The 125,246-nt window shown below is 46.5% G+C and overlaps 18 protein-coding genes across 23 annotated transcripts; 7 read left to right on the top strand and 11 right to left on the bottom strand.

Moving 5' to 3' along the window:
- Positions 1 to 16,616: 16,616 nt before the first annotated feature.
- On the bottom strand, positions 16,617 to 43,151 carry LOC6600083 (midnolin homolog). The gene is made up of 4 exons (XM_026989300.1): positions 41,923 to 43,151; positions 29,066 to 29,153; positions 17,927 to 20,188; positions 16,617 to 17,854 (listed from the first exon to the last, which is right to left on the bottom strand). The coding sequence occupies exons 1-4, from the start codon at positions 42,390 to 42,392 to the stop codon at positions 17,123 to 17,125; spliced, it is 3,552 nt and encodes a 1,183-aa protein (XP_026845101.1). The 5' UTR covers positions 42,393 to 43,151; the 3' UTR covers positions 16,617 to 17,122.
- A 1,638-nt stretch (positions 43,152 to 44,789) lies between these two features.
- LOC6600082 (inosine-5'-monophosphate dehydrogenase) lies at positions 44,790 to 48,104 on the top strand. The gene is made up of 6 exons (XM_026989314.1): positions 44,790 to 44,852; positions 44,981 to 45,439; positions 45,560 to 45,710; positions 45,933 to 46,584; positions 46,700 to 47,240; positions 47,297 to 48,104. Exons 2-6 carry the CDS (start codon positions 45,309 to 45,311, stop codon positions 47,400 to 47,402), a joined length of 1,581 nt encoding a protein of 526 aa, XP_026845115.1. The 5' UTR covers positions 44,790 to 44,852; positions 44,981 to 45,308; the 3' UTR covers positions 47,403 to 48,104.
- A 413-nt stretch (positions 48,105 to 48,517) lies between these two features.
- Positions 48,518 to 55,073, bottom strand: LOC6600081 (rabphilin-3A). Its single transcript, XM_026989313.1, has 5 exons — positions 54,696 to 55,073; positions 51,373 to 51,845; positions 50,013 to 50,878; positions 49,401 to 49,615; positions 48,518 to 49,339 (listed from the first exon to the last, which is right to left on the bottom strand). The coding sequence occupies exons 1-5, from the start codon at positions 54,770 to 54,772 to the stop codon at positions 49,036 to 49,038; spliced, it is 1,935 nt and encodes a 644-aa protein (XP_026845114.1). The 5' UTR covers positions 54,773 to 55,073; the 3' UTR covers positions 48,518 to 49,035.
- A 2,230-nt stretch (positions 55,074 to 57,303) lies between these two features.
- On the bottom strand, positions 57,304 to 59,988 carry LOC6600080 (vacuole membrane protein 1). Its single transcript, XM_026989323.1, has 5 exons — positions 59,833 to 59,988; positions 59,249 to 59,746; positions 58,896 to 59,177; positions 58,519 to 58,825; positions 57,304 to 58,458 (listed from the first exon to the last, which is right to left on the bottom strand). Exons 2-5 carry the CDS (start codon positions 59,725 to 59,727, stop codon positions 57,901 to 57,903), a joined length of 1,626 nt encoding a protein of 541 aa, XP_026845124.1. The 5' UTR covers positions 59,728 to 59,746; positions 59,833 to 59,988; the 3' UTR covers positions 57,304 to 57,900.
- Positions 59,989 to 62,537: 2,549 nt separating this feature from the next.
- On the bottom strand, positions 62,538 to 65,168 carry LOC6600079 (gamma-aminobutyric acid receptor-associated protein). Its single transcript, XM_002025135.2, has 3 exons — positions 64,922 to 65,168; positions 62,994 to 63,191; positions 62,538 to 62,920 (listed from the first exon to the last, which is right to left on the bottom strand). The coding sequence occupies exons 1-3, from the start codon at positions 65,009 to 65,011 to the stop codon at positions 62,846 to 62,848; spliced, it is 363 nt and encodes a 120-aa protein (XP_002025171.1). The 5' UTR covers positions 65,012 to 65,168; the 3' UTR covers positions 62,538 to 62,845.
- Positions 65,169 to 66,821: 1,653 nt separating this feature from the next.
- On the top strand, positions 66,822 to 74,669 carry LOC6599981 (integrin beta-PS). Of its 4 annotated transcripts, none has more exons than XM_026989329.1 (7): positions 66,822 to 66,848; positions 69,083 to 69,739; positions 69,807 to 70,035; positions 70,644 to 70,728; positions 72,403 to 72,837; positions 72,900 to 74,123; positions 74,205 to 74,669. In XM_026989329.1, exons 2-7 carry the CDS (start codon positions 69,226 to 69,228, stop codon positions 74,268 to 74,270), a joined length of 2,553 nt encoding a protein of 850 aa, XP_026845130.1. In that variant the 5' UTR covers positions 66,822 to 66,848; positions 69,083 to 69,225; the 3' UTR covers positions 74,271 to 74,669. The 4 variants fall into 4 exon arrangements, with proteins under 4 accessions (XP_026845130.1, XP_026845129.1, XP_026845131.1 ...); XM_026989328.1 differs by lacking the exon at positions 66,822 to 66,848 and adding an exon at positions 66,865 to 66,912; XM_026989330.1 differs by lacking the exons at positions 66,822 to 66,848; positions 70,644 to 70,728 and adding exons at positions 66,989 to 67,182; positions 71,313 to 71,397.
- Positions 74,670 to 75,559: 890 nt separating this feature from the next.
- On the bottom strand, positions 75,560 to 80,532 carry LOC6599980 (regulator of nonsense transcripts 2). The gene is made up of 3 exons (XM_026989326.1): positions 77,822 to 80,532; positions 77,456 to 77,744; positions 75,560 to 77,393 (listed from the first exon to the last, which is right to left on the bottom strand). Exons 1-3 carry the CDS (start codon positions 80,461 to 80,463, stop codon positions 76,641 to 76,643), a joined length of 3,684 nt encoding a protein of 1,227 aa, XP_026845127.1. The 5' UTR covers positions 80,464 to 80,532; the 3' UTR covers positions 75,560 to 76,640.
- A 1,409-nt stretch (positions 80,533 to 81,941) lies between these two features.
- Positions 81,942 to 84,320, top strand: LOC6599979 (dynein intermediate chain 3, ciliary). The gene is made up of 2 exons (XM_002025132.2): positions 81,942 to 83,565; positions 83,640 to 84,320. Exons 1-2 carry the CDS (start codon positions 82,033 to 82,035, stop codon positions 84,039 to 84,041), a joined length of 1,935 nt encoding a protein of 644 aa, XP_002025168.1. The 5' UTR covers positions 81,942 to 82,032; the 3' UTR covers positions 84,042 to 84,320.
- Positions 84,127 to 87,626, bottom strand: LOC6599978 (epidermal retinol dehydrogenase 2). The gene is made up of 4 exons (XM_002025131.2): positions 87,486 to 87,626; positions 84,966 to 85,470; positions 84,724 to 84,906; positions 84,127 to 84,653 (listed from the first exon to the last, which is right to left on the bottom strand). Exons 1-4 carry the CDS (start codon positions 87,503 to 87,505, stop codon positions 84,390 to 84,392), a joined length of 972 nt encoding a protein of 323 aa, XP_002025167.1. The 5' UTR covers positions 87,506 to 87,626; the 3' UTR covers positions 84,127 to 84,389.
- A 3,089-nt stretch (positions 87,627 to 90,715) lies between these two features.
- LOC6599977 (EF-hand calcium-binding domain-containing protein 1) lies at positions 90,716 to 94,574 on the bottom strand. Its single transcript, XM_026989295.1, has 5 exons — positions 94,524 to 94,574; positions 91,614 to 92,071; positions 91,431 to 91,554; positions 91,004 to 91,363; positions 90,716 to 90,940 (listed from the first exon to the last, which is right to left on the bottom strand). The coding sequence occupies exons 1-5, from the start codon at positions 94,572 to 94,574 to the stop codon at positions 90,821 to 90,823; spliced, it is 1,113 nt and encodes a 370-aa protein (XP_026845096.1). The 3' UTR covers positions 90,716 to 90,820.
- A 2,648-nt stretch (positions 94,575 to 97,222) lies between these two features.
- LOC6599976 (ubiquitin-conjugating enzyme E2 H) lies at positions 97,223 to 103,061 on the bottom strand. Of its 2 annotated transcripts, none has more exons than XM_002025129.2 (2): positions 102,829 to 103,061; positions 97,223 to 98,374 (listed from the first exon to the last, which is right to left on the bottom strand). In XM_002025129.2, exon 2 carries the CDS (start codon positions 98,029 to 98,031, stop codon positions 97,480 to 97,482), a length of 552 nt encoding a protein of 183 aa, XP_002025165.1. In that variant the 5' UTR covers positions 98,032 to 98,374; positions 102,829 to 103,061; the 3' UTR covers positions 97,223 to 97,479. The 2 variants fall into 2 exon arrangements, with proteins under 2 accessions (XP_002025165.1, XP_026845138.1); XM_026989337.1 differs by lacking the exon at positions 102,829 to 103,061 and adding an exon at positions 100,328 to 100,376.
- A 554-nt stretch (positions 103,062 to 103,615) lies between these two features.
- LOC6599974 (protein rhomboid) lies at positions 103,616 to 109,321 on the top strand. 2 transcript variants are annotated; one of them, XM_026989341.1, is made up of 5 exons: positions 103,616 to 104,173; positions 107,090 to 107,451; positions 107,532 to 107,874; positions 107,941 to 108,096; positions 109,293 to 109,321. In XM_026989341.1, the coding sequence occupies exons 1-5, from the start codon at positions 103,934 to 103,936 to the stop codon at positions 109,296 to 109,298; spliced, it is 1,107 nt and encodes a 368-aa protein (XP_026845142.1). In that variant the 5' UTR covers positions 103,616 to 103,933; the 3' UTR covers positions 109,299 to 109,321. The 2 variants fall into 2 exon arrangements, with proteins under 2 accessions (XP_026845142.1, XP_002025163.1); XM_002025127.2 differs by lacking the exon at positions 109,293 to 109,321 and having other exon boundaries at positions 103,618 to 104,173; positions 107,941 to 108,824.
- LOC6599975 lies at positions 105,753 to 106,988 on the bottom strand. Its single transcript, XM_002025128.2, has one exon. It carries the CDS (start codon positions 106,906 to 106,908, stop codon positions 106,450 to 106,452), a length of 459 nt encoding a protein of 152 aa, XP_002025164.1. The 5' UTR covers positions 106,909 to 106,988; the 3' UTR covers positions 105,753 to 106,449.
- A 1-nt stretch (position 109,322) lies between the features above and the next one.
- On the top strand, positions 109,323 to 112,538 carry LOC113565943. Its single transcript, XM_026989338.1, has 3 exons — positions 109,323 to 109,622; positions 109,687 to 110,430; positions 110,495 to 112,538. The coding sequence occupies exons 1-3, from the start codon at positions 109,364 to 109,366 to the stop codon at positions 112,393 to 112,395; spliced, it is 2,904 nt and encodes a 967-aa protein (XP_026845139.1). The 5' UTR covers positions 109,323 to 109,363; the 3' UTR covers positions 112,396 to 112,538.
- Positions 112,539 to 114,367: 1,829 nt separating this feature from the next.
- LOC113565936 lies at positions 114,368 to 116,485 on the bottom strand. The gene is made up of 5 exons (XM_026989296.1): positions 115,576 to 116,485; positions 115,436 to 115,511; positions 115,069 to 115,370; positions 114,751 to 114,916; positions 114,368 to 114,676 (listed from the first exon to the last, which is right to left on the bottom strand). The coding sequence occupies exons 1-5, from the start codon at positions 116,328 to 116,330 to the stop codon at positions 114,368 to 114,370; spliced, it is 1,608 nt and encodes a 535-aa protein (XP_026845097.1). The 5' UTR covers positions 116,331 to 116,485.
- Positions 116,486 to 117,012: 527 nt separating this feature from the next.
- On the top strand, positions 117,013 to 119,416 carry LOC113565944 (folylpolyglutamate synthase, mitochondrial-like). Its single transcript, XM_026989340.1, has 2 exons — positions 117,013 to 117,308; positions 117,373 to 119,416. Exons 1-2 carry the CDS (start codon positions 117,044 to 117,046, stop codon positions 119,271 to 119,273), a joined length of 2,166 nt encoding a protein of 721 aa, XP_026845141.1. The 5' UTR covers positions 117,013 to 117,043; the 3' UTR covers positions 119,274 to 119,416.
- A 945-nt stretch (positions 119,417 to 120,361) lies between these two features.
- Positions 120,362 to 123,349, bottom strand: LOC113565937. The gene is made up of 5 exons (XM_026989297.1): positions 122,440 to 123,349; positions 122,300 to 122,375; positions 121,933 to 122,234; positions 121,615 to 121,780; positions 120,362 to 121,540 (listed from the first exon to the last, which is right to left on the bottom strand). Exons 1-5 carry the CDS (start codon positions 123,192 to 123,194, stop codon positions 120,362 to 120,364), a joined length of 2,478 nt encoding a protein of 825 aa, XP_026845098.1. The 5' UTR covers positions 123,195 to 123,349.
- A 530-nt stretch (positions 123,350 to 123,879) lies between these two features.
- LOC113565938 lies at positions 123,880 to 125,234 on the top strand. The gene is made up of 3 exons (XM_026989299.1): positions 123,880 to 124,184; positions 124,249 to 124,909; positions 125,063 to 125,234. Exons 1-3 carry the CDS (start codon positions 123,908 to 123,910, stop codon positions 125,232 to 125,234), a joined length of 1,110 nt encoding a protein of 369 aa, XP_026845100.1. The 5' UTR covers positions 123,880 to 123,907.
- Positions 125,235 to 125,246: the final 12 nt, after the last annotated feature.

Consider the following 125,246-nt stretch of genomic DNA (forward strand, 5'->3'; position numbering starts at 1 on the left):
CTTTCCCTCATTTCTCTGATATCTTTATTTGCGATCTTCCCCGGAGATGGAAACGGAGATGGAGAAATATTGCCGAAAGATTGCTCCTGGCGAGGATCGTATATTTCGCACGTTTCATTCGCCTCTTTTTTTGCGGTGAAAGTTGTTTGCTTTTCTTATCCTTTGCTCTCATTGTTTGCTCTGCTCCGACTATCTTTCGATCGTCTTTGTGCCTGCAACACAACGGCACAACGGCTGTGAGGGTTAGTTAATTGATTGCCCCGTTCCATCCGTTCCGTACCTACATACATATATCCCCGAGCAGAAACCGCTGCAAATTTCTCAATTTCTCAACTTTTCAACTCTTTTCTTCGCTCCCCTGCGAAATCCCATTTTGGTTTACTTTCTGCCTCTTTTTTCCGTTCTCGTCTCGGTGCCGCCGGTAATGAATATCCTGTCTGTCCCCTTTGGCGCGGGTTTTTTTGTGCCGTTGAGTTATCGCTGTTTACATAGCCGCACAAAAGGATTAAATGCGTTTTTGAGAGAGTTTTCGACCAAAAGAGATCGAAGCCGATCGATTCTGGGGATCCCCCTCTCCACCGTCTCAGCCACAGGGCCTAACGTGTTGATTAATTTGATTTAACGAGCATCCTTTCCCAAAGAGGCGTGGCCGAACGCGGTCCCGAGCTGTCTTCGTTTTCTCCGATTCGATCCGATCCGATCCGTTTCCCTGGCAAAATTACCATAATCCTCGCATTTTCTGCGGCTTTCGAGCACATACATATGTACATCTATAAAGAAATGCACAAAAACCACTCAAATTTAATTTGAATTTTCGTCGGCTTTTTGTTGTCGCTTTTTAGTGTACGACGATTTTACGCTTAATTAACGGGGACAAGAAAACGAGTGCCTGTTGAGGGCCAGCCGAGGCCCCGACCCGGCCCGGCCGATCGCTATGCAAATTGCCCGCAGGAGAGCAGAGAGCAGAGAGCAGAGAGCAGTGCGCATGCATTTTGATACCCTTGCAAAGGGTGCTATGGACTTGCAATGCCGAGCAGGAAGTATCCTCGTCTTTTCATCCGACTCATCCGACATCACCCACCATGACCTGTTATCGATCTGTTAGGGTATCAAGAGCTTCGGCCCCGAAGCTAGTCTTTCTCTGGTGTTTACTCGCCCTCTTCTCTGAGCGCGTCCACGAAGTGCCACTTGACTTTCACTCTTTGCCTTTCATGAGCGATTCGCATTTGCATTCGCATTTGCAATGGCAATGCTCAATGCTCAATGCTCAATGGGGCATAAACCTGGCGATTCTCGCACTCTGGTTCGCTGCCTGGCTCGCTCTCTCAAATCCACACACTCTCCTCTCGCTCACTCGCTCACTCGCTCGCTCACCTTTGCATATTTATTCGCTTGCTATTGCGATTGCGATTGCAATTGCGCTTGCGCAGGCAGCCCTTTACCTCTCCTCTGATCCTGCGGCAGTGTGTTGTTGCAGGAGATTAATGCGTTTCTGCTTTGCATTGTGTGCGAAATTTATTGACATTTGATTTGCTGCGCCGCCGCCGCCAACAAAACAAAAAAACTGATTCAAAAAGGCCCAAAGTGTATCAAATGTGTGTCGCGCGGCTTTGTTTGCGTTTTGCATAAGGAATGGAGGAATTGAGGAATGGCTGGAGGGGCGAGAGCGATGGAAAAGGCAAAAAAGGGGAAATGGAAAATGCAAAATGGTAAAGTGAAATGTTTAGGACTTCATTAACCGATTTGTGAAGATTATGGGGGAAATGGTACTCGTATTATCATAAGCAACGGAACCACACAAAAAAGAATGATTTATTGATTGCAGAACTTTTTTTTGCACTATTATAGGCCAGAAATGATCTAGTCCTATGGTATCCCAAGGGATACACTCTAGCGCCTGCGGCAGATTGGAAATGGAAGAATGAAATGTCAGGACTTCATTAACGGATTTGTGGGGACTATAGAGAAATATAAAAGTTGTATTATCATACCGAACGGAACGGAACCCACGAAAAATGATTAATTGATTTCATAAGTTTTTTGTGATCTATTTTTTCGCCAGAAATGATCTCATCCGAGCGTATCCCTTAACACCGTAACGCCTACGGCAGCCCTTCCCAGGGGGACGAGAGGCTGGTTGCCCTGCCAGCTCTGCCATGAGTTGGCAGAACCATGTAGCATAGGTACATAAAGGATAATGGCAATAACGGACCCAAAGCGGCCCGGCCCGGCCACTGCCGTGTATGTTTACGCTCATAACTTTCCAACTCAAAAGTCGACCAACTGTCAACTGTCAAATACGAGACAATTTTCAAACGAACGCAATTCTGTGCTGAAATTGCCCATTGTAGCCCACAGGAGCAGCCGACGGAGCTGGAGGAGGAGGGGTCGGGTCGGGCCCGAGTGGAAGTGGAAGTGGAAGTGCGAGCGCGCTCAGACTTGATGTGACCCTGAAAAAAGAAAGAGCGCAGAAGGAGAGCAAGCCAAGAGATGAGCGAGCAAGACAACAGGCAAGGAGGAGAAGACATGCAGCAGGAGAAGAGAGCGAGCGTGAGCGTGAGCGAGAGCGAGCGCGCAAGACAAGACAATGCATGCCATAATGAAGAGCACACACACAACGGGAGATGTCTGCTGCTAGAGCGACGTCAGCGGCAGAGGCAGCGGCAGCAGCAGCAGCAGCAGCATCCAACAAGCAGAAGTAAATTACGACAATGCGAGCAGCGGAGAAAAGGAAAGGAGAGGAAAGGATGCGGCCTGAGTGACGTGCCGCATGCCTTTCCAGGGGGATCGGGAGCGGGAGCGGGAGCGGGAGGGGGAAGTGGGCAAAATGAGAAGAACAAAAATTAAAGAAATTGCACGGCCGTAGGGGATGGGGAAGGGGAAGGGGAAGGGGCGCAGGGAACGGGCTGAAATTATGGCAAATAATTTAGAGCAAAAATTGAGAGTCCCACAGGGACAGGCAGGAAAAAGGGATCCTCGGGCCCGATCCCTGCATCGCGGTCCTAGTCGAGTGTGTACCGCTGCCCTACCCTACCCAAGATGATTGCATTTCTGGGTTTGTTCGTTTGTCATTTGCCTCGCTGCCCACAAAAGACACGGCGCGCCGGAAGAAGCAGCAAGCAGAAGCAGTGGAAGCAGTAGAAGATTTCCTTGCCCCTGCCCCTGGCCTCCCCTCCCCTCATAAATTTGCAACAATTAAAAATAAAGTTAATTAAAATTTATGTGCGACAGTTTTGCACACTTAAAAAAAGATCGCAACAGATCGTAGCGGCTCGAGGACCGACTAGGCTGGGCCCCTTCTAATTGCTGGGTGTGGCCAAGGTCCTGAATGGCCTCAACGACCCACTTAAAAAAGTGCCGAGCATTACTATATATGGGGCGGATAGCGGATAGCTGAGGGACAACGAACCAAAGTCGAGTCCGAAAATGGCAGAGCTACTATGAGACATCTTCATCCACACCTCAGGGAATGGGAAGTCCTTGACCACTTGAAGTGGAATCAAGTCCACAGAGCTCGGTAATGGATTAAAAGTATTCATGAATATTCAACAATTTAGTGGTTTGAACTTCATCAAAACGAAGGAGCATTCGACTAGATACTAAGTACTCAGGCACTCAGTCAGAATAGATATACGAGTATGTCATAAGCTCGATTTATGTAACTTATAACTTTTATAACTTTTAAAAGTTTTATAATCGTAAAGAAGTATAACGTTCTCGAACGTTATCTAGAGATTTTGAGAGACGCTTTGATCATCGAGATCAGTCCATTAACCTTGGCTTGAAATCAATTTCCATATAATTAATTAATAATACGATACAAGATATATTAATAATACTTTAAAGTAAAGAGTTGCGTACAGTTCTGTGCGAAAGGTAACCGCTGTGATCGGTTCCTTTGGTCGGGTGGCGATACAAGATATATTAATAATACTTTAAAGTAAAGAGTTGCGTACAGTTCTGTGCGAAAGGTAACCGCTGTGATCGGTTCCTTTGGTCGGGTGGCGCCTCCTTTGCATACCACAATTGGCGCCTCTGGTTTTATGGCCCGATTCGGCAAATCGAGATGAGCTCTCGAGGTGATCTGCATTCGTCTAGAGCTCCGCTTGGTCCAGCTTTTGTTCGGCTCACGAGCTCTTGAAGGGGAACAATAGGGTCCTGTCAGAGCTGATGCGCTGCCGATGCGTAGCCGATCGTTGAGCAGATTTATTGGCCTCGAAGTCTTTGTCTCAGTCTCAGTCGCAGGCTCTAGAATGGCCGCACGTTCCACACGCTGTGAGGATGCCAGTCTAAGAAGCGTGAAAGTGCCGAGCCGAGCCGAACTGAGCCGAACGGAACCTTCCAGCAGCCGGACTGCAACAAAGGATCTGTCCACTCACCGGTCACAAGATGAGCCAATTTCATTTCCTTTCCGCAAAAATTGCCCAAAACGTATTCCCCTGTCCGGCTCACTAAATTAGAGCAAATCCCAAGGTCTTTGGCGGTGCAATGTGCTTCGGCCTGTGTTCGGTTCAGTGCGGTGGTTGTAGGCAGCTGGCCGTCGCGGCTACTGAGATTAAGGACGATCGGACGTTTCGCCTATTATCCTTTTGCGCATAGAGAGGACACTATAGACTCCGAAGTGCGGCTGCGGCTGCTGGAGGAGCCCGATTCTGGCTTTCTTCTGGTGCTCAGCGGAGAAAAATCCCCTATATGGAAAACCAATTAGGGGACGACGACATCGCGGATGTCCAGCCAGCTATGACCCTGAGAAAGCAGTCGAGGAGCAGAACTTAACCGCAATCATTACCGCATTCCCTTGCACACTCCCCCACAGAAATACAGAAAGACAGAAAGAACTTGGCCCTAGCTCTTCTGCTCGTCCTGTCCCGTCCTGTAATTGTCGGAAGTGCAACTACTTACGATTAGAGGCTGACTTGGACTATCCGCTTGGCTGACTCCCTCGCTCAGCGTCTCTCGCCGAGACTCTCCGATGGAGAGGATGTCTTGAGGTAGTCTTTAAGTTAATTGCTGCATTTAGTGAGGACACCCGATGTGGGACAGCGATAAGGAACTCAGTTACTGAGTAACTGGGGTACCATCGCAGCTGTTCCAAGGGAAGACGGACCCTTGCAAGGAAAGAGTGTGAATGTGCGCTGATCTTGCCACAGTTGTCTGGGCCTAAACCGACTTAGTTCAGATTTGTATTGTATTCGGTCTGTGTACATATGTATGTCCTGACGGCTGGTCAACTGCCTATCCCTATCCCTAACCCGATCCCGATCCCAAACTCTCAACCCCTTAACCCTTTCTTTACTGATCTGCTTCGTGTGCTTATAATTGAACTGTCTTTGTCCGGGACTGGGTGTCAAAATATTTGCCGGCCCTCTGTCTCCTTCCCCCCGTCTCCTGCCCGCCCTGCCCGATCGGACCTATGCTAATTCCAGGATGTGCAACATGGATTTCCATGTCCGTAAAATATGATTGCTTTTAATCCTTTTGTCAAGGCGATGACAAATAAATATTTCCACGATGTCATGTCAAAATACCAGCCCGAAAAAGGATTCGCTCTGTCTCTTTGGCCACGGTCACGGATTTTCATTTTTCATTTCCATATTTCCATTTTTTTCGGGTTCTGTATTTTCTGAATTTTTTATGCAAATTTCACTGTCAGGGGGGGGTAACGTCACTCCGTCACTCAGTCGGACCCAGGACCCGGGACCCAGGACACTGAGACAGAGACGGAGACGGAGACAGGGCCCTGAGCCCGAGGGCCCCGACGTTAAGTCCATTAAGGTGTTACATGGCAACAATCTTTGTCGAGTAATTACAGGCTTGTTAGCTATGGTTGCAACAACATTGCTTTCTCCTTTCTCCGATCTCTGAGGGTGCGGAGTTTTTTCCTCCGCGCTCCTCGGCTACGTGGGAAATGTTTCCTTTTTTTATGCAGTCGGTTTTTTCCTGGCCTGTCTGTCCCAGCGCATGAACATCACTTATGAGTGTTTGGGCGAAAACAAAGGGATCAGATGGATCGGGAGGATCAGCGCGAGCAAGAAACGAAGATCAGTTGTCAATCAAGGTGGCCGGAAATTTCCATATCGATGAGGGAACCGGGCACAACCCAAACATATTGCATGGCTAATTAGCTTACAAGGACACTCCCTGCGTAGTCCTCTCTCTCTCTCTCCCCTGAGGCGGTTCGTGCCGCTGTCTCCCACTTTTATTATTGTATAATTTGTATTTAATATACTTTTAAAGGGTCAGCGCTGGTTGGAACATTTGGAGAACGGAAGCGGACTTCCACTGAATGCTCTGCGGGGTTTTCGGAGAAAGTGAGCTGATAGGCAAAACTATCGCTAAACTATTAATTGATTGTCCGTCTAAGAGAGAAGCTGAAGCTCTTGGGAATAAATTTAGTCGTCCTGCATCACCGATGGGGGCTGTACGCCTCATGCCATCAGAGTATTCATCCAGACTACACCGCGACCCAAATGGACTAAAAAACATCAGTGCAGTGTAGTTTTTTATCTGCACCTGGTTGAAAGTGCCATGATAGCCATGAAACATCTCGGACAGGACTCAATCCACCCCCCCCTGATGATAGCGCCGGCCAACCAACGAGCCCGAGCCCGAGCCCGAGCTCGAAATTAAGAAATTATAGAGTGCTCGGGCTCGGACAAAACGCTGCATGACCAATTAAATGTAAACCGATCAAAATAGTTCAAACAACTTGCATACGGGCTGGAGCTGGAGGGAGGGGAGGCAGGGACAGCCAGTACGTGCGTATCAATAAAAACAAAAAAAAAGAAGGACATCGGGATCGGATCGGATGAGATGATACGGTGAGGAGCCGGACAGCGTCATCTGGCCAGCGATCGTTGTCGTGTTGGACAATTTAATGCAATTAGTGCGATATGCGATGGTCAGTGTCTATCGGTATCGGTATTCCATATCGGTAATTACATAATTACAGACACAGACACAGCGCGTGTCGATTGGAAAGGGAATGGGTATGGGTATGGGTATGGGGGTTGTGCTGCCCCTTATATCCATATCCATTGTTTTCCTCCCTCTCTCTCGCGGCATTTGTGTGTGGGTTGAGTTGAGTGGAAGGTGGAAGGTGGAAGGTGGCACATGTCATATGCTTCGGCTTTCCAGTACCGATTCCGATTTCAGTCGGCTGATTAATGATATTACATAATCCCATTAGGCCTATCGCTACCTCGGGCATTTCCATGCCAATGTGTGTGTGTGCATCTGCAAGGGTTTTTCAATTCATGCAAAAAAAATACACTCTAAGGATGGGCCAACTTCGATGGGTCGAAGCTTCAGATACCCTGACGGATCCATTGAAAACTTCGACTGCGTTCTATGGATCCTTACATTCAACAGATCCCTAACCCGGATCTATGGCAAATCTCAACTTGAACACAAAGTACATATCTGCTATTAGAATACTATCGAATCTATCATGGAGACTGCTCACAAGCACTGCACTCTCGAGGCGCGAAAATGCATTATACCCTATGCGAAGGGTATTAAAATCGGAGCTCTGTTAAATGCAATCAACCGCAATAATCGCGAAAGCAAAAATCGCAAAAATCGAAAAAATCGAAAAGAAAAACATTAGCGCCTAATGCGACTTAACCACCACCGCCTGAGCCGTGGAACCATGGAACCAGGGATCGGGGGTCTGGGCCGGCCCCCGCCCCAGGCGGGCTTGCTCTATTCCCAGCCCAAAAAATAAGAAGAATACTCGTACCTTTTTCCAATGATGATGTGTTAATTTCATTTGATTGACATCTGTCCGGGTCCGACTACCAGGTTCGATCAGCGCCTTCCGCATTCCGGAGGATTCCTCCTTAAAAAAGGAACATACGAGAGACCCGAGCCAGACAGGACACAGACCATCCCATCTCTTGACTTGTCATGTAAATCTCGGGACATTCTCGTTGTGGCTGGGGATGGGGATGGGGATGTGGATGTTGTTCCTTGTTGCGGCTGGCCAAGCATGACGCGACAGTTTTCGGAGCGGTTATTGTAGAGCTGTCATAGGACATTGTCTTGATTGAGCTGTCAGCGGATGACAAGTCACAAAATCAAAACTGGCCCGAACCCACTGCGAAGAGCTGGAGGCGGGATACCGGGACAACTTCAAGTAAGTAAACAGCTCGGGCTCTCTTCGGCCCGAACTTGAAATGGATCGAACTTGAAATGGAGATCCGTACGGGCTCGTAGGATCCTGTCTGGAGATGTTGACAAAACTTTGCTCGGATACTGCGGATGGCAGATGCAAACATCTCAGATAGGGTCCAAGGACGAAGGTCCCGGATACCAGATTCCCAATGCCAGCGAAGGGTTATCGATGTTGTAATTTAAGACACTGCAATTCATGACGTTTAAATTTCGCAAATTGTCAAAAATTATTGCATTCGATATGCAGCGAACAAAAACCCAAAGATCGCAAAGATCGCAAGGAGAAAGGTAAATTGTGCAATGAAGCCAACATTTTGCATGCCCTCGGCCTTTGATGGGCTTTGATGAGCTCTACCCCTTGACTGACGCGGGGAATGGTGGAGGGGGGGCCTTCTAATCGCTCGGAAAATGCCCAGACATCCCTCGACACTCGGTCCGTCTTGGGTTGGCCCTTTGGCAGCCCTTCTAGTGGTGTCGCCAGGAGTGTGTGAAAAATTGATAGACTTGTCATTCGGCCCGGGCTGGGTGGCGTCCTTGCGGGGTGGAAATCTGATGTGATGCCAGTCCGTTGTCCTCCTTCTCGTAAAGTTGCATAAATGTCAGACGACTGTCATGACAACCTCTTGTAAACGCCCCATAATTTTTATTATTAATGGCACAGCCTTCCATAATCGATGAACGAGTATACCCCGTGTCTCATAAGAAACCATCGATTTGTGATCAATACACTGAATGCTGGAAAGAGTTAGATTGGTTTGGCTTCGGTAGGGTTTCGGCAAAGACAGATTTTCCAACCTTTTCCATCCCAAATGTACTTATACTTTATTGCATTATCTACTCATTGAATTTTCATATTTTGCCATCAAAATGCGGAGCTGGCAATATGAAATATTGAAAAATATATTCCACTTGACTCGGCAAATCATGTAACTTTTAAAGATCTATTGAAGATAAGGCTATCCCTAAATTACATAAAAGTTCTCTTATTTACGGCACATAATTCTTTGAATGTAAATTCCATTGCTTGAATCTTCTTGAGTTTAAGGATCAATTTGTAAATCCTTATGAGCTTTCGAATTTGAAAGCCCACTCCAGTGATTTGGTCTTCTAGTCTCAACCCAAAAGTTTCGTTTACATGAAGCAGTACAGGACAAGGCTAGTAGACTCTCTCCCCGGATCGTCAGAGGCAACACCAGCAGCAGTTCCATCCACCCTCCATACCCCACTGTATCACCAGATATCCAAGAGTATATCAGCTAGTGGAGTTGCTGGGCACAGCAGGACCCATCTGCGAACCCACAAAATACGAGTATATAGTTTACATATGGAGATACAGAGGTACGGGTATTATTATTATTATATAGTATACATATTATTATTATATAGTACATAAGTACTCGCATCATTGATCAGGACGACAAGTCATGTCTGTCGGTCCAAACGTCGGTCTTTTTATTATTATTATTCCTATTATTATTATCTTTTGAGCCGATCAGTAAGATTGTATGGAAGATTACGCTTTTAATGAAGCTAAGCCTTTGGCGGGCCTTGTTTTCCAAATCCTGAGAGGGGTTCCCTACAAATGTTAAGATCTCCTTCTTTAGAGGATCCTCATAGGATCTGTTTCGATTCTTCTCCATTTCACCGAATCTCCACTAGTCCACTAGTTCCAATTTCTGTAAGACCCCGTTGAAGTTCGAATGTAGTCCTTACTCAAGTTGCGAAATCATATCAAGAGCTTCTTCTCCGGGATGAAAAGCTCCTTTTATGTTGTTTACGGTACAGGGTATATAAATACATAGGAATACATAGTCTCTCTAGAGGGGTCATCAAAGTGCTTAGAACACATCTTTATAAACGCAAGCACGCCCATGGCCCTATTTACCATGGTAGAAATATGTTCAGAAATCTTTAACTTGGAGTCTAATATAGCACCAAGATCATCAACCAGGGTGAATACAACATAGTAGCGGGATATTGTATGTGAATCTATCTTATCTTCAATCTATTGCAGCCAAATTCAATTTATTTCAACAAGTTTCAATCGATTTCAATTTATTTCAGCCGCCTTCAACCTAGTTCGATCGCCTTCAACTTATTTCAATCGAACTCAATGAACTTCATTCGAATTCAGCTTTTTTACGCCACAAGCGGGAACGGTGTGAGCCGCAGCAAGGGTCGCGGCTCTACTTTACTCTACTTTTCAAAACCATTCTGCCGAATTCATGCCTCAATCATTTACTATCATTCGGCACCAAATTGAATTTGAACAATTTTCATGATTTTTCCCCTGTAAAATTGGCTCCTCATTGGTCCCAGTAGTGCAATAATCTTTAAAATAAATTAAGCATATTATTTTAAAAAATAATGTTGCAAATTTCGAGGACAATGCTGCGAAAGAATGTTGCAAATTTAGGGGTTCATATATGTTTCGAAGAAAATGTTGCGAAAGAATGTTGCAAATTTTGCAATTGCAGCTTCCATTTAAGGCCTACTTTTGGGCTGACTGCGTATTATACCCATATTATATATTCGTATCACCCAGGAGTTGTTTTCGACCCCATAAAGTATATAAATCCTTGATCAGCATCAATGATCGAGTCGATGCATGAATGTAGTTTTCTTCTGGGCGTCACACGCGTCACTTTCACCACAAATCTCATATAGCCGTCCCTCATTTTGAGTATCGGGTATGAAAATGACTTCCATTTAATAACGGTGGCAGAAATAGAATATCCTTGAATCCAAATTGATTGAAAACGATCCCAGACAGTCTCCCGATGCCGAGGAGATGTGACACCTTCTGATCGTATGAGAAATGGCTGGGTTATGCTGTAAGCAATTAAGTCAGATTAATTTAAATAGTGTAGCATACTTTCAGGCCGATTGAAAATTAATGAAGTATCTTTTGGGGTTGGTTTATTTCCTGGGAATGTAGGTCCTTCGCCGATAAGGTCTGCAAATAATTAATACTTAAATCTGTCTTCATATTGCTCGTTTTTGTTGGTTTCGTCTTTACTACATTTCAGCCAAATTAAACCGGATTCAATCAATTTCAACTTAATTCAATATAGTCCAACGACTTCAGCCTAGTCAAATCAGCTTCAACTTGCTTACAATCTATTTCAATCGAATTCAATCACTTTCCGCTGAATTTCAGTCGGGTTCCATCAGATTCAATTAATATCGATCCTACAGGCATACAACTTAACTTTTCAATTTAAGTGGTTTCATGAAAACCAAAACTGATTATATTTCAATTGAATGGAGTGATTCAGCTTTACTGGCAATATTGATATCGATATCCCATTCCATTCCGTTGATGATCTCCGGTTTCGTTGCCGGCACTCCCAGCCAAAAAATAGTACACTCCACTCCACTCCACTCCACTTTGTTTTGTGTTTGGAAATTATGTTTATTGATGAATACTTGCATTGTTTCACTTGCTTACTTTTGTATCGTTTTATACATGCAACGGTGTGGTCTGCTCCTGCTCCTGTTCTCTCTCCGATCTCTCCGATTTCGGCTATGGCAAACTGTGTGTGTATCTCTATATCTAACATATATGTCTGTATATCTATGTTTATTTGCTGTCAATCTGTTCAATCTGCACACAACAATCAAAAGTGATGGCAAACGAAAGATCTCTTTATTATATTGTATGTAATCTTAGACATAGGGTTTCCTCTACATATTGTAAGTGTGTACATATGTATGTATGGGTCGATATACGCAAAAAAAAATACATGTACATATATAATATATTACGATCGACAGCGACAACAGAGATACACTCTCGTATCATGCCAATCGATAGAACTTTGCCAGCAAATTGCAAATTTCTGCTAATAAAGTGCCTTATGGGATATACATACAGACACACATGGGATGTACATATCGATTATCTCAATGTGTTGTCTATGCATATCCGATGTGATGTGTGATGTGTGATGCTGGAATTAAAATTTTTCTATACCACTTAACGCCTAGGGGATTACCATATACCATCCATATAGAGATCTTCTGAAACTGATACTCTTTCTGAGTTCTTATATATTTTTGTCAATATTTTATGTTTTATTGGGGAACGTGAGTGGGAGAAACTTCATTTGTGATTTAGCAGTTTTTCCTCAGATGTTTTCAACTGCGCTCCTCCGCTCAAGGGCATCAAATAATTTTGCTAATTCCATTAATTAATTAATCGATTTGTTCGATAGTTCGGCTGCTCTTAGACTTAAAAGATGTCAACAAAAAAGACGCAAGTGTCTGTTCAAAAATATATCATGTACAGCTGCGCCGAAAAAAATAGCACCAGTGGACTAATGTGTCTATATTGACGGATTTTGCTTAAGCAATAGTTCTAATGAATGTTGTGAAGACCAATATATAAACTTTATGGTATAATTTATCGTATCCCAGAGCACTGGCATAATTCGCAAACTCCAAATGAAAATATTTGAAAAGAAAAGGATTTTATCAGAAATTTGGGCACCAACAAAAATAGCACCAATTTACAAAGAAATCAAAAAACTATAAAATACAAGGAAACTTTCCAAAATTTTTTGTAAAATATGTTACTTTAGTTGTATTTAAAGGTTGCCGTTTTGTTGTAAAACCTTTGGCAGCAACAACAGCAGCTCAACATATTGACATTAAAGCTCACCTAATTTTCGCATCTTTTCCTTGGGATATTGATCCACGAACCATGCAGGATACCCAAAACATATTTATTGTTCTTTGATTCCGCATTAAAAACATATTTTTTAACTTGACCCAAAATATTAGCAATGGGGTTCAAGTCTGGAGACTGAACAGGCCAATCCATTGCACTAAGAGAATTGTGCTCGAACCACTTTCGAGCTCTCTTTCTAGATCGTTTTGGGTCATTTTCCTGCTGGAAGACACAAAACAAGTCTATTTCGTATTCTGCATAAAGCAGAATCACTGTTTCTTTGGTATTGACATAGACATGTTGATCCATAATGGGGTTGTGCCATGTATTGGATTACCTACTTAGTACGAAAATCATGCCCATACGATTTTGCTTGCTTTTCTATGTCTAATGAATTTACATGTGAGTCAGGGGGTTATATTCTGCATTCGGTAGTCGTTTCACACAAGAACAAGACCTTTTTACACCAAAAAATAAATTTTGGCTTTAGTCGGACCACAGGATGTTTCTCCATTTTCGTTGGCCCAACCTCAGTGCTATTTTGCATACCAAACTTTTTTTGCCCTATGCCTTTCCGTGAAAAGTTAAATTTTCCTCGTACTACGAGTACCCATTTTACGTTCTTGTAAACAAGATCTAACTTTCCTGGTACTTGACGATTTTTTAAGATCCTTGCTTTAGCTCTGTGGCCGACTTAAATGGGTCGTCCTTGCTCTCACGAACCAGTAGTTTTACCAGAAATGGGAATATCGCGGCCTTTCTTCCACGTGTTTCTTGTTGGAAACATATTTAAAAGCATTGCTAATCATTTCTTTTGAACAATCGACCATTTGCCCCACCTTAGCATAGGTCATGCCTTCTGAAATGAAAGTTTTGATCCTTTGGCTTTTTTCTTCACTTTAGTGCTTTCCAAGACCCATAAATACTTAAATTTTGTAACTTTCTTGTCACAATCACCTAAAGCCACCGATTTTTAATTCAGTCAAGAAGTTAAAATATCAAGAAGCTCCGAAAAGTAGGAGCTTTTACATAAAACAGTTACTGGTGCTATTTTTGTTGGTGCTCTATTTCGCTCTTCTTTCGCAAAATTGCCTAATGTTATAAGAACCGTTAGAATTGAGAGAGTAAGCACACTTCTCTCAGAGAGGAGACATATAAAGCTACATTATATTGCAGTAAAGTCCAGCAAATGTTGGACAGAGGTCTTGTTTTGAAGGAATAAAGACGGTCGTCCCTACTGGTGCTATTTTTTTCGGCGCCACTGTACATATATGCGTCTGCCTTCGATGTGCGCTTTTCATTTTTGGGCTGGGTTCATAAATTTCAACTAGTCAAAATAAATGCGACAAAAATTTAATTTAGTTTACAATTTGTTCATAGTTTTCAAAGATTTTTCTTGTGTTTTTCTTTTTGGTTTCAGCAAATGTTGCGCATATGTTTTGTCAAGGAAATGGGTAGTGGGGAGGTGGATGTGGGTAGGGAAACGGGTGGTTGTATAAATATTTGCACTATTTGTTATATGTATGTATATATCAAAAAAATCGCATAGTTCTTGTGTGTCTTTGTACTTTGTTAGAAATTCACGCAGATATGCTGAGAAATAATCCAACCGAGTCAGCGAATCAATCCAAATCCGAATCCAAGTCCAAATCCAAATCCAAATCCAAATCCTATCTGAACCAAAGTTTGTTGCCCGAACAATGCCATGCCATGCCATTTCCCTCATTTCCATGATTCGAATGGTTCTCATCTTTTGCTCACAGTTCCGCCGCTTCCATCTCCATTCAATTTCCATTCCATGCCATCGTTTCATTCCTAATGCCTATATTCTAGATTTGTTATCGTACACAGAACTTATATGCTACATACATATATTATGTATATCCTAAGGCTAAGCTGCTAATTAGTTGTTATAGAGCGATAGATACATACTATATCTATGCGTATGGGGGTTTATATGTATGTAGATAGTTGGTGGTGGGTGGGGGGGCAAGGGGGAGAAAGTAAACAGTGAAAACAGTGAATACATTGTAAACAAGGGTGAAAACAGATTTTTGTATAAATTGCACATAATTTTAGACTTATATAACTACCACCATACATGTTTTTTTGTTTTTCTTTTCAATGATAAAAAGTTTCAATTTGGTCGATGCTCCTCCTGCTCCTGCACTTCGTCTCCTTTCTTTCGTGTGCGTGTGTGTGTGTGTGTGTGTGTGTGTGTGTGTTGGAGAGGAGGTGGGCTAGGAGGGGGCTTGACATATAATTTACAATTCTCACTAGGGGTTTTCATACAAACATACATATGTATATCATATGAGAGCATATGATGTTTTTCTTTCTTTCGTTTTCTGTTTTTTGTTTTTTGTTTTCTATTTGCAATTGGCACATACATAATTAACTACTAAAACGTTTGTGTGTGTGTATGTGTGTGTGTGTATTGCACGTTATAACGGTACAGTTCCGCCAAAAGGCAGCGCCCCTCTGAACTGAAGAAAACTGAAATAAAAATGCCACAATAATAATCGATAAGCAAATCAATAAAACAAATAACTAATTAGTTAACTAAACCATTTACTAAACATTTATTGAAATCAAAAGTAGTTGTTATTGTTGCTGTTGTTGCTGTTCCTGCTGTGGTGGTGGGTGTCGTGGTGGTGGGGGTTTGGGGCCGAATCGATACTCCAGTCGACAAATCAAAAGTTAAACTTGCCTAAAAACTAATTGCATTCTCCATCTGCTTGTGAATATCGGCTTGAAATCGGGTTACGAGTACGAGTGTAAGTGTTGAACAACGAACAATAAAAAAAAAAATTATAATAATAATTAGTGTACGTATCCAATAATATGTATATAGTATGTATATTCCAAAGTGATTAACTGATAAATCGGCTGCATTCTCCTGCGACTTGTTGCAAACTAAACTACGATACACTTCACTTTCGATCGATAAACGATAAACGACAATCGATAATAGATTAAAGATTACAGATTACAGATTACAGATTAAAGATTACAAATTATTGTTATAGCATTAGGGTGGTGTGTTCTCAAAGGTAAAATTAATAGAATAGAAAAACATAGGTACTTCTTACTAACTAATTCAATAGTAATAGACAGTAATTGGGTGCCGTGTGTGTGGTGGTGTTGGTGGTTTGGATGGGTGGGAGGTCTAAACCTCATTCATTATCCTTCGACGTCCATGTTTCGCAAAACACAATTTGTCCGTCAGAAACAAACAAAAAAAAATACTCTTTCAAACGAAAAAAGAAAAATCTATACATATATATATATATAGATATAGAAAGGCGGGGAAAAAAAAAACGATTTTCTATTAAGGCAAATCAGGTTAAAGCGATCGATACTCTCTCGTTCTCTCGTGTTTAAGTTTTAACATAATATTGAATATAAAGCTGCCAAAGCCATGTATGTATGTGTTTGTGTGTGTTTGTGTGTGTGTGTGTGTGTGTGTGTGGTTGTGTGTCCTTAAAGTAAATTCTAATTTATGGTTTTTTTTTTGTTGTTCTTACATTAAGTGTGGTGGGGAGGGGGGAGGGATATATCCTATAATTTATCAAATGGTTTGCTGAATTTCTCTCCATCTTCCTTTCGGTTACTTTAATAACTATTTTATGCAGTGTGTGTTCCGTTTTTTGGATTCTCCCCCTCTCCACTCGCCACTCTTTTCTCTGGAGTAGAGTGGTGCTCTTTTTTGTTTTGTTTTTGAAAAGGTTCTGTTTTCCCCCAGATGGAACAAACAAATTTAACTAAATTCCATTTACAAATATGATTTAATGCACTCCTGGATTCTCCCTGGAGCGCCCTGGGGCCGAGTGACTTCTACAACATTATATTATTCTCATCTTGTGGTTGTGTTTCTGTTTCTGTTTCTGGTTTTTGTGTGTTCTCAATTATAATTCTTACAATTAATTTAACAGCTCCACTCCCCTTTCAATCTCTCCTCTCCGCCGTCGCTGGGTGGCAGAGCAACGAGTGGATGGTGGATGGTGGATGGTGGAGTTCATGTCATAGCATCCACAAATATAGGGATCGCCTGGTTATACACAATATATATATTTAGATGATGACAAGCTTAAGCTTCTATCTTGTAACTCTTTTTCTTTCTTCCAACTATTTCGGTTTCTCTTTCTTTCTTCGTGTTGCTGTGGATTGTGTTCTGTTGCTTGTGGAACAAACTTCAAGCATAAACTAGTAAATGCTAAACAAATGGGACAAGGTTGAGGGGTTGAGGGGTTGAGGGGCTCGTTGAGAGGTTGCTTAGGCTGCCGTGTCCACCTCCTCCACAATGTGATTGGGCGGCACCTCGCTGCTGGCCCCCGATGCTGCTGTGGCTGTGGCGGTGGTTGTTGTTGTGGTATTTGCTGCTGCTGCTGCTGCTGCTGCCGCTCCACCTACCGCTGCGGCTCCTCCTCCGGCTGTTCCCTGGGCTGCAGTGGCCACCAGGGCACTCACTGCACTGTACTGGGCGCCCGCGCCCACAGAGGCAGCCTCAGCGCCCGCACTGGCCCCCGCAGCCGCATGGCTGACATTGACCGCATAGGGTCCGCTCTTTAGTTTGCGCGCCTCCCGTTTCTGCTTGTGCTGCTGCATGACCAGGCGCAGCTGGTCCATTTTCGACTTGGTCTTGAGATTGTCCAGCTCCTGGGTGCACTTCTGGCACGTGTGCTCCTTCTCGCGTTCGCGATCCTCCCCGCCGGCCACAAGGCGATAGCGACAGCTGCAGCCATTCCCGGTCCCGTTCCCATTCCCATTGCTGTGGATGGAGGCCGATGTTGCTGTTGAACTGCCGCTGGCATTGCTGCCCTCCAGCAGGCAGCAGCTGTGCGCGGACTTGGACGATGTGGAGGCGGACGATAGTGCTGCGGCGGCGGCTGCTGCTGCGGCGGCGGATGCCTTCGATGCGGAGTAGCCGCCAGTCAGGGCTGTCGACACGGCTGTGTATTGGTGGGCGCGACTGCACTTCACGCAGTTGTGGTGCTTCGATGAGTACTGCGGAGGGGGGAGGACGATAAGGGGATTAGTTTTTGGGCTCTCAGGAGGTGGGATCTTCGGATCACTTACAATTTTACCGCGGGATCCATGATGCAGTCCACTGACTGCAGCTCCTGCTGCTGCAGCAGAGGAGGAGGTGGATGCAGACGAGGATCCGGAGCCGGACCCGGACCCGGACCCACTGGAGGCGGAGCCACCACCCGTGCCACTGGGTGTCTCGAAGCTGATGCGCGCCGCGCGACTGTACTGGGGCGTGGCACTCAGCAGATCGTTGAGAATGTGAATCACCGTCGAGATGTCGCGCTTGGGGCGACCGTAGCGGTCCTGCAGGGCGGGATTTAGGGTGCCCGAAAAGGTGCCAGAGTAGATGCCTTTCCCATGGTTCTTCATGGACTCAATGACGGCCCCAGATCCGCCCTTTCTGGGCGTCTCATCGCCTGCAACCCCCGAAGAGCCGCCGGCCACGTGGCTGCCACCACTGCCGCCGGACCCCGAGGAGGAGGAGCCGCCGCCGCCGCCGCTGCTGGAACTGCTCACACTGGCCCCGGACAGATCGATCTTGTTGGTGAACACCTCCTTAGAGAGCTTGCGCAGCGTCTGGGTGAGATTGCGCGATGCCTCGGCAAGTGTCCGGGTGTCGGACACACCCAGCGATGCCTCATCCGGCTCTGAGGAGACGGAGCCCGAGACGGCGGCCTGGGACGTTGTTGTTGCCGCTGGAGCTGCAGTGGGTCCTGCTGCTCCAGCCTGCTCCTGCTTGCGGCGCGACCCCGATCCCGATCCCGAGGCGGAGAAGGCGGCGGCATTCACGCACGGCTGCTGGTAGAACTGATTCTGGCTGCTGTGGCTGTGGAAGTGGCGGTGCTTGGAGCGCGCGATCCGGTTGTTGCCCGTCTTGTGCATCATCGAGTTACCGGAGAAGGTGACCCCGAGGCTGCCGCTGGTCGTGGCCGAGGAGCGGGACGCAGCGAAGCCAATGCAGCTGTCGGGGCATTTGTTAGACCTGGGTGCCATTGGGGCGGTGGCAGAGGCAGAGGCAGATGCAGGTGCAGCAGTGGAGGCAGTGGAGTCCGTCGTCTGTCCAGCTGGCGGTGTGGCCAGGCGCGTGCAGAGGCACGACGTCAGCTTGGCGGCTATCGGATCCTGTTGGCAGCCGTTGCTGCTGCAGACCCCGCCACCCGATGCTCCTGACGAAGCGGAGGCGGAACTGGAGGTGGAAGCAGGTGCCGTGGCCGGGTTTGCGTTGGAGCTGGAGCTGCAGCTGCAGCTCGAGCCCGAGCCCGAGCCCGAACCCGAGGGAATGTTCTTGATGGCCGTCATCTTGATGGGGCTCGAGACGAGATTCGAGAGCGATTTGATGGGCGACTGCTCCAGCAGGCTCTTCCCGGTGGCGGGACCAGCGGACGATCCGGAGGACCCAGCCGATCCGTTGACTGACGCGCGCGTGGTCTCCTTGAGGGCAAAGCTCTTGACAATGTTTTGGATGCCGCCCTTGATCAGCAGTTTGGTCAGATCGGGTGCATTGATGAGGCCCTGGCCCTGGCCCTGGCCCTGACCATGGCCCTGACCATGGCCCTGGCAATGTCCCTGGCCCTCCTGCTTGCCCCTGGAAGCACTCGATGCCCCCCCTCCCGTGCTGGAGCTGGAGCTGGAGCTGGAGCTCGTGTTGGTGCTGGGACTGGAGCTGGGAAGCTCAACGTACATCTTGCGAAGCGAGGACATGCCCCCGCCGGTGCCGGCGGCCACCGCCGAGGCGTTGTGATGGTGGTGATGGTGATGGTGGTGGTGGTGATGATGGTGATGCCCATGTCCATGCCCATGCCCGTGCCCGTGACCATGCCCGTGCGCGTGGCCGTGCCAGGAGCCGTGATGCAGGCTCGGATGCTGATGGCTGTGCACGTGGCCATGCCCGATCTTGCCAAGGCGCTGGCCGGACGGCCGAGCACGTGTGTGCGACGATGAACTACTGTTGGAGGTGCCACCGCCCCCCACCAGCACGGCTGGTGATCCGGTAGCGGCGGCGGCGGCGGAGGAGGAGGAGGAGGAGGAGCCGCCCCCGGCTGTCGAGGCGGCGGCTGCAGAAGTCGCGTTGGAACTGGAGCTGCTGGAGGAGGAGGAGCTGCCACCCGCAAAGGCGGACCCGCCGCCCGAGGCGGACACCACAGTGGCGGCACTCGGATTGACGGTGCTCAGCTGGAGCTGGATGAGCATCATGTGGTCGCCCAGGCGCATGCTCAGATTGAGCGGAGTCTTGCCGCTGAGGAAGTCGTTGACCTGCGAGTCGTTGAGCGATTCAAGGGCCTGCATCACCGTGTTCTCCGGTCGCTGGGCCTGCGAAAAGGGAAAGCGAAGGAAAGGATAATAATATTAGATGTGTGAATATATTCGGGAATCTACTGCTTGGACCGCTTAACAGTCTGCCCTGCAGTAAACTGCTTCTCCTGTACGTACTCCTTGCTTGGACTGCTTGCTGCTTAACTGCTTACCGCCTCCTGCTCTTTCCACCACTTTCCATTACATAACGAGAGTTCGATACGCGGGGGGGAGTATAGCATCTAGTGTATATTACCCTGCCCTGCCCCCCCCCCCCCCCTTCCCACCCTTCCCTCCACACCCACCACAACATTCCAGAAACAGAACCAAAGCCAGTATAATATTTGCTTTTGCTTTTGTCGCTACGTGATTCAATGCACTACCTTTGTTGGCTCTTCTCTCTCTAGTCTCAGTCTCTACTCAAATAAAACAACAGCCGCGCTGTACGGACATTCCAGAGACTGGAGATCCCGCCCGCTGATCTCTCCATCCCGATCTTTTGAACCATTTCCCTGAGACAGGCTTCGATCTGGATGCAGGCGAGCTTTCATTCCCTCCACAAATCGCGTATTCAAGGGCGACTCAGGGGTCGGACGCTGGTGGTCTGCGGTTAATTAATCGTTTTCATTCCATACATACAGATATATGTATCTGACAGATGCACTCTCAAGACAGAGTCAGAGCCCCGCTTGGGGGTTAATTTTTATTGACTCTCGGTCTCTGGGGCTCTGGTGCTCTGCCTCTGTGACACAGTGACCCAATAATATTCAAATGAACAAACTCAACTGATGGGAAAACACGACATTGACGCTACACCTATACATGGCTACATCTCCACTTTCCCTTTGCCGCATTTGACGCCGAAGCAGACCTTATGCAACCCTACCAAAAAAAAAAAAAAAAAAAAAAAGTTTCCCCCAAAAATGTTTGGCCTAGCAACCGGACGGACGACCAACAAAGCGAAGCGAAAAGCTAGTCTTCGGGGAGATCGAGGCTTTGGATACTCTCTCGATTCGTCACAGAAAGAAGAAGGATCTCCCTGCGATTACATCGTTTCATTTGCTTGCTTTAAGCTTTAGGCCTCTCCTCTCTCTCGGGAAAGGGCATCTCAAAGGCTAAAAAGGCCTCGATGCGGTTCAAGCCTATTTGGTGACGTTGCTGCTGCGCGACTGCGACTGTGACTGTGACTGTATCCATGGCTGCTGCCAGCCGCTGGCTAACTGTACCAAGGTCAACTGACGTCGTCGCACGCAACTTACGTCACCTCCCCAGCTCCAGTGTCGGCGTCGGTGTCGGCGTCGGTGTCGGTGTCGGCGTCAACGCCTGCGTCTGCGTCGTGGACAGCAGCAAAATCGAAATTTTCAAATTTCAAAGCAAAAACAAAGCCAACGCAGGCGGCAATGCTGTAATTTATTAACTTTTTGCAAATTGAGTGGACGTTTTCTCTCTTTTGGTTTTGATTTTGTTGCTTTGTTTGTAACTCTGTGTTCAAACCGGTTTTGAAAGGGGGCATGGAGGTGGGGGGGGGGTGTCTCCATTAGCTGTGTGCCAAAAATCTGATAGCTATCAGCATCATGAGCTCCGTCGTCACCAAAGATTTCCGTCATCTTCAGGAGAGAGAGAGAAAAGAGACTCCCTCCTCTCTTCTTATATTCCAGCAGTCACGTGCTGTACTGCTTGCGTTGAGGCTGTGTTCTGTGCACTGCTTGCGTTGGTGCGTTTTACTGTACAGCACCATAACTGTACTGCTTTCTGAGGTATGCATATAATTATGTATATTTCTTTGCCTCCCTCTTCTTTTTTATGTTGCGAAAAAAACAACAACAAAAAAGAAGTGTAACTACTGCTTGGCGGCTCTTTCCACTGGTTTCAGATGCACTGTACTGCTTGCCGTGCATATATTTCTCATCCACTCCACCATCTCCCCCTCCTTCAGCGTTTGTTACTGTTTAGAAAACAAGCAGTGAACACGCAATGTTAAAGTTAAAGCGCTGCTTACATCTTGCCAGTATGTACTGCTTCGTGAAGTAATAGCTGCACTCCTCTCCTGCTTGACCATGTTTTGAATAGAGCTATGTCCGTCTTGCACTGCTTGATGTCTCTTCGAACAATTGGGGGGACATGCAAAGAGTCTTGCTAGAGCTTCCGTTCCCTTTCCCAGGCCTGTGCCTCCTTTCTCGTGCATCTTCGATCGAGCAGGAGCAGCAGCAGCAGCAGCAATCAGCGGGCAACAAAGCGCTTGCAACTTTGTTCCCACACATCTGTATGTATGCACCTACATACATACATACACTATTTTTTTTTCTTTTTTTTTGACAAAGCAATCTTTTCTTTCTTGTTTTTGTGTGTTTTCTGCGTTAGTTTCTCTCTCTGGCTATCTGTTCGCGTGTGTGTGTGTGTGTGTGTGTGTGTGTCTGCGTTCCACGTTCGTGTTTGCTGACCATGAAATTATTTTTATTGCGTAGCTTTTTGTGGCCTGCCATTCCAATGGAAGTTTTTTTAAGCGCACTTAAAAATTTTTAACAAATTAAATTGGTTTGATAAGAGTAACGGAACACAACTGTTAAGCAGGGTGAGCGGCAGGGGGGAGGGGTGGCGTATTAGTTGCACCCCTTTTTTGTTGTTGTGTTTTTATTGCACTAGTTCCAGGCACAGGCACTGGCACGGGGACAAAGACAAAGACAAAGACCGGCGCCAGTCCCAGTGGGCCGTGTGTTTGCGTTCATTATCTGGACAAGCAGTGCGTCAGTGGTCACACAGTTTGAGGGCAACTGGAGCTCGTTGTCAATTGGTTTTTCGTCTTAAAAATAAGTTTATCTAAAGACAAATATATGTATAGTTGTGCCGGCTTTTTTTGTTTTTTTTGTTTTGTGAAATGCATGTGTCATAGGAGTACCCGCCGGGGGTCCCTGTCCCTGTCCATCTAGTGAGCTTTGATCCTCCCTCTCCCTCTCTCTTGTCGCCCCCTTTCTCTTATCAACTTAATGATGGGAAACTTTCTGTGCACTTCGAATCGAATCGAATCACAAGGCGCCACAAGACGTATTCCAATAAAAAATGTGTGGGGGGGGGGGGGGGGGGGACAACAGCGACAAGTGAATTCCTTGGGCATTTATTACTCATGCCCCAAAAGCAATTAAAGCCAACTAATAATAGCCATTTGTAAATGGCAACGCGGACCCTGTGCTCCCCAACAAAATCAAAAGCAATAGAAATATAAATAGAAAAAACAGCAATAGCTTTGGGATTGCGAATCGATTCCACAGAAATGATAAATATACATGAATATACAGATACAGATACAGCTACAGATACAGATACTTGTATCTACTTTTGATCTAACAGAGAAAAGATACAGACAGAAGAGAGCTACAGAGGGAGTATGATTGGAATGTTATCAATCGGAGAATTGTGGTATCTGGTATCTGGTATCTGGAATCTGGAATCTGGAATGGAATGGAATGGGTCATCGGGGTACAGTCATTTCCCCGACTCCCTCAAGACGTGTCTCGCACACACAGTTTTTTGTTTTTTTTTTCTGCAAATCTGTTGCAGATCCCCCCAGCCACTGATCATGGGCTGATTGCAGATGAAGCAACTGGCAGACGATAAACCGGATGGATTCACGGAAATTAAGTGAGCAAAAGCCATTTTTTATTTATATTTTTTCTTGTGTATTTCCGCTCCATTCCATGAACAACTTGTTGACGCATAGTGGATAGTGGACATGCGGGACACATGCAGATTATGTTGCATCTGTAAGGGGAAATGATATGAGTGTTTCAAGGAGTTGCTAGCCAAAGACTCGTCCGAGAAGAGGGAAAGACAAAGAGGCTAATAGAACTGGTTAATAACCTGTCCACATCCTTCATCTGCCTTCCCCCTTCCCCCCTCCCCCCTCTCCAGATCGTGCTGGCGCCCAAAAAGAACAAAACATACAAAGGACACATAAATTTTGGTCTGTTCTGGGGTCTGGTCTCTGGTCTCTGGTCTCCATGGCATACATATACACATCCACGCATCTGTAGAGATTTTCAATGTTTCTTTGGCTTTTTGGCACTTTTAATGAGCCATAGCAACCCACCACCAACGCCACTGTTCCATTTCCATTTCGTTTCATCTTTGTTGCTTTGTCTTTCACAGCCACTGCCAGCATCACCAGCATCCAGCGAGCGCCCTTTGTCTGCGCCTTTTGTCTTTTAAAAATCATTTTCATAAATCTATGCAGCATCCCACTCGTCTCGCCCCTCCACCTCCCCCCTCCCATATCGTGTCCAAAAGGCCAGACCCGAAAGCACAGTTAATTAATTTGACAGGTAAACGCCAGCGCATCATTTAAATGGCATAAATAATAAAAACGAATCGAAACGGAACGGAACGGAACGGAAGGGAAGCGAACGGGGAACGGGGGAACCACTCGACAGATTGTGGCCTCCAACGTTCTCCTTTCCATTTCTTTTGCTGCCACCCACACGCTGCGACAGTCATTCGGTTGTTGGTGGTGCCAAAAATAAAGAACAGGGGGGATCCATCCCACATTCCCCCACCCTGCCCGCAATGGGTGAAAGTGTCGTCCAATTTCGACATAATCATTCAGTTTAGAAACAAAGAACGAGGTCTTTGCAGCTCTGTTCCATGCCACTGGTCCAAAAGCAAGTGCCATTTCCAGCTGTTTGGCTTCTGTGAAGCGGATACGTCCCTAATTGAAGGAATCACAGATTCCTTCGAAGCCCTGCATAATCATACAATTTAGAAACAAAGAACGAGGTCTTTGCAGCTCTGTTCCATGCCACTGGTCCAAAAGCAAGTACCATTTCCAGCTGTTTGGCTTCTGTGAAGCGGATACATCCCTAATTGAAGGAATCACAGATTCCTTCGAAGCCCTGCATAATCATACAATTTAGAATCAAAGAACGAGGTCTTTGCAGCTCTGTTCCATGCCACTGGTCCAAAAGCAAGTGCCATTTCCAGCTGTTTGGCTTCTGTGAAGCGGATACGTCCCTAATTGAAGGAATCACAGATTCCTTCGAAGCCCTGCATAATCATACAATTTAGAAACAAAGAACGAGGTCTTTGCAGCTCTGTTTCATGCCACTGGTCCAAAAGCAAGTGCCATTTCCAGCTGTTTGGCTTCTGTCCCTAATTCATGGAATCACAGATTCCTTCGACGCCCTTCCGTTTATGGGGAAGACTGTTCTTATTCTTGCTGTTCCCCGTTCCACTCTAAAATGATTTATTGGGTTAAAATCCGCGTTCCTCTTCCAGCGTTCCCTGTTCCTCCCTTATCCTATCCTATTCGTATTCATAATATCGGTATTTATAAAAAAAAACTAAGCAAAATCGAAAGTTTCGTCATCAGCCTCCCACCCACAACACCCACTCATCATCTGGCGGAATGATGACTATATAGACTCTATACAGTATCGTTGGTGTTGCCAAGTCTGCAGTCCCCCCCCCCCCCCCCTTCCCCTCTCCCCCGCCCAAGCAGCACTGCATTTCGTGGCGATAATAAACTTTACAAAATATTATTACTGTTAATAGCAGCTGAAATAATTCCCTCTCTCTCTCTCTCTCACTCATTTCTTTCTCTTTTTTCGCTGTAGATACAGATGTATCTGTACGGAGGGGCGGACAGAATGTGTCAAGATAAAATTGGAGCAATATGCAAATGCCGTGACAGATACATATATACATTATATATCGGGTTGGCCTGCACTACTATATTTAGGGGGTATGTTCTCGTTTATTTATACTTTTCTTTTTCTTAGACGAAATGGAAAGGAGTACGATGTACGATTGCTGTGCAGAGCAGAGGAGTATGCCTTTGGCGGTCACCTTTTGGGTTACTCATCCTCCCAGAGAGAGAGAGAGAGAGAGAGAGAGAGATCCACCTGTCACATGTTAACACACATTTCGCAGAGGCGGGGGCTGACGGGCAGCCTGCCACCGAATTGCGAGTGTTTTTTGACTTAATTAGGAGGCGGCAATGGCAATGACTCACACGGCGACCAGAGCACAGTCCATGGAGCAGGGCCACCAGCATGGTCATACCTTTCTTTTCCAAAACTGCGCCACCTGTCGGAAGGGAAGGCGGCGGCTGCTGCATTCCCCCCCCACACGCGCCCCGAATTTCAACAAATACAAAAAAAAATATATATAAATAAAATAATAACAAAATAAAAGAGCAAGAATCAGCAGAAAGAACAACCCAAACCCAAACCAAAGAGAGACGCAAATTGTTAATTGGCTATTTAAACATTTCTTGTCGGTTTTTTTTTTGTCTGTTGATTTTGGTTGTTGTTTTTCTTTTGCACGAATATATTGCAATTTCATTTTGTTTTGTAAATAAATTTTAATCAGCTTTTTTTTTATTGACTTTCCAGCAAGAGACAAAGAAGTGTCCGTCCCGCCCCGTCCCGTCCCTTCACCTCAGCGGAAGAGGAGCTCGAATTTGTATTTCGGTGAATTTTGAGCTGCGTGCCTCCCATTTCTGCTAGCGCTCGATGTTCCAATCGCTTAGGGGAACATTTGTACGACTGTGAATCGGGGATACACTCTTCTGCAGGCAATAATGATAATTTGTTTCTCCTTGTTTTTTTTTTTTGTGCACATTTATGGGAACGTATGTAAATTTACCTTCGGTTTGTGCTGTTTTTGTGCTTTGGATTTTATTTTGTGTTGTTTTTTTTTATGTATTTTTCGTGCACGCCAAAATATTTCTTTGTTCGCATCACGAAAATTGCATGAAATTTTATGTACGTGTGAGACACAGAGACGGACACACCCACACGTTGACAAGTGTGCTTTGAATGCAATATGAAATGCAGTAAATATTCAATATTTCACCGAATTTGGTCACATTTTCAATGACTTTGAGGAGCCCTCAAGTGAAATGTATCCTTGGGTTTCCCAGGATTTCGATGCCATTCTATTCCAAATATTGCAAGATTGATGAATCAGTGGTTCCACGTTTCATTCCCATATTCCAACATCTACTTTTTTAGCGGCTCTTTGTTTCAAGTTTCCCAAAAACCAACTTGAAACATTCTTCGTTTCATTACACACATTCCATCATGGAATATGATCCGTGTTTCCTTTCAGACTTTCTTTAATCAGGCCGTTTAGGCCGTGACATTTGCGGAGCTCAAAGATGAGCTATCTTTCTGGTGATTTTCTTGATGTTCGTGCAACTTTTTCCTTGGTTGAAGGGAATCAATTTCACACGTTTCAGATGAACATTGAGCGAATTTATGCGCAAAGAGGAGGCGGAGGAAAAGAAACCGAAACTAAAGCTTAGACTGCGAAAAAAAAAAAAAACACCGCACGAGGTAGAAAGAGAGAGGGAGAGATGGAGTAGTCTCTCAATCAAGATTGAAGGCGATTGACATGGCTTGGATAATAAAACGGTTATGTGAAGCAAGGGAGGGGGGGAGGGGGGGGAAAAAAAGAATGGACCCAGAAGAGAGCCAAGAGATCTATGGAGCTCATAGCTCGAAACGGTAAACGGTACATCAAACGGTTGTGTGTGCCGCAACCACCGCGCACACGACGCGCAAAAGTGGGCCACAAGTGGAGGAAAAAGAAGTGCAAAGAAGAGACAGAGAGGGAGAGAGAGAGAGGAGTACCCTCTCCCCTCAATATCTCTGTCTATCTTTGCATAATCCGTATTTCCACTTTGGTTGCCATGCGCACACACACTGCTTAGCCGCACTGCTTACCTCATCCCAGACTGCTTACAGCAACAGAGATGTCGATGTCGATGGCGATGGAGACGGAGAGGGACAGCGGTAGAGAGAGCGAGACAAAGCTAGGGCCATGACGCGCATACAAATGCAAACTTGACCTTTAGATGGCGTCGGTTGTCGCATAAATTTTCAATTTCAGCCAAAAACTTTCTCATTAAAACAACGCACAAAGAAGCGACACACAAAGAAACCTTCAAAGGGTAGAAAGAGGCAGACAGACAGAAAGAGAGAGAGAGACACAGAGACAGAGAAGGAAACCCAAAGACTTGGCGATCGTTTCGAACCCCCGAAAAAAAAGGCATACATAGTTTTATTTCGATTCACAAATTAAAGGCCTGGTGCACAGCCCCACTGCCTCCTGAGGTGTGTACTCCATCCGAAAGTAGGCTAAAAACCCGTTTAGTAAGAGTCCAAATCATCGCAACAAAATGTCTGTCTGTCTGTCTGTGTCTGCCTTTGTGTGTGTGTGTTCGTTTTTTTTTTTTTTTTGGTGTGTAATAAAATAAATATGCAAAGAAATTCAAATTAATTAATGTCAAACAGCTTTTGGCAAACGAACGAAGAAATGACGAACACATGAAAACGATCAACAGCAGCAAATCGAGCGGAATGCAAATGCAAATGTCAATTCGCAATCGAATTCCAAGTCAAAGTCGAATTCGAGTTCGAATTCGAGCTCGGAATAGAATTAGTCACAAAGTCCCAAAAACGAGAGACTAAATTCGGCATTAAAGTCTCCTTAGCTTCATTCTTAAACCGAATATCGATAACTGCTCGACATATGATCGATAACTGTTCGTTATATGATCGATAACTGCTGGAAAGTGCGAAAATGGCGATTATATGGCTACAGGTTATAGGAGAATGGAATTAGTCACAAAGTCCAAAAAGGGAGTCCAAATTCGGGTTTAAAGTCTCCCTAGTTTCATTCTTCAAGCTAACATCGATAACTGTTCGATATATGATCGATAACTGGTAGAAAGAGTGCAAAATGGCGATAAAATGCTTACTATTCTACAGGTTATAGGTTCCTGGTTTGAGGCCTACGAATCCTGTACTTTTTTCTTCTGTTTTCCCTTGCTATTATTTTTGTGGTAAATTAATCGCGATTCGCATGATGTTCTTGCGATTACGTTGGAGCGCAACTTACCAGTAAACCAGTTTCGACATTTGGTATTAAAATGATCTTGGAACCATCCATTAAGTTGTGATCTTTGAGTGTCCCATCCTGTAGTTCTCTGCAAGAAGAGGGCAAATGATAAATGGTTACACAGAGAGAAATGAAATATATATCTAGAATAAAAGCAAAAGGCGTGCAACAGAAATCCCAAACACTTCAAGGTACAGTCACACACAAAAAACACGAGGAGAGAGAGGGAGAACCGGAAAGGAGACGGAGGGACAGACAGGCAGGCGTTGATTTGCTGCTGTCTGCATTCGCGCGCATGCGCAATGAAATTTCAAGTGACATTTCAGTTCAAATCTGATCGGCAGGGGCCAAGCAGCACCAATTACTACCCTTTCGGATCCATCCGATACGATTACAGACTGTTGGGGAATATATTCGAGTACCCCTTCAGAGAGAGGATAATTCAGGGGCAGGCGAGGCAGACAATTAAGAAGACATCAATATCGACGCGTTTTTTGCCACTTCAACAATAAAAAAAAAAAAACGTTGTATTTCAATTATCGAGAGACATATCGATACATATGTATCTGTGAGGTTTTGATAAATAAAAAAATGGCAACAGAGAATTTAGTGACAAAACGAATTGTGAGAAGAGTAGAATCGGCTCTTCAGGACATGCATAGATATTGCATCATCGGCGGGATCTGTTACTGTGCTTTAAATGTTCCTTTCACCTTCATTGTTCAGCCTTTGATTCATTCTCCATCCATTCATCCCTTGATACATGCCTCGTGGATTCACTTTACCGCCTCAAATGTTGCCAGACCTCATAATCAGCTGCAGCTTGCACTACTTTCCAGTGTTGCCTAATGCCCGAGACAGTGTTGCCAAAGCTCTGCCACTATCTAAGGTATGCGCAAACACTGGAGCCCACAGCCACAGCAAACGCAGGGTTGCAAAACCTTGGAATGAATGAGAGTCCAGAGGCCGTGGGGAAGGGTAAGGGCAACGGGGGGCCTACTCACTGCTCTTTAGAACTTTAGCAACAGCTTTTTTGTTTTTGTTTTTTTTTTGTTGTTGTTGTTGTTGTTGCAATATAATCCCCACACACAGCACTGGAGAAATACGACAAATTGTCAAATTGCACTCTGATCCGCAGAATAAAATACGAGTAAAGCAGGGAGAGGAAGAGGAAGAGGAAAGAAAAGAAGAGGAGAGGAGTAGGAGAGAGTAAAACCTAAATGACAATTTATAAGCGCACAAGCAAAAAAATTAAAGGTTCAAGCACTTTACAGGTTTGCCTCCACATTTGGGGGGGGGGGGGGGGGGGGGGGGGGGGGGGGTTATGGACAGGGAGAGGTGGAGGTGCCTGCTGCTGTTTTCGGGTCCCCCCCCCCCTGTGATCCGATCTGTTATTTTTGCTGGTTTTTTCAATTCAGATTTGAAGATACAATGTGTAGAATATCTTCAAACCGAATACTGTTTATGCCACAGCTATGGAGCGGCACGGAGTGTCCAGGTGGGAGAGAGGAGGTAGGAGATAGGAGGCAATGGCAATGCCAGCAGCAAATAAACAACACAGCTGGCTTGACTTGGCTTGGCTATTTGTTTAATTCTGTTGAACTTAATAAATAAATAAATTTAAGAGACGGTTAAGAGGCGTTCAGCCAGTCAGGGGGTGGGGGGTAGGGGGGTAGGGGGTTGGGGGGTGGGCGTGGGCGTGTGCATGAATTGTTTAATAAACAATTGCGTCTGCATCTCTGTGGGTGACGCAATGCTTAGCTTTTGTCTGGCATGAATCGAAACGAATCGTAACTTTGGCAACGTCGACAGGGCAATGGGCAAGGAGAGGAAAGGAGAGGAGAGGGAAGGGGAGGGGAGGAGCCTGGAGTCGCTCGGAATCGAATTTGTGCACAACGAAATCGAGTTTCGAAAATGATATTCTATTTTGGATCGATCATATTTCCGAGATTTCCTCAAAAACTGGACAAGATATTGGAGGCACTTTAGGAACAAGATTGCCACAAAACATATGGGGGTTTAAGAGTTCGTTAAGGGCCGCCGAACCGCTGTATATCGTATAATCAATGTCGATGCAGAGAGAGAGAACGTCCTGCATTTGTTTTGGCTAGCAACGCAGCTCAAGGCGACTCCGTGCCCAGCCATAACAGAAGAAACAAGGCTGGAATCGAATACAAAAGAACAAAAAAGACACGAGGCAGTGGCAGAGAATGCCCTGGCGACAGGTGGGCACCAGAGAGAGAGAGATAGAGAGAGGGGCTGTTGTCGCAGCTTCGCTTCCGTTGCGAAAGACAGAAAGAAAGAGGTGACTGTACGACTGCAGAGAGCAGAACATTACTTAACTGTAATTATGCTCCAGAGAGAGAGAGAGAGAGAGAGAGAGCGAGAGAGAGAGAGAGTATGTGTTGGTCAAACAAAAAACACACACACACAATCCAGAGGTGTATTTTATATCTTCAAAGCTATAAACATGGGCTTTGGGCCATTGCATCAGTGCCGTGCCTGGCTTTAAGCAGAGAGAGACAGCGAGAGAGAGAGACTTTGCTATCCGATGCGGTAACCCCGGCAACGCCAACATAAAACGGTAGCCATGGAGCGCGAGAGCGAGCAACGAAACGAAACCGAAGCGAAGCGAAACGAAACGAAGCAAAGAGAGCGCATTTAATGACTGCATGCATGATTGATGAATTGATAAGATTTCGGGCTAGCGGGCTAGTTGCTGCCGCTGCCGCTGCCGCCGCTTGCTTTTCTGCTCCTTTGCTGCAAGGCACCGAAAACCGTATTTGGGTCAACGAAAGAGGCGTGGCAGCAAATGTTGCACGCAACCTCATGGACATGGTATACACACACACACACACACACACACACAGGAGTGGGGGGAAATGCCGCAACGTCACGCATAACGTAACCAAGCAAAAGCCGGCCCATCACGTAAGCGGAGAGTAAGTTTTCGGTCTTCTTTTCCATAGATTTTTCTTGGCAAACAAACAGCCCAGCCAGCCAGCCAGCCACATGTTGCAATATTGTCAGCAGCCGCAAACGAAACTCACCACAGAAAGAGAGAGAGAGAGAGAGAGAGAGAAAGAGGAGGGGAATTTAAGCTTTAAATTTGATTTTTCTTTATTTATTTGTTGACGAATATTACAGGAAAAAGCTCTCTTAAAGCCTAACACGAGGGGGTGTCTGTGTCTGCTGTCGGCGTCGCTGCTTTTACGCAATAGGCAGACGACGCGACGCAAAACGAAGGCCAAACGACGAGCCGCCGTCGCCGCCGTCACCGCCTCGTGGCCCGGGCCGAGTACTGGCAGCCCAGACAGACAGAAGAGGTGGGGGGAGGGAGTAGCAGCTGAAGGCATAGACAGCGTTCGGGCGTGGGAGTGGGAGGTGAGAAAATACAAGGCGAAAAGGGAATAGAAAATTCAATTGGCTTCAGGGACCAAGCGATAGAGGGCTTCTCAAACTGTAAACGCTAGAGGTGTGGCCTCTAAAACTGTACAAATTAAAGGCTTCCCCCCATAAAGCAGTTCACTCTCTTTTGCTATTTTTCGGGGATACATGGAGCAAGTTTACATCAGGAAAAATTCAACTACAAAAATACGTTTTTTGTATTGAATTCACTTATATTTCGTATTTGTATCTGTATCTGTATCTGCAGGTCCTACAGTTGAGGTTAGGTTTAAGTTCGCCCCTTCCACTCTTTTTACACCTCTCTGCGGGCAGAAGACAGAACCGTAGCCCGAATGTAATTTCAAACCGTAAAGAAAACCCAAGTGAATCTCCCCTTTTGTTGTCATTAAATTCCACCACCCTGCGGCACAGACACATGGCTGCCACTGCCACTGCCACAGGCACTGCCGCTGCGTAAATTATCAGGTTTAGTGCCTAGAAATATGTACAACATACAGCAAAGGAAGAAGGATATAGATGTACATGTATATACATCTGGATTTGCCAGCTATGTATCTAGCCATCTCTCTCGCTCTGTCGCTCTGTCGCTCTCTGTGCCTCTGATGCCGTGGCACAAGGGTAGGCCTATCCTTAAAAGAAATAACATAAGGGCGATGGAGAGAGCGCAAAAGAGAGACGAAATTGAAGCTGTGCACTGAGAAAATTCCACCAGCAGAGCAGTGGTGGAGCCAAAGCAGTAGAAGTAAGCAGTTCAACAAGGATAAACAGTAAAAGGAAAGGAAGCAGCTACAGTTACGCACTTTAAAGCGAAAGACGCAGAACCGCTTTTCCAACAACAAGGCTCAAGGGCAACTGTACCACCACCCCCACACACACCCCACCCACACACGAAGAAAACTCTGATTGAGCATTAAATAAGGAAGAAGCCAGGAGACCCTCTTCTTTCTATACTTTTTTTCATCCTTTCATGAAAGAGAGCAAAAGAAGAATGCCAGCAGACCTTTAACATTTTCTAATTAATCGAACCGGATCCCCCCTCCCCTTCTCGTCTCCTCCATACCCATGGAAATCTGAGAGAGGGGACAAATTTAATAGATCTGGTTTTGAATTTCGTTATTTCTTTCTTTCTTTGTTTGTCTATTGTTTATAGATTGTTGACTATTTTAATTGCAATTTCGTGTTATCTTTCATCGAGTGGAGGAGGAGGAGGATGAGGATGAGGCAAGCAGATAGCCGGAGGAAAGAAAAGTCAAAGCGTTCTACAAGAAATTGTTGATTAAACAACAATCCCAGACGCGACACAGACGACGCGACAGCAGAATCTTGAAACTGAAGAATTTTCGCCGACCATTGACGAAATATTTGCCAAAGATATGAGGAAGTGTTTCTCGTATTTGTTGTGGGATACATACAAAGATACACACACACGCACACAGTTACACCGAAACGTGACAGCCGACACAACAGTAGATGCTTCGGACTCAAAGATAGCTGGCCACAAGATACTTTTCCACATTTATACTCGTATAGAGGGGGGGGGGGGGGGAGATCCCCCAAGCGCCGTCACGGAAAATAGTACTAGATCCTGTCGGATGTCCCGGAATCGTGTCGTTCTTAACGAATGTGTCCGTTCGCTTAGGGGAAATTCGCTTCATTCGACGACAATTTGCAGATTTCTTTTCATGTTCATTTCAGTTCCAGTTTCAACCATCATTTCTTTCGCTCTCTCTTTGGCCACATCGAAATTGTGGTGTAGATACTTTGGACTTTTTATGGCAGATACTAAAACATTTTGATCCCTATGTATATGTATCCCCCGATGGCTTGCCACCCCCTGGGGCAGAGGCTACTTTAAAGTCAACTAATCCCAGGCTCTGATTGCCGGGAACACCCATAAAAGGAAGCCTGCTTGATGCATTCACCATCCACAGGCACATCCACCCAGAACGGGTGGGTGTCAGCAGCAGCAGCAGCAGCAGCAGCAATTCTATTCAGCTTTCACTTGGAAGAGGAAGCTTTTCCCTGACATCTCGCCCTCAGCCTCATCCCTGAAGGGGGGGGTTGGGGGTTGGGCTGCAGCAACCGCAGGCCATTCGTCCGTCCATCCAAGGCCCATCGCTGGAACCGGATGACTTTCATTCATTTCCGGCCCAAAAAGCTATTCAAAATGTTGAGGGAAAAGTAAACGGGGGGTGGAGTGATTGGAGGGGATGGGGGGGGTGGTGATGTCCAACCCGGGGACTAGAACCAGGAACTGGCATTGACCATATGCTCCTCGGGTGCCTCTCTCCTGGCCGCTCTCTTTCGCCTCGCTCTCTCTCTCTCTCTGGTTGTCGCTTTTTTCCACCTAACCTCAAACCCCAAGAGCATTTTGTTAAAGCGCCAGAGGGGAGGGGGTCATAAAAAGCACACGCTGCAGCAAAAGGGTTAAAGAAAAAGGGAGAGAGAGAGAGAGAGAGAGAGAGAGAGAGATGGAAAGAAAAATCTGCTGGGAAAATCGATGGAAACAGCTGAGGGAAGCTGTGCAACAAAGCTGTGCCTCTCCACCGCAATACCCTTTTTGAACCGTCGCTTTTTTTGACTACTATTTATCCCCACCGATGGAATGTTTTTTGGGGATGTTCGTAAGGCGTCGGTGGAAAAGGTAACATGCAACGGTGGCAAGGCATTTGCATGCAGACAGAGAGGCTCAAGCAAAAAGAGGAACAACGACTGAGGCAGAGCCATAGGCAGAGACAGCGACAGCAGCAGCGAACAGCATCCATAACAAAGACAAAATCAAACAAAGAAATCAACGATAGGGCGGCAGCGGAGGGGAGGGGGGTCTGCGCAAACAATACAAACAAAAAATCACAGCAAAAAGCGAGCAAAAAAGCAACTGAAAATAGCAAAAACAAAACTCAAAGAAGAAGAGAATGCAGAAAAGGCAAAACGCCCACAGCAGCAGCAGCAGCAGCAGCCCCACCCGCCCACAAATGATTCTAATTTGAAAAAATACAAATAAAACAACAAAAAAACTATTGATTCAGAAGGTTGCTATGCTGCTGCTGCGATGCTGCTGCGATGCTGCTGCGATGCTGCTGCGCTGCCAGTTAGCGGTCGTCGACGACGACGATGAAGCAGCAGCGACGGCGGCCACCGGAAGGCATTTTGCGAAAGGGCAAACATTGAAAATTCAAATATAGAGAGAGAGAGAGAGAGAGAGAGAGAGAGAGAGGGATTTGTGTTTTAGAACAGCCAAGGTATATAAACTCTAGAGGTGGGCGGCATTATTCCGGCACTGCTTTACCGCTCTCGGAAATACAATTACCCGAAAAAGGCTCACCTTACATTCATATACCCTGGACACTGCACTGCGCTGCGCACACACGAGCACAAGAGCAACAGAAGGAGGGAGGGGGGGGGGGGGACACAGGCGGCGACACACTACACTGCACAAACAACAATTGCCGGCCGGCCGCAACAGATCAAGATGTGAAGAGAGAGACAGAGAGAGCGCAGCAGAGAAGAGAGCACACATGCGAGGCTGCATGCGAGGGGTTTAGCAGAGAAGCAGTGCAGTGACACCCTCTCTCTTCCTCTAATGACGTTATTGATGCCGTAAGTAGTTGCTTTTTGTTGTTGTTGTTCTTTTTTGTTTTCATTGAAAGTAAATACCCGATGACGCTGACGCTGACGGCGACGCCTGGAATACCCTGCTTCTTCTCTTGTATGGGAATGCAAAATAAACAAAGGAAAGGCTAGGCTATAAATATATATAGAGATCTACTACTGTTGCCATGAGAGCATCTCAAAGTCGGTTATCCCCAGTCAAAGAGCGCATTCCCCAACTTGTTTCATTACCCCCTATACCATCCACCCTCCCCTCCCTGTGGCTCGGAATGAAAATATAGCCGTAAATATGAATGAAAAAAACCAGAATCAAAGAATCTATCTATATTTATGTGGATAGGGGGGAGAAGGGAGGAGGGAGGGGAAGCGCTGCAACGATTTCTACGATTTCCAATGAAGTGTGAATATCATTAGCTGGATCGGATGGCCCACGATCTGCAGGTATCGTCTATCAATCCTTTTGTGAAGAAGAAGACGACCTTCGCCCAAAGGCTGCTGGTGGCTGGTGGGTGGTGGGTGGTGGTTGGTTTACAGTTTATGAGCTACATTTTGATATGAATTTGCATAAAGAAAAGCAATTTGTGATGCGTTCATTTCCCGGTAGACGACTTTTGGTGGTTTGTGCCTGGTTTGTGGCATGGGGCATGGAGGGTGGATGTCAATGCACCACCAGCGAGGAAGCGGCCATTACCACCAACAAGAAGGTTGTCTTTCTCTCTGTTCCATAAATAGGATGCAGAATGTACATCGTATCTGTGGCTGCCACTGCTTCCTTTCAGGCGGCTGCTGCTGCGGCTGTTGCATGCAATTTGGCACAATTAAAGATGTATGTATCTGGCAAATACAAGATACACATTCTGTGCCTGTGCAAAAAAACATGCAAACGTGCCGTTAGCTTCGATTTGGACATTGTTTATTTTTGTATCTTTCAGATACACACACACACACACACAGATATAGCCGCAGATATATGTATGTATAGGCCCCGGAACACCTTAAAAAGCCCCCAGTTCCCACCGAAAACAGAGAAACTACCCACTCTGCGCCGCCCACGCCCACGCCCACTCCCACTCCCCACTCCCACCATCCCCATTACCAATTTCAGTCCCATTCACCGTTCAAACCATATTCTGCCCCTCTGTCTTCCCAACACTCTTCCTCTCTCTCTCTCTCTTGCTGCTTTCTATTTTTAATGTATAGCGACTGCTGGCAACTTTGTTGCAACATGCGATGGTTGGGGGGGGGCAAGCATCTATCCCTGTATCCTATCCCAAGTGGAATTTTGTATTCTAATAAATCAATGGATGGAAAAAGATACATACATATGTACATATGTAGAGAGGGGTAGAGAAAGCAGCATGCAGCAGATCAAACAGTCTACACTGCTTACAGGGTATCAAGCAGTGCCATCGATCGAGCAGAGACCCATCACCATTTTGGGCGTGGCGCCATCTAGCGCCGTACAAAGCCAAAGCCTGGAGGGCAGCCATAAACAAATGATGGACGACCCTTTAAGAGGCGTGGAATGGAGACGGAAGACGGGAGACGGGGTGCCGAGGCACACTTGTGGGGCTTGGGAATTGGCCAGCAGAGAGCGAGTGAGTGTGGTGGGGAAGGCGTGGGGGGGGATAAGGGCAGCAGGTGATGGCTTCAGTGACTCTCCACCCCCCACCCCCGCGCTCCGCCGGACAGACAGACTCTGGGTGTTACTTTCCCAGAAACTAAACGAGTTTTCGTATACAAAGAGGAAAAGGCAGTGAAGAGGGTGAGAGAAACGAGAAATGTAGTGCAGCGTATGACCCTCGCTCTCTCTCTCTCTCTCTCTCTCTCTCTTGCCCAAAAGGACAGGCAATCAGAGAGGGAGAGAGAGCCCAGGCAGCCGCTTAAGTCTTGTGTAACCTGATCTTCACTCAACCTCTCTCTCTCCCTTCGTCTCTCTGTCCGGCTAGAGATTGATAGAGGGAGACAGCAGCAGCAGCAGAACAAAGCATCGTCTCGTCTCGTCTCGGGCACGCTTCCCAAACAACATCTCGCACTAGTCGTGACTGCTCGCTGCCGCTCGGCTGCTGCCTAATCAACGACAAACAACGCAAAAAAAAACGAGCTAACAAAAAAAAAATAACTACGCAGCAACTATTTTTTGGTGCGGGAGGGACGGAGGCCACTGGGGATCGGATCGGGAAGGAATGGCAGGGGGAACATGTGGGATTCTGAAAATTTTTAGAAGGGAAGCCCCCTGAATAGGGCGAGGCGAAGATTCCACGCTTCTACAAAAACAACAACAACAAAAGCCCAATACTGGACAAAACTCACCACAGAGAGAGAGAGGGGGGAAAAAAGCAAAGCAGAAAAGAGAAGAGAAGAAAAATAAATACACGCGCCGCTAACTGATGACGTCGCAGAGGGCAGTGCCAGAAGTGAAAGAGGAGGAGAGACCCTACCCGACCCCAAAGTGCTGACCGCCTGCCTTCATCCCACCCCTTCCTCCTTCAAGCGGCGTTTCAATGGCGTTTCAATGGATACATTTGATACCCTGCAAAATGCAAAGAAATTTTCAAATGATTCTAGTCATTGCCTGTGAACAGAAGAAAATCACTCGGACTAAAATTCAAACTGTTGTTGATTATAAAAGCAAGCCAAAACAGAGCGACGCTGTAGACTGTAGACACTGCTTTGTGCTGCTTTGTTCCACACACAATAAAACGTATACATATCTCTATCTGAAGAACCCTAAGGTGACATGTGGGGCGCCTTTGGCTTATGTCATAGCTGGAACAGCCAAGCACACACCTTGAGAGTGCGCCGTACAACAAAGTACTCGGTAGTACACGGTAGAAGTGGAGGTAGTGGTGGGGGGAGGGCGAGGCTGATAGCAAGCAAATCTAATCTATAAGAATTTTGTTGTTCTGATATGGTATTTCCTACTTTATGCAATGTGCAGTGCAGTATATGTACATACCTATAAAACATACATAAATAAATATATAGACTAGTTTCTGGTAGATGCTAGATTTGGTATTTTATACCGTATATACTGAATGGTATCGATTTGGTGCAGAATATTTAATACCATATTGTAGGTTTTGTTTGTTTATCTCTTTTTGGGTGCCTCCTGTCAGCGCACGTGTTAAAGGGTTGCTGTTGATGGTATAGGATCATTTCCTCTTTTATCATTCTGTTCTCTGTTACTTTTCTCCTCTTCTGCTCTCTCTCGCTCTCTCCGTCTTCCTGCTTCGCTTCCCACATGGGCAATATATTCATGAGAAATGTCTGGGTTGGTTTAGGCTGGGTTTTCATTTTGGGTTTGGGTTTGGTTTTTCGTTTTTCGTTTTTGGTTTTTGGTTTTTGGTCTCTGTTTCAGTTTCAGTTTCGTGTTGGGTTGGGCTTTGCTTTGGGTTTGGTGGTGTTTGGGTTCGGTGGTGACTTTATAATAAATGCCTCTCACAGAGAAATTCCCATTCAATCCCATTCATGTGTGCCAGTGCCACATTGTCTTCATTTGTTGGCTAGTTCTTTCCCCAAGTTGCTGCGCGTCTTCTAGCTGGTGGTTAAATGAGGGTTTTCCGGCCTGCTGCTGGCAGTGGCAGTGGCAGTGGCGGTGGCAGTGGCAGTGGCAGTGGCATTGGTGGTGTGAATAAGCTTTCACCAAAAGCCTTGTTTCTTTGCTACTTTCGCTCTGGTGGTGGTAGTGGTGGTGGTGGTTGTTGGTCTTCTTGTTGTTGCTGTTGTTATCAGTCCTAGGCCATGCGGGGGTGGCATCTCTATGGCTGCCTCTCATCTACGGGTTAACGATGCATGTGTGTGTGTGTGTGTGTGTGACATTCAAACAAAGAGAAGCCCAAGTCCGTTTGCCTCTGTGTCCGATAAGCGCAGCCTGTCGGTCGAGTCCGTCCACAGCATCATCGTTATGAAGCAGAAGCAAAATTAAGCCGATGAAGAGGACGGGAGAAACCAAGAACAAAGGCACAAAAAAATCTTCTCCACACACACACACACACACGCATAGGCTGTATAGAAAACACACCACGCACACACACACATACACATGTGACCACCGCGCCGGTTAGCAGCGCTGCCCATGCCGACGCTGGCAGGGAGCATTAAAACATGAAAAACGAAGAGAACTTCAAGTGGAAGAAGATGAAGAGAGAGAAGAAGGAGAAGCAACCGTGACGCCATTGCCCATTTTGCTTTTGCTTGTTTTTTGTTGTTTTTTTTTTTTTGCTGTAAAGTGGCATAAAACAGATGCACCAACAGACAGAGGAAGAAGAAAGAAAGGCAGGAGAAAACCAAATCAAAAAAAGGATTTTAAGAATCAGTCCGGCAGCAGAAGAAGGCACCAAGAAGAAGCCGATAAACACCACAGTAGAGAAGAAGAGAGATGTGGGCACAAACTCTTATCAGTCAAGTTTTGAGATTTTTCTTCTTTTTTTTTGCAGAAACGGCAGCCGCAGACAAAGGTAAGATAATGGGCAGATGGTGGGAGCAGTAAGATACACATCTCTCGCTCTCTCTTTCTGTCTCTCTCAATTAGAAATCTATTTGCAGAAAATACAAATGAAGGGAGTAAGGGGCGGGAGGGAGACGGATGCACAATGTCTGAGTACAGTCGTCTGTCTCGTGTGACGGAGGAGACGGACAGAAACCCGCATGCATTATTGTTGCAAAGCGACTGAAAGAGAAGCCACTGTAATGCGCGAGGACTCATGCTCATACGCACACACACACACACACACACACACACCCACACACCCACACGAATAGCAAGGGAAAGGGAAATAATCAGCGGAGCCTTTTAACAGCTCACCAACAGAGGATAGGCAATAACAGCAGGCTGAACAGACAGTAACAGTTAAGCGGAATAGGTAGAGCGAGAGGGAGGGCGGCCGGCCAAGCCATTCAACTGTGCAAGTAATTGTTGCTGGGGAAGTAACAATAGAAAAGGAGAAAACTCCACCGTTTATGCTGATTAGGAATATACAATTCTTGAGGGTACAGAAAGAATGAGTAGGAGAAACGCAACAGTAACAGCTTCACTTAACAGCAGGCATTAACAGTTCTTCTTCTGCTGCCGCTGCGGGCCCCTCCATGCAACTAGTTGGCGGCACTGCTACAGCTCCTACTCATTCGTTCGCTCTCTCTCTCTCTCTCTCTTCACACACACACAGACATACCAACCGACTCGCTTTGCATTTTCTGTTTTTGTTTGATTAATTTTTTTTTGTTGTTTTTTGCCGGTTTCGTGTTATGTGCCGGACATTTTCCCCCTTTTTTGTGTGTTATTTTTCTCTCTCTTTCTCGTCGTCTCTTTCTTTTGCGTTGTTTTGACTAAGCAACAAATTGATTATGAAATCGCTTTGCCCATGTATATATGTGTGTGTATGTCGTCTCTCTTTGTGTGTAGATCAATTTGCACTGCACTGAACAATCCCCCACCAAGCCCCTGTTATAGCACTTGGCCCTTCAAACGTTTTTCTTTTGTTTCTTTTTTAGTGGATTTTTTGGAGGTTATATCAATAATAATAATCATACCCATAACGAGAAAGAACGAGAGAAAAACTAAACAAAGAACGAAAAGGACAGGGGCTGGTTTGGCCAGAGCGTCGAGCGAAAGATGGAGCCCACAAATAAACGATAATCAAAGGCAGTTACTATAACAGAGGCAAACAAAATAGCCTATGGGGGGCGGGTGGAGACAGAACAGGGGAGAAGCAAAACTAACAGTTTTTGGGGGACAAAATGGTGCCGCTACAACGAGAAGGGTTAAAGCAGTTTAGGAGTGAGCTGGAAAATGTTGAACGAAGGTTTGGTTTAATTAATGGCGGATCAGTACTCACTTTTCACGGTGCAGCAGACATATGCGATCCTTTGCCACCTTCAGCTTTTTGGCGATGATCTTCTTGAGGCTCTCCACGTTGATGTGCGGCTCCACGCTGACGGCAAAGTTGCCGCCGGTGGTGGTGCTGATATTGAGGTTAATCAGCATGCCAGCGTTGGAGGAGCCACTGCCACTTCCACTTCCGTTGCCGTTGCTTGTGGCGTTGCCATTTACACTTGTTGTTGTTGTAGTCGATGATGATAAACGCTGCAAGGCGACGCCGTTGCTGTGACTCCTATTCCCGTTACAGTTGTTGCTGCTGGTGCCGTTAGTTGTGGTGGTGCCAATGTTGTTGCTTTTGTTGTTGTTGTTGGTGGTGGTGGTGGTGCTGCCACACCCAGCATTTGGCTGTGTTGCCGCTGCTGTTGCCTCATTCTGGGCATCGGCCGGGGCCGTGTTCGTTGTGGTTTTTGTTGTTGGCTTATCCATTTTCGATCCGGAACGGAACTAGGAGAGAGAGATGGAGCGATAACGCTCTTGCTTCTTCTCTATCTCCTTTCAACGCACGACACGCACGCACACACACACACACCCACACGCAATCACCGAAAAGCGGGTGGCACAGGCAAAAAATATTTAAAACAATTATTTGATATGTTGCAGAAAACGGCGGGCGGTGGATTGGTTTAACAAAAAAAAAACCGCAGAACGGCGCAGAAATGTTGGTAATGGAAAAATCGTAACGGCACACGCGGCTGCTGCTACGGCGACTGCGGCGTTGGTTCAATTGCAATCGATTTTCTATATACACCACACCTTACGCACACACACACGCACCGTCGAACAGAAAGATGAGAGGCACAGCACGCACGACGTAACCGCTGCCGTAGCGTAATGCGCAATGCGAAGCGACGCGGCTAAAGGCAGTGTGTGGGGCTGTTATGTGAGGGCCGACGAGGTTGCGTTTGAATTTACTGTTGCTGCCAGTCACACGCACGTCTACGGCAATGCTGAAAATTGTTTCTTCGTACTTTCGGTTTGGGGCTTGCCACTTCGTGCAACTGTTTTCGCACCGATTCAAACTGGGCTTTTTCTTCCTCGATCTCCGCGCTGCCTATTCTCTATTCCTTGCTTCTCTGCTTCTCTGCTTTTCCACTTTTCTCTCTACCTCGACCACACACACACACACAGTCGCGCACCAGGCAGTGTGACCGCGGACTTATCGCTAAAATACACCGTCCGATCCACGGAAATATAACAAAATATAGCTTCTTATTTTAAAAATATACCGGAAATATACTGACGACTGACAGTTATATTTTACAAATTCCTAGTTTTTGAAGAACTCTCGCCCCAGCCCACACAGTGCTGCTCGATTTCGCGGCACACGACTCTGGTCCATAGAAATTGAATGTTGCCAGCAACATTCAGCGTAAGAAAACCCATACCCTAATAGCCCATTCTAAATTGCGACTCATTTGTTTGTTGCAGGAGAGAGCAGCAGTGTGCCCATCTGACCCTCAGAAATATACCGTCTCATTTTCAAAATAGCCCCCTTTAGTCTAAAAGGGGGCCGAGTTCAGCCGCGCAATGCTGTACTATATAATATAATATAATGTACTATAATATACTAATAATTATTCTGGTAGATCCTAGAATGGATCTACATTTTTACTTATAAAAAAACACCATGAAATCTTTTACCTAAACTGAGCACTGAACACATAATTTTATTATGATGACGAAATTTATGACGAAAGTGAATGGCACATTTTAAGGACTCTCTTTAATTTGATTGTGTCCAAAATAACGTTTTATTCGTTTTTTACTATGTTTGAGCCTGCGACGAAAAATACTTCATCATTCACGGGTATGCGGAATGTTGCTCTTCATTGTTGCATTGCTGCGCGGCACATGTTGCTGGTCCATGCAAATGGAATGTGGCCAACAGTGTTGCTATCTCGCTTTTTCTTCCAGGCAACAGCTGTTCTATGAATTAGTGTTAGAGAATGCAAATAGTATATCGATATACATCTTATCGTTATCGATCATGCTGCAGTTGGATTTTGAAATAAATGCACCGAAATATATTTAATTCCCTCCCATACACAGGGAATCTATTTTTAATATAAACAGTCGAACTTCCTAATTCGTAATATATAATTTATTAGTTTTGGCAAACTTCGTTGCATGGAAGTTTGTTATAGAGAAGTTCGACTGTATTTAATTCTATGTGCTGTAAACTTTCTTATTTATTACATTATATTATTGGTGTCTTCCTATGTTGTGGTATAAATAATTAATATGGAGACCGCGAGTCGGGATAGAAGATAGATCAGATACGGTAGAGACTATATTAGAGGAAGGTGTATACATTTTTAGACCACTACGATTATTTTTAGAATTTAATCCGAAAAATGGTATTTTGGACCAAAGGTAAGATTGTTATTTTCACAATAAACCGCCGTTTTATCGCATTAAAGTACCAATAAGTTCAACTACCCTGAACATTAGCCAGCAACTTAGCCAGTCTTGTGGGAAAGTGATTCGTCAGCCGTATAAAATGAAATGCTCAGTGCTGAGGGTCCTAGCTACTTTTTCGTTTAAACCCTGTTTTAGGTAAAATACAATAAAAGCAAGGACTAAAAACCTGCCAACCAAGTATAGAATTGATTCATCAATCGTATAAAATTGTCTGGGCATGGCTAAATGTTCTATCTATATAGTAATATTCAACGGAATATCAAAACCGAGGAATAAAATTGACACTACTGCACTTTTCAAAATCAAAGTAGAGATGGGGAAGCTCTATCGAGTATCACGAGCAAAACCACCGATAGTAGCAAACACCAAAACATCGATACTTCTCCACCTCTACGCCACATGGTATCTGCCGCCACACTAACGTATTAACCGTTCAACTTGCTCCCACGGCCCACTGCTGGACTGGTAAGTGGCAAAACCATGTGCTCGGCCCTCCACTCCCACTCCCAGCCCTGTCCAGGCCCCATTCCACGCAATAGAGGACTGCAATTAACCTTGTTTCTATGCTGCTTTTCATTGTGCCGCCGCCACAGCTAAAGGTTACGTCTCACTGCAATTGCGTTGTTCCATCGACAATTGGACAGCCCTCATCCGCATCTAGAGTGCCACACAGCTGCCACAAAAAGCGCCGCCGCATCGGGAATCCATTGAACCTGTGTGTGTGTGTGGTGTGTGTCTGTGGAACAGAGCGCCATTAAAAAAACCGGCGGCATTGATTGTTGTTTGTGTTATATTTTTTTGTTCCTTTTGGCCCTCTGCTCTCGGTTCTCGGCTCTCGGCGCGCGGCTATTTTTCCTATTTTGTTTATTGTTACCGCCGTCTTTGTTTGGCCCAAATTAAACGGACGCCACTGCCGCAGATATGGATAAAAGCAGTAACAACAAGCCCAAACTCAATGGCTTTGTGGCTGGAGAATCATCCGCTGAGGATCAGCTGCAGGACGGCCTCAGCTGCAGGGAGTTGTTCCAGAACGGGGATGGACTCACCTACAAGTAAGTGCCAGGCCACCACAGAGATCTTTTTGTAAATCAGTCAATCAATCAATCAACACATCCCTGACCGTATCCTAATCCTCGCAATCTCAATCTCAATGTCAATGTCAACATCCCCAGCGACTTTCTCATATTGCCCGGCTATATAGACTTCACTGCCGAGGATGTTGATCTTGGGTCGCCGCTGACCAAGAAACTTACATTGAGGGCGCCGCTGGTTAGCTCGCCCATGGACACCGTAACCGAATCGGAGATGGCCATAGCCATGGCGGTGAGTACTGTCTCAGAATCTAGAGCGGATTGGGGGCTCGACTCGGATTCGATCGCATCGCTCTAGCTGTGGTTGTAACTCAACACTCTTTTGTGCCTCTCTAACCGCTCAACCGCTAACCGTTGACTGCGCTCTGCTGCCCGTCCGTCCTTGGCCTGGACTGCCTCCCATGAACTGTGATGGACCGACACTCGACACTCGACACTGTCGTCCGACGCGCAGCTGTGTGGTGGCATCGGCATCATCCATCACAACTGCACGCCGGAGTACCAAGCGTTGGAGGTGCACAAGGTTAAAAAGTACAAACATGGCTTCATGCGCGACCCGTCCGTGATGTCGCCCACCAACACCGTCGGCGATGTGCTCGAGGCCCGCCGAAAGAACGGCTTCACCGGCTATCCGGTCACCGAGAATGGCAAACTGGGCGGCAAGCTCCTCGGCATGGTCACCTCCAGGGACATCGATTTCCGTGAGAATCAGCCGGAGATAGTGCTCGCCGACATAATGACCACCGAACTGGTCACCGCGCCCAATGGCATCACCCTGCCCACGGCGAATGCCATTCTGGAGAAGAGCAAGAAGGGCAAACTGCCGATTATCAATCAGGCTGGCGAACTGGTGGCCATGATTGCGCGCACGGATCTGAAGAAGGCCCGCTCCTATCCGAACGCCTCGAAGGACTCCAACAAGCAGCTGCTGGTGGGCGCCGCCATTGGGACGCGCGGTGAGGACAAGGCCCGGCTCCAGCTGCTGGTGGCCAATGGTGTGGATGTGATCATTCTGGACTCGTCGCAGGGCAACTCCATCTATCAGGTGGAGATGATCAAGTTCATCAAGGAGACTTATCCCGATCTGCAGGTCATCGGTGGCAATGGTAAGTGGCCCATCCACTAATCTCTCCTCATTAGCACATCCTAACCACATCATCGTCCTCGTATCTCTCCTCCTTTTGTGTGGCTCCTGCTTCTGGTCCCCCCACCCCCATCCAGTTGTAACACGAGCCCAGGCCAAGAATCTCATCGAGGCGGGCGTGGACGGACTACGCGTGGGCATGGGCTCTGGCTCCATCTGCATCACCCAGGAGGTGATGGCCTGCGGCTGTCCCCAGGCCACGGCCGTCTACCAGGTCTCCACATATGCGAAAGAGTTTGGGGTGCCCGTGATTGCCGATGGCGGCATCCAATCGATCGGACACATTGTCAAGGCCTTAGCCTTGGGCGCCAGCGCCGTGATGATGGGCTCCCTACTGGCCGGCACCTCGGAGGCGCCCGGTGAGTACTTCTTCTCGGATGGCGTGCGCTTGAAGAAATACCGGGGCATGGGCTCCCTGGAGGCTATGGAGCGCGGCGATGCCAAGGGTGCGGCCATGTCCCGCTACTACCACAACGAGATGGACAAGATGAAGGTCGCCCAGGGCGTCAGCGGCAGCATTGTGGACAAGGGCAGCGTACTCCGCTATCTGCCCTATCTGGAGTGCGGACTGCAGCACAGCTGCCAGGACATTGGAGCCAATTCCGTGAAGAAATTGAAGTGAGTGCCTGGAATTCATTGCTTGGCATTCCTTCACTGAAAATGTGTCTTTACAGGGAGATGATCTACAATGGCCAACTGCGATTCATGAAGCGCACCCATTCCGCTCAGTTGGAGGGCAACGTTCACGGCCTCTTCAGCTATGAGAAGCGTCTCTTCTAACATATGGCCAGTGCTGCATCGGCCACGGGCAGCGGATTGGCTGCCTCTGCATCACAGCAGCAGCAGCAGCAGCAGCAACAGCACCAGAATCGATCTGGAGCAGCCAATCCGAACCCCTTTGCCCGGCTATACGATCGCAAGTGATTTCGGAAGGGTTGAGAGTTTCCGCGCATGTTCCGCGCATAAGGCATCCTCGAATCAATGGCCCCAACCATACATACATGTGTTTACCTACCTTATCCATCTGCCCGCGCTGGCAGGAACCTAATCTTAAGTGTTTACAGACCACGATCTGTATAGAAATATGTACTCTAATCTATATATCTACAATATCTCGTATCTATGGGCATTTAGCGCCCACCCCGTTTGTTAGTTGCATACACGCACGATCGGCTTGTATTCTATACCTACATCGGACCTTATATTCCGGTTGTGTTGTTTTGTTGTATATTGTATTGTAGCAAACATACATACTACATACACACATATATGCTCGCTATAAGCAGCTCCTCTTACTGGGAACCTTTCAAATTCCTTATGCCAAAACTTATTAAATGTGAACTGAAACTGAAACTGAAACGTAAGCTGAAGCAGGATTCCCTTCCCCCCGTATGTTTGTACTTACCTGCAAAAGTGTTTAATAGTATGGAACTTCTTAGCTGTTTCCGAATCTTTGAATCTATTAAATGTCATATGAAATAAGCTAACAAAACGTTTTCAATTGGGGTATGGCTAAAGCACACGATACCAATAAGGTTATACTATAGATCAGCGGTGGGCACGTCCTTGTCTCGAGATGCACAAGCGAATGCTCCAAAAGAGAATGAAGAGTCGGTGTCTAGCCGACTTCAATGACTTTCTTCTGATTGGGCAAAGATTTTTCTTTGTTGGTGCCTCATCTCATAGAAAGAACATCATAGAACCCGCCGTTCAGCTGCAGAGCCTAGCTTTCTCTTAGCTATACTTCGCTATACGGGACAATGCGAGGCTTTAGAGATAAAAGTTCCAGTGCAATAATATTATATCCCATCCAGAGAATGAATATAAAGATTGGCTGGCAGGCAGGATCTGATCGGCTCGGAATCTTTCAAGTTTGAAGTTAGTAATGCTGCTAGATGGATGCAAGAGTTCCAATTGTATCCCGATATTTATTTCGATATATATTTAAGTACATAAATAATTAGTTTTGATTATAGGTTGAATTTAGCAATAAATCGAAATTGTTTTGATGTTGATTAACCCTTGATAAGGACACTTAAACAAAAGCTAGTATATACAGTTTGAATGTATACAAAAATGCCGATAAGAGCCGAAAGTATATAGAACAGATATAGAAAAATTGAGGTTATATACGAGATATCGGAAAGCAGATACACAAGCGCACTCCCTCTTTCTCTTTCTCTTCCTCTCTATGTCTCTCTCTCTCTCTCTCTCTCTCTTTCTGTCTCTCTGTCTGGCTAACACACTCAGGCAGGCATATCAAAAATATATATATATGTATGTATGTATATATAATATATATGTTATATTACTGTATTACTATTTATGTGTATATTTGGAGCTAAGCGGGAAGGATCGGTTGGGTGTTTGATTGGTTGTGGAGCAGCCGCAGCCGCAGCCGCAGTCGCACCCGCTAGTGGGCGGGATTGTCGGGGGCCAGGCAATGCCACTTCTCATGAAAGTGATCAGGCAATCGGATGCAGTCGTGCCACTGCTGGAGGCGTTCGCCCTTGCTCTGGGCCCCCAGCTGGAGGCTGCCCAGGAAGTCGTTGCTTTTGCCCAGATCCTTGTCCCACACGGTCACAATGAGCATCTCCTTGTTGAGATCGTGGGGACTGGCCTCAAAGTAGAACTCCTCGTTGTAGATCGGGTTCAGGGTCCGCCACTTGACGCTCGTCTTGTGCTTCTTGTTCTTGTGCGCATCCGGTTTGAGCTGACTGGAACGGAACATTAGCAAATTAATGATACAGAAGTACAATAATCTTGAGCATTACTCACAGCTTGACAAAGGGATCGGAGCTACCGTTGTTATCCATGGCCATCAGATTGATGCACTGCTTCACATTGACGACCAGAGCCCGCCGCTTGGTATTGTAGCACAGGGAGATAAGAATTTTGCCATTGGGCCACTCCTGGGCCATTTCCGCCGCGCTGCTGTACTGATCCTCCACGCCCAGCGGCACCGAGATCCTGTACTGGGATGTGCTGTGCACCTGCAATGGAAACGGAAGTCGAAATGGAAACGGAAACAAAACGAAAGCCGAAGCAGCAAGAATTAGTAGGGATCTGTCAATTTCCGTTCGCTTTGTTCGCTTGCAATTTGAGGCTTAAAGTTCCGTCCGTTCTTAAAATTTAGTTTCAGATATTTTCAGCCTAAAAATGGGCTTCATTTTAATATTTTTGGGGTTTATGTTTTGCTGTCAATTGCTCGGCGAAGAGGAGCCTAAGGCTTGCTCTTCACGTTCCTCACGTTTCCTTGCTTGCTGGCTCGCTTGCTTGGAAACCTGGCGGCCATCATATCAAGGTGAAAGTGAAAACCGGAAAATTAGCTTCGAATTGGCCGGTGGATGTGGCACCTTATCCTGGAAACCTATCCATCGTTGGACTCACCGTGGAGAGGCAGACCTTGGCTGCGCCTAGGAAATCGTGCCCGTACTTGTCGTCGTCGAAGAGGGCCACATACAGCAGGGAGTTGCCGAGCTCTTCGGGCTCCACGCCGACAAACTGGAGGGTTTCGTTGAACTCTGGATTGCGGGTCTTGTGCACGGTCTTGGTGCGTTGCCAGCGCGTGTATTTGGTGAGCGCCTCGGGCGTGATTATGTTGAGCTTGCAGTAGGGATCGGTCAGGCCAGAGGCGTCCATGGCGGGTAGGTCGCGTGCCCGCACCATTGTGCAGTCCAGGCTGTGGAAGTTCTCCCGATAGCTGATGGCTATCTCCAGCCAGCCTAGCAGCGGATCCCGGCAATGCTGTTGCTGGGCTTGGGTGTATTGCGATTGCGATTGTGATTGCGACTGGGACTGTGACTGGGTGCCGGAATTACCGGAGCCAGAGCTCTCGCTGATGGACCAGGAGGAGCTAACCGAACCACGGCGCAGGGAGCTGCTCTCGCGGCGCAGCTGGGCCACCGCCGAGCCGTTCGTGAGGCTGATGCTGTCGTAGTCGGGGCACTCCGACGGCCGGTGGCTCTGCTGTCGACCGAAGAAGAAGGAGTTCGACAACTTTCGCTCGCCGCCGTCGATGAAGCTTCTTATGGAGCCGTATGCCCGCAGCCGGAAGCTGTCCTCCCTCTGCAGGCGGCCCACGGCCGAGCCCCTGGCACCGCCACCGAAACCGCTACCACCCCCGCTGTCCAGCTCATCCTCCGGCTCGGAGGGGCCGCTGCTGGAGCTGCTGTCGTTGACCCGTATGGTCAGCTTCTTGACCCGCGCCGGCCGCGTCGGCGTTCCGTGGCAGCTGTGCACGGCCCGCGTGTCTCCTACGATGACATAGAATATCGATATTAGCGATGGTTTCGGTCGATTCCCGACGCCTCCGATAACAGGTCGAATATATATCGATTGAAATCGATAAGTGCTGAAATAGGGCAACGCAAGGGCATGAAAGGGAAAAGCAGCGCAGCTTATGCGAAGCCAAGTTCCGGTCTTAAGTTTCAGATTGATAATGCTGATAACTATCATGAAGCAGAGCTCTGTGCTGTCGATTACAAATCGATTGATTAATGGCTTAACTAAAGATCGAATTGAACCGCGATGATTGTTGGAAACTGGCAAAAGAGGAATGGATCAAAAGACTGGACTGGACTGCGAACCAAAGTCGAGTTTTGGGTTCTGGATAGTTTGGATAGCGAACGAGACTCATTTGCAGGCATAGCATAGCTGTGCCCCACTTTGCACTTTGCACTTTGCACTGGTCCTTGCGAAAAGCGGAAGTGGATAGTAAATGACGCGACAGGACATGACCAATCCCTACCTGCCATGGATGCCATCCCTCCTGGTGTGGGTGTGGGCGTAGGCGTGGCGCTGGCACTGCGCGGCGTGTCGTACCGCGGCAGGCCTTTGAAGAACCAGGCCCCCGACTTCTTCCACATCTCGCGCGTCTCCGAGCAGATGCGACAGAGCCAGATCTCCCGTGTCCGCTCGCTGGTGTGATACCGGATATTGATGTCCACGCTGCACTTGGTGCACACGGACTGACGGCAGTCCTCGCAGATGATGCGATGCGGCCGCAACAGCCCAAAGGTGTCGCCGCAGAGCCGACAACAGTTGGGGCCCCGCTCGACAGCGTGCTGCTTGATCTTCTCAACTCGCTCCACCAGACGGCCGACCCGCTGCCGTTCGGCAATCTCGATCTCCTCATTGCGCCGTATCACGGATATGATGGCCTCCTGCTCCTCGGGACGCAAGGGTTCACTGGTCTTTGAGCTGCTCCAGCCGGCCCTCAATCTGTGCGGGAGAGATAGGAAAAGCCAAAAAACGGGGAGACCTTGTTAATGTGCCAGCTCCAAAAGTGCTTCAAGTGGATGGAATGGTATGGGTTGGTATGGGTTGGTATGGGATGGGCGCCCTGCCTAATGAGCATCGTTAGTTGCGGGCTGGTTAATGCGGTTTCCATGTTCCTCAGCAGCAGCACACGGCCAAAATGTCAAGTTCAAAGTTAATTAACTCGCCCATGTTTAGGACCTATTCCCGTACCCGTTGCCGTGCCCGTAGCCGGCGCCTAGCTCGGGTTCATTATCCCCCGCTGTACACCCAGTAGAAGGCAGGAGCGGAGCATGTTGTATTCGTGTGGCGCCATGCTATAAAGGAGTCCCACAAATACAAGGGGTATCTGCTAGTCGTTTCACTCTAGTAAAAAGCTTTTAATGCTGTTTTATTTCCGTTCCATTCCCTTGCGTTGCGTTGCGTGGCGTTTGGTTTCAGGAGGTGTTCGGGGTCCGAAAGCGTTTGTTATAGCCACTTTGGAATCACTTACACATGGCATTAAAAAAAAAAAGAAGCAAAGCCAAGCCAAGCGCCACCACAAAGCCCACATACGGGCACGCACAGCAACCGGCAACCAGGTCGGGCATGCAAATCCGGGCGTAGAGGCTCTACTTTACCTAACAATTTTGTTCGCCTTCACGATGGGTTTATTGACTTGACTCTGCTCTTGCCCTGAACTCGTACTTGTACGGCCATGGGCCCCGTGTCTGTGCGTGCTGTGGCTCCATGTGGAAATGCCCTTGCGGGTTCTCCAACATCATAATTAAATTACCAATTCGCTTAGTACTCTATCAACATTGGCCCGGACCAAAATAAGTGCTGTGCTCCTCTAAGTAACGAAATCAATGGGGAACCGAATACCAAATCAAATCACTCCTGAAACGGGGTTCAAACGGGGTCTCAGCTGTCGTCCTTAGCTGAGACAGAGCCAATGGCTTATGTTTCAACCAGATCTGATTGTCGCATACGAAACAAATCTGTCAATTACAAGAGCTCAATCCAAAAGCTGTCTTGTCGAATGGCAAAGGAAAAGTGTATGGCTTCGAACATGAGGAACAGCATATTGCACAGTTTTTACAATGAACAAAAAAAAAAAAAAAAACGGAGAAAAAAACGGAGAAAAAAACACTGATTTGTTGAACGGTTTCCTTTCTTTCCTTAGCCTTACGTTTATTTTTTGTACGATTTCTTCTGAGGGCATACTTCCTTTGCATTTCGTTGGGACTTGCTGGAGATCGGTATGACGATGGAGTGCTCTTTTCTGACACTTTACTAGCCCTGCTCTCCATAGCACTGCCTGAATGTGCTCGCTCCTGAGTGAGTGCTCATTGGCTTACCCTTGAACAGTTCTCCTTGCCCCCTTTGGCCATGATTTTCCTCTTCCTGATGTTGCTCCCTTGAGCTGTAATTTGAATTTCAAGTACAGAGCCAGCCAATGCCAGAAAATGAGAGTCAGAAATGAGAGGGAGAGGGAGAGGGAGAGACGCGAGAGGCGCTAAGCGGGAAGCTCTCTTCTCACCCTGCCCGTCCTGTCACTCGGTTAAAGGCAAAAGCTCTTTGTTTCTATGCTTCTTTATGTTCGTGTGCGTGTCTGTGCCTGTCTGTGTGCCAGGGTGTGAGTGGAGTGTCAGTGTGAATGGTTACAATGTAGCGAACGAATGAACGAACGGAAGTGTAAATTGCACACTTGAAACCTGCCCTCCATGCCCTGCATGCCCTGCCTGCCGCCCACCCCTCCGCTCCTTTTTTCGCTCTGCTTTCTGTTCATGCTGTGCCGTGCCTGTCGGTGCGTGTCCGTGTGGCGGTGTTTTTGTATTTTTAATGCGCCCAAGTCGCATTTACAGTCAGCTGGGATTGATTTGAGCCGTGCTCTTGCTCCTGCCACTGCTCCTCCACCCACGGCTGCCCCACGCAGTATGCTACAGGCTCGTACAACCAGCATATGCTGGGCATATGTATATGTACATATACAAGTAGGGAAATGGTTTCGTTTTGTGGATTCTGGATTCTGGGTGCGGTATGAGACATGCGGCATGCTATATGCGATATGCGATATGCGATATGCGATATGCGACATGGGCGTGTTGCTTAAATCATGTAAATGGCTCTGCCATGCCCCAGTTCCCACCCCCCGTCAATTGCAATAAATAAATGAAAGCCTCTCTGTCTCTGGACCATTATGTGTATGTGTTGGTGGGGGGCCCATAAAAAATTGAACATTATTAAAATTTAATTAATCTGTCAGCGTGCAACAATTATGATTAGAATTGGGCCGACACAGAAACCATGTGGATCCCTTCCGTTTCAGTTTCAGTTTCCACTCCCCTTAGCCTTCAAAGTTGTTCGCTCAGGGACATGGCTCCCGCGCTACATAGCCGTCGTCGTTGTCGGCGTCTGACAGTGTGTGCAGCACACACATGTATATTATTTGATTAGGCCACAGTTTAGGGCTGTGTGTTTTGGCCAATCATGCACACACACACACAAACATACACAGACGGAGTAAAAGTTAATTAAATTACAACTAAAGCTTTTGTCGAATTTTGGTTGCTGTTAGCTCTAACCCTAAAACACACACACACACACAGAAACACACACATGAAAAAAATACCATTTGTTGCTATTTCGCGACTGGCCATGAAACGGAGAGATTATAGGATAGCCAATTGTTGCATTAGTCTCCCAATGCCCAATGCCTAAAGCCCAATCCCAATGACAATGACACATTAGCTTTAAGTCCAACTTAGCTTTCAGGCCATGCCTGTCGGTTGCTTTGAAAGCTAGGCTTTTGGGACTTATAACGGTACTTACTTGGCACGCAAGGCCAGCTGCCTGTCGCTGGGACAGACGAACTTGTTGGCCGTGTTATTGCGGTTCTGGAAGTCCATCTTGTCACATTATATTTGGATGATGATATTTTTTTGGCTGGCTTTCTGGTCTTTGGTCTGCAATGCTGTTTATCACTCTCCCGCTCCGCTCCCGGATAGTGGCACTCAATCAAAGTAAACAACGGGAATCATTGCCTGCCGATAGGCGCGGCGCACTCACTCTCTCCCTCTCTATATCTATTCTATCTGCAGCGTTGTTATTGTTTGTCGCTGTCCACGGTTATTTTGCGGCTCCGAACGAACGAAACGAAATGGCAATAAGAACGAAATGGAAACGAAATGGAAAAGCACGCAGGGGCACGTCCTAGTGCGCACGCTGGCGCTGGTGTGCGTCGTCTGGTGCAAAACAGCTAGCGACAGCCGCAATTATATTAATACAGTTACAATCGCAGCCAGTGATGTGCCGATAGGAGCTGTCCCGACAGATGCGAAAGTATCGAGGGGAGTTGCGTTGCCCCACATCACTGGCACGCACTTTATTTCTTTTGTCCTCTATATACGCATGTACATACATAAATATATACACATGCATGCATAAGACGGAAGCCGCCAAGATCACATTAAGGTAACGGTCGCTTAGCCGGAGCTTCTGCAAATGTAAAGCTTCTTGCGATCCATGGTTTTTGTGTGATCTCTGTTAAAGGATTTAAATTTGCATGATTTGTCTATCTTTCTCGTTCTCTGTATATCACACATCCACACATACTTTTGGGTAACTTGAATAAAATTAGCAAACTACCATTAAGATCGGTCTGTGGCAAGGCCTCACCTTGTGGAAATACACCTTGCATAGGCCTTAGAACTCAGCGATAGGTGCGTATACTATCCAGTGCCATCTCTAAGAACTTTCGCCCTGCCGGAGTGACGGACGCACGTCGTCCCTGCGCCACCCGCTGCCCCCTCTGCCTGTTGCACAGTGGAGTCGTCAGCTAACGGCCATATGGCCACGCGCAGGAAGCTGTCAAAGTGGCGGGGTAGTGCGGCGCGGTAGTGCTCGCGGGGGGGAGCCACTTGCCGGAGGAGCTTTAGTCATATTTGCACGCGAGCAGGCCGAAAGCAAAGCTCCGTCGGAAGAGGGTGGCTGAGGGGAATGGAAAGTGGTAGTGGAGAAGTAAAGCACTTGAGCACGAATAGACGCACACGCGCTCGCTCGCTCCCGGTCTCTCTGTCCTTGATTTCCCTGCTCTTCCTCCCGCCTAGTCATAACTGTATCGCATACTTTGGTGAGCCGACAGAAATGCAAACGTGTTTTTAGAGCGGCAGCGGAGTGGAGCTTTGCTGCCATTCACTGGTAAAATGAGGGGGGGATGGTTGTCTGAGTAGGAATTACAGGGCAGATCGAGTGGGAGGAGGTGGCATTAGTGAGTTTTATGAATAAATGCTGTCTTTTTTTTTTGTGGTTTTTTTGTCCTATCTGAAAGTAGTGATCCGGGAGCTGCACAGGCTGTGTATCAGAGAACGCACTGAGCGGCAGAGAGAGACAAGCGATTGCCCTGCCGAAAACGTCTCTTCATCTTCGTCTCTGTCTGTCTGCCTGTCTGGGCGTTGGCATTGGGCGTGAGGTGTGACCAGTTTGTGCGCACACGACCTCTCCCTCACCCACTTCTATGTTACCTTTGCCCTGAAGCTAAATCCTTGACGGTAGCAGGAGACCACTGTAGCTGGTTTCCCCCCTTTCAGTGGGAAGCTACCCGATGTAGCACAGCAGTAGAGAGGAGTATGGCCGGGAGTGGAGCGGGGCAGTAACGGGTGGAGCATGTGTCCATTTTAAAAGAATTCTGTCGACAGCTAAATGAAAATATTTCTTGTTGCTGGCATTCTGCACGTCCTGTCATGTCCGAGTATGTCAGTCCATCAGTGCCCGCCCCTGCCACTGTCACTTTGCCTCTCGCTCTTGCCAAGTGTTGACATTGTACCGTTAGCCGCTGGCAGTTGTCATCGCTGTTTGCCTTTCTCCTTGCAATTCGCTTCCATAGGGCAATACGACTTGTACGAGATGTTTCACACAGGAAGAATGTAGTATATAGTATATACGCTCGTATATAGTATATGCACATATGTATGTAAATGCTAGCCGCTAATATCATAGTCGGGTCGCTGTACCATAGCAACGAGCGATCTGCAAGGGTATCAGACGATTCGGTGGTGCCGACGCCTTTCTTCAGTTCTTGTTATTTCAGCTGTTGTTCTTGTTGTTTTACGGAACTGTAGTTGTTGACAGGATTAGGCATTCAAAGCGCGTCGCAAAGCTCGTTTATTCCATCGTCTCCCATCCCTTACCGTCCACTCCACCCATCCACGTGGACGCAGCAATTGTCCTTCGAGCTGGCCACTCGACTATACGTAAGACATCACGTGGGCGGGGAGGGACAGTTGTGTTGGCAGTCGTACCCGTTGCCAGGGGCTTAATGAAAGCCAACTGTTGATGACGGATCTGAATCTGGAAATGAAATCTCAGCCAAATGGAGCGGATATCTTAATGCAATCAAGAGAGTCCAGTCCGCTTGATTAAGCAAAACGTCCGTCTGTGCATTTGTTTATTCATATTACGTTTATTTTTCCTATTTTCTTTTTGTTTTGTTTCTGTTTTCAGCATTTCAGCAACCATTATACTTCTGCTTCTACTCTTCTTCAATGTCTTTTAGCACAATTTGCATTTTATCTGCCGACTAGCTAGCCCCTCTCTGTCTGTCCGTCTCTCTCTCTCTCTCTTTCTCTTTCTCTTTTACTTTTCATATTACAGTCACACACAGATGCATACATACATATACATATGTATATTTCTACTTATTTTGTTGTTGTTGCTGTTGTATATTTGTTTTTAATTTTTTACTAGTAATTTTCTTGCTCCTTGCTGCTTCTTGGACTTAATCTAAGTTCTCGAGCTGGCGCCGCCGTATCCGTTCCGTACCGGCCGGATGCATCTGCCTCTTGACATCCCATACAAAGCGTACACTTCCAAGTTGAAAATTTGACTAAAACAAGGACACGAAAAAACAAAAAAAAAAAATATATAGGTACAATAACTTAAGACTTCGATAGGAAACGGGTTTGGAGGGGGTTCTGGAAATTGTATCAACTCAAGAGATTTTGGGTTTGGGGCTTGTGATTTTGGATTGAAGTCTCCTCTATTCGCGTAGAGCCCGCTGCTTGGCATGCTTCTTGGATGTGACCGTGGCCGTGGGCGTAGGCGTGGTCGCAGGCACTGGTACTGCCTTGACCGCCGCCGAGCCCGAGGCCGAGGCCGGACCCGTCCCTAATGCCGGTGACGGAGTCTTTCGGTGCAGACGCTTGTGATAGCTTTGCGCCAGAGAGTTAACAATTGACACGACAAAATAGCACACCATTCCAATTACAAACGCCTCGAAAATCTTCGATAGCAGATTGCCTGAATCGGGGCCAACAGCAGCACCCTTGCCACGCTGTTGACGATGGAGGCGCTGCTTTTGGTTTTTGAGAAAGGCCTTAAAGGGCTCTTGCAGCTTATGACCGAAGTAGGGCAGCGAGGCCAGAAGATCCACTGCTCGCTCAATCAGCGTTTCATTAAAGGCAATGATCACGAAGATTTTCTGTATGTGCATTTTGATGATGGCCTTGCCGATTAGTGTGGCTCCGAAGAAGGTCCAGAATGGCACTAGAAAATGGCCGCAAGTGATGCCAGCCAGATCGAATAAGGGATTGGGAATCTGCAAGGTAGTCAGGTAGTCAGTATTGTTCTAGGATTTTCCACATCCGTTCCCACTTACACTTGCACAGGCCAAGATGCCGAAGAAGCCAATGCGCTCCACCACGCGCTCCATGAACAGCTTGCCCTTGTCCATTAAACTGAGGTTCTTCTGATTCCTCTTGGCGTTCAGGGCCTCGAACTCGGCTAGCTCCTCAGCATCGTCCGGATCGTACCCGGAGAGACGCGCAGCCTTGGCCATGAAGTACGGCGGCAGCTCGCCCAGGGCCGTTCCAGCGCCCCAAAGGAATGCCTCCAGTCGAACCTTTGACATGATGGCCCACAGATTGGGCACCCGTTTATCATACGGCTCCTCCGGACAGATGATGCTGCAGATGAGTCAGAAAAGTCAGAAGTATGACAACGGGGAACGGAAAACGGCGATTGGGAGATACTCACTCATCTGGATATGGAGGGCGCGGGAATTTTAGGGAATTGCACTCGTATGCGGCAAGCGTAACGCTGGCTATGTGCGGCCCCAGATATAGAAGGAACGTGTGTAGGCCAGTGCCAAGTCCCACTGAGGAGAGCACGCCCAGACCCAGCCAGTAGACAAAGAACCAGGTGTTCCGACGCACTAGCTCAATGGCCAGCTGATGTGGTCCATCAATTCTGTAAATTATACTAAATAATATGCCTAATACTATCAAAGCGGCCAGCAGGAGACGTTGCTGCAGCAATCTGAAAGATGAGAACGGGTTTGAGTATCTGCCTGAACATACCTCACCTCACGTCTCGTCATTCAACATTACCTTGAGCTCCATGTTCGCAGCAGCGTCATCAGTTCGAGGCCACAATACAAGGACGTATCCAAGGGTCGACGCCAGAGCACAAACTGCTCGCGCTCGATGCGCTCCCTCTCGCGCTGTTTGTCTTTTTGGTTTTTCTCCTTTTTGCTCATTTGAAATTTTCCCTGAACCTGCGACAGCAGGGGTGCCGACGACGAGCTGGATGGGGAGACGGAGGAGCTTGATCCTGATCCTGATCCCGATCTCGATCCCGCTGCCGATCCTGTGGCCAGCATTGTGGATACCTTGGTGGTGGTACTGCTGCTGAAGGAGTTTTGGTTTGGTTTGGTGTTGGAATTGGCCTTTAGACTGCCGTTGGGCATCTGCTTTTTGTGACTGTGTTTATTCGCGCTGCTACTGCCGCTCGTGTGGCGTGTGCTCTGGGCATGGCTTTTCGTGCTGTTGGCGGCTGTGTCCTTTTCCCTTTTCGAGTGTTGTGACATTTAAGCGGTTTGCAAGCGGCTAAGAATTAAAAACAAAAAACCGATGCAAAGATCACCAATTTAATTATTGAGGCCAATATTATCGAAAAAAAAATCGTATTTTACTGAATTTAATTTGAGTCGAAATTGAGTCTCGCATCGAAATGCGAGAATGTCTGTTAATGACACCGATTCTTCGATATCGTAATCCGGTAATTGTCGTGGCCTACTACAATTTGGTTTCGAATTTTCCCAGAAAAACCGCGCTTGCAGGCGCTGCCAGATCGGAAAGTAAAAAAAAAAAACAAAAAAGCTGTGTAACTAAAAATGGAATGGACTTAATTCTCAACCGTAACTTTCCCACGGCATCGGAAACACACTGTGAATTGTGCACTTTTCCCTCCAATATACGTATGCGGGTCCAATTATATTTCTAAATTGAATTAAAATGGTGAAAATTTTCGACAGGTTGGCAGCCACGCAGCAACACACACATGCAAAGATCCCACATGCGCTGCGTACGTGTACTGTGCATGCGGATGTGTGCGAGAAGCCCGCGGAAAAGCACAACAAGAACAACAATAGAACGGAGATTATCATACGATACTTGTGAGCACCAATAAAACGAATCCACATGCGCGTTTACCAGAGCAACGAAATACTGTCTGGGGGGGTAGGGGCACGGTGTGGTGCCAGTGTCTTCCCTCTAATCAGCGTTTTTGCAATACAATAATTACAATAAACTCTGACCAACTTCACACCCAAAGTCGATGTTTTTGATGGCATTGCAGCTGTTCTGCCCTTGGTGGGTCGGTTTTTTTTTTGGGGTGGTAGGGCGGCCCAAGAGTGTGTTGGAGCGACACTGACACCAATAACAACAAAGAAATGACAGAAATAAGTATCTCCAGGGGGAGGGGGTGAGGGAAGAAAGAAAGAACGTGAGACAGGGCAAAACAACTAACAAACACAAAAATCAATTGCATTTGCACAAGTGCAAAAACAACGACACGAAAACAGACGACCGCGAACCGAGAAAAAAAACCATGAACTAAACTACGCCACTTCTTTGCTAATTTGTACGTCACGAGAAACCCCAGCAGCACCAGCAACAACAACAACAAACACAAAAAACGTACAGCAAAAGCACTTTTTTCGCTGTTTTGTAACTGAGTTGTAAATTGTTAAAAAAAATTTCCGAAAAAAAAGGGGTAAAGGTGAAAGGTTCTTCGGGGTGGCTACCGCACTTTCTAATCAACGGCCATATTTACCTGGCACTCTAAATATTTTCTAATGTCACCGGAATGGTTTTTAGCACTGGAGCACGACGTTTCACATGAATTAATTAATAATAATTAATAATGTTGTTAATAATAGTAGAAGCAGTGTGACCGCGGATTTATCGATAAGATATACGGTCCGACCCTCACAAATATATCGAAACATACCGTCTCATTTAAAAAATATACCGTAATATACTGACGAATTCAAGTTCTATTTACATATTCCTTGTTTTCTTTCTTCCGTTGAATAATACTATCTATATGGAACATTTAGCCATGCCCACTCAATTTTGTACGCTTGATGAATCAATTCTATACATGATTGGCCTATTCGAAATACTTGCATTTATTGGATTTCTATAAAACATTGAAAATTAAATTAATATTAAATGTCTGCGATGTTTGGTGAAGAACTATTGATTGCACTGTCGATGTTTTTCGAAAAACTATCGACAGCAGTGTGACCGCGGACTTATCGATAAAATATGAAAATATTTAGCACTAAAAAACACCACATGGGAGCGCGGCGAAAACCAGTTTCTACAGTATGACCCTCAGAACAGCACCAAAATATACCGAGTGGTGCGCGCCAAATCGAACTTTTTTGAATGTGAGCGACAAGGATTTAAATGTTGTCAACCGGGCCTTTTTCTATGCCCACATAGTTTTATACGATTGATGAATCAATTTTCTATTTAACTGGTGTATTCTTAATACTTGCTTTTATTGCATTTTGCGTAAAAAGAGGTTTTAGCGAAATAAGTCAAACAAAAAACGAACACTCACAGGGAAGTGTTGTGCAGCACTGATATGGCAAAATAGGGCTGCCAGACCTGGAGCGGCCGCTGCCCATCTGGTTACAGCTGAGCGCCAACTTTGAATGTCCATTTTTCAAAAATGTATTTAAATTATTTATATGCCGACTACGCCAGTTATTTATTCTGCCTCTATAATTCCCTGACTACGGCAGTTATTCATTCTGTCTCAACTTGTCTTTGGCCGCGAAAAAACAGAATATTGTAAATTATTTTCTGAAGCCCGTAAGATGTGTTGATAGAATTCTACATTGAATGAATCGCTGCTCTTAGCCAAGCAAGCCAAGCAGAATGACGCATGCATAGATATATTGCAGGTGAAATATGCATATTGCATCATTTTGCAATGCCGCAGCGAGAATTGCTTCATTGAATGTAGGGATGTCAATGGGCATGGCATGGCCTCATTCACAAGACGAAGTTCAAGCTTTTTCGTAGTCTTTTGTTTTTTTTTTTTTATTTATTTAATAATAGATTAATTACCGTAGACTTAAACCGAGAGAGTCCTATTCATAACCATACACACTAAATATGCACATCATTTGCTGCATTATTACACAAATTAAAAGCAAAAAAAAACAAAAGAAAATTGAAGAAAAAATTACACAGAAAATAGCGTTTAAAGCAATGTATGTATGCACGCGTGCGTGTGCGGATGCGATTGCACGGACCTCCAGTACAGCTATGAAACGTAAATGGGGGTGTGGAGGGGCTGAACAGAACGGGGGCCCGAGAGTTAATGGTAGGACAAAAGCATAGTTTTAATCGAAAATACTAAGGTGTATAGAAAAAGTTATATATATATATATAAACAAGGTTCACATAACAATTCATTTTTGTCGGTTTGCTCATTTCCTCTTGTTCAGATCATTTTTTTTTAAGTTCTTCTTGTTGCATTTTGTGGTGTTTTTGTTTGTTTTTATCAATTCGTTTAGCTAACTCGCGTCGTATTTTATAAGCTGCATGCTAAACGTAAAATATATTTATTTATATATATATAGATTTCTGTATAGGGGTTCTTTTCATCTCCATTCTCCATCTCCTTTAATGATAGTAGATGCCATAGACATTCTCATCGGAGTAGGCTATGTACAGGAAGTAGTCCTCCTCGTGGTGCTCCTGCAGGATATTAAAAAAAAAAATAAAGGTTAGATGGTATTGGCCAGCGTAGGGGTTGGTTCATAGGACGTACCTGGTACAAGGAGCCCATGGTAGCCGATGTTGGTGGAATGACATTGTTCACGAAGAAAAAGAGGGCATCTTCGGGACGCAGATGGATGCGCTTGCGTATGAGGAAGTAGAACTGGCCCACAGTCAAATCCGATGGCACCAGATACTTCTTCTTGTCCAGATCCCCGATGCGTGCCTTGGGTGCCTTCTCTACAATCACCTGCAGGAATACAAATTCAACAAAGAGGGGCGAAATCAGTAATGTTGAATAAGAAGGAAATAGAAACACTCTATAGAGAGGTACGTGCCCTTGAAATATTTCAAAAAACACACACATTTGGCGAAAATCAAGAAATTGTAATTGCATTTAGCATTTTTCAGTGTCGCCACACAAGTGGCTCACAGTATGCAACACGACTACGTGATACCTCGCAAAAATTTGCAAGGAATTGAGGAATTCCTCAATTATCTTTGGGGCTAACTGGTTTTCCCTCTGGCTATTCGGCAGCCAAATTGAAGTTGAGACATGGAGCAGGAAGCATAAGCATAATGAATATATTGCATAATTAATATGAATCGTACGATTAGAGTTCCGACTGATTCTCAGTTTTCTCTGTCTTTCCTTACCCTGCTCACCCCACCACCCCTTTGTTAGCCGCATTAGCCAATCTGGTTAGCGTCATTGGCCGCAGCCAAGGTGTCGTATATGCTTAGATATAGCATTCGTTTGGATATGTACATATGTACATACATATATACATATGTTTGGTATGTATGTATATGGTCTGACCAACCAGCTGGCCTTGCCTCTCGCTCTGGCGTTCGGTCAGCTGTTATGTGATTTGTATGGTTGCCAAAAACAAAAACAAAAGCAAAAAAACATCAAATAATCAAACTGGTAAAAAGCAATACACCACATAAGTACATATATGCAGTCGATTTCTCCTGGAATATGAACACATATGTAGTATATACATACATATGTAGTTCAGGTGATCCGCGTCCGACTAGGACACTTAGCTTGATGCAGATGCTTCAGAATGTGGCAGGGATTAGCATCATATCACAATCGAATCGCATATATAAATAACAAGGATGGGATGGGGGAGGGCACCTTCAGGTGGACTGCACTGATCGACTGATCAAGGAGTTTTCGCTGATAAGGAGGAATGGTATGGAAATGGTGAAATAGCGATAGCAAACAATGGAGAAGTTCACTTTCAGACTATGACTAATTTCTGGGCAGCAGAGAGAGGGTTCTGTTCTGGTTCTGTTGTTGCGGTTGCTGCACAAACAAAAACAATTCCTAAAAACACAACAACAACAACCCACTGGTTGTACTAACGAGCGATTTGCTTTTATGCGCAGTATTCGTTTTTGTTTTTGCAGGCAAACAAAAACCGAAAAACAAAATCAAAAACAACTGGTTGGACGATTGGTGAGGACGGGAAAGTGGTAAGGGGCTGCTTGGTGGGTGAGATCTGTAGCAGGCAGAGCAGAGTGGGAAGAGAACAACAGCACAACAGCTGAGCAAGTGGAACAGCTAGCTGGCTTGCGCACACTCGCATACACACACTCAAAACGCACACCGAAAACAGACAAAAAAAAAATGGAAAGAACAAAGCAACTCTATATGCGTGTACGTGTGTATGTGTGCGCGTGTGTGTGTGAGAATGACAATTTTTTATTTTAATATTATTTGGCACTTGCTGTAATGCGTTTTATGCTTAGAAAATTAGATCTGGTTAATAACCGCAGATATAAATTTTATTAACAATTACCCACAATATCAATATGCGCATTATTGATTTTTTTCGCTGACTACAAAAAAAAATAAAATGATACGAACGACGCAAAACAAACGCATACATACATAGCCACACTTTTGCAGGCACCACTCATACAAACACTTACACAGATAATTTATATACTTATATTTTGTATACTTACGGGTACACGATCTGGATATTTACGACGAATCTTGTCGCCTTCAGCGCGACGCTTCTCAAAAGCATGTTCTTCCTTATATTGGAACTTCATGATTTTGACAAGTTTAGCACAATCAGCTAAGAAACGCAGTTTTCACTTTTTTTCAGACCAACGAACAACAAAAACGATATAGCTTTTTGACTGTGTGCGTGTGGGTTTGACTTTTTCAGTTTTCGTTTTTGCTGCCTGCCTCCGTTATTCGTTATTGCCGTTTGCTGCGGTGTGACCGCGGACTTATTGAAAAAATATACTTTCTGACCCTCAGAAATATACAAAAATATACCGTCTCATTTTTAGAATATACCGTAAATATACTGATGAATTGATGTTCTATTATACATATTCCTCGTTTTTGATATTCCGTCGAATATTACTAGCTATCTAGATCTCTCAGCCCTGCGCACATATTTTTATACAATTGATAAATCAATTTGCTACTTGGCTGGCATGTTTTAAATACTTGACTTGTTTTCCTGCTACGGCGATTGCTGTTCTCGCTCCTCAACAACAATATAGGGTCGCGCTATGATAAAAAAAACTTAGCCCACTTCAGCCCCCTCTATTTAAATAGTTCAACCACTTCAGGTAATGGATGAAAATGAAACCATATTCCACCATTATGATATTCCGTCGAATTTTACTTAATATATAGATCTCTCAGCTTTGCCCAAATAATTAATTTTCTACAAGTACGATTTTTGAACGACAATTCATAAAAAAAACCTGCGTATGGATGTTTCAACACCCTGTGTTCTTAAATATACCATTGAAATTTAATAGATTGATGCATTGATTATGCACCGAAATACCGTAAATATACCGTGTGCTTAAATTTGACATAAAAAATATCGAAAAGTATTATCGTAAGCGGTCACCCTGGTTCCCTGGGAAATTGCTGTAAAAAATGGTATCAAATAGGCAAAACGCCACAGAAAGTGCAAAAGTTAAAGTTCACCCCTTTTGCTTAACATACCTTGGAGACTAAAAGCCGCTTTGCCTTCAAGGTATATTCTGGTCATACGCGAGGTGCGAGGTGAGGTTCGTACGAACCTTGAAATTTGCCTTGGCTGGTTTTGCCTGTTGTTCCTACCCCTTTTTATAGCGCATTCAAAATTACGACTCATTTTTTCGTTGCAGGGGAGAGTCAGTGGGACCCTAGAAATATACCGTCACATTTAAAAAATATTTTTTCGCTTACGTTATGACCCTGTTTTGGCATTTTTATACCATATTTCCTTTAATTTTCATTACATTTCTGTTTTCCAAGATGTTTTCAAATATGTAATCAATTCTCTCAATTTCGGTAAGATAACGGTAAGCTGTCAAATAGAGACTGACCAGTTTCTGCATTCATTCGAGCCTGGGATGTCAAAACATTCTATCGAATGGGCAACGTACATTTTAAAATTTCTTTAATATGTAATAATATATCTAAATTAGGTTAAAAAAGGATTTGAAATATGTCCAGGCGCGATTGCCATTCACTGTTTTCAGGGCTGCATATGAAAACCATCGGCTATATATCGCATAGAAATGTACGGTTTACGAACATCCCAGATGGATGGCCAATTTTTGGAACGGCAAAATCTTAATTTTCAACTTTACATAGAAATCCAATAAAATAAATTATATAAATTTAGCCAATCAATTAGAAAATTGGTTCATTAATCGGATAAAATTATGTGGGCATGGTTGAAAGTTCTATCTAGCTAGTAATATTCCATGGAAGATCAAAAACGAGGAGTATGTAAAATAGAACTTGAATTCGTCATAATATTTTTGGTATATTTTTTAAATGAGACTGTGTTTTTCAGTATATTTCTGAGGGTCGGACGGTTTATTTAATCGATAAGATAGAAGTGCGAACACCGTTGGTGGCGATAAAATAGTAATAATTTTATATTCTTTTCAACAATTCTTGTGTTATTTTTTGTTTCAAAAACGCTGACTAGGTACATATACCTTATATGTATATGTGTACATGAAAAGAAGTGCTAGAAGTGATAGTTCACTGAGTCAGCTTCTGCGGTGCATGCGTGTGTGTGTGTTTTGTGTGGGCAAGCAACTCCACAAGTGTGCGAGAAAATCAAAATAAAAGGCGCAAACCCGCCCCTGATGGAAATACATTGTTCGAAATCCAATTGAAAACGCATCAAACATTGGTTTCAAGTGGTGCGAGCGGCTAGAGCGCGAGTGAAATATCTTAAAATTAGTGAAATTACGTAAGAAATGCTATCAATTTTGACTGCAATTGACCAAAAAAGAAGTCATCCACACACAAAAAACCGTAAAACTGGATATGTGCTGTGTGCTCTCTCTGTGTATTGCTCTGATGATTTCATTCGCAATGACGACACACGCACACAGACACTGACACAGAAATATATATCTTATTTGGCTTGCTGAATCCTCTACAGGGTGTACTCTGCCTGGTGTGACAGTTTTTTTTTTTTGAAGTTTAAAGATCGGCCGTACGCTTCAAATGTTGACGCAGTTGTTGATTACTCTTTATCTCCATTGCGGTCCCCACTCCACCTCTTATCCCCCTCTCCCCAGACACCAGACACAACATGATTTTCAATGAGAAGGAGAGTCAGTGTGCGCCCTCTGTCAGCGTTGGAACTAGTACGCCCACATTTATGTGCCGCAGATGTTTGTCTGTTGGTCTGTAGGCGGTCCGCACAGTGGAGATTCAGCGGGGTGAACCAAAAGCAATGGCCAAAGCTGATCGCAACACTTCCAATACCCCTACCCCCACCCCTCACCCTGTTTGCAGATGTGGGATTCAGTTTTTTTCGGCGGTGGCGGCAGCATGAATCTCGCAAATAGCGTCTCCCCTGTGCGTGGGCGGCTATATATAGACATACTCACCCACACGCATACATATGTCTGCATATGTAGCTGCAGGCAATGGCAAAGTGAGAAAGAAGCCAGCCCTTCTGAGATTGCATTGAAAATCTGTTCCGTTATTGAATTGGAATGAATCATTACGGGCGATTTCAGTCGAGTGACCGGATTCATCATGCGCGGGTTCCCGGAAGGCATGCTGAGCCATTCGGAAGTGGCCCGAACCCCGTAACACCCTCTTAGGGAGTGCACTCACAAAGAGCTGGCATTGTTTGGGTCTCGTCTCTCTCTTTTGCACAACTCACATTCATCCTCTCTGCGGCCGACCTTTGTTTACGTTTTGTATTTCCTGATGGAAGAGAGGGAACAGTCGGGGATTCAGGAATGAGAGAGGGAGTGACTAAATGATGAATGAGAGCGGGAGTGAGCGGGTGGATGAGCGTTAGTGAGTGGTAGAATAAGGAATGTGGAGAGGAATAGCCAAAGGGAAAACAGGGAATAAGGACTGTGAGGAGTGGTAGTGAATGATGAATGACAGGGGGGGGGGGAAATGCGTGATAGCGAGGGAATTATGATTGAGCGGGGGAGTGAGCAATTGTCGCTGGCGAATGCTGAATGAGAAGTGGAGTCAGTGAGGGCCATTGACAGCTCCAAGGTGTCCACTCTATCCTATTTGGCACCAATATTGAGTGGAGAAAACACACACACACACACACACACACACACACATGTATGTATAGCTGCAAACGTGAGAGCAAGTGATGGTTGTGTGTGTGTGTGTGAGATGAGTCATCTGGCCGTGATGATGTTCCATTTCATACGCTGGCACGATAACGGGGCGGGGAAATATATAATTAAACGTAAAGGTAGAAAGACAGCACAAGGCAAAAACTAAACAAAGTGACAAGTAAACCACAAACCGGCTTTAGCGATACCCTCTTAAGAACAAGTTGAAAATAAGTTAAGGCTAAAATGTTCGTTCAGTTTTTGCATAATTAAAAAATTATAATTAATTCAAAAAAGTGTCCAACCTACCCGTACGTCCTGAGAGTACGGGGTGTGATATCTTCTGACACACAAATATATGGAAGATTAATGGAAACTCGCGGATGCCAGCGGTGTGACAGAGTGCGACAAACTCCACACACACACAAACACACACATATGCACACCCAAACACACATGCATACATGCGATGCAATTCCTAACGGATATACTCCAATTGGAAAACAAACTCGATCACTCAATTGCAGTTATTTTTTTGTTCTTTTGCAGCCGCACAAAAACGACTGAGAAGGCTGACAGCGAGCGAGTGAGAGGTGCGACAGAGATAGAGAGCCGAGCAACGGCTAAGAATAAGAGCAGCAGACAACACACACAGAGAGAGAGAGAGAGACGGGGAGACAAGAGCAACGATAATGTACGTCGCAAAGACAAAAAAGAGCTGCCATTTGGCGGTGCTATCGGTCATGGTCCTGGCCCTGATGCACGCCTCCCTGGTGCAGTGCCAGCTGGCGGGGAAGCTAGTCCAGAATCCGTGCAGCGGCAAGGACAAGTGCCACACATGCATCCAGACCCAGAGCTGTGCGTGGTGCATGCAGCCAAACTTTGAGGGGCGATCGCGCTGTTTCCAGCACACTTCGCCGGATGTCTGTCCCGAGCAGTTCGTCTGGAATCCCGACACCTCGGAGCAAATTCTCATCAACAAGAACCTGACGCTAGCTGGCGAGAGTCAAGCCTATGGCTCGGCCGGTGGCTTTGGCGGCGGTGGTCAGTACATCTCTGGCGGCAGCTCCTATCATCAGAGTTCCTCCTCCTCCTCCTCCAGCTCCAGCGCCAGTTCCTATGGCTCCCAATACTCTGGATGGTCGGCCAGCTCCGGCGAGATTGTCCAAATTAAACCACAGTCCGTAAACCTGAAGTTGCGCATCAGTAAGTCACCCCGGGATCCACATTCGAAGCCCGCCCCTAATCCGGCGGCTGTTTTTTCTGTTAACAGATCAAGTCCACAACCTGAAGGTGAGCTACACCCAGGCCGAGGGCTATCCCGTGGATCTCTACTACTTGATGGACCTCTCCAAGTCCATGGAGGATGACAAAGAGAAGCTGTCCGCCCTGGGCGACAAGCTGTCGGAGACCATGAAGAGCATCACATCGAATTTCCGCCTGGGTTTCGGTTCGTTTGTGGACAAGGTGCTCATGCCCTATGTGTCCACCATTCCCAAGAAGTAAGTACCATCCAAGATGGAGCAAAGCAAAATAGAAATTAAGTTTTAGGATTGCCAACCAAAAGAGTACGAGTTATCGGTCTTTTGATGGACCAGCGATGACTCATGAGTATTTCTCTGGAGCCGGCCGCTGATTGTATACGATTATATAGTTGATTGGATCCTAAGTATGAGTAATTATTGAGTCAGGCTATGACCTAACGCAGCGTCAAGAGTTTTCGCCATAACAAAGCCAAGCCTCTCCTTTTAGTAGAATTTCCCTTCTACAAATTTCTAACCTAAAAAACTCATTAAATATTGATAGAAAGATGCGAAATCTTTTGAGCTGCTGTTGATGATTATATTCTCATGAATAAATATCCTTATCCGTATAGTATCCATACATAGTATTTACTTATGTTTAAGCTTTATATTATAAACTGACTTTTAACCTAATTTATCTAATTTTATTAAATCAATTCACTAACTTTTGATAATTTATATGATATATATACACCATATATATATATATTACAACAACATCATGTACACCAACAACAACAACAAACTACAACAACAACACCATCCAATGAACGAAATTGAATCCGAATCGGAATCGGAATTTGTAGACTCGAGCATCCCTGCGATAACTGCAAGGCTCCCTATGGTTACCGCAATCACATGCCACTCAACAATAACACCGAAAGCTTCTCTGTAAGAGACAATTAATCAATCTATAACTACATATATATATATATATATACAGCTATGCCTGCACCAAATACATATATCCATATCCCCATATCTCCTATCCCTACTCATTTCTTGCTTATGTTTGTGGCGCCCTTCTAACCCTATAACTAATACGTATACCATATCCCTGCTTATGATTATTATGCTATATACATATATACCACTATATATTTATGATATTCCGCACATACAATAGATCGTAAGAGCTATATATTGTATCATTAAGTGTGTGTGTGTTTGTTGTGGAAAATCCTACCATTCAGGCAGATTGAATGGGGGGGATCTATTATACTACATACTCGTACAAATATAAATCGTATTGCATTCGTACCGTATTATTTATCGTAATTTAATGCACTTTTTCGATGTCGTCTAAACATTTTTATACAATTTTTCTTTTGTGTTTCTCTCTCTCTCTTTCTCTCTATCTCTCATTTATATCACTCTTTCTATACCTCTATGTCACTATATACTCTTTCCAAAATATTATACAAAATTCCAAAACAAAACAAAAAACAAAAAATCCAAATTAAAAACAAAATTAGCCTGGAGGAGCCATGCCCCAAATGCGCTGCTCCCTATGGCTATCGAAACATCATGGGCCTGAGCACGGACACATATAGATTCTCTGTAAGTCGTCGTCATGCGCCAGATCCAGATCCAGCTCTATATCGGATTGGATCGGATCGGATCGGATCTAACACACGTCCGAGACAAAAACATAACATGCATATTTGGCATTGCATTAGCACCCCATTTAACATATTATTTTTTGATTATATTCATTATTTATACTCTAATTTTAATTTATGATAGTTTGCACGTTGCTTGGGACTTTATATGGTTTTGGCATGCTACTTATCTATATCTAATTCTATATAGTATACACTGTGTTTCTTATCTATATTTAAACTTGATATATGCATGGGCATGGGAACGAATCGTTCTGTTATCTATTTAACACCTTCATATATCCTCTACCACACATATATCCTTCTGCCACCACTATGATCCCTAGAACTGAGAAACAGTATGCAAGGCTATGGCCTCTGGCGTGTCCCTCTGGACAGTCCAGCTGTCCAGCAGTTCTTCGCCCTAAGATCAGGGAAGATCAATCTTTGAGCCCCTATATGATCATGAAACTTTAAAAGAACGACTATCAAATAGCTTCCAGTATTGGCCTATATTTTTGCCCTTAATATGCTCATTGTATCGCTAAAAATATGCGACCGATTGACCGATTGATCGATCGAGTATGATGTCATCAAACCATAGAACCGATTGATTTTCAAATATCGTAAAGTTATGCCTAAATATATATACTGTATGGGTTCTATGGAAACCCTTGTTTCTTGATAATGGAACCTTGAACAGAGCAACAGTTCGTCATGTATGCATACTGTATCTTATCGGGCATAGAGCCGACACCCCTTATCTTGACTAATATTGATAGAACCGAATCGGAGGTGGTCTAAAACTCCTACTTCTCCTTCTCTTCTTTCCCTTCTTTCCCTCCTCTCCCTCTCAATTTCACTTGCTTTCTCCTTGGCTAACTGCTCGAACAACACTGCTAAACCCCATCAACAACGACCCCAACAAATAACTAATCCAGTTTTTCTATTCGCCTGAGCACAGAACGAGGTGAAAGATGCGGCCGTCTCTGGTAATCTCGATGCGCCCGAGGGCGGCTTCGATGCCATTATGCAAGCCATTGCCTGCCGCCAGCAGGTGGGATGGCGTGAGCAGGCCCGTCGCCTGCTCGTCTTCTCCACGGACGCCGGCTTCCATTATGCGGGCGATGGCAAACTGGGCGGCGTGATAGCGCCCAACGATGGCGAATGCCATCTGGATCTGCAGGGCATGTACACGCATTCGGTGATTCAGGACTATCCGAGCATCTCGCAAATCAACCAGAAGGTCAAGGAGAATGCCATCAACATCATCTTTGCGGTGACCAATTCGCAGTACACCGTGTACGAGAAACTGGCCGCCCACGTTCAGGGCTCCTCGGCGGCCATCCTCTCGAATGATTCGTCCAATGTGGTCGATCTGGTGCAGAAGGAGTACAACGTGAGTGAAGAGTAACTCTTTATGCTCTCTGAACTGTAAAAACTATAACTATACAATTACAGAAAATCTCCTCGTCAGTAGAGATGAAGGACAATGCCACAGGCGACGTGAAGATTACGTACTTCTCCTCCTGTTTGACAAACGGACCCGAGATCCAGACCTCCAAATGCGACAACCTGACGGTGGGCAAGCAGGTGAGCTTCACGGCCCAGATTCAGGTGTTGAAGTGCCCGGAGGATCCACGCGACTGGAATCAGGTTATCCAGATCTATCCCGTTGGCATCAACGAGAGCATGGTGATCAAACTGGAAATGCTCTGTTCCTGCCCCTGCGAACATCCCGGCTCCATTGGGTATGAGGAGCATTCGCCGCACTGCAACAACTACGGCACCTACATGTGCGGCATCTGTGACTGTGGCGAGCATCATTTTGGCAACACCTGCGAGTGCTCCGTATCGGACATGAACTCGACGATCAACAACGATGCCAGCTGCCGGGCGGACAACACCACCAATGTGGACTGCAGCGGACGCGGCAATTGCGTGTGCGGCTTCTGTGAGTGCTTCAAGCGACCCAATCCGGAGGAGGTAATCACTGGCAAGTTCTGCGAGTGCGAGAACTTTAGCTGCGAGCGTAACAAGAACCAGCTCTGCTCTGGACCCGATCACGGCACCTGCGACTGCGGCCGTTGTGTATGCAAGCCCGGATGGACGGGCAGTAGCTGTGCCTGCCAGGCCTCCAACGACACCTGCATACCGCCCGGCGGTGGCGAGCTCTGCTCCGGTCACGGCACCTGCGAGTGTGGCGTCTGCAAGTGCACGGCCAACGACCAAGGCCGCTACTCTGGACGCCACTGTGAGAAGTGCCCGACTTGCTCGGGCCGCTGTCAGGAGCTGAAGGATTGCGTACAGTGCCAGATGTACCACACCGGAGTGCTGAAGAACGTGGATGACTGTGCCCGCAACTGCACGGCCTTCACGCCGGTGGGCGTTGAGAAGGTGACAATCGATGAGCACAAGGACGAGCAGATGTGCACATTTTTCGACGAGGATGACTGCAAGTTCATGTTCAAGTACAGCGAACAGGGCGAGCTGGTGGTCCATGCACAGGAGGAGAAGGAGTGCCCGCCCAAGGTCTTTATGCTGGGCATCGTGCTCGGCGTCATCGCCGCCATTGTGCTCGTGGGCCTGGCCATTCTCCTGCTCTGGAAGCTGCTCACCACCATACACGATCGCCGTGAATTTGCCCGCTTCGAGAAGGAGAGCATGAATGCCAAATGGAATGCGGTACGTCATCGAAAATACTTGCTCATACTTACTCGTTCGTTATTCTGATGATCTGTCTGTCTGTCTTCCTTTTTCTTTTAGGGCGAGAATCCCATTTACAAGCAGGCCACCTCCACCTTCAAGAATCCCATGTATGCGGGCAAATAATCAAATCAACTGGATTCACTATCCACCATCTAACTAAATATTAGTGAAAAACTCTGTGTCATCCATGGATGGATTGTTTGTGCCTGGGGAGAGACACGAGGCCCGAGACACAAGAGTGTCTGTGTGTCTCTTCCCCCAATTAATATCTAAATCTAACTCAACAAAAGCTGCGCCCGATAGTTTCCTGTTGAAGTCAACTGCCACTGAAACGCGTTCTAAACTAAGTCAAATTTATATATACAGATATAGAGCTATATATATACACCCCCCGCAACACCCACCCCCTTCGAGGGCAGCCTTTATACAATGCGTATACTTAACGAGCAAACGATGTGTGCCTTGCTATAAAATGTTTTAGACTTGTAAAATCCACATATATATACATACATATATTGTATAGAGAGCTTCCGTCTACAGAGAGCCAACAGAAACAGACAGCACAAACAAACAGCCAAGAAAATGAACTACGAAACGATTATTATTAGGAATAGATGATTATGATTTATGATTTATATAATGACATCTGTGTTCAGCAGTTCAGCAGAACCCATTACCCCCAACAATTTATCCAGCCAGCACATGAATTTTTGTTGTATTTTATTTCTAATTATTTGTTTCTTATAATTTGTATTCTATTGATTTTGATATTCTTTCTATTGTTTTCTTTTCGAACACTTCTTTCGAGTAGTTTTTAAGCGCAATGTGTTTTTGTACGTTTTATTTACATTTACATTACATCTATATATATATATATATATATGTATATATATTTGTATGTGTATCACTCTTTTAAAGGCAATATTGCAAATTGTATTGAAAATGACTTAACTCCCTGCCTGCCTGCACCGAAACGGCCCCACCCTCTGATGTCTAAATGTGTTTTCTTTTGTTAAAAATTAAAAAAAAAATCTAACTTTACAATTGTAATATTTAAGCGTATATTAACATTTAAGCTTTTGTAATTGTTAATCTAAAATGCAATAGTGCGACCGGGACTTTGATTTCTATACGATTTTCATTTTCGTTTTGAACTCATTTTGTACGTTTTTAATTTTTTTTTAGTTTTTATTTTTTTTGTATTTATGAGAATATAGAGATAGTCTCTTTTGTGTGTATTTTGTTTTGAATTGATTTTCGTTCATTAATAGTGAATTAATACTACTATATAAATATTATATCTTTTGCCATTTGTACTGATTACTGATTAACATTTTAAAAGTAAAACAAACGAACGAAAAAACATTTGTATAAACAAGCAAAAAAATAAGCAAAAAAAAAAAAGCGTAAAACATTTTGGAGTCATTTTATTTAACGAATACCAATACACTGGCAATATACAAGAATAAGATTGTTTGACGCTAATTTTAGAGGAAATCAAATAAAACGAAAAACAAGTAAAACAAACCAAACGATTCTTGGGGATGTACTATTTTAATTTGTCAAAGTCCAGTCAAGACATTAAGGGGCAAGGGGGACAGGAAGGATGGAACCCAGCAGCTATACATGCGCGTGTATATGTGTAAATATATCGAATCTATATAGATATTCCCCCCGATCTAAATGTAATTATGGTATATTCCTTATCTCTTGTGTGGGCTCGGGTTTAAGTGTGGGAACAGCCATCGGCTTGGGTGGTTTCGGGTATGGTATGTACGGATGCATATATTTACAACATACATATATGGTATGGTATATGGTTTATGGTATATATGCATTTCTATATATGTATCAATCGATTGTGTTGCTCTTCAGCAAAGGGACTGTTTTCAAAACAAGTCTAGGCAATCGTACGTACTATGTGTATGGTTAATTTATAGACTCTGCTCTGCTCTTTATGTACACCATAGCGGAGGGTATCGGATGGGGGAGGGCCTTATAATTTCTTGAGCTGCCATGCCGCTCGATCTGTGCTTACGTGGGGCATGGCATTGGCAATGAGTGTAGAATCTCGTGGACCTGCTAGCGCGCTGGCGATGGGATAAAGCGGATGAGCGCTGTGGTGGGAACTCAACTTAAGTACGGTATAAAAACGTGTATGTCCAGATGTCCTGTGCCTGAGGATTGGACTTAAGCGTGGACATGAGACACGGTGTGGATGTGGATGTGGATGTGTATGTAGGTTCCTGCAGTCAGAGCATCACGGTCTCTTGGAGCACCTTTTCCCTATTCGTATTCCCTGTTACAGTATTTCGTAAACTTGAACGTTATTGTGGGCAATATCCATCGTCCATTATCCAGCATCCATCATCCGCTTTACCCATGGTTACTGCGATGCCAGTGTGTGCATTCCCTGATTGTTAACTTGACTTGGATTGGTCTGGGGTCTGTGGCCCAGAATCGGCCTGAGGCTGTCTGTGGCTGCTGGGCGTCTCAGTGAAATATGAGATCCGCATCGGGGGCGCCCTTTTGGTGTTTGAACTTGTGTCTGTTGGGCTTCTGGTAGTAGCTCTGAGTGAAATTTCGATGCTGCGGCGGCAGTAGCGACTCCTGGTAGTCCTCCTCCTCTATGCGCTCGGTGATGTTCAGTGTGAGGCGCTTGACCTTCTCCTTCTCCTCGCGTATCTTCTGCTCCTGCATCTTCAGATTGATGGCCAAGTGGGAGTCTGAGGCACAGACAAACGATTTAAACTGCTGCTTGCCGCCTCTGTTGCCGCGCACCATCAGCACAAATGGAACAGCTGCTGCTCCTCCTCCTGCTGCCGCTGGCAGTCCTGCTGCATTTCCTGCACCTCCGGCATTTACGGGCGGTGCCTTGCCAGAGCCCTCGGGCAGATCGGGTGCTGGCGAGCGAGGAGGCAGGTCTGGACAACTGACTACCTTTGAGATCTGGCCAGCTGTGATCTGCTCGTACGACTTCTTCTGCAGACGCGCCATCATGGGTACGGGTATGTCCTTGGCAGTAGCCTTGACGGGCTCCTTGAGCCGTTCCTGGTACGAATCGGTAGTCATTCTCTCGTATTGCTGCTCGAAATCCAAGTCCTCCTTGGACCATTCCGGCGGTGGTGGTGGTCCCAGTGGCACATCTGTCTCGTTTTCAGTACATTCGTTGCTCTGCTCCGGCTCCAGGCCGGCAGCCTGACGCTCCCGCTGATCGTTCGAGGAGCCAGAATCCTCGTCAGTGGGCTGTGAAAATGGTCAACGCCGTGAATCATCGAATGTAATCAAGAGTGTTCAAATCTACTTACGCCCTCGTCTAGCTCACTGTTCTCATTGATGCTGGTCAGATTGGGATCGCTGGCATGCGATTTCAGATGGGGGAAGAGTCTCTCCTGCAACTGATCGATGGACTCCTTGGCCTGCTCCAGGCTTGTGTACAGCTTCAGCTTGGGACGGACAGCGTTCAGACAGTCGCGATATGTGTGATCAACCAGTATGGGAAAGAGATCCGCAGAGCTCGCATTATCCCTGCAGAATACGGGATGGGACTTCTTGAACCAGTAATAGTGCTGGAAAAACACCAGGAAATAGTCCAGCCTGAAACAGACAAACAAGCGAGAAAGTGAGTGATTAGGTGGGTGTTTCCTTCCCCACTCCTTCTTGGCTCCACTTACTTCTTGCGTGTGGCCTGGCTGGTGAAGTAGGGGCCGCAGGTGTCGAGAAGCATGCACGCCAGCTTCAGGCGAAACAGGCTATCCGGCGGATCCAACGGCGAGACCACGCTCTGATCCGTGGACACACCCAGAGAGATAATCGAGTACAGGGTATTCAGAATGTGTGTGGACTCCACCAGCTTGTAGTTGTACATTTCGCCCAAATACTTGGCCATGGCTATGCGACGCTGGGCCATGCGCGGCGAATGGATCTCGAGGCCGGCGCGTATGTCCTCGAACACATTGTCAATGACAATGGTGACGGCCCGGGGCTGGTAAGAGCTGAGGCCGGACACCAGATCGGCCAGGCAGCGAATGAGTGGGAAGCGCAAAAGAAATGCTTTGCTTAGGCACTTGATGGCGTAGCCGCTGGTATCCGGATCCAGCCAATCGATGCGCCGCAGCATTTTGATGCACCGCTCGACGTTCTGCTTGCACAGCTCCTCGAAGATCAGGTGGCGTATGTACTCGTGAATGACGGGACGTGGTGCGGATTCGCGCTTGGACGACTCTGGGGGCTTCACCAGATAGTAGACACTCTCAATTTGGGCCGCATGACGCGAGTCCATGGCTGTGGCCATCTTCAGGCGAAGCATCTGGTCGAGGAAGACGTTCATGAGCAGACGGGAGTCGCGACAATTGTACAGGTAGACACCGGTCACCTCCACAAATGCGCAGGCCATCTCGATCTGATGATGCTGAAAGTCGCGCAGCAGCATCTTGAGGCATCCGAGGGCGTCGAACTTCTTGAAGAGCCCGAATTTCACTTGCTCTCCAATGAAGCGCACTATCTTTAGTTTGGACTCGATATTCAGTTGATTCTTTTTGCGTATATGCCACTTGAACTCCTTACGCAGCAGCTCGGACAGATCGGCGGCCACGTCTGTGTTGCACATATGAACGATGGCCATGAAGCGCGACAGATAGGGAAGGATATCCAGGCGGGTGCGCTGCACCGAGAATATCGTCCGGGTCAGCTTCTTGCGCTGGTGTTTTGTGTTGAAGTTGAGCAGAAATTCGATGGCGGCCGAGTCGATTAGCTCCTTGTTGACGCAATTGAAGAGATTTACGAGGAATATATCGAATTGCTGGCGTATCTGTTGCTGTGTCTGGGCCGTGGGCTGTGGTTGGCTTTGCAGCTGCTGGCGTCCCAGCTCCATCAAAGCGCTGCACATTTTCTGCGGCTTCAAATCGTTAGCCGAGGAGCCCGTGGTTGCCAGCAGGGGTGGAGTGCTTGGCGGTGGCTGGTCTTCGGCTATGTTCTCCGACGGTGGATCCGAATTTGTTGAGGGTGGATCGTCGATATCCATTTCGGCGTCTAAATTGGCATCAATGGCCTCTTCGGTGAGCTCGCTGGGCTCTTCCATGGTCTCTAGGTCCACCTTGGGGGCAGAGAAGTCGGGTAGGAACTGGCGCAGATCGGGCAGATCTGTGTAAAAGGCACGTGTCTCCTCATCGCCCCAAGGATCGAGCACCCCGAAGGCGGCACTGTCCAGCATGTTGTCAATCACTGTACCCGGACTGCAGCACTCAGACTCCTTGGCCAGCTCCGGCAGCGGCTCGGCCAACAGCTCCGACAGGGTCTGGGCGGAGGCCAGCAGCTTGTCGAAGCTCGCCTGCATCATTTCGCACTTCTCGCGCTTCTCAGAGGAGATCTCGCCCTTGCACTCCATCGTGCGGCGTATGTTCTTGGTCATGTTCATCAGTTCGGTCTGCTCAGCCAGGACATGCTTGCACAGGGCCTTGAAGTAGCCCTTGAGCATGGTGCGCAGGTTCGCCTGCTTGTCCGCTGCCAGGAAATCGGATTTGGGCACCTCGACGCCGTACTTGAGAGCCAACTGCTGCATTTTCTGCGGCACCAGGCCAGCATATTCCTCGCCGCAGTGACGGCAAAACGAGAGTATAATGGAGAAGTTGTTATGACCGTCCTTGTCCTGGCCGATTAGCTGGACCAGTACCATGCCCAGCAGGGCCAGGCCGGGCTTCATTTGGATAACACCCGAGCTAATCAGCTCCGCAAAGAGGCGCAAATCGACGCGCAGCTTGCTCGGGTTGCTGATCTTCTCGGCCTTGATGTTCAGCACCTTCTGCCAAGCCTCCAGGAAGTGCGTGTCGAAGTCCACATAGGTTGCGTGAAGGCGTGAGGATAGGATCACCACCGAAGGTACATCGTTCATCTTGAGCTTGGCCTCCGCCAGGGCGGCACAGATCTCCGAAATATACTTGCTCAGATTCAAGGCGGACAGTTCACGGAGCAGCGGCTCCAGCTGCGTGGTGGTGAACATTTTCAGCTTTTTCACAAACGCCGTGTTCTTCTTCAGGCTGGAGTCGAGGCGGGCAAAGAACTCCTCGCCGGGCAGCTCAATGTTGGCATTTTGCTGACGCAGCAGCCGCTTGCTCTCGATTTTCTCACCCAGCTCGTGGATGAACAGCCGCAGCTCCTCGCGCTCCTCTGCCTCTTTGGCAGCCTCATCGCCACCGTTCGGCGACGCCTCTGGGGCTGCTGTTGATGATGGGGCGGCATGGGATGAGTTTGTTGTCGCGGTTTCCGGTATCTCTACCGGTCTCACAGCTACAGTTGCGCCCGACTTGTTAGCGGGCATGGTGATGGCGAAAAATGTAGTATAATTTTGCCTCACACACGCCTCGATGTTCTTGTTTTACGGCAAAATCGGGAAATCTATGTTAGGCAAGAAATTTGTTTCATTTAGTGTTGGATGTTAATTTATTACATGCTACACGGCAGGTACACGGTAATTACACATTTGCTACATAATGGGAGGGAAAAGAGGGTGTGGACAACAGCCAACACGGCCCAGAAAATGCAACGCATGGTAGGTGAGATCTACCCCATATGCCAAATATACCTTGTAGACAAAAAGCCGATTTTGTCTGCAAGGTATGTGTCCTCACACGCTACCTTGCAATTTGCCATGGCTGTTTTTGCCTGTTGTCCATACCCTATTGAAATAGACCATTACAAATTACGACTCATTTGTTCGTTGCAGAAGAGAGCAATAGTGTGACCCTCAGAAATATACTGACGAAATTATATGTATTCCTAATTCCTCATATACCTCGATTTTTGATATTCGGTACATCAATTTATCCGATTGACGAATCACTTTCCTAGAAGACTGGCTAACTTGAAGATCTCATTTTTATTTAATTGTTTATAAAATGACAAAATGAAGTTGCTAACTACACATTCGCTACATATTAACTACATTTTTATGTAATTATCAAAAGCGACACCGGAAGGAGACAAGTTTGGCCGTTATTTTTTAATTTAATCCCAATTTATAAATTCGATGTGGCCTGCGACATGCCAAGTAACAAGGTCAGTTACTTAGAAAGGGAACAAAATCGATCGAGCTTAAATAACGACCCAGTTACCCAAAACGAACTTTTTCAGTAATAAATTAACTAAATTCTTGTTCTGTGTGTTTTAGAGATGACCATACCTGCAATTATTTATAGTGACTGCTCCTGGTCACTGCTTGGAGAATACTTTGATAAATATCAGGTGGCTAGTCCGAGCTCCAGGAAAAATTCAATTCAATACTGAATACTATGTAAATTTGTTTTTCAATGTCAGATTAACTTAAATTGCAACGGGTTTATGATCTGGGATATAAGTACTATTATAATCTGAGCTAACCTTTTACTTGTTACTTGTGCTCAAAGTCACTTTACCTATCAATACTTTTACCAACAACAGAAAAATGGTTTATATCCATAATTTGGTTGCTTTCCTCATCATCAAATACACAAAACAGCTATTCTCATGACGCAATAACCTGCGTCTGCCATTGTAAACGCTTATACTGCGTCATTTCCGATATCGATGGTCGGCAGGGTAAAAAGACTATACAGTCACAGCCGTGACTTCTGAAACTCTCTAAAATTTGAAATCGATTAGAAAACAGCGGATAGAATCGATTCCATTGATGTGAATATTCGCGCGCTGCGAAGAAGAAAAAACAGCAGTTAAAATCGGCAGTCTATCGTTTGTATATTCCGTAAATTCGTATATAAAAAAATGAAAAATCTCAGCTTTCGTTTCACATTCAATCAAATTACGATATTTCACACAAGCAACAAATATAGCAGAAATATATATATACAGAAATCGGTAGAGGACAGAACATTAACAGAAGGGCAGCCCCGTAATGTATCAGAACCAATTTATTTTTTCGCGAGAGCGACGCCTCTTCGGGCGCCAGTGTCTGTTCCAGGACCGCAATGAACTGATGGTCAGTGTCCATCCCAGTGGACGACTTCGCCTGAAGTACATTTTACGCGATCCGGCAGTGCATCCCACGCAGCTCAGCGACCAGATGGCCCTCAGCATCATGGAGACGGAGAATGTGAGCTTCGATAATCATGGGATGTTCCATTACGAGGGCGGCTGGCCCAGAGAGGTGAACATCAACGACGAAGAGCAGACCGTGCGCCATCGCAAGAAGGTGGAGCGCGATGACAGCTGGGGCGAACAGGTCGCCGACATGATACGCGCCATGATGAATGTGGCCGAGCAGAACAACGCCATCAACATCTATCAGAACTTCTTTGCCGATCTGAACCCAGATATGGGGCAAGACTTCCGTCTGCGCTTTACAGCGCGCGTGGTGAATGTGTTCCACGACCTCTGGGTGCCACCGCGCAAAATGACCGTCATCGATTGGATGCCCAACAACGATAATCAGTTTATGGCCCAGTTCACGAACCAGTACCGGCTGCGTCAGGAAGCAGATAAGATGGTCCCAATCGATGCGTGGAGTGGCGGCGACAATGCCTTCTACATCTGGGAGATGAGCAATCCGCTCAAGCCGAAGATTTTCTACGACAGCAAAGAAGTGGTCTCGCGTGCCAAGATCTGTCCCAAGGACGAGAACAACCTGGCTGGCGGCACCTGGTCGGGCAAGGTGTGCCTCTGGAACACCTTAAAGAGTGGCCTGCCGTTGCGCATCTGTCCGCTGGAGGCGGCCCATCGCGAGAACACCAAGGCCCTTTGCTGGGTGCACTCCAAATCCAACACAGAGTTCTATACGGGCTCCCTGGACGGCTCCGTCAAATACTGGGACACACGCGACCTAATGATGCCGGTGCACGAACTGCTGCTGGAGCCGGTGCCGCAGGAGCGCCAGAATCGCCAGGACGCTCATGGGGTGATGGTGCTCGAGTTTGAGTACACCATTCCCGTGCGCTTCATTATTGGCAGCGACATGGGCTGTGTTTTTGTGGGTAACCGCAAGGGAATGACCCCCCTGGAGACGCTGCTGGCCTACTATCAACTGTTTGCCGGTCCCGTGCGCACCATCAATCGGAATCCGTTCTTTGTGAAGAACTTCCTGGTGACCGGCGACTGGCGGGCGCGCGTTTGGTCCGAGGAGGCCAAGGATGGCCCCAGCACAATGTATTTCCGGAAGAAGACCCAGGTCGTCTGCGGGGCCTGGAGTACGGGCCGATGCTCCCTCTTTGTCACCGGCGATAACAAGGGCGTGGTGGACTTCTGGGACCTACTGTTAAGCCAGCGTGTCCCCATCTACAGCATAAACTTTGGTTCACCGATCCAGGACGTGGTCTTCCGCTCGGAGGGTGCACTGCTGGCCATTGCCCTGGCCAATGGCGATACGAAGATCCTCGTGCTGGACGATGCCATGAAGTCGGCCACCGGCAAAGAGAAGGCCCTAATAGCTGCCGTAAGCGTTCTCAGGCTCTCCGGTTATACTTTGATCTCATCTAATCTTTTGTCTCCCATCCCCCAACCCCGTAGATGTTTGAGCGTGAGATCTCGCGTAGCAAAATCCTGGAGGCGCGCGTCGAGGAAATAAAGCTGAAGCGTCGCACCCAGCTGCTGGCCGAGGAGGAGCGCGCCAAACGCACTGGCGATGACATCGAACTAGATCTGGAACTGGATCCCGACAATCCCGATCAGTTTGTTCAGCTAATCGAGAGCGACGATCAGTTCCGTATGGCCATTGCCGACTTCCAGGACATGCTCCTCTCTGTGGAGCGCAAGCGTTCGAAGCGTAACATGATCATGGAACGCACAGCCTTCGAGCAGTACAACGTGGATGAGGCTCAGGTAGTCGAACCCTTTGGAGAGTCCCAAGAAGCTGTTAACCCAGAGGTTTCGGAGCCGAAAAAGAAGGCAGACGCCGCAAAAGCCAAATAAACATCCAGACACCCAGACACCCCGGAGGCACTCTGGCACCCAGGGGCTACTCCCGCCGCACACTGACCCAACGCTCACCGAGTCATTCAGATTTATGGCGACTTTATTACGACCCACACAATTAGCATTAAAGCATTTAAGTAACAACCTTTTTAACAGCTAAATTGAGCTTGCTGAATTCCCATTTCTCACAGAAATGAGCTACAATTATACACACAAAGCAGTTACGGGAAATTAATAATAAAAAAAAACAAAAATAATAAAGCTCTAAGACCTAAAGCAGAGTGTACTCTCGTGCGAGTACATCCTACTCTTTCAGGCGGTGAGGCCATTCCTCTCCATTCCATTCTAGTACTTGTCAGTGTCGACGCCAGTGTCGACGAAATCGTTTACCAGTCGCATTGCCTTGCGAGGAATGAGACGTCCGACCTTCTCCAGCGTCAGGTAGCTGCGTGGAATGGCTGCCTCCTCCAGGCCCTCGCGCTGGGCCTGAATGATGGAAGCGGCCGCCACGTCGGGGGAAATCAACTGGAACAGGCTGGGGAAGCGGTAGCGGGGATTCTTGCACAAACCCGTATCGATCATGTACGGATAGATGGTGGTCAGTTTCACCTGGAAGACGAACAAGAACATTCAACTCAAGCTGTGCTTGGCGCAAGGATCAGGCAGGGACCACACTTACGTTGTTCTGAGGATTCTTCTGGCGCAGCTCCTCGGTGAGGGCGGCCATGTAGCCACGGACAGCGAACTTAGTGCCGCAATAGGGCACCAGATTGATGAGACCAAAGAGTCCGGCACAGGAGGAGAGGGCCACAATGCTGCCTTCGTTGCGCTCCACCATGTCGGGCAGGAAGGACTGAATCATCTGAAGAACGAGAGAGGATCAATGAGGATGCCACATCGAATGCAACCCAAAACGCGTACCCAGAAATGAGAGACCACATTGATGTCGTACATGAGACGAATCTCGTTCTCGGTGTGCTCCAAAAGGGGATGGCAGGGCATGATGCCGGCATTGTTAACCACCACATGGATGAAGCCATGCTCCTTGCGCACCTTCTGGGCCAGCTCCATCAGCTCCTCGCGTTTGGTCACATTGCACACATAGCCGAACGCCTTGCCGCCCTTCTGCTTGATATCCTTCACCGTCTGGTTGTTCGTCTGCTCGTTCACGTCCCAGCAGATGACGGTGGCCCCCAAGGCGGCGTACTGCAGGGCCATCTGCTTGCCCATGCCATGGCCAGTGCCGGTGATCAGCACAAACTTCCCGTTCACATTATCCTGCGGCTTAGTCTGGAAAAGGCCCACTATCGACTCAACTATCGCCAGCCAGAACTTGACGATCAGCACCACAATGTCCACCACTAGCAGCACAATGTTGTAGATGTCGCTGCTGTTCGTGGTGCTGCTACCGTTAGCATTGCTGGCGCTAAAAAAGTGGAGATCAGTGGATCAGTGGATTGTTCAGGGTGCTTTGGCGGGGCGGGGCGGGGCGGGGATCATGGGAAGCGCGAGTGCGTGCCGTCTGCTAATTAGACTCTTGATCTTTGCATCATAATTATTAAGTGGGGAGTCGACTCGAATTAGACTGTAGTGGACTCTAATCTACTTCTGTGGAGTGTGTGGACTCTAACTCTTGCCTGACCCACGGCATTACCAGACTAATCTCGTTGGCAGCGACAATCAGCTGACCTTTCCCTCCTTAAGATACCCTTCTTCGCCTGGAAAGGGCAGTCTTTCTTCCAATCAAAACCTCATCTGTTCTACGCACAGGTCATGTATAACACGTGGGATATCTATATGATTTAATAGGTGACATTAATCGGCGATCGAAATCCCATTATTGTAAAGACTTAACAAGCTGTAGTTCAGGTTTTTATTGATCATAAAGCCGGTATAGAAACGATTGTTCTGATCTGTCCAGAGTACCTTATGGTTCGGCTCCCTCCTCTCCGCTCACTGCTGTGACTGCTGACCGCTGGTCTGGCCCCACGCGGAAGTCGTGAGTCGAGGCGTCGGTAGAGGGGCTACGGGGCTACCGGGTTCGTCTTTGGTCAGCTTTTTTGTCATGTATGTATATACCCCCGTTCTCGTATTACAATAACAATTACTGGCCTGCAGCTGCGTGAGATCTCTAGATATTGCCGAAACTTTTTGTCTGATGTTTCTTTGTTTTTCTTGTTTTTTAGCTACTTGTGACACACATCCATAGGCGAACGGAAGATCAGCCACATATGATATACATATATGTATGTACATATATATGGGTCTGGGTATAGACAGATGATCGTGCCATCAGTTGACCAACCATGACCGTGGCCCCCACTGCTCTCGACTTCTCTCTGTCCCGCACCCCCAAAGAATCTCTCACAGCTCTTATCGCTGCACTTTTTTTCCATTCTATGCTTAGGCAATCTATAGCCCATATACCTCTTACTGAATACCAAAACGAACGCCATATCGAATAGAGTGATTCCATTCGATTAAAAACATTGTTGATTATGTATTTCACAAAGAATAATAATAGTTTCTATAATGTGTGGATGACTGCAAATAGATTATGGGTCTGAAACTTGTCTGTCCATTCGCTTGCCATTACTGTAGTGTTAGCGGATTTCTCATGTGTGTAATATGTGCATATATATATGGTTCATAGGAATTCATTGGGAAGAGCTTATTGCTTTTATGCCATATATGCCAAATATATGGTTTGGTTTGGTTGATCATAGATCCTACATAGAGAATTCATCATGATTCGTGATCACTGATCATGAAGGACGACAGATTATTGGAACCGGCTTCCTGCTCTTCTCGAAAACGTATCATATACGTATCAATTATCAAAATTTGACGCTCGTTATTCTTGGTCTAGTGGGCAGCATTATACAGATTGTAGAATACATCCCGAGTAGAGGTAACCAGAGCCTATCGGAACTGAAGCGTGTCGATCAGGGTCCATCGCGAGTTCCCTGGGGGCGTTGCACAGTGGCCCGAAGGTAAAGGTTAACGAAATACGCTTACCGGTCATGCCAACCGGTTCGATTCGCGATTTGGCAATTAATCTGGTAACAATAATTGTAATAATAATCTGGATAATCGCCAGCACTTACACACATCAGCGACCCCATTGGACCCTGCGAACCCTGGCCCCATCCGAGGGATTGACTTGCGGTCCGACCCGTCGATAAGGAACGGACTCCAACCAAGAACCTCAAATGGGTGTTATCTGGCGGCAGCTCTCTGGTAGAACAAACTATATATTTGAGCAACAAAATTCCCATGTGCATATACTATGTAGCTATAGCTATGTTTTTCTTTCTACTGTTTCACGATGATAAGATTATTTTGCAGTTGCTAAACGAAGGTGTTCCTCCGTGACTGTTCGCCTCTTTCCGTTATTCCCCTCACGAGAAATCGTATGTATTGTACATATGTATTACTGACCTTTGCGACACTTTGGACATGTTGGCGAGGATGTCTGTTCAAGGATCGATGGAGGGGTGCTATGTGCTAGCAATGCGAGATCGTGGAGCAGAGCAAGAGCAAACCGTTAGCGGCTGTTAACGAATTCGGACTGAGTTTCCACAGAAGTAAACACTACGCACCGCATGCCGGTCGTATAAGTTATTATTTCAAATATACTCTCACTCTCACTCGCAGTCGCACTCACACTCACACTCACACTCGCACTCGCACTTAAAGCTGGAGCACACTCACATTCACATCTAATCTACAGTCCCACTCATAAATAGATACACGTCCACCAGTAGCTCGACCAGCCGACAGCGACAGCGACAGCGACAACGTCAACGCCGACTAGAGCTACAGCTACGGGCAGAAGCGTTCTATAAAAAGTGCTCCGACACATGTCGATCCGATACGATACGATCGGATCCGATCCGATCCGATCTATATGGAACGACGGTGACAGCATGCAACGACGAATGGGTCCGTTCAGATTAGTCCAGCTTTCCAGTGTGCGTGTGTGTGTGTGTGCGAGAGCGAGTGCGGAGCGTAGCGTGCATGTGTGGGAATTAACCGGGGTCCGATATTAATAGTACACCACTATGTGGGGGGGAACTGCTACTAGTCCCCCATTATTAGCCATCAAATGCAGTGCTCATGTACGGCGCCGCATGCACACATCCAAAGATCTGGACAGAGTTTGCGTTTACGATCCCCAGCGCGGATGAGCCACGAGTAAGAGCAGACTAAGAGCAGCACATTTCTATCAGTGAGATCGGAGGCTAGTTTGGCTTTTTTGACCCAAGTCCGTGCACTATCTACCACAATTACGATAAGGTACATACATACATATATACATGCATATGTAAGTGCAAGTGCACAATCAACAAAATGAAATATATGTAGTTTTCTGTTGAGCTCTCCCTGCGCCCAGTCATTACAAAAGTGTAACAAAAAATGAGCTAATTAGTACTTTGAGCACTCATTACATCATCCCAGCTTGAGGTGGCTTTAATTTTCGGAAGCAGCGATAAGATTTCCTATCTGAAAGTAGGCGAGGGTCCTAAGTAATGAATCACTTTTTTAATACGGTACTAGGGTACTAAGTGCACACCCCCAGGTACTGAGCAGCCGCAACCCTCCAGAAGGTGATTGTGATTTGAATATACGATAAGCTGGAAAAGTCAATGAAAACGACGCGGCAATGTTTACAATGTGAAATCCATATGTCAAACAAAAAATAAACAACTTCACCAGATCCCAGACATGACTGCATTGGACACCCAATGATTAGAAGTAACAACACCTATGGAGAAAGACAAGATTACCAAAAAATAGGCCTGAAGATTCATCGTTTCTTGCGATGTACATATACATAGATGGGATCAGGTTCTGATAGCTTCGATAGAGACAGGGCAAACAAAGTCGGAGTTCAAGAGTACAACTAACAAAAAAGAAGATCAATGCTCCAATGAAACCAATCGCTAATCGAATTTGTATACCCTTCAATCAATCAAATAAGTAGCGGTGAACTAATCTGTATCTATCTCTAATATACAAGATCAATGATCTAGCGAAATTGAAAATTGAAGCATCTACGAATCCACAAGTTTTTGTGGCTCTATGGTTCTATGTTAGATATTCTCAAAATCTGGCTTAATCTTTATCAGATAGCTACCATAGTAACGAAATATATATTGTGGTTTTGTTATTGGAGGCTAGGGACCGACTCAGCGCAACAGAATTGGTATTAAAACCATACCAAAATCAATCGGAATCGATTGTCTGTATGATAAGTTCTCTATGGAATTGTGAAAGAGCCACACCTCGTATCTGTGCCACTAATATATGCACTCATGTAGAAAAAGAGAACAATGGTTATATCACCCTTATAGATTCCAGATTCAGTCAAGATTCACACATGACTGCCAAGGGCAGTGGCTCTAGAGTGGCTTCTTGGTCTCGATCCGATCAAATATCGTTATCCCGAGCCGGCGCGGCCCGGACCGGCCCGGCCTTCCTCTTCTGCTACTCAAAGTGGGTGTACGAGAATATATTATGTAATGTAATGCCACTGTCTGCTGCACTCATTCCGGTTCTATGCCAAATCCGGTCCACCTTCCCAGTCATATTCAGTATTGAGACGGTTCACGGGCAAGTGCCATGTGCCATGTGGCAGTCCGCGTCAGCGGCCCAAGTGGAATGGGAAGCTAAACAGCGTGGAACTTGCTTTGGTCGTTGCATGAATGCATTCGATGGATAAACAAGATTCGTGACGATTTTGGTATCTGTATGTGTGAGTGTGTGTGTGTGGATGCGGCTGGCTAATCGAATAAATTAGCTCGCATTACCGGACCGCTCGACTCGGCTTATTGTTTCACTTGACGCTTGCATAAATATGACTATGACTAGATGTGGTCCTCAACTTGCAACTTGCAACATGCCGCCTGACACCGACAATCGGCGGAACTCGAACCTTCATGTACGGCTCGATGGCACAGACGAACGTCGAGCAGTGCCTCATCTCAGTTGATTTCTTCAACATTACGTGCAAATTGCACAGACATCTGTTCGCAGAAATGAATTGCATCTCTGGCATTGGTCGGGGTCACCTTCTGTTCACTCTAATCAAGCGCATTGTCTCTTCGAGTATGGGGTGACACCACAGACACTGCTCGGGGCGTTTGTGCAATAAACCAATAAAGAAAGCAGTCCAGAAAATACGATAGCATCCCATGGTATCCCAGTGGTCTGGGGTCAGCCATCTCTAACATACGATGGCACCACAAGAGATATAATAAAGATATCGGTAGCATTAGTCCCGTTCTACAACAATCTAGCCCAATATTGACCTGTTTTCGGGGTCACCAGCTACCAAAAATGGGCCATCAAAATAAGAGATTAATTTTAGTTCTATTGGCTCGATGGTCGCTCAAAGTTTGGGTTCTCCTCCCGCAGATATTGTGGCCAATCCGTCGCAATGCGGATTTTCATGAATTTTGTATCATTAGGGTTCATTCCAGAATGGTCTCCAGAATGGACGTTTCCCAGGAAACCACCAAAAGATAGCGAACAAGTTCCTTCGTATATGGATTATGGATGGGATGGCGATGAAGGTTGCCTAGCATATAGCCTCTATAAATCATCCGATATTTTCGGGTCTCTCGAGTACAGTAAAACTTCGCATCGATTTCTATCTAACGTACTTTATTTCCCTAATTCACAAAATAAATAACAAAAAACTATTGATTAACAAACCAACCAAATACCGTACCGTAACATATGATATTGGGCCTGTTCCGGTTCGATTCGACCTACACCTGCAGCGTTGAGAAAAAGGAGCCGACAGCACTGTCCGTGGGCAGGCACTGGCCAAAGGCTTCAATCAGCAGCGGTTCCGCCGTGACTGTGCTCATGAAATCCTCCAGCGAAACCTGAGAGAGGTGGGTAAATGCGTATAGAAGGGATGCAGAGAGAAGGGGTTGCATTGCTCCTACCTTGCCATCCTTGTCCAGGTCGAACTTCTTGAGGACGATCTCTACAAGATCCTTGACGCCCTCGTCGGGATCCTCGTCCTGCGGCTGCTTGATAAGGCAGTTCCGCAGCAGCGTGAACATCTCATCCTTGGTAATGAATCCGTCCTGATTCAGATCGTACACCCTAAAACAGAAGCCCGCCCGCTCCGTGGACGTGCCGCGCAGAAACGTCGACAGCCCGATGAGCCAGCCCTCGAGCCGCAGGGGCAGGCCCTCGTGTGCCTTGTCCCAGCTGCAGAAGATGCGCTCCATCAGGATCTCCTCGGTGACAATGTCGAAAGTGCTGTGCAACAGCTCCCGGAACACGATGCGGTCAATGCCCTGCGTGGCCAGAATATGTACACTCGTTTCTCAGAGTCTGAGGATGGGCATCCTCGGCAAGACTCACCTCCACGGCCGCATGGGGCTTTGCTATGGCTGCACTGGAAGAGCTGGATGCCAGCGTCTTGGCCGCATACTGGCAGTTCGACACGAGCTTCCGATAGATCCGGCACAGGGAATCCAGTTCGTCTCTGCAACGGGATTGGGTGGATTTGGATTGGTTGTGGGGTCTCGGAACGGGCCTACTCACTTGCTGAAGCGCGTCTTCTTGCGCAGACTGTCCAGCAGCTTGGGATTGATTTTGCCGCTGAGCTCCTCCATCCTCCTTTGGCGCAGTTGCCGCTTGTTCTGCAGGGCCGCCGCGGCGGCCTTCGACTGTTGGTTGCTCGAGTTACGTTTGCCGCTGGCGAGGAATACCGAGACCGTTTTCAGTATCGTTTTGTTCGCATGTAGTGTGGATCTGCCGGCTGTTGTTGCTCCGGCTCCGCCTGACGTTGCACCACCACCGCTGCCGCCGCCGCCGCCGCCTACGCCTCCAGCTCCAGCTGCGGCTCCACCTCCAGTTCCGCCCCCACCATTATCACGATTGGGTGTCGGAGTTGGCGAACGACCCTTGGTGGCGCCTGCTTTGCCTGCAACAAAACAAATTTCCAATACATGGCCGTGCGTGTGTGTGTGTGTGTGTAGATGGATGGGTTCCCTGTTCCTCTTTATGTGTCAAAGCCAACACGCTCATCCCCCTCCCCCACCTGGACTCCCCAGTCACTTCCAATATGTACATACAACGCCCAGGTATGTGGATATGTGGCACAAAAAGATATGAGCAAACAAAAGGCAAAAGGCCCAGGAGGCCCAGGAGGCCCAAAATGCAAATGCCCTTCACATCGCATTACATCCGAATGGGTAATGGCTAATGGCAGCGTTCACATTCACATTTTGCCATAAATTGTTTCAGCCAGCGCCGACTGTAGTGAGAGTACACTGAGAGAATACTGCAAGGAAAGAGCAGATCCAGTAAATCTAATTAACGGCGAGATATACGTGGAGAGAGGGAGAGAGAAAAGGTCTTGTTAATCGGTGACCAACTATCGTTGGCTTTGGCCATGTCCTAGTGAAGCACTGTAGATTAATCCAAGGACACTAGAATGGATCGTAACTAGTGGGTCCAAGCAGTGTAGATGGATCCTAAAGTAGGGTAAGTGGATCCTAAAGTAGTGGAATTGGATCGTAAAGTAGTGTAAGTGGATCCCAATTAATACTTAAGAATGAAGATGGGTCCTAAGGCAGTGTTAATAGGCCCAAACACAGTATATGGGTTCTAAGATTGTGTACGTCCTTTACAATGGATGCTCAGAGAATATGGATCGGTCCAATGGAGTGTGGATGGGTCTTAAAGTAGTGTAGTGGATCCTAAAGTAGTGTAAGTAGATGCTAAAGTAGGGTAAGTGGATTCTAATGATACCTTAAGAATTTAGATGGGTCTCAAGGCAGTGTAAGTGTGTCCCAGTGTTTATGGGTTCCTAAATTGTGTTTTTCGTTCACAAGAGATGCTCAGAGAATATGGACCGGTCCAAAGGAGTGTAGATGAGTCCTAAAGTAGTGTAATTGGATCCTAATAAATACTTAAGAATGAAGATGGGTCCTAAAGCAGTGTAAATGGGTTCTAAAATTGTGCATGGCGTTCTTGATGGATGCTTAGAGAATATGGATCGGTCCAATGGAGTGTATATGGGTCCTAAAGTAGTGCAAGTGGATAACCATGGACGGATCGTGTACAAGATATGAAATAGTATAATAAGATGATATTTGATAAGATATATGTATGTAGATATGGATATGGATATCCTACTTAAGATGGGTCTTAAGATAGTGAAAATGGAGTATAAAGCTGTATATGAATGTGAATGTGTCCGAGGGCAAGATTTTCCATAATTAAATAATTTTGAAGCAACGAAAATAGATCTTATGTAAACCGAAATCGATCTAAAGATATCGAACAAAAAGAGAGAACACATGCCAGAGCATAGAGTGAGAAAGGGACCACAACAGAGTCCATCTAGGTATGAATGAGAGAGAGAGAGAGCTGTTGAATTTCTGCCAGTGCACTCATTTACTCTTTTACTCATTTTAACTTTACTTCAACTCTCTATCTCTCGCTCTCTCTCAGTCTCTGCCCCACACAATGAGGGGTGGTTGGGGGGGGGGCATTGTATTGTTGTATCGTGCCAGACCTGGCGATATTTCATTTGTTCCTTACTCTCGCTCTTGTGTGCAATTCCGTTGCGCAAAATGTTATTATCTTGTGATTACCCAAGAAGAGGGAGTAGCCCCGACATACAGACCAGACCCACCTTCTGCCTGCCTGTCTGTCTGTCTGTCTGTCTGGCGGTAGCTATAGCTATTGCTATATCGTTTCCACATACATATGTACATATATGTATTTATGGTCGGCTCCGCCCTTGGCACTATAATTTTATTAGCGTTTCCACTGGCTTCGATGCGTGCCAGTGTCGGGGACGAACCAATACTTTGGTATACAACGGTCTCTGGGTCTTGTATATACACATGTACATATGTATGTATGCATGTACGTACATATGTAACGGTTGTAATTTGTTGATTTTTAACCATTTGCTCCGATCCGTTGCCCGGTTGCCACCCAAACAAATCATGGATTGGGGGCTTTTTGCTCGAACTCTTTGTCAGGTTGCAAGTCCACTGACAGCCCTGAAGGGAGCAAATCAAACATGTTTGGACTTGGCAGTCCATCAACAGCAGCTGCTACTCCTTCTCCATCTCCACACAACACACACACACGCACACACACAGGAGCACGAGGATGCACATGTACTTGGACCAATTGGCAATTGGTAATGCAACCGATAGTTGGCCAAGACCTCTCCATCCAAGCAGTTGAATCGCCCTTGAGCTCGGAACAATGATATCTGGGATATCTGTTAGATACTCGTACAGTGGATAGATACTTTGGAATGCAGCTGCCAAAAAAGAAGCCCCTCTTCAGGCAAGTCCCAGGCTCTTTCTCTCCACTGATCGTTTCATTGTTCCAGGTAGCGATAGCGGCACTTCTTAATGCTCATTTCTGACGTCATCGGGATATGTACAATATATGTATTTTTGTAGAGTTCCAGCAGGCAGACACCTCTGTCACGTCACGGCAGTAGCAGACTTCAAAGTGGAACACTTTCACCATTCTTTCAGATATGTATCTCCCACAGGTGGAGGACACGGAAAAAGCTGAGGAGGCTCTTCTTTTTTCCTTTATGACGACTCGTCAGATCGTCGGCAGATCCCAGCTCCGTTTCAGCGTGCGCTGCAATGTATGCTATGGAAATTGTCCTCATGTTGGCCGTAATTAAAGTCTAAACTGGTTTAAGATACACCCACCACACAGACACACACACACACACAGAGAGTGACAGAGAGAGGGAGTGATAGAGAGAGGGGATGAGGGCAAGCGATGCACAGAAAGAGTTGTAGAGTTTATAGATCTTTAAAGTAGATACCCATGTCTAGGTTGTTATTTTGATTGCCCGATAGACTCCACGCAGGAGCGTTAAAGCGTGTCCCTTGGCCCTCGGGCTCATCCACAAATGGCAAACGGCCAAAACAAAAGGAATCAACAAACTGCAACTTTCTTTCAGTTTCCAAGGCGAAGACAGGCCACAGAGCCGCCAGAGTCTCAAAGTGTGTGCTGACAGTCCCCAGGCATTGTCAGTTGGAATAGGTAAGGGCAGGCCGAGGGCCCCCAAGGAACTCTATGGATAACCACACACCGGGGGGGGGGGCGGGCCAAACTATTGACAAAACAAGGCCAAGATAAGAACCAAAAACCTTTCATCACTCTCCGCCCATCCACCCCTACACCCCTACACCCATCGCACCATCGCCAAAATCGTTACGAAGATTTTATTTGCATTTATTTCAATTTCCTCTCTATTATTTGTTAGATTTATATTTCTCTGTAACAACATTTGCTTTTTTGATTTTTTTTTTTCTTTTTTTTTTTTTGCTTTTAAAGATATATATGCGTTATTGATCCCTCCCGCCGACTGACACTGACTGCCTTTAACCTACCCACTGATTTCGGTCTCGATTGCTTTCAATTACATTTCAATTATTGTATTTTCTGATAGATATCATATATTTTGTAGGTATATTGTGTATACAATCACCAGATTACATGTGCACTCATTAATTGTTCAGCTTTTAGTGTAAACTTAGGCGTAAAATATGGTTATACATACGGTTCGTAGTGCTAGTTAGTAATACTATTACCTAAATGGTACAGTAGATCGATCGGTAATGCCTATATACGTAGCTATTGTATGTATATGTCGCTCAGCTCATCATCTCTGACTCGCGATGCACTTTGATTTGATTTAAAGCCCCTGTACTGCACTGCACTGCACTGCATTCTCCATTGAATCCATTGTGTGCTGTGCTGATCAAGCCCGTATCGAGCACAAAGGGCACAGCACAGCACTGCACACGATTCAAACAATGAGAGGGATAGAGGGATAGATTGATAGAGAGAGAGGGAAATCTCCTGCATGTTCGTTTTGGACCCCAACTCAAGGAACAGCCGGAAACAAAAAACAATAAATACTCAATACGCAATAAAAAACCGATTTTGTTTTGGCTTAAACACAGGTGGCATAAGTTAGGCATAAAAGTTATTGCATTTAATTACACGCTCAATTAGAATCCTATTTTAAAACATTACATAATAACCGTATGATAATATTAATTAACAAGAAAAGAACTGCAACGTTTATTTGTATCTCATAATGCTTCAATTCTTTTAGGATTTGTCTTGGTTGTCTACTAGTTCTATGTACGTTTACGATCATTTACGTTTCGGGCAGGGCCAAGGCTGCTAAGTCAGATTGGATTCTGCGTTTTGGGCTCTCAATTTTCAATTTTCAACATTAAAGTTTCGTTTGCTTTCTAAATACGAGTACGTGAATACATTTTGTATATCTATATTGCGAACTGTGTTGTATTGGAAAGTCCTATAAAAGATGGCGCCAATAAGGCAAACCAAAACACAAACAAATTAACATACATTTTAGAATACTCGCACACTTCGTTGATCTACTCGTACTCAGAAGCAATCCTTTTACGGGGGTTACGTTAAAATATACTATCTGGGATTGTGGGGCCTTTGGGGGACGCGATGTGGGATAATGATACAGAACTTGCTGTGGATGGTGGTAATTGTATTTCATCTCGATACGTTTGCATTTCTTGCACTGCTTAATTGCTATATTTTGAAAGATCGGGCCTCATCCTCGTTATCCGTTATCCGTTCTCCTTTATCGTTTATCGTTTATGGTTATGGTTATCGTCATCGTCTGTTTAGTGCCAGACCAAGGCCAAAAGCAATTTTTGTTTCATCATTATCCGATTTGTTCCGATTTCAGTTATTTTATTTTGATCCACTATTTTGTTTTTTGTTGTTGTTGCCTTTGTGTCTGTCTGGCCCCGACTCGGCCTTACTCCCCGACATTGTATTGCGTGTTGTATACTTTACTTATTAGAACCATTTCATTCCATTTAATATTGATGCTCCGCTCCGTTATGTTCTTTTCGTAACTGATCCTTTCCGTTTCTGTTTCGATACGAGATCCTTTACTCCCTGGTCAGATCTTAGACGTTTCTTTGTCATCGTTTTGTTTTTTATCAGCTACTAAATGGCTTAACTAAGTGTTTTCAAATCTTGTTTTGTTTGCGCTTACATCAATAAATATAAGTTAATGTATATATATATATATATATATTTATATATGTTGTATATATGTATATATATATATATACATATATACATACATATGGTATGCATGTGCATTGTCGCCTCACTCTCTATCTTAAAATTCAATTATCATTCCTATATATATATATATATATAAATATGTATATATGTATAATTTTGTTGCCGTTTGCTGTTGATTTGCTGGTTTGAAAGATCGTCATCGTCATACTCAAAAAGGGGAGATGCAGAGCGAGAGAGAGAGAGAGAGAAGAGCTGCGCTAAAGCATTAGTATTAGGCATTTGTCGTTAATGTTAATGGTATTTGATTAGAGTTAAACCGATATTATAACTCCATGTCCCGGGCCTCATCCTCACTATAGTCGGACATGCTCGATTCGCTATCGCTGCTCTCTCGCTCCTGTTGCGCCGCCCGCAGCGCATCCTCGGTGGCATAGCGTTGCACATAGTCGGCCACCTTGCGATGGTACTCTTCCGGCTCGTGCAGGTACAGGGCGGCGGCATCCCGATTGAGCGGATCCACCGGATTCGGATATGTGAGCAGCTGCGGCAAAAACGACTCGAATATGTTCGATAGGTCGTACAGGGCCGTCCAGGCCTGATTGATCACATCTAGACAGACCGTGCCAGACGATTCGTCAATGTTCGGATGGTAGATCTTGTTCACGAATCCAATGCTCGGCGACTTGAAGGGATAGTTATCCGGCAGATAGACGCGAACCTTCCACACACCGCCCTCGTAGGGTGTTTCCGACGGGCCAAAGAATTTCACATGGAACTCGTTGAGGCCCCCGAGAATGGTGACCTCGTGTTTTGATTCAATTAGTTTGATCACGTCATTGTCCATGCGACGCTTTCCAGCACTGGGTGACGACATATTTGTAGCTTTAGCTTTTGATTGACTTTTGGGTTTTGGATTTGATAAGGTTAGGATAGTGCTTTTGCTGAGGTCGGTCTCGATCTCGATCTCGGTCTCTCTTGTCCTCTTCTTGTCGTTGTATTTTACTAAGGCTAAGGCGGTGTTTGTTTATTTGTTTCTTTGTTTCGTTCTATCTTTGTATTTGTTGTATATTGTAAATGTTTTTATTGCTGTTCCGGTTCCTGTTTGTGGTGCTATTCTCCTTCTTTCCGTTTCCTGTTGCACGGCTCCTTCTTCCGCATTCGTCAACTCTCACACACACAATCCAGCGCAATCAGAAACGTCGCAAAGGGGCTGCTGCCTAAAAGAGCGAGAGAGAACCATTTTAGTATGTGAACATCTTTCCTTTTGGGGGTATAAAGGGATTCATTAAAATTTTAGTTGTTTTGCAGTACAAGCAGCTATTGACTATCATATGTATTTATTAATATGTATTCATTCCATTCTATTATCTAGGTCATTCAAGGCCCAACTTTTCCTTTGATTCTCTTTTGCTCACACACACCCACACCCACACGTATCCATCCACCCATAGGAATGCACGTGGCCTAACTGAGGAAACTATGTCAGGCATCTGTGACGTCGCTCTCCTTTCCATTTCCATTTCCACAGACACCCTTCCAACAGCCTCTCATAACAGCCTAGCAGCATCCCTCTCTTTCCCGCGAGGTCCTACTACGTCGTTGCCATTTGGCAATTGGTTGTCCTTCAATGGAAGGTCTCCCTAATTTCGTTTATTTTCCACAAATATCCCCGTGTTGCATACTTCAGGGATGCCGCAGCGCTCAGTGTGCCCCCACAGTTACGTTGCTGTTAATTTTGGGCAAGCTCTCAGCATGCATTTCTTTATGGCCTATGACTGCTGTCCTTTCGCGAGAACTTCTGGTGCCGTCATATAGTCGTCATCTGCCTCTGGCCCCATTTTCAGGGCGCACCCATACCGAGAGGGTCGGACGGAAGGGGATGGTTGACTGTTGTTTTCAAACAAGCTCAGCTGTTTAATGTTGTTGCTTGAAAGAGAAAAGCGAGAGAGATGGAGAGAGCGAGAGAGCTGGGCAGAGAAAACCAGCTTGAGCCAACCCCAAAAATCATCTTGAAATCAACAATGTACAGTGGGCTCGGTTCAGTTTGGCAGCTGTTCAGCTGGACCCAGTCGACACTCAAGGCTAAATTCTATTGTTAGACACGGGCAATGGTATGTCTTCTAGTTTTTATCATGGAGCATAGTCACAATTAGGAAGGTGGCTTCATTTGGTCAAGATGTTCATATCTGTGGTTTTTTTTTTTTTATCAAAAATCGTTAGTGTATAATGTAGAGATTGTCATGTAAGAGCCGCTATAATAATTCCACTCGGAAAGTTACTATTTCCTTGTATCGACAAGCAACAAAAAGCTAACAGGCCCCACTGTGCCCATGCACTTTTACTGTGTTGTCTCCTCTCTATCTTTCTCTCTCTCTCTCTCTCTGTCAGACTGTTGGATGAGCTAATTCTGCTTTTACTTTGACCCTCTCCGCTCTCACTTGCTGTTTCTCTCACGCTCACTTGTTCGCTCCCTATGACTATCTGTGCCTCTATTCCTATCTCTATCGTCTATGCCACTGCATGCTCCACGGTCTGGCTTCGATCGGGAAAACACAAAAACTGTGAAATTCTCTTTCGATTTGCTTGTGTGGTGAATTGGTTTTAGGCACCGAAGTAATACTGTAGGTTGTTTAGGCTCCACAGTGGGGCTGCTTCTGGTGTTGTTGTTGTTGTTTGCGTTGCTTTTGTCAGACATTTGTCTTTTGGCTCTTGCGTATACATATGTACATACATATATACCTGCGTATGTGCATATATGTATGTATGTATATATATGACATTTATGTGTGCGAGATGCGCCCACGGTTCTCTTGTCACATGGAAGATCGTCAACAGCAATAACAATGAGAGTCATCCCAAAATGAGAGTCAGCTGCAAATTGAAGTATTTGCCGTCTCTCTCTCGCTCTTTGCCTCTGCTTATACTTTTGAAATATTTCACAATAAAATATAAACAGGAAAGAGCTATTCAATAATTTATCGCGCACTACCGTTTGAAAGTTTATAACTGTTTTTTCTTTTGCACAAACACACAGCACATGGAGGACAGTCACATATGTATGGATGTATATGGATTTGTTTTACAGTGGATTTTTGGAGTTCTACATTTAATTGCGACTACTGCTATTCCTGGTTTTGTTGTGCCTCCCTTTTGGTTTGGCCTGCACTTACATATGTACATATATATTTCTTCTTTTTGGTGCTCTTTCTTGTTTTGTTGTCTACTTCAACTAGTAACTGAAAATTAAATGGCATCTGAGCTGAAGCCCCCAGCGAGCAGAGCAGAGCGGAGCAGAGACACTGGCAGAGGCAGAGCAGCGCCTCTGAGAGCAGCGAGCGAGCAGCATAAGAAGTGAAGAAAAGCAGCGAACGGGAGAGCAACGCGCACGGTATATTCAATTAAAGGTGAAACAGTGTCATCCAAACCTGTTTCCGATTTTCCCCACAGATGCCGGCAAGCACTAATACAAATCGAGCAAATTTAGAGTACAGCTCCCAGAAATAATACAATTCGATTGGAAACTGGGGATAGTTTTGAAAATATAAAGCGTGTATTTATTACAAAAAAAAATCTTTTCTAATCAGATAGGAGGAGAATATTAGAATTGTAATATAATTTTGACAATTTTCAAAAAATGTTCAATGTCCTAGGCTTCTAAGATTCAATGATATCCATGGTCATTTCCATGAAAAAATCGATTTTAGCATTGTACATTTTCGGAGACTAGTATTTGGAGACGAGTAAAGGTTTTAAGTTCTGTAGTATACATATGTATGAATAACTGCGAAGCATTGCGAGTGGAACCATTGGTCGAACCAATGCCAACACGATTGGAGCTCTGATCTATGCATAAATACATAGTACATACATATGTGAATTAATGCCGAATTTGGCTTGATAATTTTGAGAAATGAATAACGGTTTGAGTTTTAGAACAAAGCTTTCCGTGCAAAGGTAACCCACAAAATAAACAGAGAACGAATGCTAAGAGGGATACAAATTACAATAAATAGCAACGCGAAAAAAGAGAACGCCACAATCAGAAGGTGGTACATACTTTTTATTTGATGTACCATGGCAGCGCGCACAGCCACGAAAGAGAGCACGAGAGAGTGTCAGAGAGAGCAACCAGTGCTGAGGGCAGAGCGCAGTGCAGTGCAAAGTTGCTTGATTCCCCACGCGCTTACCTTACCCTTCGCACCCACCAAATGTACAAAAGCAAAATCATAATAACAAAGCGAGCGCCAAAAGCCAAAGCGATAGCAGCAGAAACAACAAATTAGACGGAAAAAAGCGCACAAGCAGAAGCAGCGAAGCAAAAGGCAGCAGCAAAACCAACAACATGATTCTGCCAAAGCTAAGAAAAGCTATAATCAAGGACAGCGACAGCTAGCAGTAGCGTAGCAGCAGCAGCAGCTGTAAACCAAACACACAGGCACGCACACACACATAAGCATTCATATGGATGAGAGAACCAAAATGCAGCAAAGGCAAAAACCAAAAGCAAATGCAAATGAAACAAGCTAGAGAAAAGAAATAAGGAAATAATTATTTACGAACATTACGAAGACTTCATGCCCTTTCGCATGGTCAAAATAATGACAGTCTCATATTCACAGTAATACAAACAGAGCTCTGCTCTCCAGGCATCCACATGAGCATATGCACCACGAACCCATTGAGGTATGTACACCCACGTCCCTTCATTAGGGGTAATTGATTTGATGAAAAAAGCTAACGAGGTCACATGCTGGGACAACTAGGATTCCATTCCTGCGAAAATCGTTTCCCAATGGATGAGCGTTCGTATGTATGTTCGAGCATGTTAGACACAACCACCCACAACTACCACAGTCAGCGTAAACGCAGGACACAAAAGAGTGCGGTCGTTGACTGCGTATATGCATGTGTATATATTCAAGTTTTTTGCTTAGTTGGTGGTGTGGTATGGGAGCTGATGATGTGTGGAGAGTGGGGCATTGCTGTTTGATAAGGGGTTTTCGCTTATGGAGGGGAAATACACACACACATACACGCATATATGGGCTAAGGCCAAACGGCAGTTGAGAACGGTGTGAAAGAAACACGACACATGATCATATACATACATATTTATTTATGCATGTGTCGTATTGCTGATAAGATTTAAAACGCAAAAGCAAATGCAAAACGAAAAACAAAAAGAAATCGGTAAGCACAACGCAATAAACGGGGCCAAAACCAAAGTGCGTAGTATATGGTAATGGTAGGGGAGTTAGAGCTCTAACAAATAGTGGAGGGACAATGGCAACAACACAAAGTAAATTCAATTTGAGTGGAGGATACTGCTTTTTAATGTTATTAGACATGAAATACACATTCACATGTCCATAGAAACAATAGAGAATTGAAAAACTGAAATATATAACTTTGCACTTTTTTTGGAAAAAGAAAAAAAAACAAACGAAAACATTCACAGCTGAGTGGCGGCGGCGACCCATCACTATCGCACACTTCCTTAGCATTGATACACCGACCCAAGGGAATTGTACACACTCACAGACACACAATACAGGGGGACAAGAATTATTTTTGTTTAATAATACAGTTAAATAGTTTCATTTAAGTACTGTATTTACATATATTCCATTATGCAAATACACACACACAGGCTGCACACATCTCGTAATACCTTTTATTTTGATTTCTCTGTTATATATTTTTGTTTGCTGTTGCTGCTACTTTTTCTATTGAGGTGCAGGCGTGGGTCTTGATGGCTGGGGCTGCCGCATTTGGTTTTTTACGCATCGATACTTCTCCACATTGTTAAATGCACTGGCCGCGATCTCTGCATTTTTCCACGTCTTTCCCCTTTGTCCGCGCAGTCACGACGATTGTTGGGGTCTTTGTTATTTTTGATTGCTCAACATTTAAAAATGTACTGCGTCGCTATCGGTGCCATACCTATTTGGGGGCGGCTGCCCTGTATCGATATTGTACTCGTACCTTCAGGGGTGATTTAAGCGGCCAGTCCTATCGATAGGTGTTGCATTCGACTAGAGCCAATATTGTCGCGCCAAAATACATATATCGTGTTTGTTAAAATAATATAAAAAAAGAATCTAACTTTGCACCATCTTTGCACGGAGTAATATGACATTGACCCCCTACGCGAACGACACTTCCTTCCCAGCAACCAGATCCTCCAGGAGGACTTCATCCTGTCTCATGACAGCTGATTGCTCTCACCTGGCAGTGGCTCTAGGGATGAAGTCTAACTAGTATGATTTATTTATTTATAGCCAACACACTAATATGTGCACCTGCAATAAGTGATCGCACAAATACATCGATATAGATATTTTTCCAGCCGCCAAAAAATATATCATCCATATATCGATATAAACAACATAGGAGCATCACATATGCATCTCTAATTTGTTAATATTTCTCGCTCGGAACGGTTGTGGTTTTCGCGGGTTTGGCCATTTTTTGTTGTAGTTTTTTTTTGGTTACGGGCTAAGCGGCATCGCTACCTGTCCATTAGCCGATTTTTCTGACGAGTGCGTGTGTGTGTATGTGTGAGAGTTCTGGCTACATACACCTTACTTTTTATGGCCGAATGTTAATCTTATCGCAAATCAAACTGCGAGCATGAGTCCGCAGCAGAAATTGTAATAGAATTTAAGTCTTACATTCGAACGGCCCAATTGGAACTTTACTTCTTCTGGTCCTGCTGATCCTCACAAAAGCTCATCGATCGACCACAACGCATTGAGAGATCCGCCTACACCACCATGCCTGTAAAGACAGTGGTCCGCCAGCAAAGCCAGACGCCCGCCCAGCAACTGCAGCAGCAGCGGCAGCGGGATGTGGAGAACGGCCTTTATCCAAATATACCACCCGAGCGGAGATCGCCGCCCTCACGGCCCCAAACCCTGCGCCAGGACACCATCGACATGGAGGAGATACCCCTCAATCAGACAATATCGCAAGAGCCAGAGGATCGGCGCAAGATGAGGGAAGTATTTGACAAGGTAAGCATCACAGATCACAGCACAGGAAATAGGGGAGCTGTTTCTGGGGAATTTCGTAAAATTACTCAAACCATGGGATTTTTTTTGCACTTGAGCCGGCAAAACGATTCTCCGTCTTCCCCCTTACCGCCTCGTTCGTGTGTGTGTGTGTGACTGAAAATTTTTCTGGTTTTTTTGTTTTTGTTGTTGCCGGCGTTGCCATTGGTGAAAGTTGGTGAATTAATGAATGAATCATCATCCATGGCATTGCATGTGGACGGACACCCTTTCCCCACTCTCAGCTGAGGGCGGCTCTTCCTTTCCTGGCTGCCACTCAACTTCGCACCTTGCGTATTTACCGCAAACATGTATGTGTACATAGCCGTTTTTTGATTTCCCCCTTTTCTTTAATACCCTATACTACAAGTTGGTATATAAATTATTAGTAGTTGCTATGGGAAACGGTTTCCGTTTATAGTTCCTTCTCCGATATTTTGAATTGCCTTTTAATGTTTGGATACTCGTACATATGTATATTGCACAGCCCTTTGAACGATCGGTCGAAACTACTGCCATAGGAACGATCGACGCGGAAGGGTATAACAAGCTTCTGCACTTTTTTATTTGTTGCATTCTGTTTTCTTAGCATTTGGTTGGGTGGGGCAGAGAAGGGGGAAGAGGGGTTGTCTTATCGCTGACAGCTGTTGGTGGAGGGAGGGGCAGGGAGCAGCGAAAGAACCGGTTATAAATTATTCTTTGCTTTGTGTATCGTTCTATCTTTCGGTGGTGGTGGATTGTTGTTGCTGTTACTGTGCCTGTTCTGATGTTAGGGGAGGCATTGATATGGCGTTAGTCACCTTGACCTCCCTCTCTCAATGCCAACTCCTCGCACCTGTTTGCATGTTCTTGTTGCTCGGTGTTTTATTATCACTTCCACAAAACGGATGTGCAGAGTCCCGACCATAGTTAGGTATTTGTGCTATAAAGGCTCCATGTTATGCATACCCTGGTTGATTGGCAATACTGTATAAATTTCTCAAAAAACTGCAGTGCTATCCTTGATAGAGTTTTAGATAATTATAGGTCGATAATAAAACGAGTCAATGCTGAAAAAAAGAAAACTGAACGGCAAATTGACAGTCACGCGTGAACGTGTAATGAAAGATCTCAGGGGAATGGTGCTTCTGTTGCTAACGGAACTCTAGCCAAGAATTTTGTTAGAATCAACAAAAACAAAATAGCTGCGGGTCAGTTGCAGAGGGTTCGGGGGTCCGAAGATAGTTTTGGTGTGTGTGCTTTTTCGATCCAAAGAAAGTTGTCTTCTCTTTGAATGTTATTCCGCTTCGTTCTGTTCGGATGGCAGAAATTAGCATTAGCAAACTCCTCCAGTCCGATGCGATATCCATCCGTCCAAATCAGACTGGAAAGAAAGCGAAAAGCATTTCGATTGGCATTCCAGCGAGCGTTTCAGCGTTCTGCCACTCCCCTCCCTCTCGCAATCTAATCGACTCGACTCTCTTCCAGCAAACATTCAGGTGGCAGAGAAGCAAAAACAAAAAACCCAGCAGAAGCAGAAGAAGAAGAAGAAGCGTGGCATTCCTTAAGCTTTCATTCAATAACGCAATCTATTCATGATATAACTAGACATACACTAGTCTTTAGTATATATATGCATCTATGCATATGTGTATGTATGTTGTGTACTGTGTACTGGAACAAAACAATTGTCCTCCACTGTCTGGCCCAGAATGGCTAAGAGTGTGTGTGCGTGACTAAACACCATTCACTCTCTTTCTGGACTAGCCGACTTGACTTCGTGGACTACCATGTGGGAAATACCAGGAAACGCTGCCTGCTTGTGCTCCATCTCGGGGGAAGTTTCCTGCTACCCATCTACGAATTCCCACTCTATCTATTTTAATGGATTTCCAGCAGTTGGCTGGCTTTCAATTCTGATTTTGATTAGCCTCGTTTTGGTTGCAGCATTCCAATGTGACTTGGTCCTGGAACCGGAGACCAGACCGGACCGGACCGTATATGGCCACAATATGTTGCAGTCGACACAGACGACCAGCACCAAATGCGGTGCGGTTGTGTCAGAGTGGGTTACCACATCAATGTTGCATGAGGCATGATGCAGTGCGCTTTTTATATTGTTGTTCATTTATGGTGCCGCTTATACTTTGAATTTGGATTTAAGATTTTGTATGCCGCTTATTCTTTGAATTTGGATTTTAAATTTTGTATGAGACCCGATGACCCAGGCGATGCTCTGGCGATGGCTATGGCTTTGACCTCTATTTATCGTCCGACAGGATGTCAAAGAAGCAGTCGCCCTGCTGCTGATCATCCTCCTTCTCGTTCTCCTTCTCCTTCTCCTTCTCCTCCTCCTCCTGGCCAAAGGGATCATGCCAGACATCTGGCGTCGACGCGTCCTTCTCTGTTGCCTTCCCCTGACGCTTGCGGGGACTGACAGAGTGACGACGCCTGCGTGGAGCGATGGAGTGATGTCGTCCCGAACGCCCTCTTTGACGGCTCTTCTTGTGGAGGCGTGACTGGTGCTCCATGTGTTGGTCGGTGAGGCTGTTGATGCAGAAGAAGACCACTGCTATTCCCAGGTACAAAAGGCAGAAGGTCCCAAAGCCGGATGACTCCTGCTGGGGGGTCGCCTCCTCGTCGCTGTCATTGCTGTCGCAGGACCAGCCAGAGAACAAACTGCTCAAATGTTTGGTTGTTATCTGTTCAAGCGGCGACATTTTGAAGTCAGTCGGACGGGAAATTTTGGTAAGACTTGGGGGATAGTTGGGATCGTGTCGGGTCGGGTCTCCGAACTTTTTGAATTTGTGTTAGGGAATGATTGATATACGATTGGTTGCTTTGATCGGATTGGATGCCACGAAACTAATCGGTTCTTTCCAACTTTTTTCTGTTTACCAGCACGACTCCGACCGCGATGGCCTGATCAGCACACACGAGCTGAAGGAGCTCATTTCGGACGGCTACTGCCGGGATATACCCGCCTATATAGCCGAACAGATACTGCGCCGCAGCGATGTGGACAACAATGGGCATCTGGACTTTGAGGAGTTTTACACGATGTCGCTGCACCACAAGTGGATGGTGCGCAATATCCTGGCCAGATACTGCCGGTATGTGGTGCCGCCGCCCAAGCCACTGGAGGGCGATGAGCCCGACGGTGCCTACGAGAAGCAAATGTCTATCTGCCCGCCGCCCCTCACCATGGTCATCTTCTCGATCATTGAGATCATCATGTTTCTGGTGGATGTTATCCATTTTCAGTGAGTATGCAGCCACCATTGCCATGCCACCGGTTGAATTGTTCACCTGATTACCTGTTAACCTGCCTCTTTCCACACAGGGACGATCCCAACCACAACGATCGACTGGGCGAGAGCACAAGCGGTCCGGCAGCGACGCTCTTTATCTACAATCCGTACAAGCGGTACGAGGCATGGCGCTTCGTTAGCTACATGTTCGTCCACGTGGGCATCATGCACCTGATGATGAACCTGATCATTCAGATATTTCTGGGCATTGCCTTGGAGCTGGTACATCACTGGTGGCGCGTGGCGCTGGTGTATCTGGCCGGCGTCCTGGCCGGGTCTATGGGCACATCGCTGACGAGTCCGCGCATCTTTCTGGCCGGCGCCTCCGGCGGTGTCTACGCTTTGATCACGGCGCATATCGCAACCATCATAATGGTGAGTGTTTCTGACATTCGATCCGATTTTGATCCGATAACCATACGGATATGCTTTGTCTTGCAGAACTACTCGGAGATGGAATACGCGATAGTCCAACTGCTGGCCTTCCTCGTCTTTTGCTTCACCGATCTGGGTACCTCTGTGTACCGCCACCTCACCGATCAGCACGACCAGATCGGCTATGTGGCGCATTTGTCTGGGGCCGTGGCCGGACTGCTGGTGGGTATCGGGGTGTTGCGCAATCTTGAGGTGAGGCGCTGGGAGCGCATCCTCTGGTGGGTGGCCGTCATTTTCTACTTTGCGCTCATGACCACCGGCATCATCATTCACATCTTTGTGCCCGATTACTTCCCCAAGCAGGAGTACAACTGAGAAATGCCCGTGCGCCGTCTCGACCACACAAATATGTATGTAGCTTTAAGTCGTCGCCCCCTTAGCCCTAGACCTAAGATGACCCCCTGTCCACCAAAGTGCTCTTGATGTGGATGGTTGAAGCGGAGGCGCTGCGCTGTGCAGCTGCAGCTGCAGTACGCACAATGCTTTAGCCTTGCCTGACAGCTAGCCGCCAGCCGACACCGCCTGGACGTGTCGAGCCTGTGTGTGCTATATAATTTATTTTCGTACGACTATTTTTTGATGCCCTTTTGCTGAGAGTCGTCCCGATCCTCTCAGAGACAACCGTCCACACAGATGGAGTCTGTACGCACAGATGTATCCACGAGCATGTGTGCATATTTATACGTATTTTATATATATTCTCGATCGTCATGATCGTCAACGAAGCAACGATTTGAATGCACCCCATAGACGGGGATGCGTGTATTCCCGTATTCACGACAGAGAACAAAACTCACTTGCATTTTAATTGTACAATTTGCCTATCTTTTATAACTATTTTACCGAACAATAAAAAAGTATCTTGCTCGAAAGATACACATCCATAAGTATTTACTTATTTCATGCCATCTCCCAGCATAAACTTATTTTTATTGAATTTAGAACTTATGTAGAAAGTTATTTACTTAAATCTAAAACATATCCATTAACCATTAACCTTTTTATTAAATTTTGTATAAAAGATATCATTATTTATTACTATTTATTAGGCAGGGAAACGTTGAGTATTCCCACTAACATTCTGCAGTCCTTCCGAGGTAGTACTTTTTTCCATACATGGGAGGCAGGTTCTCAGTTCTTCCGTTCGCCAGCAAGACGCCTTCCTTAGCCAGAACGACCGCTGATTAATATAATAATATTTCTTACCTTGGTAGTGGTCCTTATATAGATCCTATGTGTTTGTTTGCTGCTGTAAGTCTTTTTCGATTTCAGTATCCATCTAGTCCCCTTATTTGAAAACAGAAATACTTTATTCTACTTTACCATATCGTTTGATGTAATTCAATTTTCAAATTCAGAGGTAATCGAACACTCACAAAGAAATATACAACCCGTCAAATCAACTCAAAGATCAAAAAATATAAAAACGATGTTAAAGAATCGTTTCACGGGTCTTATGACGCGGAAGAGCACGGCCACGGCCACGGCCCATGCGAGAAACTACATCTTTCAGAAGAGTTTCAATGCACGCCAAGTGCTGATGGCCAAGGCTAAGGCGAATGGGGCACCAGAGACAGAGACCTTGGGGGACCAGACCCCGAATCAAACGCAGCCGAAGAGTGCTTGTCCGGAAGTGAAGACAACAGGAACAACTGCTGTGCCCTTGGCCGAGAATACACGCAAGACAGGTGAGACTTTCGTGTACGTTTTTTCTGCTCAGAATGGCAATGGTATATCCTGCTTCTCTTGCAGTTTCCCTCAAGACATTTACAACCGCCCCATCGGCCAGCTTTTCCGATCGGCGCGAAAGGTGGATGGCCAGGACCAAGGAGATTCAGCGCAAGGCCATGCTGGCAGCCAAAGAAGGTCCTACCAAGGCAGCAAGCAACAAATGGTCGACTCCCGGGCTATACGACTGGCAGCAGCAGCTGTCGCCGCAAAAGAAGCCAAATGTCGATAATGAGATCATCTCCCCAGCGGAAGGCCAACGGAAGTCTTGGACGAATCGCGTGCACGGCTCACAAATGCAGAAGCAGAAACAGACACGGTTCCTTGAGGAACCGAGTGGCAGGCAGCACGCCAGAAGAGATATGGAACAGAAGGGACATAGGATACAGCAGATAACCAGAATGGAGTCCAGAGCTTCGGCAGCAGCAGCCCCTGCAGAGCTAATCGAACACTCACAAAGAAATATACAACCCGTCAAATCAACTCAAAGATCAACAAATATAAAAACGATGTTAAAGAATCGTTTCACGGGTCTTATGACGCGGAAGAGCACGGCCACGGCCACGGCCCATGCGAGAAACTACATCTTTCAGAAGAGTTTTAATGCACGCCAAGTGCTGATGGCCAAGGCTAAGGCGAATGGGGCACCACAGACAGAGACCTTGGAGCACCAGACCCCGAATCAAACGCAGCCGGAGAGTGCTTGTTCGGAAGTGAAGACAACAGGAACAACTGCTGTGCCCTTGGCCGAGAATACACGCAAGACAGGTGAGACTTTCGTGTACGTTTTTTCTGCTCAGAATGGCAATGGTATATCCGGCTTCTCTTGCAGTTTCCCTCAAGACATTTACAACCGCCCCATCGGCCAGCTTTTCCGATCGGCGCGAAAGGATGATGGCCAGGACCAAGGAGATTCAGCGCAAGGCCATGCTGGCAGCCAAAGAAGGTCCTACCAAGGCAGCAAGCAACAAATGGTCGACTCCCGGGCTATACGACTGGCAGCAGCAGCTGTCGCCGCAAAAGAAGCCAAATGTCGATAATGAGATCATCTCCCCAGCGGAAGGCCAACGGAAGTCTTGGACGAATCGCGTGCACGGCTCACAAATGCAGAAGCAGAAACAGACACGGTTCCTTGAGGAACCGAGTGGCAGGCAGCACGCCAGAAGAGATATGGAACAGAAGGGACATAGGATACAGCAGATAACCAGAATGGAGTCCAGAGCTTCGGCAGCAGCAGCCCCTGCAGAGCTCGAGGAACCGAAGAAGAAGTCGCCCGAGCGTTTGGCTTACCTGGAGGCCATCCAAAAGCTGAACAGTTACCACGCTTTCGACTCGGTGCCCGTGCGGATGGGCCGGCAGGGCTCCGATTGCCAGCCGGATCCGATACTAGAACATACCCTGGAGTGCTTGGAGAGGACGAAGCTGTCAAAAGCGCAGTTGGAAAGCATTCCCGTCATACAGATATCCGGATCGAAGGGCAGAGGAACCACATGTGGCCTCGTTCAGAACATCCTGCTCTCGCATGGTATCAAGACAGGGCTACTCTGCTCGCCCCATCTCTTCTTTTCCTGCGAGCGAATACGCATCGATGGGCAGCCCTTGAGTGAGGTTCAGTTCACGAAGCTCTTCTGGAAGATTCATGCCAGGCTGGCAAAAATGCAACCACCGCCAGCCTACGACCAACTCCTGACGGTGATGGCCTTCCATGCGTTCCGCCGGGCGATTGTGGATGTGGCCATTGTGAAGGTGGGCAGTGGAGGCGCCAGCGATTGCACCAACGTCACCTCGCATGCGGGAACAATCGGCATCAACACTCTGAGCCGGGATAAAAGGTCGGATCTGAGGCATACCATGCGGGACATTGCCTGGGCCAAGGCGGCAATCATGAAGCCCTCTGCCAGCATATACACGAATGTCAGCCAAGCAGAGTGCTGTGAGGCCCTAGCCCAGAGGGCCAGGGAGCTTGGCGTCCAGCTCCATCGAGTGCCCACATTCGAAGCCCTGATCGAGGCAAACCTCAACCAAAAGCACCTGCTCTCCAAGGCAAACCATTCCGTGAAGTTGAATGGCTCATTGGCCATCCAGCTGGCGTGCGACTATCTCAGGCGCCACAAGCCGGAGCTTGTGGTGGGATTGGACACAAATACAGTTAAATTGTCTCAACGTGCGGCCCGCGGGATTGGCAGCTTCCAGCCGGCGGGACATTTCGATGTGATCAGACAGGACAGCCTTAATGTCTATTTGGACACGGCTGATTCTGTCGAATCGATGATGGCATGTAGGGAGTGGTTCTATGCCGGTACTCGGGCCAGTCGCTCGCCAAAGATTCTGCTGTACAGTAGGGGGAAGGATGCCAATGCCAAGGATCTTCTAGCGATCCTTCGCTTCAAAGTGCGCTTCGATGAAGCCTGCTTTGTGCCATGCCCCAGTTTCTTCGAGGGCGAAATCGTAGCCGAGGAGTTATCCGCGGCCATGGTCTGGGACGACAAGCAGGAGCTGCAGCGGGCAAAGAACAACGCCAGAGCCTGGTGTCGTCTCTGCGAGGAGATGGGAAAGAAGGACACCTCCCATCTTACCCTCTCGGTCAACTCATGCTTTGACCACGTCCGCACCAAGTATGGCCAGCAGAGTGAAGTCGATGTCTTGGTAACTGGCTCCCGACAGTTGGTGGCTGCAGCCATGACGACGCTCAACAAAATGAGGGGCTCTAAGGCTCCAAGCCACCACAGTTGATCCATTTAAATTTTGTAGTTTTTCTTCCAAATTTCGAAAGCCAAACGAATATGGAATGGAATCACCACCAAAAACTCCAGCTAGAGCAAGTACGATTTTAAATAAATCCCAAACAGAATAGTTTTTATCATAGACCAATGAAATTTACGCGATGCCAATCTGTGAGGGAGTCATGGCCTTTATCTCGTGGAGCTGTTGGTCTCACTAGAAAGCCCCATTGCGCCATTGCCCCATTGTCGGTCCCGAAACCCAGTTGAACACAGTTGTAGTTCGGAGAAACTCACACAGATTTTAATGGTAATATATTCGTGCTCAAAGGTCAGCCAGCAAGTCGCAGTGCAGATATGCAGTCCAGATATGGCTGTGCTGCGGCTGTCCTTGAAATCAATTAACAGACTGAAGGGCTTAACACTACAAAATCAAAGTCTATACGATTGAATATAGTCTATTGTTTTGTTCGATTCCAGTCAAACGTCTCTTCCACGGCTGGCATATGTTTCCTTTGGAATGCCAAGCCCCTTTTGATTATCTTTCAGTTTAGTGAACGTCTATTTGGCCATCAATCGTAAAAATAAAAAAAAATATATATCTTTCCATTGTGGTAGGTAGGAGTACACTATGCTACTACACATCGAATTAAATTGAAACAGTAATAGTTATATCTAAACTAAACGAGTGCGACTACACTTTCTTCTCTTGTGTATATACGTGGATGTGGATGTGTATACGGGTTTCGTGGTGTGGTCATCAGTTAATTCTTTCACTTCAGTGCCGCGTTCAGTGCGACGTTTGAAACGCGCCTTAAACTAAGTTAATCCAAAATGTAATGCAAAAATCAAAATAAACAAAATCATTTCCATTTGTAGCCACTTGGCAGCTACGATACTTGAAGTACGATAACGTAAAATAAAGCGTCCTAATACTTTCTTCTTAGCTTAATTGTTTAACTCTTTAATTTGTGTTAATCCGTGTGTTTGTGATGGCTCTCAAAGACTCAGTCTTGACATTCTCTGATGAAGGTGTATTCCGTTGGTTTGGTGGGTTTGGGAGGGGTTGTCCTGGGTAAGAAACGACAGGATATTATTTTGTTTGGCTCAAAAGTTCAGGATCAATGTTGGTTTCGGGACCGCAGCATCGGGAGGAAGACGCTCAAGCTGGATTGAAGGTGTGTCCATCATGGCCGTGGTGACTACAGACAGAGACGAATACGGCATCATCTCTGCCATTATAGCTTTCAAACGTTCGAAGGGCAAAACGGCCACACACATGGAATGCCCCTGCTGATGACATTCATCCGAGCAGATGTTCAAGGGATCGTTGAGCGGTATACCGGGCACAGGACGGACTACGGGGACCATGGGCACATCGGGATTGCCGACCAAGGCGCTCGTTGCGGTGAGCAGCTGGGTGACGAGCACCAATTTAAAGAGCTTTAGCTGATTTCCATTTTTGCTGATATCCATTACGGCGCGCATCATGAGGGCCGAGTTGGTCTGGCATTTGGGGATCAGCAGCAGCTCTTCCACCGTGGGACACTGGGCCAGCAGATCGCTAAAGTTCCCGTCCAAATCCACGTTGACCAGCTCGAGGCGACGGACGCCCCCGGCTTGGGCGAGTCCCCTCATGATCTCGTCGACTGGGAACAAAGTCTTCTTCCTTTGGTCCGTTTCTATGCGGAACATCTGCAATTTCGTGAGTGTCGGGAGCATCTCGTTGCCCAGCTGGAGCCGGTGCATGCTCTGGCAGTAGCCCAGAATCAGAGTCTCCAGATTGGGTAGATCCTTTAGAAACAGCAAGCTACCAAAATTCTTAACGCCGCGCAGGCTCAGGACGTGCAGGTGCGTCAGTTTGCCTACGAGGGGCAGACCGGTGATCGATGCCTTCGTATCGGTCATGCGAACGCGCAGCTCATACAGGTTTTCGATCTTGTCGATGTCGGTCATGTTGAGGCACGAGCTGACGCAAGTGCACATCAGCTTCTCAAGTTGAGGCAAGCTACGGAAGATCTGGTGCAGGAAGTCAGCTTTCGTATGATCGTATGATCGGTGCGCACCGAGCGCATATCCGTCAGCACGCGCATGTCCCCAGCGACGAGGGTACCGCTAGTGGGTATGATCGCGCCCATCATGTCGAGTTCGCGTGTGCCGTTGCGTGCCATCTCACGCACCAAAGCTGGCCAATTGTTGACCTTTGTGCCGCGAAGCGAAACTGATTTCCATACTTCAGCGTCACGGGAGCACAAGTGCCACAGCTTGGACACTTCCGAGCAATTGGCCCGATCCTGAAAGATACATTGATTCGATTCAGTTCGGTTCGGTTGGAGCCTGCCTTTCTTTAGATTCTTTCGGTAATTACCTGCTGGTTTAGTGTCTGCATTAGGCTGGTTAAGAACCGGCAATTGAAGCCGCTTCCAAACATCTGCTCCCACGGGTTATCGGGTGGCGACGATTGCTTGGGTGCAGCAATCCGTTTATCGTAGACTTCATAGTAACTAGTCAAGTCCGGCGGATTTGGGACAAGTCTGGTTTGGGGATAGGGCAAAAGCAAAAACAATGACAAAAATTGATTAGTGGACTGTTAAGGAAGAAAACGGGTATGCCAAGGCATCAACCACTAATCTAATCAGACCTCAAGGTCTCAAGGTTCCAAGTGCCTAAGTGCCCAAAGACTCACACTTTTTGTTGGCTTGTCATAGCCGGCTCTGCAACGGCGGAAATCGCCTTCTGACCGCTGATGACCACGACCTCTTGGTGCGTGTACAAATTAATTGGCGTTGAAGCTGGGGTTGTGTCTGTGCTGAGTAGCTCCGCCGGCGGCATCTCGCCAGGCGGCTCGAGCACTTTTATGTCGTTCAGCCCATTGCTAACAGTGCCCGCCTGGTAGCTCTTCTCGCTTTCCCCCTCGCCGTCCTGTAGCTCCCCATATGCAGCCATCAGGGGAACAGCATCCACACTCTCCGCCGACTGCACGCAGCTCTGCAATTATACAATCGTGCGATATATGTGACAGCACACACAAAATGTGAAACACAAACACTGACCTGGCAGACGCTTCCCTCGATTAGCTTTAGGCAGAATCCACAGGTCTCGCGCGTTTCCTGGCGCACTGGGGCGGCGCTACAGAGTAAAGGATTAGGGTCACAATTAACTCAGGAATGCACAGGGTAAGGGACATGCTTACCATGAACTGGCGGTTACGGTCGACGATGCAGCAGCTCTGGCGTTCCCATTTATGGCGGCGGCAAGGAGGCGCGCATTACCCTTGACGGCCATGGTGGCGGTCCAACCCTCAGGGACAGAGGTGGCGCCCTTCGGCAACTTCGGCTTAGGTACGCGTTTGCCCATTACAGGGGCTTCCACCACTTTGGCTGCCAGAGGTTTTATAGCTTCGAGTGCTAGTGGTTTCACAGGCTTGAGTGCCAGAAGTGTCATAGATTCGTCTGCCATCGACAGAAAATCGTCAATCGATTTGAGACGTTTGCCAAACGCCGCTGTGCCAGCTTCTGCCTGGGGCTTTGAATGGGACTCGGCTCCGATCGTCTGACGACGTTTCTGTTTAGCCTTTGTTTTGTCGGACGCCGTCGATTTGCGGCGCTCCTTTAAGGCGGCAAGGTGATCTTCACGACTCAAGGCCTGGCGGACCGTCTCGTACTGGGCTTCGGCACCCAGGATATGCGTCCCGAAGATAAAATGTTCTTTGGTGAGTTCCCCCTGCAGCATTGGTATAATTTCACTAATTTTTCGGCACTTCTTGCCGGAGGGCGATGTGTAGAATATGTGATTCGAGCTGTTGGTTAAGGGGCTTGGAGTTACCACCTCCCGCGTCCAGCCATATTTGAACGGCACGCGATAGAGCTCGTCGGAAATATTTGCCTTTGGCTTTTTGCCTGTCTCCGAGTAAACACTCTTGCGTCGATCGGTCGTCGCGGGTGCCATCACTTCCTCTGGATCGTCGTCATCCGCGCAGATGAGTCTTGGTGGTGGCCCACGATTCTTCTTCTTGTTTTTCGAAAGGTCGTCGTGATCCTTAGTTTTGATTGACGACCTTGGGCGTTTTCGTGAAAGTGGATTCGAGGAACCGGAGAGAGACACCGGAGACCAAAACCGAGGCACTTGAAAAACTTGAGGAAATACTTCATTGAAGTCTCAAGAATGGTTTTGATAAGAGCCAAAAATGATTTATACCTACAACCTAACCTACAAATTTCTTAAGACTAAGAAAAGATTTTCTGGGATCATTCAAAGATATTTAAATATTAAAGAGAGACTTTTATCACACACATAGGAGATAGTAATAAAGGAATCTATGGCATAAAAATAGCGAACAAAATGAACTTTTGCTGATTTTAATATATTTTCACAAACAAGTTTATATAATTGTATTAAAATATGTGTTCATTGGCTGTTTTTAATTGTTCTTACCTTGGTAGTGGTCCTTATATATGTAGATCCTATGTGTTTGTTTGCTGCTGTAAGGCTTTTTCAATTTCAGTATCCATCTAGTCCCCTTATTTGAAAACAGAAATACTTTATTCTACTCTACCATATCGTTTGATGTAATTCAATTTTCAAATTCAGAGGTAATCGAACACTCACAAAGAAATATACATCCCGTCAAATCAACTCAAAGACCAACAAATATAAAAACGATGTTCAAGAATCGTTTCACGGGTCTTATGACGCGGAAGGGCACGGCCACGGCCACGGCCACGGCCCATGCGAGAAACTACATCTTTCAGAAGAGTTTCAATGCACGCCAAGTGCTGATGGCCAAGGCTAAGGCGAATGGGGCACCACAGACAGAGACCTTGGAGCACCAGACCCCGAATCAAACGCAGCCGGAGAGTGCTTGTCCGGAAGTGAAGACAACAGGAAAAACTGCTGTGCCCTTGGCCGAGAATACACGCAAGACAGGTGAGACTTTCGTGTACGTTTTTTCTGCTCAGAATGGCAATGGTATATCCGGCTTCTCTTGCAGTTTCCCTCAAGACATTTACAACCGCCCCATCGGCCAGCTTTTCCGATCAGCGCGAAAGGTGGATGGCCAGCACCAAGGAGATTCAGCGCAAGGCCATGCTGGCAGCCAAAGAAGGTCCTACCAAGGCAGCAAGCAACAAATGGTCGACTCCCGGGCTATACGACTGGCAGCAGCAGCTGTCGCCGCAAAAGAAGCCAAATGTCGATAATGAGATCATCTCCCCAGCGGAAGGCCAACGGAAGTCTTGGACGAATCGCGTGCACGGCTCACAAATGCAGAAGCAGAAACAGACACGGTTCCTTGAGGAACCGAGTGGCAGGCAGCACGCCAGAAGAGATATGGAACAGAAGGGACATAGGATACAGCAGATAACCAGAATGGAGTCCAGAGCTTCGGCAGCAGCAGCCCCTGCAGAGCTCGAGGAACCGAAGAAGAAGTCGCCCGAGCGTTTGGCTTACCTGGAGGCCATCCAAAAGCTGAACAGTTACCACGCTTTCGACTCGGTGCCCGTGCGGATGGGCCGGCAGGGCTCCGATTGCCAGCCGGATCCGATGATAGAACATACCCTGGAGTGCTTGGAGAGGACGAAGCTGTCAAAAGCGCAGTTGGAAAGCATTCCCGTCATACAGATATCCGGATCGAAGGGCAGAGGAACCACATGTGGCCTCGTTCAGAACATCCTGCTCTCGCATGGTATCAAGACAGGGCTACTCTGCTCGCCCCATCTCTTCTTTTCCTGCGAGCGAATACGCATCGATGGGCAGCCCTTGAGTGAGGTTCAGTTCACGAAGCTCTTCTGGAAGATTCATGCCAGGCTGGCAAAAATGCAACCACCGCCAGCCTACGACCAACTCCTGACGGTGATGGCCTTCCATGCGTTCCGCCGGGCGAATGTGGATGTGGCCATTGTGAAGGTGGGCAGTGGAGGCGCCAGCGATTGCACCAACGTCACCTCGCATGCGGGAACAATCGGCATCAACACTCTGAGCCGGGATAAAAGGTCGGATCTGAGGCATACCATGCGGGACATTGCCTGGGCCAAGGCGGCAATCATGAAGCCCTCTGCCAGCATATACACGAATGTCAGCCAAGCAGAGTGCTGTGAGGCCCTAGCCCAGAGGGCCAGGGAGCTTGGCGTCCAGCTCCATCGAGTGCCCACATTCGAAGCCCTGATCGAGGCAAACCTCAACCAAAAGCACCTGCTCTCCAAGGCAAACCATTCCGTGAAGTTGAATGGCTCATTGGCCATCCAGCTGGCGTGCGACTATCTCAGGCGCCACAAGCCGGAGCTTGTGGTGGGATTGGACACAAATACAGTTAAATTGTCTCAACGTGCGGCCCGCGGGATTGGCAGCTTCCAGCCGGCGGGACATTTCGATGTGATCAGACAGGACAGCCTTAATGTCTATTTGGACACGGCTGATTCTGTCGAATCGATGATGGCATGTAGGGAGTGGTTCTATGCCGGTACTCGGGCCAGTCGCTCGCCAAAGATTCTGCTGTACAGTAGGGGGAAGGATGCCAATGCCAAGGATCTTCTAGCGATCCTTCGCTTCAAAGTGCGCTTCGATGAAGCCTGCTTTGTGCCATGCCCCAGTTTCTTCGAGGGCGAAATCGTAGCCGAGGAGTTATCCGCGGCCATGGTCTGGGACGACAAGCAGGAGCTGCAGCGGGCAAAGAACAACGCCAGAGCCTGGTGTCGTCTCTGCGAGGAGATGGGAAAGAAGGACACCTCCCATCTTACCCTCTCGGTCAACTCATGCTTTGACCACGTCCGCACCAAGTATGGCCAGCAGAGTGAAGTCGATGTCTTGGTAACTGGCTCCCGACAGTTGGTGGCTGCAGCCATGACGACGCTCAACAAAATGAGGGGCTCTAAGGCTCCAAGCCACCACAGTTGATCCATTTAAATTTTGTAGTTTTTCTTCCAAATTTCGAAAGCCAAACGAATATGGAATGGAATCACCACCAAAAACTCCAGCTAGAGCAAGTACGATTTTAAATAAATCCCAAACAGAATAGTTTTTATCATAGACCAATGAAATTTACGCGATGCCAATCTGTGAGGGAGTCATGGCCTTTATCTCGTGGAGCTGTTGGTCTCACTAGAAAGCCCCATTGCGCCATTGCCCCATTGTCGGTCCCGAAACCCAGTTGAACACAGTTGTAGTTCGGAGAAACTCACACAGATTTTAATGGTAATATATTCGTGCTCAAAGGTCAGCCAGCAAGTCGCAGTGCAGATATGCAGTCCAGATATGGCTGTGCTGCGGCTGTCCTTGAAATCAATTAACAGACTGAAGGGCTTAACACTACAAAATCAAAGTCTATACGATTGAATATAGTCTATTGTTTTGTTCGATTCCAGTCAAACGTCTCTTCCACGGCTGGCATATGTTTCCTTTGGAATGCCAAGCCCCTTTTGATTATCTTTCAGTTTAGTGAACGTCTATTTGGCCATCAATCGTAAAAATAAAAAAAAATATATATCTTTCCATTGTGGTAGGTAGGAGTACACTATGGTACTACACATCGAATTAAATTGAAACAGTAATAGTTATATCTAAACTAAACGAGTGCGACTACACTTTCTTCTCTTGTGTATATACGTGGATGTGTATACGGGTTTCGTGGTGTGGTCATCAGTTAATTCTTTCACTTCAGTGCCGCGTTCAGTGCGACGTTTGAAACGCGCCTTAAACTAAGTTAATCCAAAATGTAATGCAAAAATCAAAATAAACAAAATCATTTCCATTTGTAGCCACTTGGCAGCTACGATACTTGAAGTACGATAACGTAAAATAAAGCGTCCTAATACTTTCTTCTTAGCTTAATTGTTTAACTCTTTAATTTGTGTTAATCCGTGTGTTTGTGATGGCTCTCAAAGACTCAGTCTTGACATTCTCTGATGAAGGTGTATTCCGTTGGTTTGGTGGGTTTGGGAGGGGTTGTCCTGGGTAAGAAACGACAGGATATTATTTTGTTTGGCTCAAAAGTTCAGGATCAATGTTGGTTTCGGGACCGCAGCATCGGGAGGAAGACGCTCAAGCTGGATTGAAGGTGTGTCCATCATGGCCGTGGTGACTACAGACAGAGACGAATACGGCATCATCTCTGCCATTATAGCTTTCAAACGTTCGAAGGGCAAAACGGCCACACACATGGAATGCCCCTGCTGATGACATTCATCCGAGCAGATGTTCAAGGGATCGTTGAGCGGTATACCGGGCACAGGACGGACTACGGGGACCATGGGCACATCGGGATTGCCGACCAAGGCGCTCGTTGCGGTGAGCAGCTGGGTGACGAGCACCAATTTAAAGAGCTTTAGCTGATTTCCATTTTTGCTGATATCCATTACGGCGCGCATCATGAGGGCCGAGTTGGTCTGGCATTTGGGGATCAGCAGCAGCTCTTCCACCGTGGGACACTGGGCCAGCAGATCGCAAAAGTTCCCGTCCAAATCCACGTTGACCAGCTCGAGGCGACGGATGCCCCCGGCTTGGGCGAGTCCCCTCATGATCTCGTCGACTGGGAACAAAGTCTTCTTCCTTTGGTCCGTTTCTATGCGGAACATCTGCAATTTCGTGAGTGTCGGGAGCATCTCGTTGCCCAGCTGGAGCCGGTGCATGCTCTGGCAGTAGCCCAGAATCAGAGTCTCCAGATTGGGTAGATCCTTTAGAAACAGCAAGCTACCAAAATTCTTAACGCCGCGCAGGCTCAGGACGTGCAGGTGCGTCAGTTTGCCTACGAGGGGCAGACCGGTGATCGATGCCTTCGTATCGGTCATGCGAACGCGCAGCTCATACAGGTTTTCGATCTTGTCGATGTCGGTCATGTTGAGGCACGAGCTGACGCAAGTGCACATCAGCTTCTCAAGTTGAGGCAAGCTACGGAAGATCTGGTGCAGGAAGTCAGCTTTCGTATGATCGGTGCGCACCGAGCGCATATCCGTCAGCACGCGCATGTCCCCAGCGACGAGGGTACCGCTAGTGGGTATGATCGCGCCCATCATGTCGAGTTCGCGTGTGCCGTTGCGTGCCATCTCACGCACCAAAGCTGGCCAATTGTTGACCTTTGTGCCGCGAAGCGAAACTGATTTCCATACTTCAGCGTCACGGGAGCACAAGTGCCACAGCTTGGACACTTCCGAGCAATTGGCCCGATCCTGAAAGATACATTGATTCGATTCAGTTCGGTTCGGTTGGAGCCTGCCTTTCTTTAGATTCTTTCGGTAATTACCTGCTGGTTTAGTGTCTGCATTAGGCTGGTTAAGAACCGGCAATTGAAGCCGCTTCCAAACATCTGCTCCCACGGGTTATCGGGTGGCGACGATTGCTTGGGTGCAGCAATCCGTTTATCGTAGACTTCATAGTAACTAGTCAAGTCCGGCGGATTTGGGACAAGTCTGGTTTGGGGATAGGGCAAAAGCAAAAACAATGACAAAAATTGATTAGTGGACTGTTAAGGAAGAAAACGGGTATGCCAAGGCATCAACCACTAATCTAATCAGACCTCAAGGTCTCAAGGTTCCAAGTGCCTAAGTGCCCAAAGACTCACACTTTTTGTTGGCTTGTCATAGCCGGCTCTGCAACGGCGGAAATCGCCTTCTGACCGCTGATGACCACGACCTCTTGGTGCGTGTACAAATTAATTGGCGTTGAAGCTGGGGTTGTGTCTGTGCTGAGTAGCTCCGCCGGCGGCATCTCGCCAGGCGGCTCGAGCACTTTTATGTCGTCCAGCCCATTGCTAACAGTGCCCGCCTGGTAGCTCTTCTCGCTTTCCCCCTCGCCGTCCTGTAGCTCCCCATATGCAGCCATCAGGGGAACAGCATCCACACTCTCCGCCGACTGCACGCAGCTCTGCAATTATACAATCGTGCGATATATGTGACAGCACACACAAAATGTGAAACACAAACACTGACCTGGCAGACGCTTCCCTCGATTAGCTTTAGGCAGAATCCACAGGTCTCGCGCGTTTCCTGGCGCACTGGGGCGGCGCTACAGAGTAAAGGATTAGGGTCACAATTAACTCAGGAATGCACAGGGTAAGGGACATGCTTACCATGAACTGGCGGTTACGGTCGACGATGCAGCAGCTCTGGCGTTCCCATTTATGGCGGCGGCAAGGAGGCGCGCATTACCCTTGACGGCCATGGTGGCGGTCCAACCCTCAGGGACAGAGGTGGCGCCCTTCGGCAACTTCGGCTTAGGTACGCGTTTGCCCATTACAGGGGCTTCCACCACTTTGGCTGCCAGAGGTTTTATAGCTTCGAGTGCTAGTGGTTTCACAGGCTTGAGTGCCAGAAGTGTCATAGATTCGTCTGCCATCGACAGAAAATCGTCAATCGATTTGAGACGTTTGCCAAACGCCGCTGTGCCAGCTTCTGCCTGGGGCTTTGAATGGGACTCGGCTCCGATCGTCTGACGACGTTTCTGTTTAGCCTTTGTTTTGTCGGACGCCGTCGATTTGCGGCGCTCCTTTAAGGCGGCAAGGTGATCTTCACGACTCAAGGCCTGGCGGACCGTCTCGTACTGGGCTTCGGCACCCAGGATATGCGTCCCGAAGATAAAATGTTCTTTGGTGAGTTCCCCCTGCAGCATTGGTATAATTTCACTAATTTTTCGGCACTTCTTGCCGGAGGGCGATGTGTAGAATATGTGATTCGAGCTGTTGGTTAAGGGGCTTGGAGTTACCACCTCCCGCGTCCAGCCATATTTGAACGGCACGCGATAGAGCTCGTCGGAAATATTTGCCTTTGGCTTTTTGCCTGTCTCCGAGTAAACACTCTTGCGTCGATCGGTCGTCGCGGGTGCCATCACTTCCTCTGGATCGTCGTCATCCGCGCAGATGAGTCTTGGTGGTGGCCCACGATTCTTCTTCTTGTTTTTCGAAAGGTCGTCGTGATCCTTAGTTTTGATTGACGACCTTGGGCGTTTTCGTGAAAGTGGATTCGAGGAACCGGAGAGAGACACCGGAGACCAAAACCGAGGCACTTGAAAAACTTGAGGAAATACTTCATTGAAGTCTCAAGAATGGTTTTGATAAGAGCCAAAAATGATTTATACCTACAACCTAACCTACAAATTTCTTAAGACTAAGAAAAGATTTTCTGGGATCATTCAAAGATATTTAAATATTAAAGAGAGACTTTTATCACACACATAGGAGATAGTAATAAAGGAATCTATGGCATAAAAATAACGAATAAAATGAACTTTTGCTGATTTTAATATATTTTCACAAACAAGTTTATATAATTGTATTAAAATATGTGTTCATTGGCTGTTTTTAATTGTTCTTACCTTGGTAGTGGTCCTTATATATGTAGATCCTATGTGTTTGTTTGCTGCTGTAAGGCTTTTTCAATTTCAGTATCCATCTAGTCCCCTTATTTGAAAACAGAAATACTTTATTCTACTCTACCATATCGTTTGATGTAATTCAATTTTCAAATTCAGAGGTAATCGAACACTCACAAAGAAATATACATCCCGTCAAATCAACTCAAAGACCAACAAATATAAAAACGATGTTAAAGAATCGTTTCACGGGTCTTATGACGCGGAAGGGCACGGCCACGGCCACGGCCACGGCCACGGCCACGGCCCATGCGAGAAACTACATCTTTCAGAAGAGTTTCAATGCACGCCAAGTGCTGATGGCCAAGGCTAAGGCGAATGGGGCACCACAGACAGAGACCTTGGAGCACCAGACCCCGAATCAAACGCAGCCGGAGAGTGCTTGTCCGGAAGTGAAGACAACAGGAACAACTGCTGTGCCCTTGGCCGAGAATACACGCAAGACAGGTGAGACTTTCGTGTACGTTTTTTCTGCTCAGAATGGCAATGGTATATCCGGCTTCTCTTGCAGTTTCCCTCAAGACATTTACAACCGCCCCATCGGCCAGCTTTTCCGATCAGCGCGAAAGGTGGATGGCCAGGACCAAGGAGATTCAGCGCAAGGCCATGCTGGCAGCCAAAGAAGGTCCTACCAAGGCAGCAAGCAACAAATGGTCGACTCCCGGGCTATACGACTGGCAGCAGCAGCTGTCGCCGCAAAAGAAGCCAAATGTCGATAATGAGATCATCTCCCCAGCGGAAGGCCAACGGAAGTCTTGGACGAATCGCGTGCACGGCTCACAAATGCAGAAGCAGAAACAGACACGGTTCCTTGAGGAACCGAGTGGCAGGCAGCACGCCAGAAGAGATATGGAACAGAAGGGACATAGGATACAGCAGATAACCAGAATGGAGTCCAGAGCTTCGGCAGCAGCAGCCCCTGCAGAGCTCGAGGAACCGAAGAAGAAGTCGCCCGAGCGTTTGGCTTACCTGGAGGCCATCCAAAAGCTGAACAGTTACCACGCTTTCGACTCGGTGCCCGTGCGGATGGGCCGGCAGGGCTCCGATTGCCAGCCGGATCCGATGATAGAACATACCCTGGAGTGCTTGGAGAGGACGAAGCTGTCAAAAGCGCAGTTGGAAAGCATTCCCGTCATACAGATATCCGGATCGAAGGGCAGAGGAAACCACATGTGGCCTCGTTCAGAACATCCTGCTCTCGCATGGTATCAAGACAGGGCTACTCTGCTCGCCCCATCTCTTCTTTTCCTGCGAGCGAATACGCATCGATGGGCAGCCCTTGAGTGAGGTTCAGTCACGAAGCTCTTCTGGAAGATTCATGCCAGGCTGGCAAAAATGCAACCACCGCCAGCCTACGACCAACTCCTGACGGTGATGGCCTTCCATGCGTTCCGCCGGGCGAATGTGGATGTGGCCATTGTGAAGGTGGGCAGTGGAGGCGCCAGCGATTGCACCACGTCACCTCGCATGCGGGAACAATCGGCATCAACACTCTGAGCCGGGATAAAA

This window comes from Drosophila persimilis, unplaced genomic scaffold, assembly GCF_003286085.1.
Source record: "Drosophila persimilis strain 14011-0111.01,24,50 unplaced genomic scaffold, DperRS2 tig00000232-arrow-arrow-pilon, whole genome shotgun sequence".
In the NCBI taxonomy this organism is placed as follows: Eukaryota; Metazoa; Arthropoda; class Insecta; order Diptera; family Drosophilidae; genus Drosophila; species Drosophila persimilis.

Bases quoted from the DNA above. Each gene is read 5' to 3' on its own strand.
- LOC6600083 (XM_026989300.1), bottom strand. From the start codon at position 42,392: ATGGATAAGCCAACAACAAAAACCACAACGAACACGGCCCCGGCCGAT. The intron at 29,154-41,922 runs GTGAGTACTGAT...CTCTTCTTGCAG, and splicing joins TGTCTGCTGCACCGTGAAAA to AGAACTACAGGATGGGACAC. The intron at 17,855-17,926 runs GTAAGTGATCCG...CCCCCTCCGCAG, and splicing joins ATGGATCCCGCGGTAAAATT to TACTCATCGAAGCACCACAA.
- LOC6600082 (XM_026989314.1), top strand. From the start codon at position 45,309: ATGGATAAAAGCAGTAACAACAAGCCCAAACTCAATGGCTTTGTGGCT. The intron at 45,440-45,559 runs GTAAGTGCCAGG...CAACATCCCCAG, and splicing joins GGGGATGGACTCACCTACAA to CGACTTTCTCATATTGCCCG. The intron at 47,241-47,296 runs GTGAGTGCCTGG...GTGTCTTTACAG, and splicing joins AATTCCGTGAAGAAATTGAA to GGAGATGATCTACAATGGCC.
- LOC6600081 (XM_026989313.1), bottom strand. From the start codon at position 54,772: ATGGACTTCCAGAACCGCAATAACACGGCCAACAAGTTCGTCTGTCCC. The intron at 50,879-51,372 runs GTAGGGATTGGT...ATGTCATCGTAG, and splicing joins AGGGATGGCATCCATGGCAG to GAGACACGCGGGCCGTGCAC. The intron at 49,616-50,012 runs GTGAGTCCAACG...TTTCCATTGCAG, and splicing joins CCAAGGTCTGCCTCTCCACG to GTGCACAGCACATCCCAGTA.
- LOC6600080 (XM_026989323.1), bottom strand. From the start codon at position 59,727: ATGTCACAACACTCGAAAAGGGAAAAGGACACAGCCGCCAACAGCACG. The intron at 59,178-59,248 runs GTAATGTTGAAT...CTCATCTTTCAG, and splicing joins CTGCGAACATGGAGCTCAAG to ATTGCTGCAGCAACGTCTCC. The intron at 58,459-58,518 runs GTAAGTGGGAAC...ACTACCTTGCAG, and splicing joins GCATCTTGGCCTGTGCAAGT to ATTCCCAATCCCTTATTCGA.
- LOC6600079 (XM_002025135.2), bottom strand. From the start codon at position 65,011: ATGAAGTTCCAATATAAGGAAGAACATGCTTTTGAGAAGCGTCGCGCT. The intron at 63,192-64,921 runs GTAAGTATACAA...GTATTCCTGCAG, and splicing joins AATATCCAGATCGTGTACCC to GTGATTGTAGAGAAGGCACC. The intron at 62,921-62,993 runs GTACGTCCTATG...AATATCCTGCAG, and splicing joins CCATGGGCTCCTTGTACCAG to GAGCACCACGAGGAGGACTA.
- LOC6599981 (XM_026989329.1), top strand. From the start codon at position 69,226: ATGTACGTCGCAAAGACAAAAAAGAGCTGCCATTTGGCGGTGCTATCG. The intron at 70,729-72,402 runs GTAAGAGACAAT...GCCTGAGCACAG, and splicing joins ATAACACCGAAAGCTTCTCT to AACGAGGTGAAAGATGCGGC. The intron at 74,124-74,204 runs GTACGTCATCGA...TTTTTCTTTTAG, and splicing joins TGAATGCCAAATGGAATGCG to GGCGAGAATCCCATTTACAA.
- LOC6599980 (XM_026989326.1), bottom strand. From the start codon at position 80,463: ATGCCCGCTAACAAGTCGGGCGCAACTGTAGCTGTGAGACCGGTAGAG. The intron at 77,745-77,821 runs GTAAGTGGAGCC...TGTCTGTTTCAG, and splicing joins AGCCAGGCCACACGCAAGAA to GCTGGACTATTTCCTGGTGT. The intron at 77,394-77,455 runs GTAAGTAGATTT...CCATTTTCACAG, and splicing joins ACAGTGAGCTAGACGAGGGC to CCCACTGACGAGGATTCTGG.
- LOC6599979 (XM_002025132.2), top strand. From the start codon at position 82,033: ATGTATCAGAACCAATTTATTTTTTCGCGAGAGCGACGCCTCTTCGGG. The intron at 83,566-83,639 runs GTAAGCGTTCTC...CCAACCCCGTAG, and splicing joins AGAAGGCCCTAATAGCTGCC to ATGTTTGAGCGTGAGATCTC.
- LOC6599978 (XM_002025131.2), bottom strand. From the start codon at position 87,505: ATGTCCAAAGTGTCGCAAAG. The intron at 84,907-84,965 runs GTACGCGTTTTG...CTCGTTCTTCAG, and splicing joins ATGTGGTCTCTCATTTCTGG to ATGATTCAGTCCTTCCTGCC. The intron at 84,654-84,723 runs GTAAGTGTGGTC...TTCGTCTTCCAG, and splicing joins AGAAGAATCCTCAGAACAAC to GTGAAACTGACCACCATCTA.
- LOC6599977 (XM_026989295.1), bottom strand. From the start codon at position 94,574: ATGGTGAAAGTGTTCCACTTTGAAGTCTGCTACTGCCGTGACGTGACA. The intron at 92,072-94,523 runs GTGTCTGCCTGC...TGACACATAAAG, and splicing joins ACTGCCGTGACGTGACAGAG to AGGAACAGGGAACCCATCCA. The intron at 90,941-91,003 runs GTAGGAGCAATG...CACCTCTCTCAG, and splicing joins ACCTGGACAAGGATGGCAAG to GTTTCGCTGGAGGATTTCAT.
- LOC6599976 (XM_002025129.2), bottom strand. From the start codon at position 98,031: ATGTCGTCACCCAGTGCTGGAAAGCGTCGCATGGACAATGACGTGATC.
- LOC6599974 (XM_002025127.2), top strand. From the start codon at position 103,934: ATGCCTGTAAAGACAGTGGTCCGCCAGCAAAGCCAGACGCCCGCCCAG. The intron at 104,174-107,089 runs GTAAGCATCACA...TCTGTTTACCAG, and splicing joins TGAGGGAAGTATTTGACAAG to CACGACTCCGACCGCGATGG. The intron at 107,875-107,940 runs GTGAGTGTTTCT...TTTGTCTTGCAG, and splicing joins ATATCGCAACCATCATAATG to AACTACTCGGAGATGGAATA.
- LOC6599975 (XM_002025128.2), bottom strand. From the start codon at position 106,908: ATGTCGCCGCTTGAACAGATAACAACCAAACATTTGAGCAGTTTGTTC.
- LOC113565943 (XM_026989338.1), top strand. From the start codon at position 109,364: ATGTTAAAGAATCGTTTCACGGGTCTTATGACGCGGAAGAGCACGGCC. The intron at 109,623-109,686 runs GTGAGACTTTCG...CTTCTCTTGCAG, and splicing joins CGAGAATACACGCAAGACAG to TTTCCCTCAAGACATTTACA. The intron at 110,431-110,494 runs GTGAGACTTTCG...CTTCTCTTGCAG, and splicing joins CGAGAATACACGCAAGACAG to TTTCCCTCAAGACATTTACA.
- LOC113565936 (XM_026989296.1), bottom strand. From the start codon at position 116,330: ATGGCACCCGCGACGACCGATCGACGCAAGAGTGTTTACTCGGAGACA. The intron at 115,371-115,435 runs GTCAGTGTTTGT...GTATAATTGCAG, and splicing joins TCGAGGGAAGCGTCTGCCAG to AGCTGCGTGCAGTCGGCGGA. The intron at 114,917-115,068 runs GTGAGTCTTTGG...TCCCCAAACCAG, and splicing joins ATGACAAGCCAACAAAAAGT to ACTTGTCCCAAATCCGCCGG.
- LOC113565944 (XM_026989340.1), top strand. From the start codon at position 117,044: ATGTTCAAGAATCGTTTCACGGGTCTTATGACGCGGAAGGGCACGGCC. The intron at 117,309-117,372 runs GTGAGACTTTCG...CTTCTCTTGCAG, and splicing joins CGAGAATACACGCAAGACAG to TTTCCCTCAAGACATTTACA.
- LOC113565937 (XM_026989297.1), bottom strand. From the start codon at position 123,194: ATGGCACCCGCGACGACCGATCGACGCAAGAGTGTTTACTCGGAGACA. The intron at 122,235-122,299 runs GTCAGTGTTTGT...GTATAATTGCAG, and splicing joins TCGAGGGAAGCGTCTGCCAG to AGCTGCGTGCAGTCGGCGGA. The intron at 121,781-121,932 runs GTGAGTCTTTGG...TCCCCAAACCAG, and splicing joins ATGACAAGCCAACAAAAAGT to ACTTGTCCCAAATCCGCCGG.
- LOC113565938 (XM_026989299.1), top strand. From the start codon at position 123,908: ATGTTAAAGAATCGTTTCACGGGTCTTATGACGCGGAAGGGCACGGCC. The intron at 124,185-124,248 runs GTGAGACTTTCG...CTTCTCTTGCAG, and splicing joins CGAGAATACACGCAAGACAG to TTTCCCTCAAGACATTTACA. The intron at 124,910-125,062 runs GTGGCCTCGTTC...GATTCATGCCAG, and splicing joins AAGGGCAGAGGAAACCACAT to GCTGGCAAAAATGCAACCAC.